At 38.8% G+C, this 144,179-nt stretch overlaps 1 pseudogene; it reads right to left on the reverse strand.

The window, feature by feature from the left end:
* Window positions 1-7,546: 7,546 nt before the first annotated feature.
* LOC101842270 lies at window positions 7,547-85,999 on the reverse strand (annotated as a pseudogene).
* Window positions 86,000-144,179: the final 58,180 nt, after the last annotated feature.

A 144,179-nucleotide genomic window follows, 5' to 3' on the forward strand; every position in this document is an offset into this window, starting at 1 on the left:
AAACAAAGATGAGACCTCCACATTCACCAGGACCATATCCCTTGCTGTAGGTCTCCACCCTGTCAGTTATTATCCACATCTTTCTCATTGTCATAATTTTCTTCACCATTGCAAGTTTCTTTTACCTCTAGGATGTTTTCTTAAGTTTAAAATAAATAAAAGCAAATCCTTGTACACATCTTTTTCCTTCCTATTTATGCCACCTTTCTCTTCTGTTATTTCCTCACATTCAAATCTCACCAATTTTCCTAATAGTTAGACATTAAGTGTGTGTTCTGGTACCACTCAGATCATTGAATCCCTATTTTCCTATTTGGAATTAGCATTATTAGGGCACCATGGTTTGAAATAGCTAATAGTGTCCTAACAGAAGACACATGCATAAATCATTTTCATACTTGAAAGTGATGGACTATAACATTGGAAGTAGCTATAAAACTTGTGAGCTGTATAGCTGGATCCTTTCCACACTACAGAAGTGCAGGTGACCAAAGAAAAGTGATTAAACTTGATGACACCAAGCAGAAAACTTAACAATTATAGTCCAAATTTGAAATATTATGAGATGCATTTGTACATTGGCCTTGCAAAGACATTTAGTTTTATTTTGAACTTGTTCTTAAAGATGAAGCTGTTGTTAAGTACTGAATAAACAAAACCAAAGGAAATTTTTCTAGAGATCCTGGAATATGGGTAGAACCATTAGTACAGTTTTGTAAAAGGTTTTCCAAAATTTTGTTTTGAATGACTATAAAACATATGATGACTGAAATGAGACTTCAAGCAGGAATAGAGACACGACCCTTCCAAGCTCTCCATAGCTCAGCATCGATTTAAAGAGGATGATTGCTAAGATTCTGTATGGTTCCATTTGATTCATTGGAATTCACTGTGAAGTCTGATTTTATTGCAGTAATATATTGGGATGAGAGATACAAATCCTATGCTGCACTGTGACTTTCCTACTTAGAGTTAATGAAATTGATGAGGTCATTTGTATAAATAGAAGACAATGTGTTTGTGATACTCAGGCAGAGAACCTTTGTGTAGGGTTCTTTGCAAAAAAAATGTTCTATGACAGTTAGGCTTGAGGTCTCCAGTCTAGTAAGTTATTTTTTACAGCAGTCCTATCCAATAAAATCCCAATAGTGATAAAAAATCTGCATTATTCCAATTGGTAGTCACCAGCCACAAATTGCTCTTGAGGACCTAAAAGGTCTTCAGTATATCTGAACATCAAATTTTGAGTTAAATTCACTGATGCTTAAGTTTGATTTTAAAGGACCACGTGTGACTGATGGTTATATTATTGAGCAACACAAATCTGCAGCATTGAGTTGTCATAAAAGAAAGTTCAGAGTTAATGGGTGCAGAAATTTGAACTTATCTGTTCTTGCAAGAAGGTAATGCCATTGATTACCAAAAGACAATCCTGGGAAGAGTAAAATAAGAGATTGTTGTTGTTCAAAAGAACCAATGGGAAGGCAGATAATGAAAGGATGATGTGGGTTTTAAGCAGGGATCAATAAGGGATGAAGTGTAACACAACCCCATATTTAATTACCAGGGGCACCAGTAAAACCATAATGGAAGCCATTCAACAAGTCTTGGAATTGAAGCAGAAGCTGAAGCAAGTAATGGACAAACAATTCAAAACCTAACGATTTAGAAAATAAACATCTGTCATAGAAACAAAAACTAAATTTCTTGGGTCATGGAGACTTAAGTTTAAAAAAAATTTAGATGAAATAAGTAAGTATTCGTGACCTGAGTGAAGAAACACTTTCTATATTATCATATGAAATCTTGGTTAAAACGAAACACTTCTTGTCTCCAAAGGTATTTTGGGCATCACTGAACATCGGAAGCAGTGTATGCTGGGACAGCAAGCATCAGAAACACCAAAGCAAAGATAAAGTTGTAAAAGGACTGCATCACTACTGCACAGCATCCAATATGGTCAGTGAAAATTCAATAGCTCATAGTCTTAGTCTTTTCCTGCCTTCGTTATTCTATGATGAGACACCATGAACAAAAGAAATTTGGGGAGGAAAGTATTTATTTCAATTGCTCTTCTGCGTGACAGTTTGTCATCAATGGCAGTCATGGCAGGAACTCAAACAGGGTAGCAACCTGGAGGCCATGAAGGAGTGCTGCCTACTGGCTCACTCCTTACGGTTTGCTCAGCCTGCTTTCTCATAGCAGCCCATGAGCAGCACTGCCCACAATGGGCTGGACACTTGAAAATCACCAGTTAAGAAAATGCCCCACACGTTTGTCTACAGGCAGCTCTTAGAAAGGCTGTTTGTCAGTTCAGGTTCCCTCCCACCAGGATATTTTAACTGTGTCAAGTTAGCCTAGGACTAGCAGCCTGCTAATGGTCCTACCATGAAAAATTAGACTGATGAATAAATGAAACATCATTATAAAGCAGTTCAGTTTTCTAATATAAATCTTGTCACAACTCTAAATAGTAATAGTTTTTATTCCTCTAACAGGAGTGACAATTCTTCAATTAATATTGAATTTACCACTCCCATGATTTTTAAATAATTGAAGGGTAGAATATACTATACTGAAAATGTAGGAGCATTTCAGAAGAGTTTTCCAATTTGTGGCTTTATATATCAGTAATTAGGAGAATTGATCTATGTACATACTTAAAAACAAAAATAGGTTAAGCCTGGAGATATTATAGTTCAACAGTTAAGCGCACTTACTGCTCTTGCAGAATACCGGGGTTCTGTTCCCCCACACACACACAAATAGTGGTCCACTAACTATAATACAGAGGATCCGATGCCTTCTTGCCTCTGTATGCACTAAGCATGAACACGCTGCACAAAAATACATGCAGGTAAATCACTAGTACACATAAAATAAAACTAGAAATAAAATTAAAAGTTAAAATAATTTAAAAACATGTTACTAATGAATAACTTGTTCAAGCAATTACAGGAACAACAGGAAACGCCTAGTGGTAACCCAATTTCAATGAGAACTTACTATACAATCAATATAAAATCTCGAATGTTTTATTTAAAGGATGATCTGCTGTGCAAAAGATATTGGGATAGCTGAAAGATTACTTAAACTAACTGAAAGTTTTAATCCATAGCTTACATTTGATAAAATGTAAGTAAATTTGATATTTAAATAATTTTAAATGTAACCATTAGCATTCCTTAAAATACATGGAAAATGTATTAGTAATTCCAAACTGAAGTGTTTTCTCTAAATATTAGGTCCATATCACACACATTTTGCAACTAGCTGAGAGCATATTTTCCCATGTAAAAGAAGACCATTATCAAGTGAAAGTACAAATGGACAAAACAGCAAACAGTAACTGCAATTCACATCACAAATTAAAGCCTCCTTCCTAAATTTCCTTCTTGTTGCAGAGAAATGAATCCATAATCCTTGAGATCACAGATTTGTGCTATGTTCCTTAAAGGTCCATGTAATGAAGACTTTACTCTCAACTCACAGTGCTATTGGGAGGCAGAGTCTTAAGGAGGGGGCAGCTTGTGGAAGGAAGTTAGGTAAAGTGCCATTGAAGAAATTTCTGGGGAAGGAAAAATCACCTCCTTCCTTGTCTTTGCTTCCGGGCTGCTAAAAAGTGAGATATCTTTCTAACTTCTGTAGTATGCTGTTGTACCACAGGCCAAAAGCAACTGAATTTTCTGCACTATGGTTTGAAATGTCCACTACTGAAAGTCAAAATACAACTTTTCACATCTAAGTTGATTAACATTGCTTACTAGATGACATAACTTAATAGAATGGTGAACATGTGGAAAGGCAAATTATAGAACATAAAAAAAACAACAACTGGAAAGTACAAGTCCCCTCCAAGTCCATTTTCAATTTTGCAATTCTTCTGGGACACAGAGAAGCTGAGGGTCTTCCCTGTGGTACTTTATCTTTGCCTGTAATACTTGTGTGAATGGAGCCTCCATGTGCCTTCCACTACCAATGGACAAACATACTCTACCCACAATCACCCCGAATCCTGATGCTAGGGGATGTCTAAAGTCTAATGCACATCATTAATAATTCACTATTACCTGTGAAGGGTCAAGACATAACAGAGAAGGCAATGAGCCATACTGAATACCAAGCTTGCTTTTCTATTTCTGCAGAACTGGACATCCAGGACATCCCATCTCACTCTAAGTGAGATTGGGTCAGTTTTCTGGAGTAAACACCCTAAAAAAACCTAACAAAGCCAAACCAAACTCAGAAAATAACAGAGTAGGTTAAATTTTAATGCATTAATGGCTTGAAATAATTTGATGCTAGATTATAAAAATGTATTCGTGTGAGGCCTTAGAAATAAACAGGCTTCTTTGTCAAGAAATTAAGGGTAAAGATGCTTGAAAATAACGAAGTGTTTGATTTTACAGGTTGTGTGAGCTCATTTTCTGCTTAATAATATTTGATATGATTTAAGCCTTTTCCGTGAGTTGGGTTTATACTGGTTTTCCTTATATTTTTAAATCTCCATTGAATTTGTATTTATCTGAATTAGATGCTTTATAGTGGTTTTAATTCTTCCAAAATGCAGGCAATTAACATTATGGAGAAGAATTGGCTTGTATATTATAGACACACGTAATTTTGTGACAGAAGAGGGAATAGGTGGAGGATGGTGACAACTACATGGAACTACTGAAAGCAATTTGGAATTCAGAACTTAAGCTTTAATTTTATTAGCATGTGCCCATATTAAACTATATGTCAATCTTGTTTGATATGAAGGAACATTTGTGATTTCTGGTCTTCTGGCATTGAAAAATTAGTAAATGTTGAGTGTCTCACTTTGGTATCTAAATTACAGTCTGATAGCTTGTGGCAGAAATGTGTGATTTTATTGTGTCATGCACTGACCAGCTGTTACTTTATGATATAGGTATATTTGCTCACAAAGGAGCAAATAGTACTTTCAGAAATCATTAAAACGTTTCCAATGGAGTGTATGCATGGAACTGCTTTTCCTTTGTTACCCCTGACTTCACACATGGGGGACAGACTCCATTACCAAATGGAAACTTTCATGCATTTTACAAACAATTTTTATAGGGATTGTCAAAGTGAAATCAAGAGCACATTTACGTGAAACTACCACATTATATTTTGTAGCTCAAATATAATGTTAGAAGTCTATAGACAAAAGTGCATATTTTCAAAATCTTTCAAAATAGTGAGAGATTTTTAAAAATGGATACTCTGTCAGTACATTCATACTTTGAAACTTTGTTACCTTCCCTGGACTCTTAAGCTTGCTAGCCTGTTAAAACCATGTTTATCTGAACCACACATTTCTATCAAAGTTCTCGTTCTATATTTGGGGGACAGGGCACATCTACTACAATCAACATGTTTATATGAAAAGGTGAATCATGTCCTTCTCTTCTTGTTCGCACTTTTTCCTACGTAGATGAGATGTTTTGCAAATTGAGACCATATGTGCCATCTGGCTCTGGCGTACATAATTCATGCACCGAGAGGGTGTGCAGCTACATGATAAAATTTTAGGAGGTCCTTTAGAGGCAGAGACAGGTCTTCTCTCTTGCATGCTATTTGGATACAGGATGATTATTTACACCTCTGGCCCAAATTTTCTAAACTGTAGGATGACAGCAGTAACATATAATCTATAAAGATCTATAAAGTTATGATATAGGCTAGGCCTGGAACCAGTGAGTGCAGAAAAGCACTACATACATCTTTCAGATCTGAGCTAAACAAATAATTGGCTATGATTTTACTATATAAAGAAAACTAAAACATTCACCCTAATTGGTCTTTATAGACCAGGCTCACCTTGAACTCAGAGATCATCCTGCTTCCAACTTCCTAGTGCTGTGGTTAAAGGTGTGTGCTACCATACTGAGGGATATTGTATTTCTTAACAATGTAACTGTCAATAATATAAGAATCAAATACCACCAAATATCAATATAATTTAAAACTTAGATGCATCAAAAATGGGTATTTCTATCTAGATAAAAAAATCAGGAAGTTAGCATAACTATCTTGAAACATTCACAGGACTCAGAAGGTGCCCAACACAAATGATCTTTGTTCGTAGAAAAGTCATCTGTTAAATTTAGATTGAGGTATTTTGATTAAAACCTTCCTTCGCTTTCAGTTAAGTCAAAGGACATGTCCACTGAGAATTGATTTCCTATAGTGTCCTCTGGACAGGGAGAAGCTTAGAGTACTAAATTTCCTTACACTGTAGTTATAGTTCTTGTGTCCCATCTCTTTCTAGAAAAAAAAACTGTCACCAAAGCATTGGGAATTCATCTCCATTCAACCCTTAAAATCTCTCTGTCAAGGTGGCTAACCAAATGCCAAGTGACTCTGAGTTGTTTGGGTTTGGATATCTGGGCTGGAATGAATGGAGTTATGCCTCATCTTGATTTCCAGCGCAGATTCTGAGCTCTACAACTACATACCAAATAGAAAATGTTAATAACCTCTGAATTATTTCATTAGTGAAATCAGCTGAAAAACAAAATAACCTTATGAGCAATGTTGACTGATTGATCACATTACTAATGTGCCTATTTCGTCTCTCAAAAACTTGTCCAAGTTTCAATTTATTTGCTTGGGTTTTTTTTGTTTGCTTTGTTTTGTTTTTACTTTTCCAACAAATGCATTTTTTTTATGAATTCAACTTCCAGTTGTTTGGAGCTGTCAAAAGTATAAAACACATAATATATTAGATAAAACAATTGTAGTGGTTATTTTGTTGGTGAATCACTAAGAAGTTCTATGACATCAGGGAGAAAATAATTAAGGCATAATTTACATATTAGCACAATATTAGATGATGATTTATATTAAGAATAACAAAGAGCCATTTTTTGTTACACGCTATTACCTAAATTTTAAATTCAAACAACATCAACATGGATTAATGCAAACAAGGTCGATTTGACTTCATAAATTTTGACTTCTGAAAGGAAACTGCAGGGAATATTACAAGACCTTACTAAAGAGGTATCTTTTGTACAAAGAAAATGTCTAGATGAATACGTACATGCTCTCAAATACTTCTTTTCATCTTACATGTCAAAATAGAAATTGAATATACGTGTCCACTGTACCAGGAAGAATCAAAGAAATGAACCACCCGATCTATGATTGTTTTTCAAGTTATTTTTTGAAAATGATAGAAAGTAAGTCATGAGACCAGGACTTTTGAAATATCAACAAAAATAAAAAACTAAAACATATGCATACATGTACATGTCTATATATTAAGGGAAAATCTGTGTGTGATGTGTGTGCATATATATAAGCATATATACTCTTGTGAATACCTAATATATTGTATCCTGTACATATATATATGTGTGTGTACATATTAATATATGCATACACATAGATATACAGCATGTGTTTTTATATACATATTCATGTCATATATATCATGTACACGTTTTGTGACATTTCCCATGTCAAAATGGCATATGTATATCATGGGTCAGGCTGAGTACTTAGAGCTTTGTATGGTCACTTTTCATGTAGATTAGTTGGAGATTGTTGCTTGTCTGTTTTGTGCAGCTTCCACGAAATCAGCATTCAGCACGTCCAGCTTCCTGGCAAACAACAGGACATTCAGCTCCTATGTAAGGGAAGAATCCCACCAATGAGAAGGGAGGGCCCAGAGTGGGAAAAGGGACAGTTCTGGCACAAAGGAGCAAAGAGGGGTGGTTCAGAGGGAGGGTGGGAGAGTCCGGCTAGCATCCACGCTGCCTCAGCAGAGATCTGCAAATGGCACTTATTTGGCCCATAACCGCCTGGGCGCTGACCTTGGCAGCCTCACAGAGGTAACCTTCATGCAAGGAGGAACTGTTTCTCAACAATGCCACCAAAGCACTTGCCACAAAAAAATTCTTCTTTCCCTCTTGTGTAGGGGGAAATTACACGGGAAAGCATATTTTATTTTTCCACTTACCCGTTCTCCCCTTGTCAGGGTCAGCACTCCTGGTTCACTGTGGGAGATTTCTTATGTGCCTCCCATGCCCTTCATAGTCCTGTAGAATGTGTAAACAACATTTAATTATGGGACATAGCAACAATGGCATTCATTAGGTTGCTGCATTTCTTTTCAGTTCAAGGGCATAAAATAACTAGCTTTCCCCAGAAGCCTTTGTGCCTGATGTCATGTGAGGTACTCTCACTCCCCGCGAGGCAGTCTCTCCCTGGAAGGCTGTCTTCTGTGCTAATGACCCTTGTCCATCCACATATTACATCGTAAAAATGGCTCTGATGCTCACTTTTTTTGCTTTCATACGTATGATCATTAATTACCTCTAATTCATTATTCTCATTTCTCATGTGCTAATGATAATCACAGAAGCCAAAAATATATGTGATATATTATATTTTAAAAAAAGAAAGTTGTTGTCTGAGAGGATGGAATATAATTTGTATACTCTTGTGGCTTGAAGCATGAATCCAGTGGGAGAGAACAAAAATGAGAAAGCAACCTTGTTTGTCAATTAATGCAGAAAGACAAGTAACAATTTCAATCCTGGAGAGAAAAAGCATATTTGAAGAGTTCCCATGCCTATGCATGCATGCATAGTAGGCTGCCGGCTGAGACCGGTGGCCAGCCCATTCAAACACTTCAAGTTGGAGCTCCTGGGGGAATAATGTGCTTTTGTGCCTGCCTCAGAAAGGGCTTTCCCCCTCACAGCTGGCATCAGGCTTGTACTGAATCACTTGCTTTTCTCTGTGTTTTCTCGTTTTTCCTTGACATTAGTGGCCATACTCAGTGGCTCACTGTAACTGCTGAAAGCAGGAGTTAGGGGAAAGAGTTGAAGGTGGATATAATAAAAATTTATTGTGTGATGTTCTCAAGGAATTAATAAAAATATAGAAAAAAGAAAAGAGAGGGTTCCAGAAAAAGTTATCAAGGAAGAGAAAGGTGATACATTTGCTTGGGTTTGAGATGAATCCATCAGTTATGGCTGCTCAGGAGTAGAAATTAGTGCCTGACACTGTCTTTACTGATGACAGCCAGATTGTTCTATAAACTTTGGACATTTGCTTCTGCTACATTACTAAATACATAAAAAATTTAACTTTTAAGATTATATTATTTTCTACTGTCTGTTTTCTCCTTCCTAATTCTCCATTTAACCCCGCCTTTCTCTCTTTCAAATTCATGGCTTTTTTTTCATTAATTGTTCTAGCATATGTGTCCGTGTGTGTAGTCCTAAATACATAAGTACAACCTTATACTTATATAATGTAGTATAATGTTACATGTCTGTGTATGTTCTCAGGACTGACCATTTGGATAACCAATTGCTGTGCTCTTCCCTGTGAAATAGTATTTCTTTTATGTCAACATTCCTTAGTTGCCTGTACTTCTTTGTATGAGATTAAGGTCTCATGAACACACCCCCCCAACCATCCACATAAGCATGTCTATTGATGTCCTTGTTAGGAAGCCATGTTGCTGAGACTTCATGGGTACATCTCCTGATAACAATCTCAAAACAAAGCTCCCACTCCTCTGACTCTTACAGTCTATCTGCTACCTCCTGTGTAATGATTCCTGAGCCTTGGGTGTAGGACTGTGTTGTAGATGTGTCACTTGGAGCTAGGCTCCACAACCCTGAACTGGGTTGTGATTTTCCGTAATAATCTCCATCGTTTGCAAAGGAATGTTTCTTGATGAGGAGTAAGAACTACACTTATCTGTGAGTATAGAGACACATTTTTAGAATGTAGTTAGGGGTTATGCTGCTTTAGTAAGATGGTAATTGTAGGTTCTTCTCCAAGATCCATGGCTTCTCTAGCTCTAGACAGTTAGCTAGGTTTCCAGTACCAGACATGATTTCTCTCTTGTTGAACTGGCCTTAAGTCCATTTAGAGAGCTGTTGGTTATCACAAATATATGTGTAACCTTACTGGACGTTTAGGTATATGAGTTCCAAGCTGATTCTTGTGGTTCATAGGAATCATATCTGGGTAGGACTGTTGGTTACTCCCTTCCTTGAGAAGCTTGTGTGGTGTCTTCTGGCATCATGAAAGTTAGTCATGGAGCATTTGGTTCAGTTTTAGTTCAGTGGTCTCTTACTGTGTGTCTAAGTGCATGGTGTCTTCAGCAATAGGGACTTACCTTCCACCTCTGCGAATAACCAAAAGAAATAGCAGCAGTTTATAATGGTTTGGAAGTCTGTTTGACCCTGAAGAAAAACTCAAAATATGGCTTCCCTTGCCTGCTGAGGTTTTTATTAGACTTATTTTGCTCTTCAAGGGGGAATTGTCAACCCAGATAAGAAATTTTCATTTAAAGTATGTATGTATATTTATACATTGACTTGTATATATTATAGGTATTTCTAGGTAGATACTTAATAATATGATTCTGATGTTTTCAGGCATTTTTAATGCTATTTTACTCCCCTCCCTCTTTCTTCTGTATTTACCTACCTCTTCCCTCCCTAATTAAGCACCTCCATTTTCCCATTTCACCTTTAGATCACTTGTACCCTGCTGTTCACCTCTCTATTGCTCACTCATGCTCCCCAAATCCAAATGTTTCCTTTTCAATTACCTAATACCCAAATACATATATTTTTATTTTTAAGATTATAATGTGATTGCAATGCCTTTCCTTCCCCAAGCCCTCCTGTATATTCTCTTACTTGCTCTCTTCAAAATAATGGATAAATATAGTCTTCACTCCTAATTAAGGAAGCTTATTTTTGCAATAGACTGATAACACTACAGAAGACTACAAATGTTCAAAATGCAGAAATGTAGACCTCAGTCCCAATGGATACATCTACAAAGCATTCCCATACCTGAGGCCAAGGGAACATTATGGAAGATGTGGTGGGGAGAATGTAAGAGCTGAAGAGATTGTGTTTCCAAGTAATGTCAGAAGCTAAAGCCATGAAGTCTCACCAATGTGACTGCCCAAATGTGAGATGATTAAGCAAATATTTTAAAATAAAGCTGAAATATCTCCATTTCAGAAGATCATTTGCATAATAAAACAATATATTCTTAAGTTCTGCCTTCTAGAGTACACATAGCACTATCTATAGTTTTAATATTCATCATAATTTTAATTGATAAATGACAGAGTATTAGTCTCCTCTGCAAAATCAGTTCATTTACATCAATATAATTGTATTTAAGTCACTGCTTTATCTCCATCACCTATTAGGTACTCCAACATTTGTACCATGCTTTTTCTTTTGGGCTACCAACCAGCTCCCAAATCATGACACAGAGCCTTCTTATTAGTTATGAATGCTTGGTTTTATCTTGTGTTTGTCCAATATCTCTTATAACTTAACCTGTTTCTTTTCATCTATGTTTTTCCTCAAGGCCTTTTACCCTTCTTTCCTTCTGTATATATTACTGGCCCTTGTGTCTGTCTGGTTGGCTGCTACCTGGCTTCTGGGCCTGGGCATGTCCCTATTTCTCCCTTGTTTATTTCTCCTTCTCTCTTTGTTGCCTAGATTTCTCCTCCCACTTATTCTCTCTGGCCAACAGCACTCCCGTACCTCTTCTGCCTAGCTATTGGCCATTAAGCTTTTTTTATTTTTTAAATCTTTTTTTAATTTAAATTAGAAACAAGCTTGCTTGACCTGTCAATCCCAGCTCCCTCACCCTCCCCTTCTCCCCCACCTCCCACCAAACCCCCGAACCCTCATTCCATTCCCCCTCCACTCCCCAGGGAGGCTGAGGCCTCCTCACTGACACCCATGTTCAGGGGATCTGGATCAGTCCCATGCTGGATTCCCAGCCATCAGTCTGGCGTCCATGAGCTCCCCCTTGTTCAGGTCAGCTAACTCTGTGGGTTTCAGCAGCTAGGTATTGATTGACTCCTTTACTCATCACTCCTCCCACTCTGCAACTGGGTTCCAAGAGTTCAGCTCAGTGTTTAGATGTGGATATCTGCCTCTGCTTTCATCAGCCACTGGATGAAGGCTCTAGGATGACATAAAAGGTAGTCATCAATCTCATTTCAGGGGAGGGATGTATTAACTTTGATGTCAGGTCAATATGTTTCCTTCATTAAAATCAGAGCAATGGAGGACAATGAGTACAGATGTAACTGTACTTGGAAATATTGTAGAAAGAGGGGAGGCAAGTCCAAACAGTGGTTTCCATTTCTGCTTTGAAACTTTCTGTTGTAGGTAAGGGGATAAGGTTGTTTAATGACTTCAAGTATTAGAGACTCAATATATAAAGATAGGTAATATTTATATTTCTGTGTTTGACCTTCTTTGCTTAGTATAATGTCTCCCATGTTGTAGCCAATAAGAGAGTTTTTCTTTTATGGGGCTAGAAATAGTCAATTACATGTATGTATGTGCATATATGCATGAGAGCTACATCTCATATTTTCCTTACCTATCCATCTAGTGATGGATATGTACATATCTTGGGTTTTATAACAACAGGCAATCTATGTCTTCAACATGCTGATCTAATTTTCTTTTCATGTATAGCCGGAAGGTAAACAGATGGCTCATATGGTAGGTGTTTCTATTGTAATTATTTAAGACCAGAGACCTCTGTGTGTTCTACAGTTGCTGTACCCATGTATGTTCCTACCAGCAGTGTGTACATTATTGTCATCTGACTTTGATAATAACCAACCCGACACATGCTGGGTGTTGCTATATTGTTGTTTGGGTTTACATTACTCTAAGTATTTAGGTTTGTGAGCATCTTTTCATGTTATTTGAATAAATATAATTTTATGTTCAGTAAAATTGAAAAGAAATGAGTTGGGGATGGAGCACTAGCAGGACAAATCCCAGGCAGCCTAGTTTATAGTGGGTCAAATGGCAGCAGCTTCAGAAGCAGACTTCCACATGCCCATCTGAGCTCTGTTCCTTCTCTGTTGGTAGCACTTCTGAAAAAACATATCATCCTATGGGAGGCAGCCGCTGTACAAGTCAATTCAGCATCCTTCTAGCTTTTCTCTGGCTAGTCAGAATCAATGTGATACTTAAATCAGTCCTGTGATGATTTCTGCACTAATCATTTTGATAGGGGAATGAAAGGTAGATGATTCAAGCTAGGTTCACACGTCAACTCATTGAGTTAGGGTTGGTGGTGACTGTCCAAAGAATTTACTCATTTTCATTTTTAAAAAATAAGACATGGATGCTGGATTGCCTAAGCCAAGTAATCTGTACTACAAACTTCCACAGTCTGTGGAGTACAGATGAAAACTCAAGTGACTGGTATACTATCAGTCTGTCCCTAGAAATGTACCCATATACATATGGATGGAATTCTGGGATAACTTGCTATGTGCATTTTTATTTTTAAAAGTAGCTCATATGGGAAATACTGTCTGGTGAGCCTTTGGGCTGTTGCTCCACTGTACATCATAACTACTTATTCATACAGCAATGTACACATAAATTTGGGTTTTGCTGGAAGCTGGTGTATGGGATGTCATAATTTATTCATCCATCGTTTTTTTCCAAAACAAAGCAGTTCAAGAATCTTTCATGTGCTTCACTGAAATAAAGAAACCATCTATCAGTGATACTTTTCTACCAGTCACAGAATGGTGTTAATTTGGGATAACTTATATTTAAATATGAAATGTATTAGCTATTTTATTTATTTACTTATTTATTCAGCTTGATTGTTTTCCCGCTGTGGTAGATTATTATTTAGAGCTCTTTAATTAGTTGCTTTCTGTCACTGTAATAAAAATGCCACACAGAACCAACTTGAGAGGAGAAAGGTTTGTTTTGCCTCCCAGTTTCAAGGGTTTCACTGCATGATGTCAGGGAAGGCATGCTGAAAGTGACTTAGTCTACTGAGTCTACTGCAGGCAGGGGAAGCACATGGTAGATACTCTGCAACTGCAGGAAACCAGGAAGTAGAAGAAAGGAGAATATTGACACACTCTGTATTTCTTCTTTTGTGCATTTTATTCATTCCAGAGTTCCAGACCATAGGGTGGCACCACTCCTATATAGAGTGTATCATCTCTCCTCAGTTAATCCTATGGAAATAACAATATAAATATACTCAGAAGTGATCATAGGTCTGTGTCTAGTCAAGTTGACAATAAAGGTTAAACCTAACCCTTGTATACACTTTGCAGCTTTCTTCCTAGGTTCAAAATCATTCTCCTTTCCGCATATTATACAAACAAATAAGTTGGGTGATAGCTTGACGTCCAGTATTTTTTCAGGTGTTGAGGAGTCAGCAGCAAACTCTGTCATGGATAAATTGTGGCTTCTCTAAGAGAAAGGCTGATTCAGTGGCCTTTTCCTTCTCATCTCTGAACACTGCATCATTGCTGAGATGTTGGCTATGCATATCTCTATGTTTACTTTTGTGGTCTATCTGATTTTTGAGCATCATCCTGCTTTGTCACTGAAGACTCTAGTCTTCCTGACAATCTTCATTAAGTTCCCAATAATTGAGCTTAGTCTTGGTCACATGCCCATATCCCATGGCATTTCTTGTCCTTGTAGATCTGTTTAGTCATCTCACTCTTCAACTGAACGCTGAGAATGACTACTTGGTGTGTACCTTGCAGGGTTGGGACTGTAAAGTCTGCCTATCTTTCTGAATTACTTAGGAAGCAGCCATTTTCCTTTTGTCTTTTTCTAATCATGCTTTCCCCAAAACTTTGATCTTCTTTGCACTTTCTCTGAATCCCTACTCTCCACTATGCAGCTGACCCCCATGTTAGCTTAACCCAAGTGGCATGAGTTTTTTTCTCATTTATTTTTATTTCTATTTCTTGCACAGGTACATGCTTTTTCCCCTAAATGTTTGAATTGATATTTTCCACACTTAGATAGAATTTTTTCTTCCCAGGCCTGCTGTGACAACTCATGCTCCCCATTAGTGGGAAAAAGAAGAAAGAAAATCACAGTAAGTTTGAGACCAGCCTAGGCTATATAATAAGAATCTGTCTCAAACAAAACAAAGCAAAAACATAAAGGATAAAAAACAGTCCATTCTCATCCTCCACTGTTATGCAGCCCGTTTAACACTGAAACTTTTATTCAGCATTGGTAGCCTTTCTTTATGCCAATTAGTTCTTCTGATGGTTAAGCATAGGTAAAGAATCTCCTTCCAGTGAGAAGATTCAGTCGTTCCCAGGGAGAGTTCATTCCCGTTCTGATGTCTTTAACTATGTTTACACTGGGTGAACCCATTTAAATCAGAAATCCAGTATTGCAAACTTGCTTGGTTGAATGCTTACACAGTTCCTATATTTTACAATGTCTTGTTGGTAACATTTTTCTCTCCCTTTCCTTTCCTCTGTTTTTTAATTATTTTCATTTTTTCTCTCCAGCTTTTCTCTTTTTTTAAGTCATGATGAAGAAAAACTGAACATTACCACTTGGACTCCATCAAAATCAAGACCTGGATATTTTTTGTGTAACTACTAGCTATAACTGTATGGTTGGTCTTATAGACAAAGCTTACTAGCATCTCGTTGTGTATTTCCCTAAAGACAGGTCTTGCCAGAGCTGGATGATTTCAAGTTCACTGAATGCAAATGAAGTCACTCCGTAGTGATGAACTGAGAAAAGAAGGCTTTATGCTTGATATAGAAATGAAAGGGGTCTAAAATAAATAAGGAAGGGTCAAATATCTAGATAGCAAGTGGTAGTACAGGAAATTATAGACATGGAAGCCATGAAGTTCCCCTGGTCGACTCCAGATATTTTGTAGATTGCACATGTTAGGAGTCAAGTGGCAAAAATAAAAGAGTGAATAGTCATAAAGGGAGGATACTAGAACTAAATAAACTCTTTCTTAATTTCTAAAATAAACAATCCTGTTTGTTGAGATAGAGTTCATGAAAGAAAGAAACTCAAGAAATGTGGAAAGCTGAAGGAGGCAGAGAGAGACAGATTTTGTTTCTGTGGTTCATGTATTCTTGTGTTCTTATTTTAACACCCATGTGATTTGTAAGTTTATTAAAGATGAGTAGCTAGCCAGGCAGCAGTGGTACATTCCTTTCATCCCAGCACTCAGGAAGCAGAGACATAGGGATATCTGTGAGTTCAAGGCCAGCTGGGTCTATTGAGTGAGTTCCAAGACAGCCTCCAAAGCTACAAAGAAACCCGGTCTTTGAAAAAAAAAACAAAAAACAAAAAACCGAGAAACAGCTAATTATCTGACCATATTGAAAAGTGATGTAAACTAGTTCTCTAGGCATCAAGTAGGCTTTGAATAAGAGGTAGATCCTACACTGTCACTATTCAGAGTAAAAGATATATTTAGACACACACACACACACACACACTAGTAAATGGTAAAGAAAGATAGGTACATGAAGAAAAAGCAAGATTGATAGTTTAATACTGTATGCTGTTTTCTCCTTTTGTTCATTTATTATCAGAAATAGCTTCCTGTGTGTTAGTCTCTGTGCTAGCCTCCTCAGTCTGTGATTTAAGCCTCACTAAGAATTTAAGCCACTATTCATTTGTTTCTTTTAAAAGATTAGGCTTATAGGTAATCATGTTGGGATAACATAGCCAGGTCACAGTAAAGCCAAAGTTTGGGTCCATGGTACTCTGTCTCCAGATGTCTAGCTTCTCCAACAGCATATCAGGGTCTGCAAAATTCTTTTTATAAATTGTGAGAGAGTAGAGACTGTGGGTTTGTGGTGCAACTGATCTGCTCTGTCACAGTGCAGGGGCAACCATGGACCTTGTGTATGTGGATGACATACCATGGCTTCTACAACACATGGTTAGTGAAGGAGCAGTCATGGACCATTGTTATGTGGATGAGGATGCCTGGTTCCCACAAAACATGTTTTACAGACACCAAAATTTAAATTTCATGTAATTTTCATACCACAAAATGTTATTTTCTATTGTTTTTTCAACCAACTATTTGAAAGATTCTTACCTTTCAGGCTCAACAAAAACAGGTGGCGAGACAGATTGGCTCTCGAACTATAGACTGTCAACTTCTGGTACACAGTGAGCTTTGTCAAATCCACACTCTCCGCTACAGTGTTCCAAATGTACTAACAGACATTATCCAATCAGAGGAAAACTTAAGGCTTATTAGTCATCACACATTGTGAATTAAAGTCTGAAATAATCACTTACTGTGTGTTAGCTCAATCTAATTTTGATTTCTTTGGTCTAGAGTCAGAACAGGAGAAAGCAAACAGTAATGGGGGTTATTCTGGGAATTGTTGGTGTGTCCTATTGATTTATTTACCCCATTGTTCTCAGACTAAGCAACTATCTGAATGAATGTTTCCATATTCCGTGAATGTAATTGGAGATGGCCAGTGGGGCAGCAGTAGAGGATTTGGAGACAAGGAAGAGCATGTAGATGGGGTTGCTTTCCTTCTCAGGAAGCAGGCATTTACCTAGAGGATTGAGTTCTTCAGGAATCCCAGTATTTAGACCATGTTATTCCTGAGTTCTAGGAACCACTCCACTACAATTCTAGTGTAGCCACGGAGTGTTTCCTGAACCACTAGCTTCAGAAACACTATCCTTGGTATTTTAACATACATTTTTGGATCATTCAATGTAGTCCTTTATAAATTTCTTCTCATGTTGTGCAGTGTAGCTATGCCCTGGGTTTACTCTTAGGGCTCTGTGATACAGAAAGCTGTGAATAGGATTAATAATAGCTGTTTCACAGACTCTAAGATTTTCATCTATAGTAGGAGGAAAATGTCATCCCCTCTTATGCCTACCTTGCACACTGAGACACAGCTATTTAAAATTTGATTGACATGCAGTAGGTACCATAAATTTCACATATTGATGATACAACTTTTAATTGTTTTGACAATGTCATACATGCATGTAATGAATTTTGGTAATTTTCTTCCCTATTTCCTTCTTTCACCCCATTTCCTCTCCTATCAAAACCCTCTTCCCCAAAATCTTTCTTTATAATTTGGTGCCTTCCTTTTTTGTATTGGTGTGACTCACCAAGTTTAATTATGGCTGTTTGCATTAACATGGGTAACTTACGAATGGTTACACCACTGAAGAAAATGACACCATTCCCAGTTACCATTCATTACCCCTAATCCCTTAGTAAGAGGTACAACCTCATGAGCTGTCATCCATGCATGATGGAATGTTGACAGGCTCAGTCTTAGGCAGATAACTACAGCTACACCAAATTCATGAGTGCAGTTATAATGTCACATCAACAGACACTGTTTCATAACACTCTTCCCCAACTGCTGTCTCTTATATGTTTGCCAACCGTTTATCAATGACATTCCCTCAGTGCGAAGGGAGTGAGGTTGATATCTTTCTAAGGACCTACCACTAAAAAATATTTATTCTCACCACTTTGACCAATTCTGATTCTCTTCATTAACCACTGACAGCTTGCAAAAAGAAGCTTCTTTGTTGAAAGCTGAGAGTAGCACTAATCTATGAGTTCATACATAAGTATGTAGAAGGTAGGTTGAAAACATGTTCATTTAGCAACAGAACAAAAACAGAATGAAAAACAGCAGTGTCTTTCCTCTTAGGGTCTTATGATCTACCCAGACACAGGTTCTTGTGAGTTTACAGTATCAGGCATGAATTCCTTCCTGTGGAGAGGCTTCAAATCCAATCATGTAGCGGTTAGTTAATTCTTCAATAGTCATGCCACTGTTGCACTAGTAAGCATATCTTGCCCAACAAGTTGCTAGCATAGCCCATAGAGTCCATACTTGGGTAAAATCATTGAAGACATTTTTCACCTGGCAGCCTGCATAGCAACTTCCGGCACTGTAAAATCTGGCCAGCAAGGAGGAAACTTCCAGATTCATTACAGCTTGTCTTCTTTATGTCCTACAATCAAAGTATGTGATATATTCATCAATAAGATCTTATTATCTAGTTTTGGTGGGTAACCAAGAGCAATGACAATAACCTATGTTGTTGGAAGGGGGATCTGGATCCTCCTTTTCCAACAACTCCCAGGGAATATCTTATTGTATAGATCTAGTCTGATAATATTTAGTCCAGGCTGGCCTTGAAGTCAGAAATTCTTTTGGCTTAGCCTCATGATTGCTGTTGGGATTATTTACATGTATTAATACATCCAGATTAAGGTACATATTTTAATAAGCTCCAATATATTTCACTGCTATTAAGATAATAGATATATCAGTCTCAAAGTGTTTTATATATCTTAGTAATATTTCTCTGTTCACTTTCTATTGCCACATATCTTTTACCACATAATTATCAATCTATTTTCCATCATTAGGAATGAATCAAATTACATTTTCTAGATTTTTATTTATTTATGCATTTTTCCTTTTATTTAAATTAGAAACAAGCTTATTTTACATGTCAATCCCAGTTCCCTCTCCCTCTCCTCCTCTCCTGCCCCTCACCAATCCTCTATCCCATCCCCTTTTTGCTCCCCAAGGAGAGTGAGTCCTTCCATGGGGGATCTTCAAAGTCTGTCATATCATTTGGAACAGAGCCTAAATTTATATTTTATATAATTAAAATATTGTTTATTTTTGCCTGAGTTAGTCCTCTTGGCATAATTATTTTTGCAGTATTTTCAGTCAATGAATAAATAAGTTTTCATTGTTGGCACATGCCATCATATCTGTATTAGTCTCCCAGGAAATAAAACTCCTAAGATTCTTTATGTGGATAGTGTTGTTATAATGTTCTGTTCATAATTTAAGGATAGCACCAACATCGTCCCTCCGTCTGAAATCGAAGCCTCTCCCACTGTGATTGGAGAAATTCCATGGTGTCTTGTCTTTACTCCTTTTCCAGGGTCATGATGATTAAAGGCATTTTAATGCAGCCAAATTTTGTAGATGTGTCCAGGATGTGTGGGACAGGTGCAATTTACACCCAAGTGATCCTGATGCTGAAGGAATGTGTGACAAAAGATAAGCTATAGATTTTCAATGATGCTACCCCCAGTTTTTCATAAATGAGCAGTCAGAATAATTTATTTTGTCTGAATGACACCTTGGAGACAGGATCATTAATAATGTATAGGAGTTCCATTCTACCCTACTTTGATAAGAATTATAGGTGTGTAAAAATCATGTAGTTATTTCGTTTATTATGCAATGGACATTATTACATGTTTGTTTTCTTTCGCTGTTGATTTGGGGATATGACACTAATAGACCCATAAATGCTGCCTAAGTTAAAACAAACCTTGTAGGACAAGAGAGATAACTCAGGGAACACAGGGTTTTCCAGGAAAGATTGTTGACTGATGTTTAGAATCCCCAAACCCAGATAAAGGCTAGACAGCATGGTGATGATTGCTAATAGAATTAGGAAGATAAAGATGGGATCCCTGGACAAGGTAGCTAGCTAGAATAGTTGAAATTGGCAAGTTTAGGGTTTAGGGGAGAACATATCTCAATAAGTAGAGAGAGATGGAGGAAGAAATTTGGCATCAACTTTGCACCTACTCTTGTGCGTAAATATGAGCATGCAAATATGCATACATGTGCATGATAATGCATACACACACATATGCATGCATGCATGTGCACATTGTGTGTTTATCAACCAAACCTTGCATTCCTGGGATAAAATGAACTTGATCACAATTTTTTAATAGTTTGCTATCTTTGCTTTGCTGTGGCTTGAAAAGTATCTCACAGGATTATTAGTTTGCAGTTTTCCCTTCCATGTTCTGTTTAAGTTTAGCATTAAGAATAAGGCTATCTTATAGATTTGGGAAGTATTCACACCTTTTCAGTTTTCTGGAAATTCATGTCAAATGTTTATTTTTCCTCCAATCTTTGGGGAAATTCACCATTGAAGTTGAGCATGTAGTTTTCTGTGGGAGAAGCAGAAATGCAAATAAAATTTATTTCATAGCCCGATATGCTGGCATATACCTGTTCCTAGTACTTGGGAATATTATGAGTCCTTAGGGTCCCTGCATCCTTCCCTGATTATCCTTCAATGACCACAATTGTACTTTATAAATTTGTGAAACAAACTTTGTTCTAAGCCTGCTTTGGAGCAAACATTGTTAGTTATTTTCCTCTGTTTACCCAGCTTGTTGAAATAATTTGTGTTGTTTTCTTCCAATATTCCTTATCTTTACATCATCTTTAGACTGTGTACTGATAACTACTTTTCTCATTCTTAATGCTGATGACTTCAGTTAACACTGTTTTCATCAATACCACTCACTAGAGTTTTATCGGCTTTAATGACTCTTTCAAAGAAGCCGTTTTCAGTTTTATTGATGCACTCTACTGTTGCTCTTTCCCAAATCTTATTGTTTGTCACACTGATGTTCTTAATTTCCTTTGGTATGCCTGTTTGCTCTGTTTAATTTCCTCATTTTCTAGTGTTTTAAGTTGGAGGCTAAGGCCATCAATTTAACAGCTCTGGTCCTTTCTCACATGAAGTCTTAATTCTATATATTTTCTTTTAAATTCTTCACTTGCAGTAGCCCACAAATTTCGATATGTTTTGCTATCATTTTAATCAGTTTACAGCTTCTAATTTCATTTTCAATTTATTTTTGGCACATGGATTATCCAAAGGGTTAGTAAGTTAGTTCCCAAGTAGTGAAGGATATCCCACACTTCCTTCTGTTGCTGATTTCCACTTTGCTGGTCCTATGATTAGACAGCGCAGAAAGTGTGGCTTGACTATCTCTTCCCTGAATCTTCAAGCCTTTCTTTAATACCTTTCTGCAGTCATGTTTTAAGTGTATTTATTACCTCACTTTTAGGAGATACTTTCTAGGTTAAGTTGTTTTCCTGTGTGTTAAATGCGTCGTTCCACCATGATCCCACTCCAGTCTGGATGTTAGCATCATCCTGATCTCTGTTCTTAGATGCTGTGCTGTGCTGTCCTACAGTGGATTTTAAGCTCCTTCTCTCTTTCTCTCTCATCCTGGCTTTTGAAATTACTTAGCTGCAATCTGTCTTGTTCTACTACTCTCCATGTGAAACTCATCAGGTCATCCAAAATGTTCTATTATAATTTTCATCAAATTTGGAATATTTCCAGACATATTTCTTTTAAAGTTTTCAGTCCCATCCTTTTCTTTCCCTGGGTACTCTTAATTACATGTGTATTTATTTGACTGTTTGTTATTGCCCTGCAACTCATTAAGACTTTGTTTAGATTTTGATTGATTCCTTTTTCTTCTGTGTGTTTGTTTTGAAGTTTCTGTGGCCATGTCTCTAAGTACTCATCTTTCCCTTTGTTGTTTATTTCATCCAGTGTATTTTTACCTCTAGAAATATGATTATGCTTTTCATTATTTTCCACATAGTTACATAACTTTTGAAACATAGGTAATGTAATCATGGTTATTAAAATTTCCTACTTGATTGTTATAATGTATGTCAAGTTCTGAGATTTTTCCATGACTAATTTATTTGTGTTGTTAAAAATATTTTTTCTTTGAGATTATAACTACATCATCTCCCCATTTCCTTTCCTCTCCAAACTCTCTCATACACCCTCCATCCTTACTCTCTTTTCAAATCCATAATATCTTCTTTTATTAATTGTTTTTGCATGATATGTATATACATATGCATTCTTAATATAGCCTGCTTAGTCTCGATAATGTTACTTATATGTATGTTTTCAGGGATAATTAATTGCTGTGTTCTTCCCTGGGAATAACTATTTCCCTTATTTTCAGCATTGTTGCTTTATAAGTCATAGTTCTCTGCTTTTTTCCTTGAGTGAAATAAATTGATTAGGTATTAGGCATTGTCACCTTCACTTTCTTGCATGCTATGAATTGTACATTTTAATAAACTTTCTTAACATTGTTCTAAGATGGAGTCACGTTTCTAAGAAGTTGTCCCATTTCTTGGTGTCTTATTTTTGAGATTTCCTACAGACTAAAATAATGTACATATCTGGATAATTGTTTCTCATTAACAAGGTTACAGAACTTGTAGATGCTCTATCAATCTCCCTTGATTCCTGAGAATTTAGTTTGGACAATGGGAACAGACACCATTCCTGGCTCCTGTGAGTGTCAGTCATTGATACAGTGGATCATGGGGTATGTCTTTTCAGAGAATCCTATGGCTTTTGCACTACGTAGGGGGATATTTAAGGGAAAGTCTCACAAGTCTTCAGATTCTGAGATATTCTTCATGTTGGAATTTCTCTCCTTTGGGGTATGTGGCCCTGAGACTTCTAGATGCCTTTGATGCTCCAGAATCTCAGCTCCATCTTTTGAGATAGGCTGTCTGTCTATGTCCTCCTGGATTTCCCTCTCTATAGGACATTGTGGACTTTCTGTCAAGTCCCTTACAAAGTTTTCTGTCTCATAGGGATCACTGCTCTCATTGTCTGATACCACTGCTTGCAAAACATTATTTGATATGTAGTCTTCATGGTTTCCAGGTGAGAGACTAAAACTTTTTCCTGAGACAAAATCCTTAGCTTTTTGTGAAGGGGAAGCACACTCAAAACATCTGACTTCAGCAATAAATTTTGGAAAATAAACTGGAAATCAAATATTTGCTGTACACATGAGCTATTTCAATTTAGAATATCAAAAGAGGAAAAGTAAGATTAATGTAACTTTTGTTGTATTGGGCAATGAGAGTTTTTAAATATTTGCAGTAATCAGAACAGCTTTTGAGAAATCACAGCTATATTATCTTTAGCAGTTTTGTTTGAGACAATATATTTTTCCAAAGAGTTTTCATTTTGACAGACAAGGCTTAGCTTTTGGAGGCCAAGATTTTTTTGAAAGACATTCTTTAAAACACATCAAGAAAAAAGCATAGAGCAAATACAGTGGTTACCATATTTAAAGCAATCAAATTGAATGTTCAAAAATATGACATCAACATTTAGACTCCTTTACACAAGTGAGAGATGACCCCTCTGTAGCCATTTCGTGCAGAGATGGCCCTTGGATGGCCATCAAGGCAAGTTCTCCAGAGCTGTTTCAATGGTGTTTCTTACAGAGATGAGGCTGTGTACAGCTACTTTTACACAACATCACCGATGCCACCTAATGTGTCACAAAACTTAGTGCTAGTAGAAAAGCCCATTTTTAGGTTCAGTTACTGCCGCTATAAAACACTAAGACCTGTCTGACTCATTCACATATTTGGAGACTTGTGAGGCATCTTAATAAATTCATACTGGCAGGTAATATTGTTCAAAATATTGGCCAAAAAACTAGACAGAATTTAGTTAGGTGGGACTTTCGGGAAGAGAGAGAAGGAGAGGTGAATCTAGGCTAGGAGAAGATACCAGAGGACATGAGAGGAAGCAGGAGGTACAAGATGGAAGAGAGGTAAAATGTCATGATGCAAACATAGATGACTATAAGTGGATTAAGTTATAAGAGATAGTTGGCAAGCCTAAGGTGTAGGCCGAGCTTTCATAATTAATAAGTTCCGTGTTGTTATTTGGCAGATGGATGTATAGAGAAAGACTTGCTACAACAGAATATTGTTAAGTGTTATTTTATTCCACATTCAGCAGAACAGTAGTATTTGATTTTCCCCTAGATCCATGAACTATTGGGTCTCAGGTTAACCACCCGAGCCATGTCAGGAATCCAATCAGACATCAGTTACTCCCACAAGCTTTGTGACACTGTTGTACAGTGTGTCTTGCAGGCAGGTTGTTATTGTAGACTGAAGTAATTGTAGCTCAGTTGGTGCTTACCTTTCTCCTCTGGTGGCACGCTGCTTACCTTCTAATACCATAAACAGTAGTCAATAGGGATAAAGACTGTAGGGAGGCACTGGCCCACTTCTCCATATTCAGTGAGTTATGTAGGCATTGTCTTCAGCAGCAGGGCCTCGCTATCAGTTTTAGAAGAGCCATAAGTAGCCTTGGCAAGAGCCTGAGTGATTCAGGAGCTTCCATGAGGCACCTTTGGCTAACAACTCAGTATATGTAACCCATTCCCTGAAGTAGAGGTAATGTCTGGTAAATGTCTAATTAGAGCTTTGTTTAACTGTTATTTGGTGATTCCACTTAGATTTCTTTCATTTATGCATATATTTTAAGAAGCTCCTATATTTGTAAGTTTCCATATAGCCCCTCAGTGGTCCTTAGTATTAGATTACCTCCTCGTATTCTTTCTCTTACTCCATCGTTCCTCCCCCTCCTCATTTGACCCTCCCTTCCCAGTACCTCCCAACTTCCATCCATAGTTTTCTACTTCCTATTCCCAGGAAGATTCTTCCCTCCCCTCTAGTCCCTTACTCTATATCTAATCTTGGTGGTTATATGATTTGTTGCTACTATCAGTGATTGTCAAGTTATGTTGCAGAGAATTCTGAGGGTCTGAAAACTACTCTGGGGGTGATGGTGTGGTCTATTACAAACTGACTTTGTGTTAAAGTTATACAATTTTCAGAATTTGACTAGGAGACTATTTGACAGATAAAGATGAAAACAAAGATAATTAAAATGGGTACCGTATTGCTTAGGTTAAAAAGCTAGTGACCCAACTCCATAGTTATGTAAATTTAGGTTATTAGCAAACTTCACTAAGCCTCAGTATCTTCATGAGAGAAATTTTAATCATGCCTAACTAATGAGGAATTAAGAGAATTAAAACAATTTCTACAGAGCACTCAGCATATAACATGTTCAATTTGAATTAGATATTATTATCCTTTAAAATCTATTTTAAATACTTTTTATAATATTTTATCAAACACCAAAATGAGGGTATGGTTAAAAAAATAGTTGAATTTTCTAGTATTCTTCTCTTACAGAAACAACTTGTAGAACTTTTCATGAAGGAAAACATCTTTATACAAGCTAAAGAATACAAGTGAGAAATCATAGCATATGGTTATTTTATGTAAATGAGAAAAGATGCATTGATGAGTTTATCAGAGACAGTTTCCTATTGTCTTTATCACTCTTTGATTAAGTCTGGCTAGAACAGTAAAGAGAAAGATACCAACTCTGACCGGGAAGATAGAAATGCAGCACCACGATAACCTCAGGATGGTCTCCTTGACTAGCAGATTCTGACAGTGGATCAGTCTTCACAGACCTAGGCTGCAGAAATGATTTTGAGACCTAATACCCATTTGTCTACTTTAAAAAGGGGGAAAGGAGTAAAAGAAATAGGGAAATGATGTAACTAAAATAAAACCTCAAAATGGAAAGGAACAATTTGTAAGAACCTATCTTTGGGGGGCTTCAGTCGGATCCAGTCAACTTGCCTGGTTCATACTGGAGATGGGGAGTGTGAATTGAGAATGGTAGGTAGAAAAATTACAGACACTAAGGAAAAGGCAGAGACACAGAATGGAGTCAGGAGAGCATTCCAGTGAATACTGAGTGCCCTAAGTTTATTTCTCAAAATTCTTATATACCCCAACCAAAAAGGGGAAAAAGACAAAAGACTTCTTTACTGTGATCCAAGGAACAAACAGCCTTTCTTTCTTAATTTTCCAAACATTTAGCATCCACATCTTAGACCAAATCTCTTGTTATCCAGGTAAGACATCCACACTTTAGACCAATCATCCTATAGTAGTCACACCTTAGACCTTAGGTCTTATGACTTTAAAAGAGTAAGGAGAGTTTTGAACTCTCTGACATTAAGTCAAGATGAAGCAGAGCTATTTCTATGGGCCCTGACAACAATTAAAAAAAAAACCAAAGAAGTTCCTCATCAGTAGAACTGAGAAGATTTCCCAGTCAGTAAAATAACCTACTGTACAGAAAGAGGACCTGAGTTTGAGTCACTAGAATGCACATAAAAAGCCAGGTGTGGGGTCACACCCTCTGTAATACAGGTGCTGCAGGTGGCAAAAACAGACAGATCCTCAGAACTCACTGGACAGCAAGGGTATCCAGCTGGTGAGTGCTAGGTTCAGTGAGAAACTCTACTTCAGAATAACAGCTGTAGAGTCATCTATAGTTGGCATCATTCTTTCGTATCTGCACTTTTTCACTCATGCACAGCCATGTACACACAGTTTCACAAGCATGAACATGTGCATATGTGCACTAAAAGCACATACTTCAAAACTTGAAATATGTTCAAAAATAATTTTAGTTGCTGTTATGTGATTTTTCTTTGGAAGGCATTACAAATATCTGCTCACATCAAATACGAAACTGACAGCAGACTCAAAGGCAACTGCGTCACAAATATCCTATTTTCATGGCTTGAATTAGCCATTAAAATTGATATTTGGGGACTGGGAAAATGAAGCCCTTGAAAAATGCTTGCTATAAAAGTGTGAGGACCTGGTGTCAGATCCCGAACATCTGTGTGAAAATAAATCAATGAACATAGGCATTGGAGTATGTCCTTTCTGTAAGGAGGTGGAGATACCTCATGTGTATACGGAAAATTGCTCAAAATATACAAGGGAGGGAATATGGTCTTTGGTTATTGGGTTCGAAGAACTAAATATTTATGTGCACAGGAAAAAAACACTAGACATTCTCTCGTGTCATTTAAAGACATGAATTCTAAATGAATTGAATATTGGGACCGAAACAGTTAATATGCAGAACCACCATAACAAAGAAGCTTCTGGTGTTTGTTTAAGCAGTGATATTTATGTGATTCCCCAAAGCACAAACAACACAAGCAAAAATAGACACAGGCTTTTGTTTTGAGTTTAGCTTCTGCAGAGCAAAGAAAAATATTAGCATACCACATATTTCCTTTTTCTTGGAAATGTATTTTTCTCCTCACTGAATATATCCTGATTATGGCATTTCCTTCCTCTCTTCCACAGTTTCTCATCCCTCTATTTCTTCCACTTCCTTCCCACCTCCCCTCCCATCTGGATTTACCCCATTTCTATCTCTCTTTAAAAACACACAGGTTTCTAAAAGTTAATAATAACATACAATAACCCAAAAACTAACCCATCATAACAGGACTAATAAGCAGAAGAAAAACAACCCAAGAAAAGGCACAAAAAACAGAGTTCATACACTCAGTAATTCTATAAATATACCAAACTGGAATCATGACTATATATGCAATGGACATATAGGGTAAAAACAGAAAAGAAAAAATATAAACAAAATAAAACATTATATATGTATATACATATATACATAATATCCATCAAAATTCAGTAGAATGTTTTGATTAGCAGAGGAGAAAAAATTTAAATAAAATATTACATCCTATTACACAGCTCATAAGAAGATAATATCCAAAATAAATAGGGAACTGAATTTAATGCAAAAAGTAAATTATCTTAATTTTGAATATCAGAGGATCTGAATAAAGGTTTCTATAAAACAGGCAAGCAAATGGTCGATAGGTATAGTTCATTAAAAGAATATGAGGATAATGTAAAATAAATTCTTAGTGAGATATTACCTTGCCCTGTTAGAACAGCAATTATTGAAAAATCAAAGATAACAGGTATTAACAAGGATGTGGGAAGAAATAACCTTTGAATTCCGTTGGAAGGGATGATATGCATTATGGAAAGGAATTTGGAAGTTTATAAAATATTAAAAATCCATACCTCTTCCTTGGGAAAACTCCGAATGGCAGTTGATGACAGTGCAGTATAGGGGGTTCCTGAGGACCCTGGGGCCCAGACTTGGAAGGTGATGATGGAAGCCTCAGTGAAGGATTCAGTAGTGATTTTAGGGGCCACAGGACTTGTGGAGGATAAACTGAAGACAAGGAGTAGATCTTTATCAATAATCTGGGCCGCCTGCTGGAGGACAAAAAGGTCAAGTCCTTGGAGGTTATCTACCTGTTCTCCCTTCCCATCAGGGAGCCTGGTATTATTGACTTTTCCCTGGGAGCACCCCTTAAGATGAGGTTCTATGGACCATGTCAGTGCAGTAGCAGACTTGGCATGTCAGTGTTCAAGGTTCATGACTTTTGCCACTATCAGGGACTACAGTGGTCACGTTTATCTTGAGTAGTCCTGTTAACTGCTCCAAGGAAGTAGCCACTGTGGTCCAAAAGGCTATCAGCAGAGAGGCCATGAGGGAAACCAGATTGACAAGCTTCATAGCACCACATGCAACGTGAAAGGCCACTGGAGCTCCATGCTTGAATTGTCTCTGTGCCCATGCCCGAGAAGCTGCTGCCGATGGCTTGTTTGGATGCAACTTTGCCAAGACCATCCTTGATGCCACCTCCAAGACCTATGGCTAACTGAGCCCTGACCTCTGAAAGAGACTGTGTTCAGCAAGTCTTCTTATCAGGAGTTCACAGGCTATTTTGTGAAAAAAAAAACTCACACCAGAGTATCTGTTAAGAGGACCCATACTCCATCTGTGGTTACCACAGAGGGATTTTATAAGTCACATTATTCAGTATGTACATATACTCGTCTGTTTATGCTGCTGTAAGAAAAATGCCACAGCCTGAGTAAATACTGGAAGACAGTTCTTAACAACTAGTGAGTTTAAACCAGTTTTGGAGAACACATGCAGATCACAGCTTTTTTTAAAGGGAACGCCATCAGTATGATAGTCTGAATTCTCATGCTCATTGTAGCATTACTCACAATAGGCAAGATAGGAGATAAATATAGAGGTCATCAACAAATAAATGAATATTTAAAATGTGGCATACATATATGATGAAGTCATTTTCAGCCCTAAATATAAGTAATTTTATTCATTAACACAAGGATAATCTGGAGGACATTATTCTATATGAAGTAAGGATAGAAAGTAAATGATCTCACCATCATATGTAATGAAAATGTTGAACTTAGAGAAACAAAGCAAACATTCAGTAGTAGTTGTGGAGGAACTGAGGCGGGAGGAAGGGGGATGCGGTGATGTTAACAAAGGGTATAATGTTTCAGTTAGAATAGATATGTCAGGAAAGTCTATTGTATTTTATGGTGAATAGGTTAATAATAATTGATTGATGGTGTACTTAAAATTCCAGGAAGGTAGGTCTTAAATTTCTTCACCCCAAAAGAAATATAATAACCCCTTGAGGTGTTGAATATGTTCACTGCCTTGACTGAAGTATTTCACAATGTTTACAGAGCTCAGAAGCTCGTGTTCTACAGTGAGTGAATGAGCACACGCTCTCTCTCTCTCTCTCTCTCTCTCTCTCTCTCTCTCACACACACACACACACACACACACACACACAAACACACACAATTCTCCAGTTATGCCTCAACAAAATGGGAAAAGAAAAAATGGTGCCATAATAATAACGACTGAAGGAAATTACAGGTTTGCTAAGTATCCTGAGTGATCATTATGAAGGTGCATTTTGTGGAAGGAAAGGAACCCATCCTGCTCTCAAGTGTGTACCTTGCATGAATAACATTTATGGTAAACTAAACACTTCAGAGAAGCAAGGCCACAAAGCTGAAATTCAATTAATTCTGTGTGTCCAGAGACAAGCACAAGTTCCTCCGTGGAGATTTCCTGCTAGGCTCTATCTGGAATCCCATTACTAAAATTACTCAGTGGTAATTCACCAAGATTCCAGGCTGGGGGATCTTCTAACTGTTGTAACTTCAGGAAACTCTTTTGTTTGTTCTTAATAATCACCTACATACGAGAGGAAACTGTTTTCTTAGGTGATGGGAACACAATACTTCCTCATGAAAAGCACACGGCAACTTTGAATTTAAGAGGTTACATCAGAGAACCTGTCTCTGACCACAAATCCCATGACATCAGAGCAGGGCTTGGTAACCCCACCTGGGAGGAGACTCACTGGAGGCCTTTGTGCTAAATGAATAATTGCTGAGCCACTAAAGAGGAAAAAATAAACAGCTACACTAACATACATTTAGCACCAATAGTAAGAATCTCATTGGAACTAGCCTTAGGCAGACGTAACAGGTGTGCAGTGGTCATGACTGCCTCACCTTTGCCCAACAGAGGAAAAGAAAATGGCACCCTATTTGGGAGCTTCTAAGATGGGACTGTTTTCCCAGGAATCAGCTTGTATGGAAAACGTTTTCACTGCAGGGTACCACAGATAGGAGTGTCCAAAAAGTTCACCTGGACCAAAGCCCTTGCTATGTCCAGGTGCGGGGAGGGAAGCGGGTTGAGGTGGCTTGGGCATGTGCTGCCAAGCTGGAGTACCTCCCACTGGCTGTCTTCATTAGTGTGGTCACCACCCTTTGAGCTGTGCTTCGATATGGCTCCTCTAACCACTGTTGTAAGCATCCTGCTTCTTCTCCAGCATCTCCCAAGGACTCCTTCTCCATACATTTTGCCACAGATATCACATTTACATTTACTTGAATGATTCTTCTTTTTTTCTGCAAATGGGGTCAGAGGAGACTTGAAAGGGAGCTTGCTTAAGTATCTGTGTCACCATCCACAGTTGTTCCTAGCCACTGAATTTTATACCACTGCCTATAAAGAACGGTTACTTCCAGTTATGTAACAGTTAGAGGCCAATGTTTTCTGAACTGGTTCTTACCTGTACTGGCAGACAGGGTGTGCAGGAACTGGGCTGAGAACTGGCTGCTTTCCCAACCTGAAATTGTCCAAATGGCACTTCCTGATGAGTCATGGAGAGTACATGGGCAGGGTACTCCTGTGTCATTACCAAGGTTACTGAAATACTCTGCTATTGAAACATACTTTTGTTCTATATAGAGACAGATGTGTTAGATGCATTGTTCAAATTGAAGGCCCTTAAAAGGCTAGTCTACTCACGAATTTTATATACATTCCCCTGATCTGCAATTCCTGGTACAAATACCTTTGAGATATATGCATCTTTTAAATAGATGGTTTGTGTTTCTCTGAGCAGTAGGGTTAAGATTAGCTAACTGACGTATTTGCAGGGTTAGTCACCTGATCAATAATTAATTGCATCTCTGTTCATCCAGGAGAGCACAAGCATCTGCCAGATGAATGAAAAGTGGCATTTATTACGAAGCATTGAACAAGGCTTTGGGTATACAGCACTTGGAACTTAGGGGGTGGTAAGCAATAGTTGTACTCATTATAATCAGAAATAGAAACATGTAGAGTAAGTGAGCACTCAGTTTCTAAGGCAGTCTAAAACATATCATTATGCTCTTGTTCCTGAAATCGTGTGTAGCTGAGGCAAGCATGAGGCACGATGCTGCCACATATACCCCTGTAGCTTAAGCAACTCTTTCAAAAGTCCTGGGAAGTTTCATCTTATCATCTCTTGCCTTCAAAACTATGCACTCTGAGATATACATAGTGATCAGTTTTGGAGAAGTAGAAGAAAATGACAGCAACAACAAACCTGTGCATTGTGAGATACACACAGTGCCATCAGATCAGCCTTGGGGAAGGAGAAGAAAATAAGAATGTCTAATAGCTTTTAAGAGGCAAGCATAACTTATGCTCTCTTTTCTAGTTTCATCCAGTACCTAACAAGGTAAGAGTATTCTATGGGGGCTACTAAATGGAGTCCATTTCCTGTGGAGACATAATCTAGATCCTTGTGGAGAACGAGTGAATCCATGTCTCTTCTTTGTGCTTTTTGGGGCCAGATACCTTGTAAAGGAGTTGATGGAAGGATAGGTTCTTTCCAGCCAAAGATCTTGCTTTTGTCAAGATGACACAAGAATAAGCCTAAGTTCCCCAACTATAAAAACGTGTATGATATTGACATCATCCTGTTCACCAACTGGTGTGAAAATCAATTGAGAAAATAAAGGAAAGTATTCAAACACATTTATAAAACAATCTATTTCAGGAAATCTATCAGACCCAGAGGGTAACGAAAGTTTGAAAGCACAGTCCCTGTCTCTACCTCAGGCAGGGCAGGTCCATTCTTATGGACATGGTGATGGAGATGTACCAGAAAGCCACTTAGGCATTGGATTAGGACTGATAGAAGACAGGTCACCCAGCAGGTTATTTTTAAGTAGAATATCATACGAGTATGCATATATAATTATACCTTGTTTCTCATTTTTCCTTCAGCGTGGACTGACTGATTGGAGGTTTCCGCTCCACTTTTACATAAACTGTACCTAGAAGCCACCATATATACTTCCCAGTAATTACAATTTTCTTAAAGTAGAATGGTTACTTAAAGTCACTTAGAAAGCAATTAAACTTGTAAAGGCACATAGAGAATGCTGTGGTTTAGGGAGGACAACTCAGAAATGGTATCATTTAAGCTGGACCATTGGCAGTCCAACAGGTCAAACTGGGAAGTATGTGCTGAGGGCTGGTGGAGAGGAGGATTTTAAGGCACAGGGAACAGTATGTGAAAACCAGAGAAAGGCTGAAGAAGACCCTCAGCAGTTTAGGGACATGTACCTCTGTACAGAGGACCTGCACTGGCTGGTTCACTACCTGTGACTCCAGATCCAGCATTGCTTGGGTCCTCTGTCCTCCTTGATACACACACATGTGCATATAACCACATACAATCACATGTGCATATATATAATTTTAACCAACTTATGTCTTTTTTTAAAATTAGAAAAATCTTATTTTATATATCAATCCCAGTTCCCTTTCCCTTCTATCCTCCCATGTCCCCCACCGACTCTCCATCCCATCTCTCTTCTGCTCCACAGAAAGGGTGAGGCCTTCCATAGGGGATCATAAAAGTCTATCACATCATTTGGGGCAAGGCCTAGGCCCTCCCCTGTGTGTCTAGACTGAGAAAGTATCCCTTTATGGGGAATGGGCTCCCAATGTCCATTCGTACACTAGGTATAAATACTGTTCCATTGACAGAGGCCCCATAGGCTTCCCAGGTCTCCTAACTGACATCCACGTTCAGGGAACCTGGCTCTATCCTATGCTGGTTTCCGAGCTGTCAGTCTGGGGTCCATGAGCTCCCCCTTGTTCAGGTCATCTGTTTCTGTGGGTTTCCCCAGTCTGGTCTTGACCACTTTGCTCATCTCTCCTCCCTCTCTGCAACTGGATTCCAGGAATTCAGCTCAATGCTTAGCTATGGGTCTCTGCTTCTGTTTCTATCAGCTACTGGATGAAGGCTCTAGGGTGGCATATAAGATAGCCATCAATATAATTATAGGGAAAAGGCATTTAAGGTAGCCTCTCCACTATTGCTTAGATTCTTAGTCAGGGTCATCCTTGTGGATTCCCAGGAATTTCCCTAGTGCCAGATTTCTCTTTAAACCTATAACAGCTCCCACAATTAAGGCATCTCTTTTCTTGCTCTCCTCTGTTCTTCCCCTGACTTAGCTTATAAAACATAAAACAAATCTTGACTTAAAAATCAGAGAACAGCAAATTGTAGAAAATAAACTTTAGCCATACTTTCCTAATGCCTGCTGGGGAAAGGTGACTCACAAGCGAATTTCTCGAGACCTGGAGAGACACGGTTCTGCCCACTGTGGGCCACCTTTGGCTGTAACACCACCCTTCCTTAGCTTCCTAAACACCCAGCTCATCTTAATGCTACCTGTTTAAAATTTCTCCACAGGCTCAACTACCAGACCTCTGCTCCCACATCGGCAAGGATGGAGGCATCCAAGAATGTCAGCATGAGCCACCTCCAGCCCAGGACTGAGACTGACCCCAGTAATGACTGCCTTTGAAGGTGAAAGACTTGTCTGCCCACGGCAAAGCCAAGAGCAGGTGAAAATTAACTCCCTGTTACTCAGTTTGCTGAAAACCGCGACTGCAAAAAGGATGTTGCCTGGTACCTGGAAATGAGGATGGCTTTGCCCAGCACACCTTCTTTCCGGTACCATTCCTTACTTTACAGTCTTGGTCATTCTCCAATGCCACCTACCAAGCAACAGTGCTCTGTGCCTTGAGCCTGCTGTCCCTTCGTCAGATAATAATGTGCTCATTTTTCCCTCTCACAGCAATATTCCCCATGCCTCTGTTAGAATGGGCCTTTCATTTTGTCTGAGTCATATACCTGAATCTGGAAAGAGGCCCTGCACTCTCCAAAGGTTACTGGTTGACAACTACCTAAATTTAGATCCAAGAGCTCTATATCTCATACATCAATCTAATAGGAGGCTTTCTAATGAAAAAATGCATTCCACTTCCTCATCCTTTAAGACAGTCTAAAAGAGTTTGTCAGTCACCTGGACAGGGAAAAATACTGCCCCTTGAGAAACCTGCCTGTTCTAGAGACTTTAGAAATACTGCAACAGATACCTAACATACAGATTGACATGGTTTCTTCAGTCCCTGCCCACTGTAACTCCTTGACCATGACCCACTTTACTCTCTAATTAGCTCTGTCTTCTACTATACTGTGTCTTCTCCAAATTCTGTTCGTGGAGATGGCAAGGAGTGTGAGCTCAGAGGAACTCAGAATAAATATCTGGTGGCAAGGTCGCTTTTAATAGAAAGTTCAAACAGCCTACATTGCACCTACTAAATAAACATTCCAAAACCCCCTGAAACCAAACACAATACAAAAAATGCATTAAAAAACTCACCAATGAGAAAACACTTTTCACTAATGGTACTATCCTCCTAAAGAGTCATAGCTGGGACTGGGTGTTGGTGGCGCATGCCTTTAATCCTAGCACTTGGAAGGGGGGGTTGGAAGTGATGGTGGGGAAGGCAGGTGGATCTCTGTGAGTTGGAGGCCAGCCTGGTCTACAGAGAAAGTTCCAGGACAGCCTACGAAACAATACAGAGAAACCCTGTCTCAAAAAAAAAAAAAAGTCATATAGTTTTGTTATTACATCAAGAGGGTGAAACTTAGGCTTCTGTGTGTGTGTGTGTGTGTGAGAGAGAGAGAGAGAGAGAGAGAGTGTGAGTGTGAGTGTGTATGAGTGTTGTGTGTGTGTGAATGCACACACTACAGTGTCTGTTTGTAGATTGCATCTTGTCAGAAGACGAAACCATGTAACAGCAAATAGAATGTATTCACTCTCTGGTTAGACAAGTACAAAGGAAAATCATTTGTGTGAATATTTGTCCCTGGCCTTGGGCAGATCTGCAGCTTGTTACTCCGAAGTAGAAGTGGGAAGGAGGAGAAGAGGAAGGGGGATTATTTTCCCCACTTCCGTAGTGTGTTGACCTCACCCTTCCCTTGAATGGGTGAGTCTGTGGTTGTGCCAGCATTCATGATTCCCTTCAATCTGGGTTATACAGAGAACCACAGCTATTTTCCATAGACTCTGTTCCCAGCTGAGGAGTATTCCATCCTAATGAACTTTTCCCCATGGCTCCTTTAAAAAAACAGGACCTGGAACTAGACATAAGGACAAACACACTTCTTTGTTCTTTTTTGTTCTTCATGATCACACCAAGAATGGGAAGGGTATGTGTTATGGCCCCCATATCCCCTTTAAGGACTGTAATTGCTCTCTATATGGTTTTCTGAATGGCTTGAACTCTGATAGCAATGAAATTTGACATTCTGGAATTATTTGAAGTAGGCCTATATTTTTAGATGAATATCTAGAAACAAAGCAAACACCCTTCTGAAACCCAAAGAACCCTGGAGTGATTAAGTTAAAACAAAGGACAATTAGTTGAGAATCTTTCTTGATTCAATTTGAATTTTCCTAATGTTTGTGAATGTTTTAAGACACACTTTTAATAGACATTTTTACCAATTTTGATTGTAGGACCAATTCCTTTTCTTTGAATTTCACTTTTTGAAAATAGTAAAGTTGAAACTGTTCTGCTCAGATTTCAAGGGGTATTAGCTCTCTGCTCACATCTTCTGTCTGGTCTTGTGAGAGTGGTCCATTGTGCCTCAGTACAACAGTTTCTTTGCCACACTGAATCTTAGACACCAAAGACAGCCTCTCTTCAATGGGGTTACTACAGGGGGAAAAAAAGAGATTTCAGTGCCTCATAGAAGGGACAATCTAATCCTCTTTGCTGGTACATCTGCTGTGGCAGTTTTGCTCTGCAAATCAAAAGGCATTCCATTAATTAAAGTTCCTTTCCCTTTCATTTTTATTCAGTTTGTGAAATGTGACCAGTATTCAGCAAAAAGAAAAAAAAAGTTTCAGGCCACTTTATTCACAAATTTCCACCCAAAGGGTGTGCACTGGGATTTGTTGCCTGATTTCCGTTGACTGTCCCCCTCCCCTCCCCTTCTATTTGATGGAAGGAGCCCTTCTCCTCTGGCAGAGTGCAATACATTCAGAGGGCTTTACAAAACAAAGCTTTGAGCTCTGAGTCAGCAACAAACTCATCTTTGTTCATGTGGTTCTATTAAGGAAAGAAGGCCAATTTTATGCAGGTTTCTATGGCTGGCTTCACAAAGGCATCTCTCTGTGTGAGAGCTCTCTGGCAGGGACAGCCGACTCTGAGATCATCGTTTTCAGTAACCAGCAGCTGCAGTGGAGACCAGAGAAAGAAAATCATAAACTGGTTTATAGAGTGATTTTCCTGGGGAGACTGAAATATAAATGTGTTCTCGGGTTAGCAGTTAATAAAGGCAGCCTATTGGCTGCATGCATGTACATAGCTCAAGGCCTTCTCTACATTTTCTTTTAGTTTTAGTGCCAAACATACTTTGATTGGATATTCATGTCTTTTGTCTTGAAGAGGAAGTGCAACTCATTTGCATTTTCCTGGGTTTCCTTGGAAATTCTAAGGAATTCCTCTCCTTCGTTTAATGGTGTTTAGTGTGTTTGGGATTACATTAAATTATATTTTCACAGTGTGTCTCCAGGCCATGAACATTTGTTGAACAATATAGTGCAGGTTCCATAAGATTCCAAATTGGACCACCTGGAGGTGGTTTAAGACTTCTGAGATACACAATAAATAGTTCCTGGGGAAAATATTTAAGAACCAACAACATAAAAACATGACCATTTGTCATGAGACTTTAGGAGGCAGAGAAGTGTATAGACTCTATACTATAGACCAATCTGTGCTCAAATTTCTTCAAAAATGTTTTAGTAGGTTCATGCATGTTCTGTTTCTAAAATTTTGGTTTAATTAAGTCATGATAGGAACTGCTGGAATTAAACTTCTTTTTGTTGCAGAACATCACAAAATCTGACATACACTAAGAAGGAGCACTCCTTTCATTCCCTCTACCTTCAATAGAATAACCTTGGACTTTTGCTCCAAAGATCATATTTGAGGAAATTCTGATCATGGCTGAGAGTCAGTACAGCATAGCCATTGAAGTCTAGAAAAACTCAGGCTACCCTGCATGGCAATGTAATTGGGAGAGAAAAGAAGAAATATATTTGGTTTTGTGTGGATATATAAAATTATTATGATCATAAGCTATCTGGATAGTATCTATTTGTAAATCAATTACAATGTCTAAGAAGAAGAATGTCCATTACCTTTTGGTAGACAGATGTAAGTCATTGTCCTTTACTTTTCCTGGAGAGCCATCTTGGATTCCTAGAACAACCAAACCTTGTAAGTCAGATCACCCTCAAACAAGGATATCCAAGGAACATAGCAGCTTAATCAGATTGAACTCAAGTGATGACAATGATAAAACTTTTTCACATCACGGTGCAGACCCAGAACTGAAACATTGGTTGAGCAGAGCATACCAAGTATGTGTCTAAGTGTGTGTATCTCCTGGCCCAATGTTTATTCTAATTAAGCTTAAAGCTCATGTCTGGGATTCGTGGGTCCTAGATCCCTCTAGACCAGTGGTTCTCAACTGTGGGTTATGACTCCTTTGGGGCTCCCATATCAGACATCTCACATATCAGATACTTACATTATAATTCATAAATTCATAATGTAGAAAAATTACAGTTATGAAGTAGCAATGAAATAATTTTTAAAGACTTTTTTATTTTTGTGTGCATTGCTATTTTGCCTATGTGTATGTCTGTGTGAGGATGTCAGGTCCCCTGGAACTGGAGTTACAGACAGTTGTGGGCAGCCATAATGGTGCTGGGAATTGAATCTGCGTCCTCTGGAAGAGCAGCCAATGCTCTTAACTCCTGAGTCATCGAAATAATTTTATGTTTGGGGGAGGTCACTAAAACATGAGGAGCTGTATAAAGGATCACAGCTTTAGGGAGGTTGAGAATGACTGCTCTGGATAGAGGTCAGACTGCATAAACCCCTTCTCTGTTTTGCCTCCTTATCTGTCTCTTCCTCACCAAGCTAAAGAGAGGTGACTAAGACTTGCCTGCTAGGACTGCTGAGCTCTGGCTTCTGCTTTCAGGACTCTATGTACAGAGCCAGGATGGGATCAGGAGAAGAGATGAGAAGCCTGTGCTGTTCAAGTAGCCGAAAACCTAGCCTAAACTACCATACTGCTCATTCATGGCTACTAATCTCAGATTCCAGGAAAAAAAAATCACATTTTCATTATGTTGTACTCTATTGTAGACTGAGATCTGATAGCAAGACTTTGTTCATTCTTGTTTTTTGTTGCTTCAGGCAAGAAAAAAAAAACAAAAACGTGCTAAGTGCCAGGTACAGAGTGAAAATAAGTGTGTGTACCTGCTTTTCTGGAACACAGAGCTAGAGGGGACAAAGGGAAACAATGTGTTGTATAGTTTCCAATCATGTGGTGACCTTCCCTCTTTATAAAAGGGAAAATGTACATTCAGAACTGAGTGCATGTAGGAGAAATTACTAATATCCTGAAAGATCCATGCAATCAGTCTACTCTGAAATGTGCTTGGCTCAGGGGAGTTTGCTCCAGACAATTAGCCTGATACTTTGTTGTAAATGATTTGCATTTACGCCAGCTGCACTTCAGGATAATCATTCACCATGGGTAAGGATGGGACTTTGCGTTATTTACCCGGGATCTCTGAGCAACTGTCCCTGTTTGTCAGCGACTGATGAGTCACAGTTCAAGTGAGATCTGGTCAATGTGCCAATTATTGCCAGGGCACAAGAATGATGATTTCTACTTTGGAATCCCTGTTGCAAGTCTAAACTTCTCTGGGGTTGAAAAACAGCCCTGAAGACACACACCTCACCATTTGACATACTATGGCACACAGAGGATCATTCTGCAGTCTCCACACAAGCTGGGGCTTGACTAAGGGTGTTTTTGTTATGATAAAAAGAAAGATAATGACTGAGCTAAAGAGAAAGACAGTGACAGAGAAACTGATAAAAATAAGACCCTGCCAGAATGCTTGAAAACCTTTAAGAGAATTCAGGAACAAATAATCTAGGTTTGTAGTTCCACCGTTAGCTGTTGGCCTTTGGTCTGGCTCATTCTCTTTCCATTTCTAGTTCTAAGCTCTAATTGGAGAGATGGGACATATATACTGGCATCGTAGATAACTACAGCCAGGTCAGCAAACAGCTGTCCCTGGGCCACTTCTTAGTTCAACAGTATGCACACCTGCAGCCTGTCCTAACACTAGAGCTATGAATCAAATGGCAAAGGGGAACACAGTCCCACCAGCAGGTTTTCAGACAGTGAACAGCAGATTCTAGGCCTCCTGAGCACATAATCCACAAGGAAGGTATTGCCTCCATTTCACATATCCCCTTATAGACTTCTAATTTAGTGTTTATTATGTTGGGGGCAGGAAAATGGTAGCAGAGATGGGGAGAGGACAACACAGGGCTGTCTATAGCACATCCTTCCAAGCTCAGCCCAAGAATTGTACTGATTTACTTTACAGGCTTAAGCAAGGATTTGGGGTTTAATGTAACAGATGTGAAAGATATTGAAATGTAATTTTTACTTTAAGATCTTACCACGGCTGCAATGTGTTGGAGTCACCTGGAAGAGAATAAGATTTGAAGGAGGATACCTAGAAAACAGCTGCAGACTTGTAGACAAGAGATCATTATCCCCGTGGGTCCCTGCAAACCGCATCAGTTAACAATGAACAGAATGCCCTCACATTCTTCAAAGCCCTTTGAGACACTAGGGAACAGATTCATCTGTGGGAGGAAGACAGAGTGAGAAATAAAGCCCTGATTCCCACACTTCTTACTACCTACGTCAGTGTGGCTTTATTATTCATCCCTCCTTGCTAATAGAATTTTAATATTCCACTTGTTTTTATCAATATGACTTTCAGAAAATGCTTCCCCCAAAAGACAAAACTGTAAATAACAGCACTGCTTGCTGCAGGTGCATTCTGAAAAAATACAAAAGTTAGATTGCATATCATAATCTAGAATACTTTCCCTTGCTATGTCCAGTAACTAATCTGTTACATTACAGTCCTTCCACAATCTCAAATGAGCCCTTAAATCTCACAGTTCTGCCCTCTTTCCCTTCATACTGAAAAGGTACCAAAAATTGTCCATGTACGATTCCCTCTTTCCTCCTGCTATGCTTTAAGGATGGTTTCAGGTTGGGCCCTTTAATTGTCCATGTATTAGAGACTCAGTCTATTGTGTGGTGGTGATGCTGTAGCAGTGTTGGGACCTTCCAGAGCTGGATACTAGGAGGAGTATTTTGGGACTATGCCCTTGGGAGTCTATTGTCCCCTGTGCCTCAGGCTTCCTGTTGGCAATATGATAATTTCGTCACAGTCAAGAAAACCCTCACCAAGCTGAATCAATATCAACTCAATGCATGGAATCTCTTAAAACATGAGCTAATAAACACCTTTTCTTTATAGAGCTAGACTGTCTCTGGAAATTTGTTATAGCAACAATAATAGCAAAACCTTATTAGGAGAAGAAAACCTCAGCTTTGTCATATCTCTGTTATTTTGGTGATATTTATGGAGAACTGGCTTTTGACAATCCTGGAAATTCAATGAGATCTAGTCAAGGCCACTTTCTATTGTAATCTAAAACTTTCAGTATAAAAGTAAAGTAATATAAGGTCTCTGAAACTTTAAAATCATGGGTCTCACAAAAGGACTTTCTATTTCTTAGTTTTTATTTTCCTTTGGCACCCACATTGTTACTTCATTTTGCTCTCTTAAAACAATAAGAGCATTTACAGAACCACCTGATTGCCTAATCCAGTTTGAAAACTTGGTATTCTTGCTGGAAATTCACCTTATTCTGTAACACTTAATTTGTCTCTTTTAGTTTTGTATGTCTACAAGTGATGTCATAGGGAAAGGATGGGGAAGAGCCTCCTTAGTCTTCTCCTGAATTGACCCTGTAGTTATCAAAAGGTTTGTATACTGACAGGCTTGCTTTGAGTAAAGTTTATTCCTAGTAAGAGATCAACTATTTTAAACAGTCTTCTGTTAAAAATCTGTAGGAAATGTTATCTGTGTTGTTCACTCTCGCCACTCTATTCAGGATAGTGTTTGAAATCCTAGCCAGAATTACAAGACAAGAAAAAGAAAAAGAATGCATTCAAATGGAAAGAAACAATTTAATAATCCCTCTATGAAGATGTTAAGAATGTATACTTAAATTGTTTGGGGTACTGGAAGACACTTTCCTTTGATACCATAATATCACCCAACTACAAGACCTGAGACAAAAAACAGTGACTTAGCTGAAAGATGTATCAGTATAATAGTGGCACAAATGTTATGGGAATAACTAATCACTTTCTTTTTTAAGAGTTACTCCATCTGATCCTGCTAAAGTGACAACAAATGAAAACAGATAAATCATGAGGCCTGAGGAAAACCTACTAGTACTATTTTGCTAAAGAAATGTACCAATTATGGGTTTGGTGTCCCGTGCCTTTAATCCCAGAACTCTGGAGGCAGTGGCAGGTGGAGCTCTATGAGTTCAGGACCAGTCAGGTCTACATAGAGAGATACAGAGAGATACGTGAGAGACAAGATTTTGTACAGATCCTGTCTGGAAAAAAAGGAAGAAATAACAAAACAGAAAAAGAAGGAAAGAAAGAAAGGAAGAAAGAGAGAAAGAAAGAAAGGTAAAGGAGTGTAACAATAAAATGACTTCTAGAGACATTGCTATGTCATATAGAAGAGCATCACTCAATCCTGTTTGAGAAGCTTCTTCTTGAAATAAGCAGTAATTTACACAGAGATGCACAACTGGACAAGGGGCAGAGTTAGAGACTTTGGAACACTTAGCCCTCATTAGATGTCTTTACCAAACTCCATCTCTCAGGGCCCAGTGATCTATGTAAAACAGGAGATGGAAATATTGTAAGGAGAAGAGGTGGTGGACAACTCCAGGAAGGAGTGTTTTCCAGACAGAATCAGACTAATGCACATGTGAACTCACAGAGTCTTGGACAGATGCACAAGTTCACACCAGAATAAAAAAAAACCATCCCAGTCCTGAGAAGTAGACATGAAGTCCCACCCCAACCACAGAGATATTTGCAGTGGATATCTACTAGATAAGGGAAAATCAGATTTTTCCACTGGAATGATGTAGGGTGTATCAGTCACATTCTCAGACAAGCCCAGGAGTGTTTGGCTAACACAAACTCTGCTGTTACTGTATGCTTTGTGCTTTGTTTTGCTATTTTGAGTTTTATTTGTTAGGAAATTTGTTTATGTTTTTGTTTTGTTTTTAGTTTGCAATTTTTGTTTCTCTGTTTTGCTGAAAGAGTTAAAAACATGAAGCTGTGTGGGTAGGAAGGTGGGAGAGATCTGGGAGGAGTTGGGAGAGGGGAAATATCCAGGATCAAAATATATTGTATAAAAATTTAAATAAGAAATAAGCAGAAGTGGCTTCTGGAAGAGATAAATTTATTTTTCCCTATAATCCACTCATTGGTTTTCTAGAGAGTAGTATTTAACTTTTACCTCATGTTGTAGAGTGTTGTCCTCTGGGCAAAGTATCTACGATCTTCATTAGGTCAGATATGCGAAAAGTCGGTTTTCATCAGCTCCATGGGCTATTGACATTTCCACATAGAATGAGACAGTGTGCTGACCATTGAATGCTCACCTGAATGTCTAGCCACTTCTCAGACATTTGTATTCAATTGTGCCGTAATTGCACATTGGATCTCAGGGAGGGGCTAGAGTATATAGGGTGGGGGAAGCTGGGTGAAGAGATTTTATCTATGTGGCCATGGGGGAGCTATCATCTATGATGGGTACATATCTGCTAATATAGCTGTTTTAGGGGCACCCACACTCCTTCTGTTAACCCCTTCACCATGTTCCACAAGTAAATCTATTAAACTCATTAGTTCATCATGGTTTCCTATTGTGATAAAACAATGACCAAAAGCAACTTGGGGAGGAGAAAGGGGTTTAGTTCAGCATCCATCTCAGGCTTACTGCATCACTGAGGGAAGTCAGGGCACTGAAACGGATGCTATAGTGGAATACTGGCACATTTCTTCATCGCTTGTTCAGTCTGCTTTCTTATATAACCCAAGACCACCTTGCTTTCGGCCACCAGTTCTTTCTTTCAGAAGTTCACTATGTGTTTAAAGAAGCATTGAAAACTGGAATATTTCTACATGTTCTGTACAGCATTTAAATTCATGAAATAATTAGAAAGTGCTACAAAGAAATTCATGAGATTGGGCAGGTGTGTTCATGACAGAGCTCCTTTAGCTATGATATTGTCCTCTGTTTCTCCCTGAGAGGAACTGCTAGGTGTATATTCCTGTAGTATTCTTAGGTTCTTTTGTTTGACTAAACAGTTTGAAGAAGAGTTTTTTTCAAAAAAAAACCATAATATCCATAATATTGTTAGTTTAACTAAGAAACTTTTCTACGGTGCTGTGAGGAATTTGACTATGTTATCTCAATCCAATTTGAGTTCCCTTGACTGAGAAGCAGAATAAAGTTCTAGTTGTAATTCCTCCCTCACATCTGAGTAATAGTATTCAGATGTGTGAACTTTCTTTTAAGCATTATTTATCTTTACTATTGTCAGTTTTATACACACATATATATTGTGATTATATTCTCTCCCATTACTCTCCTCTTCCTTTTCCTCTAAATTCCCCCTTTCTTCTTAACTTATCCTCTACTGGCTACATAATTAGCAGAAATTACGTCCCTTTCTACAGTAGCCAGTAACCATCAAGGAAGGGATGGGGACTCATGGGTACCTTTTTTAACCATGATGGGAGGTTGAAACTCCCAATCTTGTGCAGGTATGCATTGCTGCTAAGTGTTCATGTCAGAATGGCAATATTTCCTGGCATTTCTCACTATCATCCAACTCTTACATTCTTCCTGAATTCTTTACCATGATATTCCTTGGACCTTGTAGGTGGGCACAGAGAATGAGATACAGATGATTAGAGTTGAATAGTCAACAGTCACTTCTTTTTAACACTTTGACCAGATAGGAGTCTCTGTGTTGACCACAGCTCTCTGCAAAAAGGAGCTTCTTTGAACCAAGACAAAAGCCATAGGGTTAAAAACAAAAATATTTAGAAGGAAGTTGCATCAGTTTAGGAGAACAATGATGGTATATTTTCCTTGCCTCCAGGACCTCCCTAAAAACGAACTTTTGAACATGTTCATAATACAAGATTGTATTCCCTGTCATTAAACAGGCCTCCAACTCAATTGCAAAGTTATTGCCTATGCCCTGTACATCTGTGCAGCTACTGCACCAGTAGACATCTTGCCTATTAGGTCAGTATTTCAGTAAGCATGGTCTATAAGTAGATGAAATCATCAACAAATTTTCTCCTCCACCAGCCTGCATGAAACCTCCTGGGAATGTCAGCAAGGAGGGAGTTTCCAGCATAGTTATAACTGGATTTCTCTGTGTTCTATATGTGTCTTCAGAAATAGCATTTTATTCTCTTGATTTGGTAAACAACTAAGAATGATAACACTAGACTATATTTTGGGGGGAGACCTCTGGGGCCTCTCTGATTACTAATCCATAGGGAAGTGTCTTGAACCTGCTGGGGTTTTTATTCAAAAGCACACAACTTCTAGGAACTTAATTGTCTACTCCTGAAACACACCTCCAGTCCAAACACATTATTATTATTATTATTATTATTATCATTATTTCAATTAAAAACTCAAATAACTCCTATGAATTCAAGAGCAGTTTGTGGAAGAGGGTTGACTTTAATCTCTCTGTATATATCACCTTCTAGATGATAACATTAACTCTCCCCTCATGCAGAATACAGCAGAGGAGCCGTTATGATACTGAATGGTTCAGCAAAAAGAATAGGAAAATCTGTCACTCTGGAGACAGAAGCTGTCATATTTGGAAATTTGACATATTCTTATGACAATTCAAATAGTGATGAGAATTTGGAATGATCACATCCCCAAGTGTTAATGGACCTCTTGGCAGCTTACACTGAAGCATAAATATATGAAGAACAGCTACAATAGGAAATGAAAGTATCTGCACTCACACTGGGCTACACAAATGGAACTTTATGACTTGACTGTTTTCATTAACATGCCTTTTCATCACATGGATTTACTGTTATGTGACTTTCTTATTAGAAAGAGGAAAGATGTCCATCTGGATAGTCATGCATCCGTTTCTCAGAAACCATGTGAAACATGGTTTTATGTGGCTCTCTTTTATTTTACTGTTAAAATAAAAATATATCTTAAAAATATATTTTTGATTCTAGGAATTTCCTGAAAACCCCTTTTCAATAAGCTTTAATTGTATAATAAATATCATTAAAATATTAACATCCTACACTCTTTGGAATCTATGCTTCAATATTTTTGTCTTATTGCACCAATCAGGACTAATTTAAATAGATCTATAATAATTTATTAAACTGTTTAATTGGATAGCCACATTAAATGTATATCAATGCTTTTTATCACTGGTCTTTGTATAGAAAAAGGTTCCTAATTACCATTTAGTCTAAACACTAATTCTTAAACTTTTCCAGCACCCAGTATTCTTTTACATTCCTCTTCCCTTTGAGGTTGACCTATAACACATACAACAAAGTGCACAATTATTTTTGGGACAGTCAATAAATTTATATACACATACACACCAATCCAGAGTGTCCACTGCCTAAATAAAAGTAATATTTTAAGCACACTGTTTCAGTTTCCTAATCTCCCAAAAGCTAGCTACATAAAGGCAACCACTTTCTGTCGTCTGTCAGAATAGAACAGGATATATACATGCGTGTGTGTGTGTGTGTGTGTGTGTTTGTATATACTAATTTCATCTTTTGTAACTGGAATCACACATATATTAATGTTGGACTTTTAAACTTCATAGCTATAGGAGATTCACACACACCGTTGTGTTGTGATTTCATCATTTTGTACTGTAACATCTTACATAGTGTCTACTAACATACATTCCAACACATTTATAACAGTTTGGTTATGGAGTCTTCAGTCAATAGACATTTGAAGTGAAAGCTAACAACATGTTTGTATTATTTTATATTCTCACCAGCAATGGCCAAATTTTTTCCACATTCAAGAGAATTCTGCCTTTCTCATTTTTATGCATATTGGTGCAGCAAGCATATTATTTTGGTTTTTATTTGGACTTAACAAAATGCACTTATCAAAAAGTACATTAATGACCTTTAATATACTTACGAAAACCTGTAACACTATGAAGCATAGGGAAGAAACACATAGTATATAAAAGAATTTGATGATAATAAAGTAAAATAAACAGTAGTAAAAATTAGGGACAAAAGAGTAGTAGTAGCAAATGAATGCTGTGTTTCACCAAGAACCCCATGATAATTCAAAACAAGCAGCCCAATGAAATGCTCCACTTGGCCTACAGATAAATGTTTCTAATAAGGTCATTTTTGGTTTATGACAAATAGCAGGTATTAATAAGCCCTAGTAACTCATTAGGTTTCATAATAATATGGAGTCCTTTTATGTCGGCCCTCGAGAGCATCATCTAACAGCTGGATCCCCAAAGGAAAACTACTAGAATATCAAAGGGTATACTTATTAATATTCTTTCAAACTCCATGTCTTAATAAAGCTTAATCTCAAATTTCTCACCTTTAAATGATTCCGTTATCCTGGAGTCGTTAGTTATGCATTTCCTATACACCTTACTAAGAATGACAGTTTTATCTTCAGAGGGTTTGTTCAGTAAGTGGTACAAAGATAATAATCCTCATGAGGGTGCTGTCAGCTATTGTGTATCCAGCTGCTATGTAGCTATTGATAATAGACACCAAGAAGAGATTGAACCCTTGGAAAACTTGCAAGAAAGCATCTACCAATACAGTCATTATTTTTCTTGGGCATATTTTCCTGTAAGTTTTAGCTGCCAAATAACAATATTTTTACATAAGAGACTTTTCAACTAAAAAAAAGTTTCCTTAGTAGTTCTCACAACTTAGCATCTAACAATGATAGCCAGAATTAAAATTTTTTGTTCTAGATTGGCAAAATAAATTGCAGCAAAATAATATTTTTAGATGAGAAACAACTCAATCAACTCTTCAATGAACCATAATAAAAGTATCCAAAAGTATCTGAATGACCTCAATAATGCTATCTATAGTCATACTCATTTACCAGGGCTTCAAGCAGATGGCAAGGAGCTACTTTCTCAATGGGTGTTTCCCAAATATTGTTCCTCAAGCTCAATAAGACACACTGAAAAGTAAATCACTTTCATTATCCACAAGACATCATCTTCAGTAGCAGACTAGATTAGTATTTGTAGCACCCTGAGAATTCAAGTTCTCCTGAAGAATAATGTTAAGTATGTTATTTCTGATCATAAGACAAGCTTTGACTAAAACCTGTAAAATGCAGATTTTAAAAAAGAGGCAATATAGTTGGTTTGGGATTTTGTTGTTGTTTTCTGAGACAGGGTTTCTCTGTGTAGCCCTGGCTGTCCTGGAACTCACTCTGCAGACCAAGTTGGACTCACAGAGCCCCACCTCCTGAGTCCTGGGATTAAAGGCATGCATCACCACCACCTGGGCAATGTAGCCCTGTGGTTCTCTAGATAAAAGAGGGAAGGCCATTTTGTTTTGTTCTCTCTCTCTCTCTCTCTCTCTCTCTCTCTCTCTCTCTCTCTCTCTCTCTCTCTCTCTGTGTGTGTGTGTGTGTGTGTGTGTTTCTATGTGTGTATACCTTTGGATACATTTGTATGTGAGTGCCAGAAGACAGCCTCAGGTGTTTAGGTGACTTCCACGTTGCTTTTCTCTTTCTTTCTTTCTTTCTTTCTTTCTTTCTTTCTTTCTTTCTTTCTTCCTTCCTTCCTTCCTTTCTTTCCTTTTGTTTTGTGTCTCTCTTTAGCCTGGGACTTGCTTCATGAGCTGGATTAGCTGGCCTGCCAATGATCTCCAGGGTCCACATGCAAAGGCAATCTAGAAGGTCACAGATATGGGGTAAATAGATTATACTGACTGCCTCTGTCTAATGGCTCAGAAGAGGACAGGGATAGCTAAGGACAGACATCTCTCCAGTAGCTCAGGGATGTTGTGTCTGCATCCTAAACATGGATGTACTCAATAAAGATGATGATGATGGCATGGGAACCCAAAAGAATTTGATGCTTAACAGAAGGCAAAGCTAAGAAAGAAGGACATTAGGGGCTTCTTGTTTGTTTCTCTGTGTTGGCAGTAGAAAGGAAAATTTACATACATTTATGAATTGGAGATTCAAGGTGCTTTACCTGGTTGGTGAGCACCTGGAATTCCCAGGGGTCATTGTGAGCTGTGGGTTAGGAAGAAAAGATAGGCTGCTACTAAGAAGCATTACTCCCTTGGTAGTTCTTAAGTAACTTAAGTCTGCAAAAATTACAAGTCAAATGTGGTGATTTGCTGTCATTCTATACAACTACACACCATAGAGCATAATTTTATCATTACATTTCATTATAAAGTCTTTCTTAATATTGCATAAGATTCAGCCTTAATGATATTCAGGGCACCCATTTATTTTGTGTCCTGTTCACAATTTCCACATGATATGTAGACTCTTATTTGAACACTTCATAAATACATGTCCTGTGAGTAAATAATTTATGACATATCATTAATGATTGTATTAATTTGAGTTTGACGTTGAAAGATCCATCTCAGAGACAAGGTTGTTAATGGAAACACTTTCTCCGTCACAGGATTTTCTAACTGCTCCCATTGCATATAGGCGTTTTTGCTTTTAAAAATTCATCTTTGCATGTCTATGATATATGTATACATGTGTGTATGTGATGTACATGAATGTTTGTATTCATAAATGTGGGTATGTGCATACCATGGCATACATGCACACCATGGCATGCATGTAAACACAGAGGACCAGCTGGAGGGTCAGCACTCACCTTCTACCTTGTTTTGAAACTGTTTTGTTGTTCACTTCCTACTGCATACTCCACATTTTTCGTCCTGTTAGCTTTCAGGGATTTTTCTATCTCTGTCTCTCATCTCAGTGTAATAGAACTGGATTATAGACGTGGACTGACAACTCTAGGTTTACTTGGGTTCTGGAGACTCAAAGTCAGGTCCTTGCCCCTATAATGAACTTCGCCCACACTGGCCAATCCTTCATGTATGTTCTTATTCAGTCTTTGTCCAGGCTGTATTTTATCTCTGTTGAGAGCTGGAAAAGAACTTGTACACTGTGTGTATTGTAAACAAAGAAAGAGAGACTTCACACAGACTGTAGTAGTTGCAGCACTTGAGCCTGTGTCTGCAGCTTTGGGATGGGTGTTAAGTTCCTAGATCTCTGGGTGTCTACTCTTAATGCTGCTGAGAGAGCACATGGCAGCAGATGAAGGGAGCAGTGTAAGAGAACCAGTAGCCATCTACCAAGATACCAGAAAGATACATGCGCAGTAGCTTACCAGGACAGTTAGTTTTTCGGAAGGAATTAGGAATTTTTCATTTGGAAGAACACCTTTAGGCCAGAGAGTTAGCTAATTGGTAAAGGTCCTAGCTGCCTAGTCTGACAATGCAAGGTCTGTCCCTTGAGCCCACATGATAGACGGGACTAACTCCCCACAAGCTGTCCTCTGGCTTCCACATATATATCATAGCATGTGAGTACACATGCACTCAAATACACACACACACACACACACACACACACACACACACACACACACACAGGCACACCAATAAAAAGTAATAAAAATTTAAAAGATATTTAACAGGGAATTTCTTTTTGTGATAATTAACTGGAATTATCATTATGTAAATAGCACAATGTATAAAAGAAACAATGCTTTCTTTCTTTCTTTTTTTTAATTTGAAGAAAATCACACTTCAGCATTATTTCCAGCAATACGTGTGTGGAGAATAGATGAAATTTTAAAAATGTATTTAATAGAAATAGAATTAGATCACTTTTCCTCCTCCATTTCTTCTCTCCAACCACTTCTATTTCCCCCTCAAATCAATGCCAATTTTTTATTATTATTGTTACATATGTGTGAGCATATATGTGCACAAATACATAAATACTACAAATTGAATCCATTTGCATTTTTTCTGTGTAAGTGGCTTCACGATAAACAAAGAGTGCATAAAGGTTTGTTCTGCCCTTGGGACAATATACATGATATTTAGGTCCTCAATATCACTATCTGTATGGTATTTTGAATTTGACATACAGAAATACTAAATATGCAGGATGGTTCTTAATACTTCCTATGCTTTATCAACACTTTATAAAGTAAAATGTATGTATTTCCACTGAGAGGAGACAGTAAATTTTTAACGTTCCCCACATTTAGAGCTTACCTGGTTCCTAGAAGCTCCCCAGTAAGTGTTAAGTCAGTAAATTCTAGCAGTAATACATGCTCTTTCCTAGACAAAAGCAGCAATATTTAAGTGACCCAAAGATCATCAAACTGCAAATATTAGAGTGTTGGTCTGGAGATGAGAAAATGAGTTTGACAGAAAATATTTTTGACTGAACATATTTGACTTGAGGAGAAAAATTAAAGATTAAAATTAAAATTAAAAATTATTCCTAACTATTGGCATAGATGATGGCATATGACAAATGCTAAAAAACTCTTTGTTGCCTTCAAGGGTTCATCCATGCATGTGCAATTGTATTTACTTGTTTACATTTATGTTCCCTGCTTGTTTGGTTAGTGGTATGAGGTTGTAAGCAACACAGAACAGTTAACATGAAATACTTGTGAGCGTCCATCCTCAAGGATCCACAAAGACGGCACTTGAGAAGTAGGGGAAACTTTCTCATTTCAGAACAGATACCCCTGATGCAGTCATTCTATGGCCAAAGATAGAAGTAATAAGCATGGCCAGTAATAAGCATGAGTGAGAGAAAAGAACAAAGAGAATATGATACTATGGGAAAAAACACATTAAAGAGGGTGGTTGAGAGGTATGTAGGAGGGGATGGCTTATTTGAGTCAGAGAAAGCAGAGACATACTGAAGAGTAATGAGATATTTGGTTAGAAAATTTATGGGGTCAGGACCCTGCTGATGAAGGGCTTAGGTACCGGAGTCTAGAATTTAAGTAAGATGACATGGGGAGAAGAAAGTGATTCTAGGAGATGGCTCGGGGAAGGAGGTGTTTGGGAAAGATATTCCTGGAGAATGTGCCTCCCAAAGCAGCTAGCTTGGCAGCTGGAGATGTAACTAGTATCTGAAGGGCCAATGCTCTGGGGGAAATTTCTGGGAGCTGAAAGAAGCACAAATGCTAAGTGCCCAGCAGTCGCATGTGGAGATGCATGGGCCATGACTGAGCTCAGGGCTGTGAGTTACAGACTAAGGGACATTTGGCTACTTTTTTTGTTTTGTTCTGTTTCTTTTGTTTTGTTGTTGTTGGAGTTTTAGGGGAGTGCCTTTTTATATCTAGACAAGTAGATTTGTTTATAACCATTCTTGTAAAATACTCAAAAACAAACTAACAAAAAAGCAAAGGGTAACCAGGTTACAATCCACAACCCCAGAGATGCTAGGTAAAAAAGGGGACCCTAAGAGGGACACACATGGAGGGCTCCAGGAAGGAAAAATAGTTAAGATCTCCTGGGTAAATGGGGGAGGGGGCAGCTAGAAAAGAGGGGATGCAGAATAGGAACACGAGGGATCAAGAAGACTGAGTTGAGGGAGGGATAGAGGGGGAGAGCAATGAAAGAGAGATCTTGATAGAGGGAGCCATTATGGGGTTAGGGAGAAACCTGGTGCTAGAGAAATTCTCAGGAACTCACAAAGATGACCCCAGCTGAGACTCCTAGTAATAGTGGAGAGGGTGTCTGAATGAGCCTTCCCCTATAATAAGATTAGCGTGTACCCTAATTGTCATCATAGATCCTACATCCAGTAACTGATGGAATCAGATGCAGTGACCCACAGTCAAGCACTGGAATGAACTCTGTGAGTTCAGTTGAAGAGAGGGAGGAGGGATCACATGAACAAAGGGGGGTCAAGATCACGATGGGAAAACCACAGAAGCAGGTGACCTAAGCTGTGGGAGCTCACAGACCAAGGACTGACAGCTAGGGAACTGGCATGGGACCAAATTAGACCTTCTGAGTGTGGGTGACAGTTATGTGACTTGATCTGTTGGGGGGTTGGCAGTGGCACCAGGACCTATCCCATGGGCATGAACTGGCTTTTGGAGCCCATTCCCTATGGTGGGATACTTTGCTCAGCTTTGATACGGGGAGGGGGTTGACTTGATCCTGCCTCAACTTTGTGTGCCAGACTTTGTTGACTCACCAAGAAGGCCTTAACCACTCTGAGGAATGGATGGGGGTGGAAATGGGGAGGATGAGGGGATGAAAAAATAGTTTTAATTAAAACATATAAAATATGATCAACTTCATTGCAAGGTACAAATATATACCTAACTATGCTGACCTAAATTTTTGGTGGATAATATGCATTATTAGGTAGAAATAGGCAAGTTCACACTGGATGATTAACTATCAAATCAGTCAAAATCTATTTATGGCTCTCAATTCTTGATCAATTTCTGTCCCTTCTTAGTATTCTACCACCTTGCCAACTTCCTGACTGACATCCCTGTTGAGTCTGTCTACTTGATCAGCCACCAAATTGATCAATAGACTGGCCTGAATGACACAACTGCTCCCTGAGAAGCTGCTCCTCTGTCTGGGATTAAAAGATGTGTTTTCAGTCTCTGTGAGTTCGAGGCCAGGCTGGACCGAGAGCCTCCAAAACAATACAGAGCAACTCTGTCTTGTAAAAAACCAAAAAAAAAAGATGTGTTTCCATCATAATATTCAATTTCAGGTAATATGGCTGGCACTGAGAGCATCTGGTCTGAATCATACCACTCAGCCTGTAATATGTCTGACTCAGTTGTAGGTACATCAAAATAAATACCCATATTTCTTTTTAGGAGGTACCTTCTGGTTATTTGAGACACAGCATTAGTCCTCAGTTTTCTGTAAGTTCTTTCCAAACACAGCTGATACCCTGTGTTTAATTGGGGCTCTCCAGAGTCACTGAGATCACAAAACCCTTACCAGAGGTGATCAACTCTTGTGGTTCAAGGGTTGGTGCACCAGAAATGTGTGCAATGTTGTGGCCAAAGCATCCACTGACCCCTTCTCTTCTATCAGCCTTTGACTTGGTGGTCAGGAAAAAGCCAACAGTAGCATAAGAAACAGATGCTAGAGACCTGATGGCATTGTAGAAAGATTTAACTAACTGCATTGTAGAAAGAATGCCTACATGTTTAATAGTAATTCCTGCACTCTGTTTCACATATCTCAGTTGCCCTACTTCTCTTGCTTGATAAAAACATACACAAATTCCTGTCAAGCCAACTCTACCTGTGCATCCAGAGTGATGGATACATTCTCTGGAGCCTTTCAAGGTAATTTTTTTACCATGCAATGCCCCCATGCATTCTGAGCATTCTGCTTTATGTGTGGAGTCATGGTCATTTCAGTAGCATTTTCTTCTTTGTCTTACAGAAGATAAGTGCTCTCCCTTCAGATTCACTACAGACTTGAAGGACATCTCCAATAACTGTGGTCTTGAAACCAGTAACACTAAATAGCCAAAATGTTCCATAGGTGATTGCAGCTTTTTGAGTAATTTTTACAACAAAGTCAACTTGTTAATATCTGGATTTCGTGTATTTTTTCAACTTTGTGTACATATTGTGGGCAAGTTGCAGAAAAAAAAGTAAGGTATGAGGATTGTCTTCTGTGATAGTTTTGTAGGTTTCATGAATAATATCTTCAACTTTCTCAGCAAAACCTTAATTTAATGTTTGATTCACTTTATCAAGCACAACATGGCACATCTTTGAAAGATGTAAAAAGCCACTTTTAAGATGTTCTTTGATATGCCATGGGGCCCCAACCTCATCGCAAATGTGATTAATTTGGCTTTGATATGATGTTCCACCATAAACCCACACAACCCTGAGTTTTCTAGTTATATCTTTGAAATCTTTGGATCCTTAGTTTGCCAATTCACTTGTTGGAGCCAAAGCACTACGTACCTTTGGTGAATGGCTTTGTAAATTGCTTCTTGAATTCTTTGGAGCCTTTCACAGAAGGGTATGGCAAAAGAGACTGTCTTTCCTGTTCCTGTCTGGCCTTGAGCAATGAAATCTTTTCCTTCATATACAGAACCAAAGGTTTTGACATGGATAGGAAGGATATATGTTCCCCTCAGCCTTTCAGAAGCTGGATAGTCTCCCCAGAAATGGAGAAACTGGAGAAGGCACTTTCTTTTTGTTATTGCTATTTGAGGGTAGAATTTTTAACTTTTTTCATACTCATCAACATTTCCACTCGGTAGGGCTTTTCATTTTGACTTCTGAGATGGAGAGAATTCATCTGAAAGCCTACTAAGTCCTTCTTTGATGTCTCCATTAGCTTATCTTCTGTTTTAGCTTTAGCTGAGCTTGGGAGCATCCAGGTCATCTGTGGCACCATTTCCTCTTGTTACTGTTTCTTCATCAAGGTCATAATTGTGCCTGACTCCCTCCTACCACTTTGTGGGTTTTCTTAGCACATTAAGAATCTGTGTTCTTTCAGGGGTTTTTGTTTTGTTGTTGTTGCTTTATTCAGACTGAGGTTAGGGTAGAGCCTTTAAAACTTCCTCTGCAGGCTCCTGGTAGATAGGGACTATTTTGTACACTTAATTAGTTTAAGGTACTTGGCTTTCAAATAAAGGTTCTGGCACAATTGGACTCAATTAATACAATTTCAGAGGCTTAGTCTATTGTCATCATGGCAGGGAGCATGGCTGCATACAGGTAGACATGGTGTTGGAGAATCACCTAAGGGTTCTACATGCTGAATCTTAGACTGCAGCAGCAGCAGCAGGAGAGAGAGAGAGAGAGAGAGAGAGAGAGAGAGAGAGAGAGAGAGAGAGAGAGAGAGAGAGAGAGAGAGAGAGAACATATTTGGTTAGTTTTAAGGCTGGTTTATATTGCAGATATTAGAGACCACAAGAGACCATGATCTCTTGAACAAAGATCACAGCTTAATAAGTATTTGCAACTGTAGAGAATTAAACTGGCACAATTATGATGGCTGAAACAGCAAGAGTAAGTAGATAAGTATAAAAGGTATGTAGAAAGGGAGGAGAGAACAAAATATCTAAGTGAGGTTTAGTTGACAGAGTATTGATTAAAATGAAGGAAAGTGGAAACAGGAAACCCTATGACTGAGAAAGTAGGATTATGGTGTACGGAGCAGGAAGACCTCAAAAGAACACACCAACCAGGTTTTTCTTTTCAGCTCTTCTAAATGACTTGTTAGAATGTGTTGTGTGTTTCCTGTAATAACTGACTAAAATTATCAAGAAATAAAATATCTTCAACTCCATTATAAATATTGCAAGGTAAAAATGTGTCCTAAATTCAGTCTTTTAAAGTATGTACACACAAGTTCTATAGGTGTGGGAACAGGAAACTTTGGCACAAGATTAAAATCTCAGGCTGTGAAATACATAAACTTGTATGCAAGGCATGTATTTGCATTTGTGCTGCATAGAATTGGCATAGTATCCAAAGAGATAAAGACTGGCAAAATCAACTCATATTCAACCCTCTATTTGATCCCAGGCATTAGGTTCTTTCTGTACTGTTACGTTTTATATAAATATATGCGTTTTAACTATTAATCCTGGTCCTGGAGCCTTTACTAGTCTTCTTTAAGATAGGAGTTCAGTTCTCAGCACCACATCAGGCATCTCACAACCCCTTATAAGATCAGGGAATCTGACTCTTGGGCACCTACACACATTTGATGTACATACATACAAATACATATACATGCATGAATTTAAAAAAATTTTAAGACACTCTTAATCTGATATATCTGGAATACGTTGTAGTCATGAAGTGTTTTTCATGTGGAACCAAGAAGATTGGATAGGAACAATGTTGACTTTTTCTAGTGCTCCATTTGATTCTGTTGCTGTAATATGGACGAAGCCCACGGAAGGTTTATTTTTTTTCTTTTTTCTGAATTTGTTTTTTTTTCTTTTTTAAATCTAAGTTAGAAACATGTTGTTTAACATGTCAATCCCAGCTCCTTCTCCCCCCCCTCCCCTCCTCTCACCACCAGGTCCCTCAGCCCCCCCACCCAATCTCCACTCCAATACCCAGGGAGGTTGAGGCCCTCCAATGGTGGATCTCCAGAGTCTGTCATTTCATCCAGGGCCCTCCCACAAGAGTCCAGGCTGAGAGAACATCCATAATCCATCATTGTGGGATGGGCACTCAAAATCTATTTGTACATCAGGGATAAATACTACCCAAGGCCCCATAGATTACCTAGGCCTCCTCACTGACACCCACATTCAGTGGGTCTGGGTCAGCCCACCCAGCCATCAATCTTGGGTCCTCTTGTTCAGGTCACTGTTTCTGTTGGTTAAGCCAGCCCAGTCTTAACTCCTTTGCTGATCAGTTCTCCCTTTCTGTCACTGGATTCCAGGAATTCAGTTCAGTGTTCCGCTGTGGGTGTCTGCCTCTGCTTCCATCAGTCGCTGGATGAAGGTTCTGTTTTCTAGACTCTCTGGAAGTGCCCACGGAAGTTTTACACATGGAAAAGAGCAGTGCACTAAGTGTTATAAAGCTCAGGTTTGGGATCTCCACCTACAATTACGGGAGTGTTAAGCCCAGGAAACACTTTAGCTCCTGGGGCCTTGTTTCTAATGCTTTACCTACAATTCTGTAACTAAATAGTAATAAACTACTTAATAAAGTGCCAGGAGGTCATTTCTCTCCTTCATGAGAAGGCTCTAATGATATGGCCAAATAGATGGCTTTTGTGAATTAGTAATTCAAGCTAAGAATTTGTGTTAATGAGAAGCCTTGCACTTTTAAAGTATTTTCTAAAATTATTTGCTGCTCTTTTTGAGGAGATGAAAAGAAAATATTAACTTTAATAGTAACTAAAAATTTCAATATCTGGTACAACTGAATATTCATTTCTTTGAAAAGATATTGACCTAATAATTGCCATAATCATTAACTCGTTAAAGTAATGCTTTAGCACCAACATCAAAGTGGAGTCTTCTTTTACTATTCAATATTTCATCAAGGGTCCCAGCTCTGCATTACAGACTTGCAGGGAAAAATTCGGTCTCCACACGGCTCTCAGATTCCCTGCTAGATGAGCTTAGAATATACCTAGATCTGTAATAAGATAATAACAACACTCAAATACGACTGAGCCATTGTGGTAAGGTTGTAAATTAAAATGGTAACTACTGACATTTTGTAAGTCAATCTATATTCATCTATGTTTAAGAATGTGATGAAAACTATATTTTTGGAAATCTATAAAATACATACCATATTTGTCTTTCTTGGTTTGGGATACCTCACTCAAAATTATTTTTTTTCCCTAGCTCTACCCATTTTCTTGAAAATTTCATGAAAAAGAAGGCATGGCGTTTGGGAGGTGCGGATGATACGGGAGATGAAGGAGGGAAAACAGAGATCAGATGAACTATGTGAAAAATTATTTTCAATAAAAAATTCTTATGTGAATAACCCCTAACTGCATTGACTATTTGTCTGCATACCCACAGTTAAGTGTGACTCAAACTTGTTAAAGAAGCGTCTCTCTGCAGCAGCTGCAGATCATCACTGGAAACACAACTGGACAAAACACAAAGAACACTTCATCATGGGGTGTCCAGCTCACGGGATGCATCTACAACGTAACTCCTGTGCCAAGGATTGTGGGGTGCCCAGCTCAGGGGATGCATCTACAATATAACTCATGTGCTAAGGATCAGAGAACACAGAAAACAATATGAGACATAGAGATTGGAAGACCCATAGGTTCAAGAAGTCTACTGTGAGATTATGTCTCCTAGAAATGACAGGGGAGCTACATCCATGATACCACAACAATATGACTACCTAAAAAAGACCCAAATGATGACTATACCAATAATTATGCTAATGTGGGAGAAAGACGTAGTAGGGTTCGTCATGTAGAGGAAGAACTACAGGCAACTAAGAACTGTGAAGAGAAAGAGAATTAGTCTTCTCCCGGGGATAAGCCCCAATTTGATATCCATACCTACTGGTTAGCCCTGAAATCATACATATACAATGACACACTCCCCACAACCAGTTGTTCTCTGTATTTTTGCTAGTTGTGGTTTCTGTGATAGTCTTCATCTCCTGCAAAGAGAAGTGGCTTTCATAGGGGGTTAGAACTACGTTTATCAAGCAAAAAGGTCTCAAAAATTGAAAGAAAAAATTTAAACACTAAAAACATGAACATGATGGTGAAGAACAATGGACAAATTCCCAGTATAATTCCTGTGAGGGTTAATATTGATTGTCAACAAACAAGGTCTAAAATCCTTGAGGAGAGAAATATCTGGGGATATCTGCCAGGAATTGTTCAAACTAGGGTTGCCTCTTACACACCTGTGAGCTTTTCTTGATTAGATTAATTGAAATGACCCATAAGTGTCCTCCCACCTCCAGCAGCCTTGGCAGCCTAGAAATGGAAGCTAGTGGGAAGCTAGCTAGGAAGCTGAGTGGGAAACTTTTGCTTTTGCCTATTTGCCTTTGTCTCTGCTGATAACACCAATACTACTGCTGCTGTCCATTGCTGAGGTGACAACCAGACTCTCATGAGCACATCCCCAAGTGTATTTTATGGAAGGGGTTCTTTCATTTACTATATTGTTTTTTCATATAACTTGAACAGAGCATATAATTAATGATTGTTGATTAATTTTTGTAATTGGAATAATGAGAAAAAAGTATAGATTACATGAGGCATTCCTCTAAACATTAGGAGGAAATATATGTAAGTCATCTCAGGTTTTCTGGTTAAACATGTCCTTGGAACCCATGCCAGAGCTTTGGTATCAGAATATTTGTGGATTGTTTATGTGATTATTATTCTGTCATTAAAGTTTGAGAGCCAGAGAACTAGGAAGACCATAAAGATGGTTTCTATATGGAAAAGCTAGAATGATCTCAATGATTGACAGTTACAATAAAAGCAGATGAATTTCTTTCACACTAATCCACTGACATTGCATGGTGAGTCAACTGTGTATATAGAATGTATTACTTTTCTGTCAAGTTATAGGGCATTAGAAATTCATTTTAAGATATTGGAATTAAAACTCCTTAGTGGGATAAACATTTAACCTTGTCATTCACAAATAATGTAGATATATTTACCTTTACATAAGCACTATGGAAGCAGACATGTCAAGGGATAGTTTTATTGCTATTGCTAGTTTACAAGGACTACACACTGAGTGGTAAAATTCTTGACTGCATTCACCATATTTATGCTTGAGTGTGTATACATAGATTGTAGATAGGTAGATAGATGATAGATAAATAGATAACAGAGAGAAGATAGATAGACAGACAGATAGATAGATGATAGTTGTGTTTGGTTTTGAATTTTCCTGCACTACATATCAGATGGTTAAATATCATGACTTGGATATACTTTTAGTGTGTTGGAGGAGGTGGCAGTTTGATCAGGTCTGCTGAAATGTAAAGGAAACTAAAGAAATTATCAGTTCTCATTTGATGATACAATACTAGAGACTTGATAGATGGCTATGAAGTTAAGGAAATCTGGTCAAAGTATGAATGGGTAAGAGTTATTACTTGACCTGGGATTTATATAATTAACATAAACAGAGTCAGAGACTCAAGGCCTAGAGTATATATTATGCACAAGGCAGTGTTGCAGAAATAGTGTGGCATTGGGTAAACTGGGTTATAACCTTCACTTTTGCACTCAGTTAGCTGTGAACTTTTGGACACATGAGCTAGAAAACATTTCTTAAACTCAGTTTTTCTTTTTAAAAATAGGGCTTTCTTTGCTGAGTTTACATTGGTGCTTGTTATTTAGCAGAGTGGCTGGTATAACAGTAAGCATATAATAGATCTTCATTCTCATTCTCCTTTTAACAAAAGATAAATATTTATTCCCATGCTAGTTTCCCTTAAATATTTGTTTTAAAGACTCGTTTTCTAGAACTCTTCTGTGTTATTCCTCAGTGAGAGTGACGTGAGACAGCACTGCCACACACAGAGCCCTGTAAAGGTCCATATGTTTGGCGAATTAATGAAGCAGCAATTACTGTGACCATCAAAATGTGGCTGTGATCTAGTCCAGAGGAGTACACTATAATGCTTATGAACATGAACAGCAATTACTCCCACCTGCCAAAGAATTACAAGGTTCTAATTAATGCTAACATCTGGTGATTAGCAAGACTATAAATAACAACATTCTCTCAAGATTTGAAATGCCCCTTGTCTTTGATTCATTTGTGGGCTCTGGGGGGCCATTCTGGGGTGCATTTGAGATCACAGAGAGAGGGAGACAGGAAGCTTGACATTGATGTACAACTTAGAAACTATTGCAGCAAACACCTCACTTCACTCTTTCCTGGGGGAGGAATTAGGTCTTCACAGGGTCTCTTCTAAGGAAACCTTTTTGCAGACCAGTTTCTCAGACCAGTGTCTCACTAGTCCTGTGAAGAAATGGGGGGCTTTCCCTGTGGGCAGTACATCTTTGATGTCCAGATTATTTTCGTTGGTGGACCTTTGATAACACATCTTCTCTTAACACACTGCCTACTGAACAGTACACTTAGTCTTTTCACATGTCTGAATAATCTTTACTAAAACTTAAAGGACATTAGAGTTGTTAAGCAGAGTGCTCCAGTGTCATTAATGAGGGTTGATTATCTACCACTGTGTGCGTGTAGGTGTTCTACCATTGCATCTGATGGTCACTGGGAACACTGCACATCCTTGGTCTCCTGCTCCTTCCTACTTACCTGTTTTCCACTCATTCCACTATTATCCCTTTCCAGTGATAGAGTGCCTTCCCTGTAAAACAGTGTTTGTACAAGATTGCAGATTATTTCGTTCAGTTGCCTGCTGAGACAGCCTGTCTCACCGTGGGCAGGCAACTCTGGAAGAGAGGGACTGTGGGATGGAATGGAAGCCACATGCTGCAGTCATTTCCAACTCTATACAGGGTCACAGTCATCCTTTCCCACAGGCAGTCTCAACCACCTGCACAGGTGAGAATATGTGCCCTCCCTGTATGCACCAATAAACATGGTTCCATCTGTCAAAGGTTGGGCACTTCTCTTTTTCTACCTCTGGTCTCTTTAAGCTGCTTCAGAAATCTAACAGACAACATTTTTCAATGTTATACAATAAGGATATGGACTTATTTTACTCTGACCCTAGGCCAACAGAACCTTTTTATACTGAGCCCTAATCTGAACATTAATATCTGGGCAAATATCCTGTTTCAGTCACACTTATTGGCCCTATTCCCATATTTTCTCAATTTGACCCAAATTGATTACTATGGTTAGGTGAGGGACTTGGAGGTGAAGTCTGCCTTAGTCATAGTCTTAAGAACCATCTTATAGTAAAGATAAATCAGGCTCAATTCCTGCTTATGATTAAATCTCTGTTTCTTAAGGAATGGGTTTTGCCTCACCTGTAACCTTAACTCCAAATGGTCTGTACTATCTGTTTTTGTTTTAAAAAGTTACTATAACCTTTTGCAATCCTATCATTTTTCAAAAGATTGATATGACAACCTTGTTATGACTACTTTGCAATCATATCTTTGTTTCAGGGGGTCATTATGGCTAACTTGTTATGCTTATGTTCTGCTCCTGTAACCCTGCCAATTTTGCCCACAACATCCTCATTTGGAAACCTGCCACCTTGTCTTGACCATAACCCAGCCACCACATTTCTGGCAGAAGCCTCCCACCCAACCAGAGGCCAGACCAGCATCCTGAACCCTAGGTAAAATTGCCCCCACCCTGTCCACACTCACCCAGAATAACTCCAACCACAACTCATTTTCTTCTCACCATATCCCATCCCACACTTCCTGCAGAAGCCCTTCTACCCCATTAGAGGCCAGGCAAGCTCCCTGACAACCAGATAAGTCAACCTCCCTACTCTAACCCTGCATAACCACACTTCCTCTCCTTGTCACCATATCCTGGCCCATAGCTCCTGTGGAAGCTCACAGACCAGCTCTCTGAAAATCAGGCAGAAGCCTTCTACTTCAGCAGAATCCAGGCTAGCATCCTGAACCCTAGAGGACCCCCATCCAGAAGAGAGGCCAGAATTCCAAGTTCCAACATGGATTGCAACCCTCTGCTGGACCAGACACCAGGTCATTATGTCACCACCGGAGACCAGTCATCTCAGTACAGCAAGCCCTGAATATTTCAACACAGCTGAAGCACAAGAAAACAAGCTTAACACCAACTTTATGATGATGATAGAGATCCTTAAAGAAGAAAATGAAATAAATCCCTTAAAGAATTTGAGCAAAACACAATAAAAAATTGGAGGAAACCAATAAATTCCCTTAAGAATGTCAAGAAAGCCTGGGGAAGAGGCAACTGGAGGAAATGAATAAAATTGTTCATGACCTGAAAATGGAAATAGAAGCAATAAAGAAAACACAAGCATGGATTTCTGGAAATGGGAAATCTGGTAAATACAGGAACTACAGAAACAAGCATCACAACGGAAAGCAAGAGATAGAAGAGAGAATGTGAGCCGAGGTCCCTCTGTCCCTTATCTGCCATATGTTGGCAGGGGCAAGGGAGAGATGCGATCGCCATCCCTCACGGCCTGTGATAGCGGGTGGGAGAGCTGTGCTTGCCTCTCACCAGCTCCAGCATTCAGGAGAGCAGCCCCTTCATCTTGTCTGGGCAGCAAAATACTCTCTTGGGGGCTCAGCTGAGCTGGCTCCAAAGATGTGAGCATAGGAGAACTGGCACCAGTATTCACCTGCCATGTGGGAGCATGGGCGAGGGAGAGACCCTCTTCCCTCTTGCCCTTCACTGCCTGAAGCAGACAAGGGAGCTCGCCCTACCCCTTATCAGATCTGGCACTCAGGAAAGCAGGCCCTGCACGGGGTCCTAGCAGCACAATAGAGCTGACCCTGTTAACAGGGATGAGCATGAGCTGGCCCAAGAGTGTAGTCTGGGAGGTCTGGTCCTGCCCCTCATCAGTCATACGATGGTCTGGGCAAGGGAAAGACCCCACCATCGCCACCTGTGACAGGTGGGAGAGCTGGCCCTGTGGTCATAAGAGTGGGAAAGCTGTTCTTGGCCTTTGGGCATCACCTGGGAAACACAGTAGAGCTGCCCTGATTACATAGGTAAGGGAAAGCTGACCCTGAGGTCATGAAAGCAAGAGAACCAGTCTCCCTCCCTCCATGCCCCTTGTTTAAGCCAGTCAAGGCAATGCAGGAGAGCTCACCCTGGTTCAGGGCGGGGTGGGGGGATGGGGGAGTGGCAGACTGATCAACCCTGCAGGTACCCAAGCTCAGAACTAGGGTTAGGGGTTGGGTCACCTAACATCCACCCCATGTATGATCTGCTGTAGCATGTGAGGGTGAAGGGGCCAATCCTGCAGATCCAGAGCTGCAGGATCTCTACAGCACAGGGCAACAATATTCGAGAGGAGCCGGTGTGGGGTAATCCTTTTGTACACTATGAAAACGTGTTGATCTCATTGTTGATTAAAAGCTTTGTTCAAAGTGAGGCCGGATTTTGGCTCAGAGAGAATGCTGGGAAAAAGGGCGGAGCTCAGGAGAGAGAATGCTGGGAAGAAGAAGGGCAGAGTCTCGGGGGTCAAGAGAGGCACAGAGGCTGGGCTGTGGTGGCTCACGCCTTTAATCCCAGCACTTGGAAGGCAGATGAAGTCTGTGAGTTTGAGACCAGCCTGGACTACAAAAGCTAGTTTCAGGATAGCCTTCAAAGCTACAGAGAAACGCTGTCTCGAAAAAAATTAAAAAAATAAATAAAACAGAGGCACAGAGAGAAGCAAAATGAATGTGCCATGTTGAAAGAAGATACAGCCACGTGGCAGGGGGTAGATAAGAAATATGGGTTAATGTAAAATGTAAGAGTTAGCTAGTAACCAGCTAACTGACTGAGCATTTATAATTAGTAAAGTCTCTGAATGGTTATTTGAGAGTGGCTCCCAACACACAGAGAAACTCAGCCTACAAGGAGCCCCACTGAGGCCTGGTATTGATGATGTCGCAGAAATCAGAGGCCTTTAACCAGACCAATAACTCTTTGCAATGAACATTTGCTTTATGGACAAAAGACAATGCCTTGTGACCCCCTTTGTCACAATACAACTTCCATAAAGAGATTTTCTCCTTTTAAATTTTTCTCTTAAATGTTATTTTATTTTATTTTGGGGACAGGGTTCAAGGGCAGAGGGTGAATATGAAGGGATGGGGAGATGAATGGGATGGAGATGCATGATACGAAAGACACAATAAATAAATAAAAAGAAACCTTAAAAATAATAGAAATACATGTATCAGTCAAGGAAATTCCTGACAGAAAACATCCAGGAAATCTGGGACACTATAAAAAAGACCAAACCTAAGAATAATAGACATAGGAGAAGGAGAAGATTTGCATCTCAAAGGCCCTCAAAATGTTTTTAACAAAATCACAGAAGAAAATTTTCCTAACCTAAAGAAGGAGAAGCCTATAAAGGTATAAGAAGTTTACAGAACAGCAAATAGATTGGGTCAGAAAAAGAAAGTCCCCTTGACACATAATAATCAAAACAATAAACACATAGAACAAAGAAAGAATGTTAAAATCTACAAGGTCAGATAACATATAATAGTAGAGCTATTTGAATTACACCTGATTTCTCAATAAAGACTCTAAAAGCCAGAAGGGCCTGGACAAATGTGCTGCAGACTCTAAGAAACCACAGATTCCAGCCCAGACTACTATACCCAGCAAAACTTTCAATCACAATAGATGGAGAAAACATGATATTCCATGATAAAGTTGGATTTAAACAATATCTAACCACATATCTAACAGCCTTACTGATGGTTCTAGAAGGAAAACTCCAATGCAAGGAGGTTAAATACATGCACAAAACAGTCAGTGCATAATCTCACACCAGCATAACACAAATGGAAACACATATGCATGCACACTAACAACAACAACACCAATAACAATTTCTACAAAAAAGCCCAGGAATTAACAACCATTAGTCAGTGATAATTTCTCTCAGTACCAATGGACTCAATTCCCTAATAAAAAAGACACAGATAACAGAATGAATGTGAAAACAATATATCTGTCCTTATGCTGCAAGTAAGAAACATGCCTCAATTTCAAAGGAGGTATAACCTCAGAGTAAAAGTTTGGAAAACGATTTTACAAGCAAATTGTCTCCAGAAGCAAGCTGATACAGCTATTCTAATATCTAACAAAATAGACTTCAAATCAAAATTAACCAAAAGAGATAAGGAAGGACACAATACTCATGAAAGGGAAAATCCATAAAGATGATGTTTCAATTCTCAACATCTACTCTCCAAAATGCAAGGGTATCCATATTTGTAAAAGAAGCATTACTAAAACTTAAATCATAATTGATAGTTGGATACTCAATACCCAAATATCACCAGTAGAAATATCTCCCAGACATAAACTAAACAAAGAAATAACAGAGTTAGCAGATGTTATTAACTAAATGGATCTAACAGATATGTGCAGAACATTTCACCCAAACACACAAAAAAAATACCTTCCTCTCAGTACCTTATGAGGTGCACATTCTTCAAAACTGACCGGATAGTAAGTCACAGAGCAAGTCTCAAAAGATACAAGAAAATTGAAATAACTCCCTGCATCCTATCAGACTACCTATCAAGGATTAAAATGTATCTTCAACAACAGAGACAACAGAAAGCCTACACACTCATGGAAATTGAACAACTCTATACTGAATGACTCTTGGATGAAGGCAGAAACAAAGAAGGAAATTAAAAACTTCCTGTAATTCAATGAAATGCACAATATACTCAAACTTTTGGGACACAACAAAACTATGCCAAGAGGAAATATCATAGCACCAAGTATTTTCAATGAGAATTTGAAGAAATTTCATAGTAGTGACTTTCTAGCACACCGGAAAGCTCTAGAAAAAAAGAAGCAAATGCATCCAAGAGGGGCAGATAGCAGGAAATTATTGAACTCAGGGTTGAAATCAATAAAATAGAAACAAAGAGTACAATATAAAGAATCAATGAAACAACCAGTTGGTTCTTTGGGAACATCAAGATAGAGAAGTCCTTATCCAAGGTAACTAAAAGGGAGAAAAAATATCCAAATTAACAACAACAGCAACAACAACAACAAAACAGAAACAAAAAGGGAACCATGACAACACTGAGGAAATCCATAGAAACATTGGGGCATATTTCAAAAACCAGTACTCCACAAAATTAGAAAATCTAAAAGAAATGGACACATTTCTTGATAGATACAACTTACTAAAGTTAAATCAAGATCAAATAAACACTTTAAGTAATCCTATAACCCCTAAAGATATGGAACCAGTCATTAAATTCTCCAAATCAAATAAAGCCCAGGACAGATAGTTTTAGCACAGAATTCTACCATGTTTTCAAGGAAGAGCTAATACCAATACTCCTCAAATTATTCCTGAAAATAGAAACAGAAGGAACATTGACAAATTCATTTTATGAAAACACAGTCACCATAACATCCAAACCACAAAAAAACTCAACAAAGAGAATTACAGGCCAATTTCCCTCATGAGCACTGATGCAAAAATAATTAATAAACCACTCACAAACTGAATCCAAAGACATATCAAGAAGATCATCCACCATGATCAAGTATGCTTCATTCCAGAGATACAGGAATGGTTCACCATATGAAAAATCTGTCATTGTAATCTACCATATAAACAAATTGAAAGAAAAAAATGTATTATCATCTCATTAGATGCCGAAAAAGCCTTTGACAAAAATCCAATGCCACTTCATGATAAAAGTCTTGGAGAAATCAGGGATGCAAAAGACATACCTAAATATAATAAAGGTAATATACAGCAAGCCTATATCCAACATAAAATCAAATGGAGAGAAATTCAAAGCAATTCTATTAAAACCAGGAATAAGACAAGGCTGTATACTCTCTCCATACCTATTCAGTATAGTACTTTAAATTCTACCTAGAGCAATAAGACATCTAAAGGAGATAAAGGGTGTAAAGGGAAGCCTTCCCACCAGCCTGGTTCCAGAGCTGCATCAGTCCCAAATAAACACATAGGAGGCTATATTAATTATGAAGCTGTTGGCCTTGCTTGTTTCTTACTGGCTAGCTGTAACTTAAGTATTTATCCCATAATTGTTGATCTAAGTATTTCTCTTACCGGAGAACTTTCCAGGCTTCTTATCCCTATGGCAGTTACATCTTGACTCCCTGTGTTTCTCCTACCCAGAGTCCTCCTGGACTCTCAGTCCCACCTATCTTGCTTCCCTTTTGGCCAACAGTGCTTTATTGACATATACACAGGACTTCCCCCATCAAAAGGGGATACAAATTGAAAAGGAAGAAGTCAAAATATTGTTATTTGTTGATGATATGATAGTATACAAAAGTGACCCCCAAGTTGCTACCAGGGAACTCTGACAGCTGATGAACACCTTCCTGGAAGTGAATGGATACTCTAACCAAGCAAGTGAAAGACAAGAACTTCACGTCTTTGAAGAAAGCGATTGGAGAAGATATCAGAAGATGGAAAGGTCTCCCATGTTCATGGATCAGTTGGATTAATATGGTAAAATTTTCCATCTTACCAAAAGCAATCTACAAATTCAGTGCAATCCTTACCAAAATCCCAACACATTTCTTTACAGACCTTGAAAGAACAATACTAAGCTTCATGTGGAAAAACAAACAAAAAATGATAGCTAAATCAATCCTTTACAACAAAAGAACCTCCAGTGGTATCACCATTCCCAATTTCAAGCTCTACTAAAGAGCTGTAGTTATAAAAACCTTATGGTATTGGCATAAACTGAAGAGTCAGACATAAATCCACACACCATGGACACTTGATTTTTGACAAATAAGTCAAAATTATACATTGGAAAAGAGAAAGAATTTTAATGAATAATGTTGGTCTAGGTGAATGTCCACATACAGAAGAATGTAAATAAATCCCTATCATCCTGCATAAAAGTCAAGTCCATTGATCCTACCTATCAAAGAGTATGGGAGATCTTTCCATTTTCTGTGTTTCTAATTTATATTTAAATTTAAATTTAAAAATAAAATAAAAAAAGAACAGAGGAAAAAAAAGACAAGTCCAAGTGGATCAAAATCGTTAACATAAACCCAGATACACTGAACCTGATAGAAGAGATAGGGGGGAATATCCTTGAACACATTGTCATAGGAGACAACTACCTGAACAGAATAACAGTATCACAGGCACTAATACTGAAAATTAATTAATGGACCTCAAGAAACTGAAAAGTTTCTGTAGGCCAAAGGACATCACCAATAGAACAAAACAGCAGCCTACAGAATGGGAAAAAAATCTTCACCAACCCCACATCTGACAGTGGCCTATTTCCCAAAGTATATAAAGAACTCAAGAAACCAGACATCAAAAATATCAAATAATCTAATTTTAAAAGTAGAGTGCAGATCTAAGTAGAGAATTCTTAGTAGAGGAATCTTAAATGGCTGAGAAACACTTTAATACATTTTCAACATCCTTATCCACCTTACACCTGTCAGAATGGTTAAGATAAAAGGCATAAGTGGCAGCTTATGATGGAGAAGATTTAGAGCAAGGGGAACAATTCCCCATTGCTGGTGGGAGTGAAAATTTGTGCAGACACTTTGGAAATAAGTATGGCAGTTTCTCAGAAAACTGGGAATCAATCTACCTCTAGACCCAGCTATAGCACTCTTGGGCATATCCCCAAAGGATGATCAATCATATCACAAGGACACTTGTTTAATAATGTTCATAGCAGCTTTATTCATAGTAGCCAGAAATAGGAAACAACTAAGATGCCCCTCAACTGAAGAATGAATAAAGAAAATGTGATACATTTATACAGTGGAACACTGCTTATCTTTTAAAAACATTGACATGATGAAATTTGCAGACAAATTTATGGAACTAGAAAAAAAATCATTCCGAGTGAGGTAACCCAGACCCAGAAAGACAAATGTGGTATGTACAGTAGATAATAAATGTAAAGTATAACCATTCTATAATCTACAGACTCAGAGAAACTAAGAAAACAAAGAGGGCTCAGGAAGTACACTTTGATCTCCCTGGGAAGGGGCAATTAAATAGATTTTGTGGGTGGACTCAGGGTAGGTGGGGATGAGAACAGGATGGATCAGGTCAGGATCAGGTCAGGAGAGATGGAGGGAGAGAGTACTGGAAGAGACAACTGGAAAACAGGGGGTGAGGAGCATTTCCAGGTGAGCTAGAGTGTAATGGAAACTCCCAGAAATTTATGAGGGTGACTCTAGGTGAGACTCCTAGAAATAGGGGATAAGTAGCCTGAACTGGCCATCTCTGTAACCAGGCAAGGCTTCCAGCAGGGAGACCGGGATCCCAACCCAGCCATATAAACTTCAACCTACAATTTGCCCTGCCCATGGGATATGCCGGCATAATGGTGGCACAGAAATTGTGTTGGTGACCAACCAATTATTGGCCCAGTCTGAGATCCTTGCCTCCCCTGACAGGGATCCCATCCCTGGCACTGCCTAGAGTGTTAGGACCCAGAGGTAGGATGATCCAGAGACCTAAGATAGAACCAAATACCACTGGGGAAAAATGTCAATGTAGAGATGCCTAATGATGCTCTGCTATGCTCATAGATTAGTACCTAGCCCAGTTGCCATCAGAGAGGGTTCATTCAGTAACTTATGGAAGCAGGTTCAGAGAGACCCACAACCAAACATTAGGTGGGTCTTGGGGAATCCTGTGGAAGAGGGGAAGGAAGAATTAGCAAGAGAGATAATGACACCCCAATGAATGCATAGAATCAACTAACCTGAACTCATAGGGCTCCCAGAAACTGAACCAACAACCAGAGAGTCTGTGTGGAACTGACCTAGGCCCCTCTGCATATATGTTACAGTTGTGTAGCTTGGTTTTCTTGTGGGCCTCCTAACAGTAGGAGAAGGGGTTATCTCTTACTATTTTGCTAGCTTTTGGGATCCTATTCTTCATACTGAATTGCCTTGCCCAGCCTTAATATACTGGGGGGGGTGTCTTATTGAAATTAGATATGACATTCTTTGTTGATATCCATGGGACACCTGTCCCTTTCTTAACAGGAAGGAGTGGAGGGAAGAAGGGAGGTGGGGGAGGAACTAGAAAGAGAAGAGGAAGGGAAGCTATGGTCAGGATGTAAAATAATAACAACAACAACAATAATAATAAATCATTACAAAGAAAAAAACCCTTGTCTTCCTCACATCCAATGCTGCACTGCTGACCTCTTGAACTCTGTCTTTAGGGAGAGATTGCCCATGTACACAAATAAAAAAGCTTACCTTAATCAATTGCTTGCTCTAATTAATTTGGTCATGATGATTTGGGCTGGTGGTCTTTTTCCTCACATCTTTAGGATTAAGAGCTAGGCTCTGAGAGATACTTAGATAACTCAGGTGTGAGGGAACTTGACCATGGAACGCTGTAGGAATCTAGGGAGCACATGCAAGGACCATTTCCTAGGTGCTGGGCCCAGTCCAACAAACTGTACATTGTGGAAACTATAGAGATGCATCAGGATAGCTGGATATCATGCAATAAAATTCAACAAAGTGAAGGCATCTAAATTACTTCGTCATGAAATTTTCTTTATTTGCCCAGATGGATCTTCCATGGTTTTCATAATATTCCTATTTAATATATTTTTCATATTATTTTTTGCCATTTTACTATTGGAAGAAAAGAGGTCCCTCCTTTCAACCAAGGGACTGTTTTTACCTTTAGAATCATAAGCAATGAGAGAAAAGAATCGAGCTAATAAAAAAAGAGAAAACCTAGCGGGGTCACAGTTAATAAGAGTTATTGCAGATCTCTTACAGGAGATTGCATTTCTATCTTCTTTTCCCTCCAAGGATTTAAATATCAGAATATATTAAAAACATTTTCAGAAATGAACAAGGTTGCTACCACTCATTCTAATTTCCTTCACTAAAAGTCTTAGACACAATTTGTGACTCCATTATCACCACATAGACATTTTAAAGACCCCCCGGGGAGTGGTGGGATAGTCTGCTAACAATGTACATCTTGAGTCATGTAAACAACTTATGTAAGATACTGGTAAATGCTAGGCATCACTTTCCCCCCCTTTTTTATTTAAATTAGAAACAAGCTTGTTTTGCATGTCAATCCCAGTTCCCTCTCCCTCCCCTCCTTCCCTGACCCCCTATCCCATCCCCTTTCTGCTTCCCAGGGAGTGTGAGGCTTTCTACTGGGGAATCTTCAAAGTCTGTCATATTGTTTGGAGCAGGGCCTAGACCCTTCCCCATATATTTAGGCTGAGAGAGCATCCCTCTACGTGGAATGGGCTCCCAAAGTTCATTCATGGATTTGGGATAAATACTGATCCACTACCAGAAGCCCCATAGATTAACCAGACCTCCAAATGGACATCCATGTTCAAAGGGTCTGAAACAGTCCTATGCTGGTTTTCCAGCTATCAGTCTGGGTTCCATGAGCTTCCCCTTGTTCAGGTTTGCTATTTCTGTGGGTTTCTCCAGTCTGGTCTTGACCCCTTTGCTCATATCTCCTCCCTCTCTGCAACTGGATTCCAGGAGTTCAGGTCAGTGTTTAGCTGTAGGCGTCAAATTCTGCTTCTATGAGCTACTGGATGAAGGCTTTAGGATGGCATATAAGGTAGTCGGCAATCTCATTATCAGAGAAAGACATTTCAGATAGCTTTTCCACTATTGCTTAGATTCTTAGTTGGGGTCATCCTTGTAGATCTCTGGACATTTCCCTAGTGCCAGATTTCTCTTTAAATCTATAATGGCTCCCTCTATTATGGTGTCTCTTTTCTTGCTAACCCTGACTTGATCTTCCTGCTCTCTCATGTTCTCCTCTCTCCTCCTCTTCTCTCCTTCTCTTTCTCCTTTCCCTCCTCCTCCCCCCATGTTCCCAGTTAGCTCAGGAGATCTTGTCCCTTTCCCCTTCTCTATGGGTCCCTCTTGTTTCCTAGCTTCTCTGGTAGTATGGAAGGTAGACTGACAATCCTTTGCTCTGTGCCTAAAATTCATATGTATGTGAGTAAATACCATGTTTGTCTTTTTGTGACTGGGTTACCTCACTCAGGATGGTTTCTTCTAGTTCCATCCATTTGCCTGAGAATTTCAAGATTCCATTGGTTTTTTTTCTGCTGAGTAGTATTCCATTGTGTAAATGTACCACATTTTCTCCATCCATTCTTCAGCTGAGGGGCATCTAGGTTGCTTCCAGGTTCTGGCAATTGCAAATAATGCTGCTATGAACATGGTTAAACAGATGTCCTTGTTGTATGAACGTACATCTTTTGGGTATATGATTAGGCATCACTTTTATGACATTTCATTTAAAATTTTAGAGTCATTTTGTTTAATCACAAATAAATGCACTGGAAATACAATATTTTGACCACATGAAAATTAAGACAAGAAAATTGTCTTCTGGAAGAGTCTTGTCTCTAAATAACTATATTATTCTAATATTTTGTAGAATCTTAAAAATTGTTTTTATTATGAACTGATACATACAAGTGGTATTTCTTAGATCATAATTTTTGTGTTGAAAATTTAGAAGTTATTTTTAATACAAAAATCTATTGTACAAGCTGGCAATAGAAATTGGTAGCAAGATTTTTACCACCGTGACATGAATTATTTCAATAAATTCTGTAGAAAGAAATTGATATGATGTGATGATTTTTCTATCCCTATTTACCAATCATTTTTAACCTCTGGTTCTGTGTTTCCTTTAATATCTTCAGGATGTTGGGAAAGTTACTAGTTTCTCCATATTCCAGTTTCCTTACCTGTGAATGGGGAGGTATTAAAGTTGAAGTAATTCAAAGTGTATGCAGAATACATAGCTGGTACTTCATAAATACTAGACATTGAGTTCACTGAAGACAGCAAACTTTTGCATGAGGTCTCCTGTCATTCAAGGAGACTTTTCCAATGATTTTTTAAGACTTAAAAATAATTTAATGAGGATAATTTTACGTTTATAATCAGTGCTAGAATATTTATTTTTCTTGCTAAATAAAGTCGATTTATTAAATGGAAGCTATATTTCCAATTGTTTTTAGCTTAATAATCATTTCTTATTTATCATTTCTGTGTTGTTAAAGGCTTTAAAATTTTATATTTGAAAATTTCTATACAGTGTATTGATAATATTTTTCCCTTCCTGCAACTTCTCCAGAATCCTCCCTATCTCTCTACCCACCCAAATTCATGTTTTCACTCTCATTCTCACTTTCTTTCTCAAAACAAAATAAATTCCCCAAACCCAACAAAAAATCAAAACTAATAAAAAGAAAATCAGTAAGACAAAAAAAAAATAGTGAAACAAAAAGCACACAGAAAACCAATGTTTGTTCAATGCAGTCAACCCTGAAAGCATCTATAAGTAGTATTATATGGAGTAAGTATGTTATATTTAAGAATGTAAGAATAGTGGTGGCTATGTCTTTAATCACAGCACTCGGGACACAGAGGCAGGTGGATCTCTCAGTTTGAATTCAGCCTGGGCTACAGTGAGAGTCCCAGAATAGCCAGGGCTACACGGAGAAAGCCTACCTAAAAAAATCAAGATAGATAGATAGACAGACAGACAGGCAGACAGACAGACAAGCATACAACAACAATCAGTGAAAAAAAGACCATGAATTTGAAGAAGAGGAGGGTGGTTATAGGGAGGGCTTGAAGGGATAAAAAGGAAGGGAGAAATGTTCTAATTAAATTATAATCTTAAAAATTGAAAGATTAAGTAAACAAAGTCATGGAGTCCATTTTGTGTTGTCCAACTACTCCTGGGTATGAGACCTATCCTGGAGTGTGATCGATCTATATCCAGTCACATTGGAGAAAAGGGAGTATTCCCTTTCCCAGCAGGTATCAATTTTGTTCCCTCCTTCCTTTTCTCCTTCCTGTATTTGAACTAATTTTCTTAGCACTTTCTGAAGCTTTGACCTGCCATCTTATATAAGAAGAAACAAATTTCTGTTTTTTTTTAAAAGTGATAACTCATAATAGCCTGTATAGTTCACTAAAATGTTTTGGGTATCTATTATGAAAATACAGAAATTCCTCAGTTTTGAAAGATGCTTCCAAACCCTGAAATCTGTAACTCCAGTGAAACTGGAGGATGTATTGCTATTTCTGGATAGACAAAACTTAACCTTTTCTCCTTTGGCACACTAGAAATTCAGTAAACATTTATTGAATACTGACTTTGTTTTAGGAACTGAGAATTCGTTGATCTACTTTAAACAGTCCACAAAATGATGGATTTTTACAACAGTCTTGTCTTCAAACACTGTAGGATGATGGATTCAACAACTTGCTATATACAAATGTCTTTGTCCCACAGTTAAAATTGTTTTCAATTAATCACTGTAGTTTCTTGGATGGTGAGGATATGAGCAGCACTCTATAGTTTAAGTGGCATGTACACATAACTTCATTGTGTTCAAATTCTCATGAATACGACCAATATACAGATTCTAAAATAATGGCACAATATCGTGCTGCATCTGTTTTTCTTACACACTAGGCTTCTTCTCCGTGCCTGCTGGGAATTATGACATCAGCCTGTAAAGCTCAATCTAAGCTTTTTCAAATGATAGAGTTGGAATATGACAAAAAGAAGGAAAATTTTGACTTTTCTCTGCTTTTGAAAGCTTTACTAAGAATAAGTTCATTGCAGAAACACAGGGCCAATGTTTAATGTATGGAGTGGAGAGATCTTTGTCTTTCCTACAGCTCTTGTGGGATCAGAAGGCAATGCCACGGTGGGGTTTGTGGTGCAGGAATAGAGGATGTTTCTGCAAGGTGGTTCTCCATGGGGTGGAGTGCTGGGGGGTCATTCTTCACATTTCTTGTTATCCTTTCTTTCCCCACAAAGATCCCAGTGATACTCCTTCCTACTGCCCCTCCTGACATAAAGGGTTATGGTTTCACAATTGTTCTGTTAAAATTCTTGGTTTGTTTCCATTATTTCCTCTTTATACTCTTTCATTGGGGAATGTGATGAACACTACACTACGGAAACCAAGCCCTCCTTGACTTGAGCATAGCTGTAGAGAAAATGGGGCGAATGAAAAGTTATTCAGAACTAAAGTAGTTTGTAACTTTCATTAAAAATATCTCAAACTTGAATACCATGACTATGTTATGAAATAACATTTGAGAATAAAATAGCTTTCCCAGCAGGGCACTAACCTCTGACACTAAAAGACCTTGTTAGTGGCCTCAGCAAAGTCACTTCCTCTTAAAAAATAGGAAATCCAACCTCTTTCTCAGCTCCTCCAACAGCCCATTATTACTTGGCTATGAAGTTCTAGAATGGATCTGTAAATACTGCCTAGGTTATAAGTACTTTCACTTTTCTCTTTTAGCTTCTCTTGTTGCACGGTGAGAGGTAAAATGTTATATGATAGCTGTTTTGAACTTGAAGTTTTACTTTGATGTGAACTACACTAAGAAATAATTTTTAATAGAACCCTGAAATGGTAGATTTACAAAAGAATAAAGTTTAAATCCAGGAAACTTTGTTTTCAGTTTCAGCAATTCATTTGTTGTGTGTATGACCATGAATAATACTTTAAAATTGCCTTACATAAAAAAAATCTGCGCATACACCCACAAATAGCCATTGAGCCAAGCTCCTGGAGTGCAATGGAAGTGAGGAAGGAGTGATAATATGAACAAAGGAGTCAAGACCATGGTGGGGAAACCCATAGAATCAGCTGACCCGAGAGATCACTGACTCCAGTCTGACAAATGGGGAACCTGCGTAAGACTGAACTAGACTCCCTTAATATAGGTGGCAATGGTGTGACTGACACAATATTTGAGGCCACTGGCAGTGGGTCCAAGACCTAACTCTAATGCACGACCTGACTTAGTTGAGCCCATTCTGTGTCAGCCTGGACACAGGGGTGTGGGGGGTGGAGAGGTGCCTTGGTCCTGCCTCATCAAGATGATGGGGCAAACTTAATAGACTTCCTAGGGATGGCCTTACCCCTTCTCAGAGGAGCAGTAGGAGGAGAGGAGGAAGGGGGAACTGGATTGGAATGTAAAAATTAAACTAATAAAAAGAAAGGAAAAATCTTTGAAACCCATTAAAAAAACCTGTGGGGAAAAAAGAATTATAATAGTTAGACTTCCACTTTCCATACAGGATTATTGGGTGGATCCAAAGCTAACGCACGTGAATACTTTTAGAAACCACACAGAAGTTATTGTTAACAACTAGTTGAAAAGAATTCCTTAGCTTACATTTGTTCAGAATAGAAATTTGGATTTAGGCCTATATTTAACAATACATTATCCATAGAGACATTGTCAAATAGAAGGAAGTAAATGACAAAATATCAGAAGAGAGGTTTGGTTAGAAAAAGAACATTCACCATACTGCTTATTTCATATAATACTGCTGACTCAATCAGTCTCTACTTTAAGTAAGACTATATTGCACACATTCTCTTTCATCAGTTTTTGACATAAGGAAGATAAACAAGGATGGAAAAGAACTTGATGAAGATGCTGAAAACATGTTCATTGTCTTGCTTGTTTGTGTTTGTTAATATAGTGGGTTGGCCATGTAGCTTACTATTTTGTCATATTGCTGAAAGTATTCAAGTAAAAAGAAAGTTAGTTACTAAAGTGTTTTCATTTGAGCTGAAATTAACTCTGAGTTACAAGAAAATAATTGATGAGAAATTGTCTCTCTCTGTTTCATTCTGTATAAACCTTTCATCTCCTTTAAACATCCAATTATCTCTAAGTTTCGTAACTACAGTGCTCAAATACTGCATGGAATTGTTTTCAGAAGGGACTTAGAATGTACCTGCCCTGACTTACTGGCTCTTTGGAGACGGCAGGGGGGAAGCCTGTATCCTCCAATAAACCCGCAGATCTTCATACTTCCCAAACAGCCCATCAACACTTTTCCTTCAAACCACCAAAGTGGCTCATCCCTTCAATTTTAGCACTTAGCTAAATTTTAGTACTTGGTATCCTGGAGCGGGAGGAATGATATGAGTTTGAGGCCAGCCTGGGCTCTATAGTGAGCTTCAGATCAACTTAGATACAGTAAGAGATTCTATTTAAAAAGTTACAAAATTACATTTTTAGTATGTTAAGAAATGATAACTTAAATGGGAAATACATTACATGTGAAATAACAAATACTGGACTCTGGGCTTTGTATGGTTTTAGTTTAATATCCCAGAAAGCATGATTCTGCTTATTAAAAAATATAATTTAAAAAGAACTTGGTAAGGAAATACAAGCATTCATTTAAAATATTTAAAGTTTTGCTAATCATGCATTTTCAAGATTACAGTTATAATTGCTATCACCGTATCTGAGTTATTAATTTTAAAAGGAGTTGGTGGAGGAATAATGACATGATTGATTATCTTCCTGGTTCCACAGACCAAGATTTTGTAACTGGGCTTGAAGTTCACATAATAAATTAATCACATTAAATGCACATCCAGTGATACTTAATACAATTACAATGATATACAACCACCCCTATATCTGGTTCCAACCTATCTATCTTCATTACCCCAATTGGAGACCCCTACCCACTAAGCATCCCTTCCTCCCAGCCTCTGATAATTACCAACATGCTTTCTCTAAGTATTTACTTATTCAGGAAATTTCATGTAGTCATGCAGTACGTGGTCTTTCTTTGAGTTTGAATGCACTTAGAACACTATTTCCATGATTTCTTCATGTTGTTGCATGTCAGAATTTCATTCCTTTTTAGGATCACATATCCTTCTACTACGTATACTAGTGGATAGAGTTTTTATGAGCATATGTGGGTAGGCATCTGTTTGATCCCTGTTTTCAATTCTGGAGGGCATTTAACTAAAAGTGGAATGCTGAGTGAAAGCAATTTTGTCTCTAACATCCTCAGCAACTGCCAACCCTCCACAGCTGCATCACTCTGCGTCCTCGCCAGTAAAACTCAAGGGTTACCAGTCCCTGCATCCTTCCCAACACATTCTCCTGCTTTTTGTTCATCCTTGTAGCTAGCCTAGTGGGTATGAAGGGCTGTTGTGAGCTTGTGTTTTGTATTCACTTTTGTTTTTTACATAGGGTCTTGCGTTATATGGCCCTTGTGACTGATGTCGAGCTCCTTAATGACCTATGATAAGCATCTTTGCATATACTTTTCAGTCATTCTGTGTCCTTGGAAAACTTTCTTAAGCCCTTCATTTGTTAAATTTTAAATACTAAAAGGGTTTAGTATCCTAGATACTAGACCCTTTTTATATGGTACTTAAAATATATGTTCTTGTAGTTTGTAGGGTGTCCTTTCAATTTCTTGATAATGCACTAAAAAAAGCGTTTAATTTAGGCAACATCCACCAATTTACTACTTTTTTAAAAAATTGCTTGTGCTTTTGGTGTCAACCTAAGAATTCATTATCAAATCCAAGGTCACAAAGATTTAGTCATATTTCTTCTACATGTCTTACATTTGGCTTCTGGACGATAAGTTAAAAATCCCTGGTTATTGGAAACCTGTCGCTGCTGGTGCAATAAACCAACCAAACTGAAATGAATAAATCCAGTTTTAATCTGAGCAAAGCTCTCCCTGGTAGCCCCAAGGGAAAAGGAGAAAATCACGAGTTTAATTCAGAGGTGGGGTTTTTTAATGCCTTCAGGGATGGAGCTGCCAATGGCAGACTTTTTGAGGAGCAGAGTCTGAACTGAGACAGCCTAGGACAGGGGCCAATGCTTGGCACCCTGAGGTTTGGAATGGAGCTGAGCTGGAGATCTCAAACATTTATATTTAGATTGATGGTGCATTTATAATAAAATTTTATACATTGTAGGGGGTAGGGCTCTAGCTTCATTCTTTTGCTTATGTGTTTCTTATTGTTATTTGGTTTTCTGTATATGCTCTAATTTATATATTCACTTACCTTTACTGTTTCCTCCCATCTGCTAGAGTTGGGCTTGCTTCACACTGTTTCCAGTCCCTTATAGAATAAGAGTGCTCATTCAAATCTTGCTCTTTTTGAAACTGACATCTATCAGTTTCTTTCTGAGCATTCATGTAGGTACTTTTGGACATCTTGCTTCTTATTTCAATTTGTGGGTGAAGACATGAAGAGAAAAGATTATAAATTCAGCTTTTAATATACTGAATTGGGTTCCCTGTGAAACACTGAGCTAGAAATAGTAGTTAGGGAAAATGTATTTGTGCCTAGAATTCAAGAGAAGGGTGTAGATTGAAAAGACAGATTTATGAACATAAATAGAAGCATGGATAGAAGTCATAGTGATGTATAGTAATTAACAACCATGAATGGCATAAATTATACCCTAAAGGGATGGACCCTTTACAAGTTTTAGCATCTGAAGCTAAATAAGGAACCAGTAGTCAGGATAAAAATGTCAGGAACCTGTGAAAGGTCTATAAAGGTAGATAGGGAACAGAGAAAAAGCATTTGAAGTTAGATGCAAAGATGTTGAGATGATGGTACAAATTAGGAGTGAATAGCATCCTTTGGTTTCTGTGACATGGTACAGGGCAACAGCAGAGGAGCAATGAGGGAGGAGACCGGGTTGGGTAACATGCAACCACTGAGGCACATGCCACAAAAGGCAGGAAAGACATTAGCTAAGGGCTAACATGGAACTGAAGGCAAGTTCTACCTGCTGCAGTGATTTCAGATAAATATATCCAATAGGCATCAATATAAATGTTGAGATGAGTTTCTAGAGATCACAAGTATCAATATCATGCCATTCCTGAGACGCTATTAGTTATTGCTTTATTGGATTGCTCAATTTTCTGTGATTTCTTAACCTAAACGTAAATTTTTCACTGAAGGGTGACTTTGCAATTTGGTTCTAAGTGATCTTGGCTCTGAAACCCAGCCCGACCATGTTGGAATAAGATTACCATATACGGGATAGGGGTGCATAGGTTAATTTTATTGGGGAGAAATCACTTACATGAGAAACCAATGTCCCAGGGTCAGCGCTCCTAGTATCCAGTCTCAGCTGCCCTCGGAGATCCGACCAGAACCCCGAGAGAGAGTGCCTGTCCCCTCCTCAGGCCTAAATCCCACAGGCCCTGTACACACCTGCGACAATGCCCAAATGGCATGGTCAGTGCCAGGGGTACCTAGTAAGCACTCTCCCTACACGACCATCCACACAGTCACCATGTATAGTGCACTGTGGTCACATACTCACACATCACAGGGTAGCAATTGTTGTGCATAGCAGGATCGTTTGCCTTTCACTTGAGGAAGCAAACTATAGATTCTTAGCTTTTAGAAGACTTTCTCAGTGACTCTGCCAGTGGCTTTCTCTTCTGCTCTAATAGAATACAGTACAGCAGGTCAGCATTTTCTCATTAGTATTCTATAGTAACAGATGAATGCAAAATATTCACTGAATAATTTAGTTAGAGATATTTAGATTCTCTGAGAACACACCAGCCAAGCACAGGCCTGGAAAACAAGCAGGCAGATCTCCACCTCTCCTTGGTTCCTCCAAATCAAATCACCCAGTCTCTTTTCTAGCTCTGTAGCACCCCTACTTCAGCGTCCCTTCCTGTTCCCCACCGCCCCATATCCAGTGGGTCATGTGCATCGTGTGTTGCACCTCCCCCACCCGTTCAATGCTTTATCCCAGCCCCACATCCAGCAGGCATGCCCCAGGAACCCACAGGCTCCCCCAGCCAGGGAAATGGGCAGGATAAATGTACACCTTCCCCCTGTGCCTCCTTTCCTACCAATCCATTTCCTTAGTTTCACTCCAATCTCTGTGGCAGACCATCTGCTTCAACCTCCTGTCTGCACCGACCTCCAGCTGTTGTCATAGTTATCCTGCAAACTGCCTCCCCGCTCATTCTGTTTTCCCAGGCCTAATGGAGCCACCAGGAAAGCCTCCAAGAAAAGCAAGGAAGCAGGTAGGTGAAGCTGAGATCTCCAGTCCCTCTCCTCTCCTCTATAAACAATTGCCCATCCCACTTCAAGTCCTTAGCAAATTTCTTGCTGTGGTTTCTTCTCAGTCTCTGCCACATCTCTAGGGACTAAGAAGATCCCTGTGGAATACCCTGTTTTCCTCTCTCCTGTGGACCCCTTTAGCTCTCTCCATCTTCTAGCCCATCTGCATTCCTAAGTGTCAGCTCCCAATACCTAGGAACACATTTTACCTAGAACCCCCAGTGGTGACACCTATCAGGATCCAAGAAAAATTTTCTATCAGGCAACCCACAGTCACCACACTCTCCTAAGAATCAGAGAGGGCAACAGAAGACAAGGAACAAAACACTTACCCCCCAAAAGACAAGACCTAGGATTACAATCTTCTCAAACAGGGATGCTCAGATGGGAGTATAAAAAACACAATCAATGTGTAGTTTAGCACTGGGCCTGACAGTACATGGTGCCTCTCACTCCACTTTGAGACACTGAAGCTGCCCTCTGAGGGCATGGGAGCTAAAACCTCTTGCTCCACAGTTGCTGGTTAATTTTGGCAAACAGATGCTTGGAGAAATGGGAGACCAGGGAGCCTAAGACAAAGATAAGGACAGCTAGTGTCCTGACCTGATCCCTACAGACAACGATTCAGCAGGGATTACAGTTCTCTACAAAAGACGGACAGTCTCTCGGCTACACTCACACGCTGGTCCTTTTTTCTTTTCAATACAGGGTTTCACTATGTATCCCTGGCTGTCCTGGAATTCGCTCTATAGACCAGGCTGGATTGGAACTCACAGTGATCCACCTGCCTCTGCCTCCCAAGTGCTGGGATTAAGAACATGCACTGCAAAAAAATAATAAAATAAAATAAAATAAAATAAAACACAATCAATAATAACCAGGATAATATGTCTTCATTAGAGCCTAGCAGCCCTACCACAATAGGCCCTGAGTATTACGACACAGAAGAAGCAAAAGACAAGGACCTTAAACAGCCTTAATACATATGATAAAGGTCCTTAATTTCATGAATCTCTTAAATCTATGCAAACACAAACAAATAGTAGAAGGAAATGAATAAATCAGTTCAAGACCTTAAAGTGGAAGCAAAATCAATAAAGAAAACTCAAACTTAGAGAAATCTGGAAATAAAAATTTTAGAAGCTGGAACAGGAAACTCAGAAGCAAGCTTTACTTACAAAATACAAGAGATAAAAGAAAAAATCTCAGGCATTGAAGGCACAATAATATTTTCAACAAAATCACAGAAGAAAACTTTTATAACCTAAAAACAGAGATGCCTGTCAGGATATGAGAAGCATGTAGAACACCAAACAGACTAGCACTTAATAATCAAACCTGTAAAAGTATAGAAGAAGGACTATTAAAGGTTACAAAGGTACAAGACCAAGTAACATAGAAAGCAGACATATTGGAATACCACTGACTTCTCAATGTATACTCTAAAAGCTACAAAAGGCCTGAACAGATGTTCTACAGACTCTGAGAGACCACAGATGCCAGTCTAGATTACTATACACTGCAAAACTTACAAGTTCAGTAATGGAGAGAATAAGGCATTTCATGATAAAACCATATTTAATCAATATTTACCTACAAGGTAGCTCTAAAGAAGGTGCTAGAAGGAAAACTCCAACTTAAACAGGTGAATACAGCCAAACAAAACCCCACAAGGAATAAAGAATCCCATACCAGAAAATTAAAAGAGATGGAACACACACACATATGCACACATACATGCAAACACCACAATAAAATAATAGGAATCAACAATCACTGCTCATTGGTATCTCTCAACATCAGTGATCTCCATTACTCCAATAATAAGACACAGTCTAACAGAATGGGTGAAAAATAGGTTCCACTCTGCTGCTACATGCTACATGCAGGAAAAACATGGCTTAATATCAAAGATAGACATCACTTCAGGGTAAAAGGATGGAAAGAGTTATTCCAAACAAATGGACCTAAGAAACAAGATGGTGAAATCATTTTAATATAGGACAAAATAGACTTCAAACTAAAGCTAGTCAGAAGTAATAAGAAAGAACAATATATACTCATCAAAGGGAAAATCCACCAAGATAACATTTCCATTTTTAACATCAATGCCCCAAACACAAAGGGCACCCACATTTGTAAAAGAAAGAGCTTAAATCGCGTATTGGCCCTCACACACTGATAAAGAGACTTCATTCTCCTACTCTCACCAATAAATAGGTCATTCACACAAAAACTAAACAGAGAAATGCTGGAGATACCTGATGTAATAAACCAAATCAACCTAACAGATATTTATAGAATATTTCACCAAAACACAAAAGAACATACCTTTTTAGCACCTCATGGAACTTTATGAAAAAAATGAACATATATTCATACACAAAGAAAGTCTCAAGGGATACAAGAAAATTAAAATAATTCCCTATATCCTATCTATCTACCACAGATTAAAGCTGGATATTAACAACAGAAACAGAGAAAGCTTGTAAACTCATGGAAGCTGAACAACCCACTACTGAATTAAAAATGGGTCAGGGCAGAAATTAAGAAAGAAATTAAAAACTTGAACTAAATGAAAATGAATACACAACATACCCAAGCACAGGGGACACAACAAAATTGGTACTAAGAGGAAACTTCATAGCACTAAGTGACCCCACACATGAGAGAGAGAGAGAGAGAGAGAGAGCTCGTGCTAACGACTTAACAGCACACCTGAAAGCTCTAAAGCAAAAAGAAGAAATCACAAAAGGAGTAGACAGCAAGAAATAATCACACTTAGGGCTGCAATCAATAAAATAGAAAAAAATTATGAAGAATCAATGAAACAAAGAGTTTATTCTTTGGGGAAATTAATAAAATTGACAAATCCTTATCCAAATTACCTAAAAGATAGAGAGAGAATATCTAAATTAACAAAATTAGAAATGAAAAGGTGATATAACAACAGACATCAAGGAAGTCTAGAGAATCATAAGGACATACTTTAAAAACTGGTACTCCACCAAATTGAAAAATCTGAAAGAAATGGATGATTTTCTCAATAGGTACCACAAGCCAAAGTTATATCAAGGTCAGGTAAACATTTTAAACACAACTCCTAATAAAATAGAAACAGTCGTTAAAAGTCTCCCAGCTGCCAGTGCTGATGCCAAGGGCCATTTCTGAGCCTATGGTCCTACAGCTGTCAGAGTCTGTGTTTATGTCTGAAGAATCTGATATCATTGAATGCCATGCCAATGCCAGGGACCTGGGCTGTCACCATGGGCCATGTTGATGTCCAAGGGACACTATGAGGCAGGGGGCCATGCTGATATGTGTGGCCTTCACTGCCACCTGGGGTCATAGTGACATCCGAGTCTAGGCTGTTACTGAGGATAATGTCTAGGCCTGTGGTCCCACCACAACCAAGTTCTGTGTTGATATCCATGACCTATGGTGCCACCAAAGGCCACAGAGATGCCTGTGGTCTGGGCCACAACCTTTGGCAATGTTGGTGTCTGAGGACCATGTCACCACTGTGGCTGTGCAGATCTAGGTGGCCTGTACTGCCACCTTGGGCCATAGTGTTGTCTGGGCCCAGGATGCTGCCATAAACCATGTCTGGGTCCTTGGTCAAGCAGCAGCCACGGTCTGGGTTGATGTCCATGGCTCTCGATGCCACTGGGGACTGTGCAGATACCCCAGGACAGACTCCTGAGACTATGTTGGTTTCTGAGAGCCTTGCAATTGGGGCCATTCTGATCTGGGTGATCCATGCTACCACCGAGTCCATGGTGACTTTCTGGCCCAAGCTGCTACTGAGAGCCATGTCTGGGTCAATGTTCCTGCTGCAGCTGGGGTCTAGGATGATGTCCATGGTTTGTTATCACAATAGCCTCAAATATTATAAAAGATCTTGGGTAGTTCTTAACTAGGAAATGAAAGACTTATATGATAACACCTTCAAATAAAGAAAATGAAGAAGGTACCAGAAGATGGGAAGATCTCCCATGTTCATGGATCAGTTGGAATAACATAGTAATAATGTCCATCCTACCAAAATCAATGTACAAATTCAATGCAATCCCCATCAAAATTCTGACACAACTCTTCACAAATCCTAAAGGGACAATCTTTACCTCTACATGGAAATCCAAAAACTCAGGTTAGCTAATGCAATCGTGAATAATAAAAGAACTGCTTGAGGTAGCACCAGCCCCAATTTCAAATTCTATTATAAAGCTATGATAATAAAAATAGTATGGTATTAGGGTAAAAACAGACATGTTGATCAATGGAATTGAATTGCAGACAGGCATATAAACCACACACCTATAGACACATAACTTTTGATGAAGAAGCAAGAAATACACACTGGAAGAAAGAAGCCATCTTTAGAAAATGGTGCTGGTCAAACTTGAGGGTTGTGTGTAGAATTCAAATAGATCTATACTTACCATTATGAAAAAAATTCAATTCTAAGTGTATCAGAGACCAAAACATAAAACCACATACACTGAACCTGACAAAAGATACAATGGGGAATATCCTTGAACTCACTAGGACAGAAAAACCTTCTGAACAGGACGTTCTTAAAACAGACACTAAGAGTAAAAAATAAATAAGTGGGTCTTTATGAAACTGAGAAGCTTCTGCAAGGTAAAGCGCACCATCATTCCGTCAAAATGGCAGCCTAGAGAATGGCAAAACAATTTTACCAACTATACATCTAAGAGAGGGCTAATATTCAAAATATATCAAGACTAGATATCAAGATATAAACTAGATATAAACTAGATATCAAGAAAAAAAACCTAATTAAAAATGGTGTACAAGTCTAAACAGAATTCTCAAAAGAGGAAACACAAATGGCTGAGAAATGCTTAAAGAAATGTTTGACATACTTACCGATCAGGAAAATTAAAATTAAAACTACTTTGAGATTCTATCATACACCTATCAGAATGGCCAAGATTAATAACACAGGTGATAGCTCATGTTTGTGAGGATGTGGTGTAAGGAGACCACTCATCCATTTTCGTTGGGAGTACAAACTTGTACAGCCACTGAAGAAATCAGTATGGTGATTCCTTTGTAATCTTGGAATAGATAGATAGCATGTCACTCTTGGGCTTATACCCACAGGCCACTTCATCCCAGGAACCTTTCTTTAACCTTGTCCATTGCTGCATTATTCATAATAGCCATAGATAGGGAACAATATAGATGCCCCTCTAAATGAGAACAGAGACAAAACATGGTACATTAACATAATGAAGTATTACTCAGCTGTTTAAAAAATGAGATCAAGAAATTTAAGTTAAAAGATGGACCTAGAAAAAAAATTCTGAATGGGGTATCCCAGACCCAGAAAGACAATATGATATGCACTCATGTATATGTGTATATTATCTGTCAAGTCAATGATAATCAAGATACAGTCTGAAGAACCACAGAGGATGGGTATAGAGTAAGTCAACAGGGGGTTCATTTGTAAAGGGAAATTGAATAGACAGTTATGAGTGGGTGGGAGAGGCTGGATAGAAGGCTCAAGTGGAAAGAGGGAGGAAAGAGGGGAAAGAAAGAGGGAATATAGGGAAAGACAGCTAATATAGAGAGGGATCCTTTGAGAGTAAGTACGGGATCCGAATACAGTAGATGTTTCTTAAATACATATATGAAGACAATCTCAGTGAAATCTCAAACTATGGGAGAGACACTGTCTCAATACCCTATCTCTTGTAAACAAATGAAGCTTCACGTACCAGGATTGACTTGACTTCATCTAATTAAATTTTTTTTGGCCAAAATTTTCCAGAGAAACTCCAAATAATCTGGGCTGTTGTTAAGACAATAGATTGCTCTCCACAAACTGACATCAAGGCCCTATTGCTGAAGATGAGACCCACACAACTCATTGAACATGGAGAGATAAAGCTGGTACGTACATATAACCTTCACCTCCATACGATAGATAGTATTCTGCATGCTACCAAAGGAGAAATGAAAATATCAACCCAGCCACAAAATCTTTTCTCTACAGTGATGTTCTGCTTAATTTTTTTGTCCTTCTCTTCATATCATTTTAGAAAGAGTTACTGTTTCTATTTTATTTATTAGTATCATGGATATGTATGTATGTGTGATGTTCACTGAAGGTAGGGGCATGGTGGTTTGAAAGAAATTGGCCCCCAAAGAACACTCCTCCCCTTCTGGTGGGAGTGCATACTTGTACTGCCACTGTGGAAATCAGTATGGTGGTTTCTCACACAATTGGGAATCGATCTACTTCAAGACCCAGTGATACCAGTCTTTGGCATATACCCAAAGTATGCTCAATCATACCACAAGGACACTTGCTCAACAATATTCATAGCAGCAATTATTTGTAATAGCCAGAACCTGCAAACAACATAGATGCCCCTCAACTGAAGAATGGATAAAGAATTTATCCATTTACACAATGGAATATTACTCAGCTGTAAAAAAAAAAACTGACCTCTTAAAATTTGCAGCCAAATGAACAGAACTAGAAAAAACCATTATGAGTGAGGCAACCCAGACTCAGAAAGACAAACATGGTATGTACTTACTCATAAGTGGATACGACATGCAAAGCCAAGGAAAGCCATCCTGCAGTCCACAACCCCATAGAAACTAGGCAACAAAGAGGACCCTAAGAAGCACACATGGATTGCAGTGGGAAGGGGAATTAGATAAGATCTGTGGGCAAATTTGGAAAAGGGGGGTTGGTAAAGGGGAGGGATGGGGTATGTCAACATGAGGAAATCAGATGGTCAAGGTACAAGGAGAGACAGGGAGAACATGGAAAGAGATATCTTTATAGAGAGAGCCACTGTGGTATTAGGGGAAAAACTTGGTGATAAGGAAATTCCCAGGAATCCACAAGGATGACTCCAGCTAAGACCTCAAGCATCAATGTAGAGGGTACCTGAACTGACCTTTTCCTATAATCAGATTGGTGACAATCCAAACTGTGATCATAGAGCCTTCATCCAGTAATTGATGGACCCAGATGCAGAGATCCACAACCAACCACCAGGCTGAGCTCTGGGAATCTAGGTGAAGAGACGGAGGAGGGAATATATGAGCAAAATCATCATGAAGAAATCTACAGAGACAACTGAACAAAGCTCGTGGGAACTCTTGAACTGTAGATCGACAACTGTGGAGACTCCAGGGGACTGAACTACACCCTCTGTATGTGGGAGACAGTTGGAAACTTGAGTTATGAGAGGACCCTGGCAGTAGGACCAGGATCTATCCTGGCATATGAATTTTCTTGTTGGGGCACACTCCCTATGAGGGGATGCCATGTTCAACCTTAATGCAGTAGGGAGGGTCTTGGTCCTGCTCTAACTTAATGTTCTAGACTTTTTTCTACCCATGAGAGCCCTTACCTGTTGGGAGGAGTGGATGGGAGGTGGGGTGGGTGAGGGGAAGGGGCAAGGGGAAGCAGGAAGGGTGGGAAGGAGAACTTTGGTTGGAATGTACAATGAAATTTAAGAAGAAATAAATTTAATTGTAAAAGAAAGAAAATGGCCCCCAAAGGGAGTGGCACTATTAGGAGGTGTGGCCTTTTGGAGTAGGTATAATATCACTGGAGGAAATGTGTCGCTCTGGAGGCAGGCTTTGAGATCTCATATAAACACAAGCCATGCCTAATGAGTTAGTTCATTTCCTGTTGCCTGCAAGTCAAGATGTATGATACTTGGCTACTTCTCCAGCACCATGTCTGTCTGCATGCCACCATGTTACACCATGATGACAATGAACTAAACCTCTGAAACTGTAGGCCACCACCTCAGTTAAATGTTTTCCTTATAAGAGTTGCCATGGTCCTTTTTTGAGCCCATTCCCCGTTGAGGGATACTTTGTTTAGCCCGGATACAGGAAGGAGGGTGTTGGTTCTGCCTCAGTGTCATGTGACAGCCTCTGAGGAGTAGATGGGGTGGGGTGGGGGGAAGGTGGGGGTGGGACAAGTGGGAGTAGGGGAGGGAGGGAGAACTGGGTTTGGTATATGAAATAAAGATTGTTTTAAAAAATAAAAAAGAATGAATATTCACTCTGAAAGATAAAAGCTGATACTCTCAGTTAAAAATGAAAAGAAAAGAAAGAACAAGAGTTGTCATGGTTATGGTATCTCTTCACAGCAATAGAAACCCAACTAAGACCAGGGGTCTTGAGACTGTTGCAATGCATGTCGGAGGATACTTTCAGGAGTGGTTTCTCTCCTTCCCCTTCTTTGAAGCAGGTCTCTCTTATTGTCTCTGCCAGGCTGTCTATTAAATGTAGTTAGTTTGTGAACTTCCAGGCCACTCTACTGCCTTCTCTCTGCCTCTCACGGTGCTGGAGGAGTGTTGGAATTACAGATTCAAGCTACTACGTCCAGCTGCTTTACATAGGTTTTAGATATGGAGTTCAGGCTGTAACACTTGAGCAGCAGACACTCAACGAGCCATCTTCTAGCCCCTGTTAGTTTTGCAAGATGCTACAATCACCAGAACACTCAGATTCACCACTGAGAAGACATTGACAAAGGAACTATGTTGTGGATTAGATCTGATATCTACCTCTAATGCTCACAGGCTGAAGACTTGAGCCACAGTGTCACAGTGTTCAGAACTCGGGACTTTGGATGTGACTATCCTTTGAAGTCTGGCCATTAACGGATGTATCTAGTTATGGGTTTAAAGACTATTGAAGATGGTGGAAACTGTAGGAGCAAGTATACCTTAGTGGGAGGAAGCAGGTTATTGAGGCACATCCTCTTGAAGAGTGTATTTCTTTTTCTCCCTGTCTCTCTTTCTTGTGGTGAGCAGCATCTCACCACCACACACTTTTCCCATGACACACGGCCTCATTACAGGTCTAAAAGCTAATCAAACCGAGTGTTCGCAGAGTGAAACCTATACAGCACAAAGCCTAAATAAGTTGTTTCTTTTTAAGCTAATGCATGCTCCACTGGGGAAGGAGAGGCTGGACCTAAGCACGTTGGAGTTTAAGGCTGCTCCTGCTCCTAAAAATCCCATGCTGAGCTGGGCTGCATCTCAGTGGTGGGATGCTTGCCGAACATATGCAAAGCCTGGAGTTCCATTCCAGCACTGCCAGAACTTAAAAATAAACACTTCCAGGCTTGGGCAAGATGCTCGAACTGATTTCCTTCTTGTAAAGGGATAACTAGATACTCAATGGCCACCGAATTAAAATTAAGGAGCTGGCACGCCCTAAGGTTCATTACGGGGTTGCAGCATACTAGAATCAGGAAGGGTTACTCCACGGTGTCCCTGCCTTCACATTCATCAGGAGAATTGTATGATTTCTGTTCACTCTGTCTCCCGATTACTCATACATGCCAATTTATGCTGAAATCTGTGGCGTGCTGGAGGAAGGCCCTGGACCAGTCTCATTCCTACATATGGTGATGAATGGAACATGTCATTGAGATTCACTGAGTATAATTATAACAATTTTACTTGGCAGCTGATCTTGTTTTGCTCTTTTATCTTGTAGTGGTATTTATTAATATTTAACGTTTATTTAGTTACCTACTCGGCAGTGTGTTCTACACAGATAATGCAAACATGCCTATTTTCTGGTCTTCAGTAGCCTAGTCACCAAAATGATGGTTCTGCTCAGTCCTTGGAGAGGTAAAAAGTGGACAACCGCTGAGCTCTGGCAGAGCTGGCTGTCTGATCCACTGTGATTTCTGTCCCAGTTCTATATGCACTTGCAGTCTGTTTCATGTGCACATTGAGATTCTAGCGGCTCCATGCAAACGCAATACCTCAAACCACAGAACAGCTCGAGAGGCTACAGTGTATCTTCTAGCCTGCAAACACTGGAATGGTGTGAGACCAAGTATCCATCCCCACCCTGACCTTTGAAACCCTGAAGGAGATATGTCTATTGGGTTGGAGAGTAGAGATCTCATCAGACCCACCAGGAGCAGGCACCCAGAAGCTGAACAGAGGGCTGAGAAGCCAGAAGGAGTCAGAGTTGAGGACTCTCAGGAACTTATGAAACAATCCTGACTCCTCAAAGCCTGGCTGTGGATACAGGCTAAAAGCAATTGAGAACTTGTTGCCTAGCAACGTGAGACCAGTTAATAAAGGAGTTGGAGGCTTTTCATTTCCCAGACTGCAGGTAATTTTTCTAGGGGAGCTTGGAAAGTGTGTTCTTCTATCTTTTGCTTTTCCAGAGTCTAATATTTGTTCTGCATGTTGATTAGATGACAGAATTTAGTGAAATCTCCCTGAAGGCAGTGTGATGTTTGGGGTGTGGGGAATGCCTGTCTCTCTAGTATCATGAATATAAATGCTATACTTAAAACCAAGAGTTCAAGAGTGAGACGCACTAAGTACCACTTAATGCAAAGGAGTAGTGGTGGCTGCATACATTTCTGAAATAACAAGGCAGATAGAGGAGAAAGTGGTAAATAAAACATCAGCTGAACTCCTTAAAGGAGACACTTTCCCAAAGAGTGATGGAAACATTTGATTTCTGAGTTTTATTATCCTAGCACTAACAAGCCACTGAAAACCTGTACAGCTGTGAAAAAACCAGGAGGGCAGGCTTTGCTTCCTGAGCTCGGCTCCTCAGATATTCCCACAAGTCAGTGCTGCTCTGTGTGATGTTCTCAGTCAAGTCCTTTAGCTATTTGATAGAAGAATTTAGTATCTATTGCTCTTAGCATCCTCAACTCAGGCCTTGAATTTTGATATCTTTTATTTTATAATCATTCATTTTATTGTACATAAGCAGAAACGCTAGTCCAGAATGGATCTGAAGTTGTGAACAAAGAGGAAACTGTCCCTTGCATGTAGAGCAGCACCACTCTGGAGTGCATCCACAAATCTTTTGCAACTGTCCAAAAATTAAATATGTTTTAATTAGTGGCTCATTCAGTCTCACCTGCAGCTAGTAACTCAGCTACAGAAATATCCACAAACAATGCAGGACATAGCTGTATCTCAGAAAAAACGTTATTTGCCAAACATCCAACAACCTTCTCTCTAGTCCAGTGCCTCTTAAATATACTGTGCCATCACCCTGTGGACATTTCGATTTAACATTTGTAGGAAGCCCCTGAGATCTGCTTCTGACAACCTCCTGAGGCTGATGGTGGTAGGTCATAGAGTCACTCTATGCCAAATCTTGACGAAGATTTCTGAAGTGGAAATCCTGACAGGGTTAGAGCCCACATGTTACTCACTAGCAAAGAAACTGTAGGAGAGGTCATGGAGCCTTCAAATTCAGTTTTCTTGTCAGAAAAAATGGAAATGATTTCTGCTCCATTTACTATCTGGGAAATTGCAATAAAATTATACATTTCACAAAGTTTCATGAAAATACTAAGAGAGATGATATAAATGTATACGGATGTAGGTTTTCTACTGCTGTTAATTTTCTCTTAACTCCTTTTGTTTAACCTGTGAGAACACACATATGTAAGTTGCTCTTTACCAGGCCATGATAGTGACTAGCTTTTATTGGTGGCATCTTAGAGTCACAAACCCACACTCCTGTCTGTAGTTAGCTATATCTGAAGGATGTTTATTATTATGAGTCCGTGCCACAGAGGGGGCAAAGAGAAACAAGACGAATGTGTTACATAAATATGCCTTGGAGGTCTTGTTTACATTGGTGTTCAGAAACAGTATTTATTGTAAAATGAGTAAAGTCAATAAATAATTTTAAGATCACACACATTAAAAATGTACATGTAACGACTCCAGTGACACAGCATCCTCAGACACCAGAGTGAGCCCTCACACAAGACATGTAGTCTTGCGGTCATAAGGGAAGCCAGCTGTGTTCAGCAGGGCTTTCACCTGATACCGGGCTCAGAACACTGTTGTATTTTTTCACTGAAGGGACCCTTTCTCTTGTCAGAGGCCTGAGACAGCAAGGAGTCAGAAGTTCCCAAATTACAGAATGAGCAACATGACTGGTTTTGTTTGTTTGTTGTGTGTTACCTTCATGCAAATAAATATTTGTGTGAGGGGAAAGATGCAGGGGGGAGACTTGCTTGTGCTTTCTTTGGTACTGATATGAGAGCGGAGCAGAAGACAGCCTACCCCTGGCTTTCCAAACTTAACAGTTACGAAAGGCCTGATTGCTTTAGACTATCTGATAAGAAAATTTTGTCTTATATGTATTGTTCTGCCTGCATGTAGTCTGTATTACAGACAGTTGTGAGCTTCCATGTGGGTGCCGGGAATTGAACCTGGGTGCTCTCAGTCACTGAGCCAAGTCTCCAGCCCACATCCAAGAGCACAGCTCTCTCCACATTATGCCTTATAGCTTGGGCAGGCAGGACTCAACCAGGAATTTCTGGTGCTGGGTGGTCAGGTACCATTATGATAAGCGAGTGCAGGTTGGGGGAATGGGAGAGGGGGGGCAGAATGGTTCCTGGGTTGGGGAGGGAGGTGGATCTGAAGGGGTGAGGGTGGTGAGGAACGGACTGACTTGAATAGTCTGCTCACCACCCTAGTCCAAGGTGATGTAGACCTGGGCTGTTGCCAAGAGCCAAGTCTTGGTCTGAGGTCCCAAAGCAGCCCATGTTGATGTCTGTGGCTCCTGTACCACTGAGGGTTGAATAGCAGCCTTTAGTCTGGGAGCCAGCCAGGAACACAGGTGTCTGAGGGCCATGCTACCATGGGAGCCATGTCTGAGTCCGTGGCCCTACAGCAGCCAGAGTCTGATTTGATGGCCATGACTCTTATTATAACTTTGTTTTACAGACAAAAGAGCCATTTGCTCCGCCCTGCCCTTCTCAGCATAACCATCTTCCACAATACAAAATTCCTATATTGTACAACAGAGCTGAGTACAGCTTGTCCTGGTAAACTAGACGGTCTCCTCACACCTTCCTTTACAAAAGGAGTACAAAGAAAAATGTTAGTGCTTAGCATATCCCTGTGATAAAGATAACAAAATCATGTGTTTTAAAAGTTATTTTTACATCCATTGCTTCTGGTGGCTTTCACATCGTGCACCCAGATCCCACTCATCTTCTACCCTCTGCCCTTGCAACCTTCCCACAAAAACAAATTTCTAAAGTAAAGCCCAAATCCAGGCCAAACCAACCAAGCAACCAAACAACCAAACAAAAAAAGGAGACGAGTCTCATTGTGGAATCGGCAGTGCATCACAGTTTACCCTTTAGTCCATTCATCTTTACTTGCAAGTGTTCATTGCTATGAGTCATTGGTCTGGCTGGAGGCCTCTGGCTTCTGCCACACTATTGATAATGGGCTCTCTCTGGGGCTCCTCTTGGATACACTGTTATTGTCCTGTGTCCTGGGGATCCTGCAGTTTTGGATCTGTACATTTGTCCCCTTCTCATGTCCTTAAGAGTTCATATATGAGGTGCATGTTGGGGTGGGCCAACTCACAGCTGTGGTTCTAGGCCTGGGTGGTAGCTGGGTTGGTTGGTCAGCCCTCCAGCTCTCACTTGTTGCTGCTGGGTGAAAACTGCCTCCCAGAAGGAGGCATGCAGTTGAGGACTCAGTCTCCATCTGGACATTCTAAGCTTGATTTCCAGGTCTCCTTATGAGACACATTCCAAGTCTCCGTGTGTATATATATGCATACATGTATGTATATGATGCATATGATATAAATGATATATGTGGGGGGTGCTCATGTGTGTGAGTACATAAATATATGTGTGTGTGTGTGTGTGTGTGTGTGTGTGTATGTGCACGCAGAAAACAAATTCAGGTTACTGTACACCTTTTCTTTTAAATAAAGTTTTACATTGGTCTGGAACTTGTCAGGGATGCTAAGTTTGTTGTCCAATATGCTCCAAGCATCTGACTGTCTCCATCTCCCCAATGCTGGGATTACAAGTGCATGACAACAGGCCTAACTTTTTTTAATGTGGGGTTTTAGGGGATGAACTCTGGTTCTCATGCTTGCAAGGCAAGTACTTTACCTACGGAGACACCTCCCCAGTCCTTCCCACCTTTCTTTGTTGCAGACAAATCCAAACAACCTTGATCTTGGAGACAGAAAAGCTTGTTATGACTGAATAAAGCATATGGTGTGTTTTAAAACACCTTTGGGCACTTCAATGCCTCAGTAGGAATCCACATGGAGGAAGAGGATGGAGAGGACCTGGGGTATGTATGCACTGCTGAACTCAGTGGCTTTCCTGTTTCAGATGGTAAGTCGAGGACTATGATGTCAGGCCTGAAAAGAAGTTAAGAGGTGCCAACTTGGAAACTCAATTACAGAGACATCTAGATTAAATGAGTCTAAGAGTGTGAGACTTACTACGTACAAAGGTGGTGTCCTAGGATGGGTCAGCATGGCCAGAATAGGACAAATCCTCAAGAGGACATGTGGCCATGGAAAGACAAAGCAGCCTTCGCCAGTCTCCAGTAGCCTCCTCTTTGGTGTAAATCTAAACTAACCCTTTCTGTTAATCATATCAACTGTGCGTCAGTTGGTGATTTATGGGTACCACACAACCCTGACAAAATAAATGCCTGAGAAGAAGTGGACCAGAATTTGCATCATTAACTAGAAAATACAAGAGATTTGAGAGCTGAAGATATATATCATTTGGTAGAGTTCTTGCCTGGTATGCATGTAGCCCTGCATCCAATCCCCAGTACCAAATAAACCTGGCATGGTGGCACAAGCCTGTAATCTCAGCACTTGGAAAGTGAAGGTAGGAAGATCGAAGTTCAAGGTTGCCCTCTGCTAGATTGTTAGTTTTAGGCCAATCTTGAGACCTTACCCTCAAAGAAATACATAAAATAAAGGGACTGGGGAAATGGCTCAGTGGTTAAAGGCCCATGTTGCTCCTCCTAGGACTCACATCGGTTAGTTCACAACTGCCTGCAACTCCACTTTAGTAGATCCCACACTGTCTCCTGACCTCTGCAGATACCCACATATAGGTGGCACATGTGGGTGCCCCCACACACACCATTTTCTACCTTAAAGGCTAATTAATTCAGTAAATTCAGATGTGGTAGTACCAACTCATTTATGAAGGAGTTTGTACATTTGTTGCAATAATCAAAAACTAATAGCAAATGCCTAGTTTCTTAAGAATAAATTGACATACCTTCAGAAATAGTCGTTGTAGATAGTAGACATCACAATCATTACCATTGGTTGGTATAGGGATGTTGACAGAATATAGCCATGTTGAGTTTTAATTGCCATGATTGTCTCTGAGCAACACTGCGGGATTTCTCAACACACAGTGGATCAATCAAGTATCTTCCAACTTGCCTGAGATCACTTTTGTCCCAGGCGTCTCATAAGTTCCTCCATCTGACCCAATAAATTTCACTCTGTGCAATTTCATGTCTGTCTTTTTCCCCTGAGACTTTCCTGCACCTTGCAGCTGTCTTTCCCGCATCCAGACCAGTTTGCTTCGTAATGATTGACAGTTTTGATCTCAGAAAAAATTCAGAACCTGGGGAAGCAAGTGTCCTCCTTACTTTGTGCTTTTAAAATTTCTATATCCCACGGACTGTCATGGATGATACTGTGTGTGAGTACTCATGCCACGGCACAAATGAGGGGGTCAGAGGAAAGTTGTACGGAACTAGATCTGCTCCCCTACTTTTACATGTGCTCAAGCGATCCAACTTGGGCATCAGGCTAGCTGTGTGTGTTCAAGTTGAACCCATCAGACCAAGAAGGGTTCAACTTGAACACACAATAATTATTTTATGTATCTTTACCTGGAAATGGGGCACTGACAAATAAAATTAAGATGAGGCCATTAGGGTGAACTACAACCCGGTATTTTTATGAGAAGAGACAGAAACTTTCATTTGTAGGGAGAGAGCAGTATGATTGAAAGTGAAAGACTGGAAGGAGGCAATGAAATGCCTGAGCTACAAGAGGAGGGGTGTACACAGGAAGAATCTCATCACATGATCCCGGCAATGTGGTTGCAGACTTGTAGCCTTTGAACTTTATGAGAATTAAATTTTGGTTGTTTGTTTCTAGCAACGGAGTTTGTAGTACTCTGTTGTGACAAGCCGGGAACACTAACAATCAATTACAAGGACTAATCCATTTTCCTATAATTCAGAGGATTATGCGTCAGAATCACAGACAAGTTACAGAAGAAAGGAAATAGTTCCCAAACTGCATGAGATGAATCCCAAGAGTTCAAATACATAAACCTACAAGGGACATTTCACATCCGTATCTCAACAGTGAATATACTAGAACAACTGATGTCTGTTCCTGATGAAACAGCCGGCCCTTGGGTAGAGTTAAAGGAGCTGAAATGAGTCATCATTGACTCTGCCCTGAGCTTGTGCTTCACGAAGATGGGATTTGAAATCTGTGCGTGAGGGGAATGCTCAGCCTCCTGGAGAGAAAATAGTCCTCACCTCCGGGCACCCTGCCACCACTGACAATATTCACAAACTTACCTAGAGTGAGATGGAAATCTCTAAAGGAAAGAAAAAGAAGGAAATAAGTTCTCAGCACCTTGATGGAAATAACAGCAAAAAAAAAAAATTCAGACAGTTTCCTAGCAACAAAAATCAATGTACTTGGGCATTGTGCTGCCATTCCTTGAAAACATTGACTCCTGAGGAGTCTAAATGATAAAGAAAGAAAAGCAAGAATGAATTTCCTGGTAGATAACATCATATTCAACTCTGTACCTTAGCAAAAGGAAATTACAAAACACCTACAAGTTTAGTCATCCATATATTTTCAATGGTCAAAACCAAAACATGGCCCTGAAATTATAAAAGGGACATAATGTTATTTGTAGCCTTACAGTTATGTCCTCTCACAACTCTGTGATATTGGAGGCAAACTAACCATGGGATCACTTAAGACCTCATCATGCACACTGTCACAGCCAAAAGGAATGTGACATTCAAGAAATCACAGAATGAATCTGTGATAGTGAGAACATATAAGAGCATACAGACCCTAAAATGTTATCCATTCTTCTGCATGCACTCATGAGATGCCCCAGGTCTATGTGCTTCACACACCCCCATGCATTGTATGTGTAATGTTCTTTCAACACAGATGCAGTGCTTACTCCTATAGCTGGGTTTAGTTAGTTTTTCATCACTATTCGGGTCTAGAACCCTGTGTGTGTGTGTGTGTGTGTGTGTGTGTGTATCTGTGTGTGTGTGCGCGTGCGTGTCTGTGTGTGTGCGCATACATGTTCATGTATGTATAGGTGAACGCATGTGCACTTGGGTAAGCATGTATATAGAGGGCAGAGGTTGACACTGGGTGTCTTCCTCAATCACTTTCTACTTTTGTAGACACAAACATGTATAATACACACACGTATGTATGCATGTGTACACACAGGCATAAACCACAGAGATACAATAATAATAGGAATAATAATAGAAGAAGAAAAATGAGATAACAATAAAGCATTCTTGAAACATGTGTGCCTGATTAGAACACATAGTTGAAGCCACTGGCTAGCTCACTATTCATTCTCAGAAGGTACATAAAGCAAACTTATCTACATGTATATCCAATTGTTTTAAAAATTGAATTCCTGTCATTTAATGTCTTTCCCCTTTACCTCATGAAGATGGCTGTGTTTCTTTTATGAAGTAAACTTTTTTGATTATTCACACAAAAGTATAAATAACAATAGCTTTTAGATTATACATGGTGAAGGGATAAACATAGAAATCATCTTTATTTTAAGACATGATAAATTAATACAGAATTTAACATTTGGAAGTCAACTCATTTATCATTTAGCATGCACCTTCCACACCATACACAGAAAATTAATCTGCCCTTACGCCTAGTACCCTGATAGTCAAATGGGGAAAAGAGATATGTGTGCCCTTATACACTCTGTTGCCTTTAAAAAAAAAAGTATCAACACGCACAATCTTACAATTAAATAGAGTTCACTGTGATGGTTGCATGCATGCATACATCCTATGTTGATCATGCTCATCTCTCCTCTGTGATTCCTCACACCCTTCCCTCCCTTGACCATTCCTTGTGACACTTTCAGGATTACCTTTTTGTCTGTTTGTGCATATGAAAGAGAACATATGACACTTATTTCTTTGTGTGTGGAGCTTATTTTGCTTATCACGCTGTCCTCTAGTCCCACCCATTTTACTCCATTGTGTATCACATTTCCTCTATTCACTCACCTGCTGAAGGACTCTTAGGCTGTCTCCATCTTGGATATGGCATCTCCATCTTGGATAAGGTGGAATACACTGCTCTTTAAGATCAGGTTGGATGTTTCAGAGGTAAAGCAAGCGAAGAGGCTGCAATGCTGTAAGAAATGGCTGCTGCTGCATCTCACTAGGCAAGTGAAGTTTGCTTCATTAGATTTATTAATCCTCAGGACAATTTCTTAACCTGAAATACTCGGAGTTTAAATTGCCAGTGTTTTGAAATTGGTTATATTTAGGGACATCTATTAAGGTTCATTAAACAACCTAGTGACTGAGAGAAAAGTACATCACAATTGAAAACATAAAAACTAATTGAGCATGATATCAGCAGTAATTTGAATCGTGCATGTTCTCTTAGTGAGAAAAATTTTGAGAAAATAAAAAATAAAATTCCAGTTTAACAGGCAACTAAAACTGAGGGACTTGTTTGATGACATAAATGCTATTTTGTTTTATTTTAGGGGGGGCATTTGCCATGAGGCAGGATCAGAGGTTTCGATTACAGGCACATACCTGCTGTAGGGGGCTATTATATTCTCTTCTTGATCTGACAGGTGACCTCGTACCCTACTTCCACAGAGTTAGTATGGGCAATGACAACCACTCTCTCTGGAAATCTGCCTTCTTCTGTTTTCATGTCTAAAATCCTCTGATCTAAGAAATAATCCCTTTATATCTAAAAGTTGGTGTGGAATCTCACAGTGCTTGGAAACTAATGAGATGGTATATCCATTTTGTATTGACTTTAATATTTAATTTATATGAAAAATTTCTAGCTGACAGAATGAGTTAGCAGGCACCTCTTTTGGTGCCATGTTACATTTACAGGCAATGATGATAGTGCTAATCAGTACAAACAAACACAAACAGCATTTTATAAAATCTTAGGAGAATGGTTGGTCATAGGACAGAACTTAAGATAGCCATGTGTCTAGGGATCAAAACACGTGAGTGGAATTAGTAAGTAAATGATAGCTGCTCAAATCACTTCTGGAAACAACAAGAAAATAGTGCTGTAAGAATGGGGGACAGAACCCTGTCTCAGAAAATCAAGAAAAGAATGGGGGACAGGACAAGTGTGCCTTCCTGCTGGCCAGCGATGAGCCTTCAGCTAAACGAGGTAACTAGCATTGTGACCCTTGACCCTACATCCCTTCACTCTCTCCACACTTGGCACTTGCCATTCTGACTCCGTTTCATTGCTGTCAGAGGAGAGGGATTACACCCAGCTACTTCCTATGAGTCAGCCAGTGAGTCACAGGGAAGGATCTAGGGAAGCCATTACGACATGAACTGATGCCCACAGCCTCACCCCTGGCCTGCAGGAAGGCACACTTGCCATGTCCCTCTCCCTCATGTTCTTTCTCACCAGGAGAAGCCAAAACACAGCACGGTAATAGATGAATGAGTGACATCAAGATGGAAGATAAAAGTAAAAAAAAAAAAAAAGACCAAGGAGCTTCAGAATTAATTAGAAAAGAAGGGTAAATAGATTTGCTAACTCCCAGAGCTGTGAGTAGCCTACTTTTAATGACTATGCATGCAGTTAAAATCTTCTGTTCAATAGGATTTATTCCATTGTGCTCTGATTATTTGCTTAGCATTTGAAATGCTATATTCTCTTCAAAGGCTTTGGCCTCCTTAAAATCTTCACTGTATCAAAACACATTATGATCTCAGGGTCCTCTTTGCTTTGGCTCTAGAAAGAAGTATAGTAAAAATACAGAAAGTTTCTTTTTCTTTTTTTTTTTACTGCTTCCTTTTTGTAGCCTAGTTTGTTTTATTGTACATTTTCACCTTCATCACCATTATTCTTGCCCAAGATATGGGTTTTCTTTTTCTGGTTATAATTAAGTCAATTATGTTGATACTAACTAGAGTTATACATTAATATCTTAAAAACATCAATAAATGTTCACAATTTTCTAGAGAAAGTAAAGGTGATGGCCTTTTCTATAATCAGAATCAAGGCAGAGGATCTTTAAAATTCATCTGTCATCATAGCATTGTCATTTTCATCTCTTCTGGGGCAACACAACTGGTCCAGTATCAGCCTCACCTACCTGCTCCCTGTCTGTGCTTGAACCCCTTTGTAGTAGACAGAACCAAAAGTTTCTGTGAGCCCATTTAAAGTCACAGATTTCATTCTTGTGTCCCAAAACTTGGGTGCCAGTAATGTCTCCTTAGAGTTTTAGAATATGGTGCTCTGCAAATACCATTTGACTAGGAATCTTAAGCATAAATTCCAATTCTTTGATTAAACATAAGCTAAGCATACGCTCTTAAGTGCTCACTCACCAACCGTTTAATAACCCTTATCAAAGCAGACCATCCAGTGGTGTTATTTTAGATTTATTTTTCATGAGCATCCTATCCACATAGAGCCTTTCTTTTCTCTTCTTTTTTCTTCAAATTAGTCTACACTGTGAACGTTACCTAATACATCAAAAAGTGCAAGAAAACACAGATTTGAAAAAGTGCCTATCCACTTGCAGTTTTTTTCTCTAGTAATATATATCCTATATTGTCTTTGGGAGGGGGTAGGGTGTTAGATAACCTGACATGGGGATTATTATTACTAAATGTCTACAACTAGAAAAAGTCAGACTGTAGTGAACGGATTCCTTTTTAGCCATTTTGAAATGTGAATCCTGGTTTTATATGCTATAAAGCCCTACCATATCTTCTTGGATCTTTTAAAGATTTTCCTTTGATTAAGACCTAAATTTATGCTTTCGATTTTATTATAATCTGTGCCATCTGAAACCTGATTGGAACGTAAATTACTATATTTCCTGATTCTAAGATACCATCTTGATTTGAGAGCAAAAAAATACTAATCCACTGAATGAATCCACTGATTGTAAGACATGCAGCAGCTTTAGAACTTTAAGAGCAGAAAACCATGCATTTTGAAATCAAAGATACAACAAGTATTTTTTTTCTTGCAAGAAATCAAGCTTCATTTGTGGTCCTTGCTATACAAGTAAATTGGTTTTTTAAAATTTAAATATGTGGTACTGACATGGACAATTTCAGCTGGTTTCTAAGTAAGAATAAATGAAGGACTTGATCTATCCACATTGGAGAAATGCCAGCTTTTCAAATGGTGGCATAAGAGTCTCTTGGTCTCATATCTGCTGAAATACAGGTTACGCCACCTCCAGGCCAACCTATCAGTGTGGGTATTTTGTTGTGTGTACTTGACTGTGGTATATTTTTGCTGGTTTTCATTTCACCCAGAGGTATGCAAAAGTCCAGGCAGAATTCCAAAATGGAGCAAAAATATTATTATTTAAGCCGCACATCGACTTATAGTTTGGCTGATCATCATTCCCACCCTTCATTTCATCAAGCGAGTGGTTAATTAGATTAGTGCGTTCTCATTACTTCATTGTTTTCCAGATTATCAGTTAAATGGCCAGTCACACCAGAATCCCTGGTACTGACAGAAATGATGATTCCCAGGGCTGCAAAAATGGCTCAACTGTTCTTCCAAAAGACTCCAGCTGAGCTCACAGCCACCTGTAACTCCAATTCTAAGAGATCTTACAGCCTTTTGTGGGGATTTACACATATCTCCACATACTGCAACACACACACTCGCACACATGCGCGCGCGCGCGTGCGCGCGCACACACACACACACACACACACACACACACACACACACACACACTGGGGCAAATATAAGAAATGGTGATTCCTTGACTCAACAGCAGCTATTTATCTCTAAGTATCAGAGGCAGGGACCTGGAATAGGTATTTCTAGCAAGCGCTCCAGGAACCTCCTTTGTCCATTGATGTTCCATAATGTTTCTATGTAATACAGCATTAACTCAAGTGATAGAAACTGTCTTAGCTTGAGTTTCTTCTAAGAACAAGGTGATCTTAAGCAAGTTGGCTTAACTATTTGTGCTCTAGTTACCTTTTGGCTAAACAGAGTATTAGTGTTCCCCATACAGGAATGCAGATGGAATGAGTAAATCTGGAAGCAGTACTTAAATCAGTGTTTGCTATGTTGTAGAACTAATAAACACGGTTTTGTTAATATTCAGAACTGAAAAAATTATACTTTTTAAAAATTATTCTTTTTAAAGATTTTTTATTTTATAAAGATTATTTATTACATGTGCAGTGTTCTGCCCGCATGTCTGCCTACAGGCCAGAAGAGGGCACCAGATCTTGTCACAGATGGTTGTGAGCCACCATGTGGGTGCTGGTAATTGGACTCAGGACCTCTGGAAGAGCAGGCAGTACTCTTGACTTCTGATCATTCTCTCCAGCCACACAAGCATACATTTAACAAATATTCAGTAAAAACTCACTACATTCCAGGTACACATCCCAACCCTAAAAACCTTGCATTCTCACAAAGAGTAAAATGCCAGGGCACACACTTAGAATAGATATGTGTTTGATTCTCCCCTCAGTGCTAGTGACGTGCTTTTGCACGAAGGAAATAAAGTCACAAAGTAGTTAAGAAACTGGCAATGTCCAGGCAGCCTGTGGGGATGGAGTTGTCAGGAAACCAACCAGCTGCCATCCTGAAATCATTTCCCTGTCCCATGCTGCCAGGAAAATTCCAGCAGAGAGGACACTCCACTGACCAAGTGCCTGGTGGACTCTTGGCTAAATGGGGATCTCTCTGGAGTATAACACATCCAGACTTTTAGTTACAGTGTACAGATGGGCTTCTTATAAATGTGAGGGTTGGGGGAACATTATTCTTCCCCTGAGGGCTTAGCATAGATCTTATATTCACAGCTAGTAGAAGCTCAGAAATTGTATTCTGAATAGAAGCAAGTTAGAGTCGCATTTAAATGCTGATTAAATTCTAATGACTGGAAGCTAAGACACCTTGCTGGTACAAATAGTCAGGTGAGTCTATAGTCAGCGTCATCTGGTAGACAACCTGATGGGCAGGCTTTTGGGGGTTGGGCTGTTCTTTCATTTTTCTTTCTCTTGAAAGTAGAAAGTTATTTAAGGTGTGGTACCATGAATAGTACCTTGTATTTACAAGAAACCTCTCCCTAAGGTGTTGACAGATTCTATCCACACTGGCTCTATTTCAGTGTGGGATTCATGGATAGAGGTGATGACTAAGAGTCAAGATGACAGGAGAATCAAATCTAAATTCTATGATGCCATTAATTCACAAGCAGAATGGATTTTGAAATTACAGTGAGGAGAGATCACATCAGGGAATTCATCACTTTGCTTCCAGAGTGAATTATCTTTTTTATGTCTACCTTTAAAATACTTTGGAAGGATGGCTAGACAGGATATCTTTAGAAAAATTTTTGGAGTATAGGTCTTGAATAGGGATATGTCTATAATAAAAACTGAAATGTAAGGAGGAGATGAGAATTTATCTTTGCTATAGGAATTAAAGTATTCAGTTTTACATTATTTCATTATTTAATGAATTACATTAAAATTTATAAAATAGACAAACTATTTTTAAAGTCATTAGGACTTCTAGATATGTGGAAAACATTTACATGTAAATCCATTTTTACATTTAATGTAAATGAAATGTTTTGAAATATATATGCTTTTAAAAATATTTTTATTTATTGAGAATTTCACACATGCACACTATGTATTCTGTGCCTATCCACTCCCACTCTTTACTTCAACTCTGCAAGGTTCCTCACCACATGCCGCTCCTAACTTCACGTCTTTTTTAAAAACCTATTGAGCCTAATTAGTGCTGCCCATATGTGTATGAATACAGGACTGTCCACTGGCACATAGTCAACCTACCAAGGGCCACATCCCTGAAGAAAATTGACTCTCCTTCTCCTGAAGCCATCAACTACCTGTAGTTCCTCAGTTATTGGTAGGGATTTGAGGCCTTCCCCCATTTGTGCTAGTATATTAACTAGCTTGATATGGTGCTACTGTTTTGGAAGCTTCACACAGAGATACTCCAAGTGGAATTTCCCTATATTGGGGAGATAACACTTGTCCCAGATACCATAGGTTATACACACACACACACACACACACACACACACACATACACACACACATGCACGCATGCACACATGCACACATATCTGTGTGTCTGTGTAGCTGGAGAGATGCTTCAGTGATTAAGAGCACTTGTTCTTTGAGAGAATTGAGGTTCAGTTTCCCAAACCTACATGTACCTCACAATTGTCTACTCGAATTCAAGGAGAACTGACATTCTTCTCTGACTTCCCCAGTCACTAGGCACACAAGTAATACACACACATAGGTGTAGGCAAAAACACTCACACACATAAAATAAAAGTGAATCTAATATAAAGCCCAGTATCAGGTATGCAATTCTCTTTAAATTGTTGGTCAGGGGAGTCCCATAGGCTTCCCTAAAAACTAGAAGCCTTGTAGTTACTCTTGGATACCCACCAGAAATTGATGTTAAGATCCTATTGCTGGCTGCATGTGGTGGACTCAAACCTTTAATCCTAGCACTTGGGAGGAAGAGGCAGGCAGCTCTATGTGATCTAGATCAGCCAGATCTGCATAACAAGATATATGACAGTCAAGGCTACAGAGTGAGACCCTGTGTCCCAAGAGTTTAGGAAGAGATTTTTGTATAGGGATACAGTTGAGTCAGGGCAGTGCCAGTTTTACTCCAGCTCCCACAATCTTCACTCTTTTGAGTCTCCAAAACTTTGAAGAGATTTTAGAGATCTACATATCACATGAGCTCTTCTGTATTTTAAATTTGTCTGTTTTAAAAATTGAATGATTAACACAAAATACACTTGCATAGTAGGCAAAGTTCACTGACCACATGTTCCTGTTGGCTCAGTCTGGTTTAGTTCCCTTTGGTTCCTATAGCACACTCAAGAAGAAAAAAATTAAAAAGCAAACATTGCCTGTGCTCCTAAACATGATCTCTTGCCCTTCTTCATTCCTATTGTTCATTTTCAAATAAATTAAAATGTACTTAACTCTTCAACAATCTTCAGTGCCCATAATCAAGTGCAAATTCTTGCATAAAATTTTAGGATCTCTTTCATCCTTCATGTTTCGTTCTACTTTGGCATACTGTGGTCTTTTAAAAGATGCTCTTTTTGCTTTTTCCCTCTGTTGATCTTGTACTCTGGCTAGAATATTGTGTACTATCTTTTAAGTGATGTTTACACAGCTTACTAGAACACAGAGTACAGGAAGAACTTAATCACGAAACTATTGTTATAATTGATACAGAGTGACCTGTTTTGACCCACTGGGTATATTAAAAGTAAATTCAATAAGTGTTATTGAGGTCTTCCTGTTTGCCACTCAGCCAAACATTGCAGTTATGAAAATTTAAAATGTCATTCTCTTCAAATTGTTTCAGCCTTAGACATGCCATCCACAGGTGGAATAGGAAGGCTTTTTTTGGAGTTTGGTGGAAGATACCGATGGAGACTAGAATAAGGAAAGAATGGAAAATTTAGAGAGGAAATACATAAGTATGCACTTTTCTCATGAGGCACAGGAAGTGGAGGCATTTTAGGCAGGAGAAAGTAATCTCAAACAGAGCATTGATGTGCTTATGTAAGGAAGACTAGCCTGAGAATGGCACATTATTTCCTAGGACTGAAAGTTCATAGCTGTGTAGACACAGGCTTATCTTGTGGCTGTCACCCTGTGTTATAGCATATATGGAATTTGATCATAGAAATCATTTTCCTGAGGCTTCCTGTTATGAGATAGGAGCCTCTAAGCTAAACCATTAATGACTCAGCTGATACCTAGTGCTCTTCAAGGGCCTGAATTAGAGCCAGTTTAAAGGACTGGTACCACCCACTGAGATCTGGTATTAGAAAAGGAATATATCATTGTTAGAGAGTCTTTTGACAAGTTCCTTTGCTCAAATTAGGTACTTGTCCACACCCTTCTACCTGTACTCTGTTGTGTGAGCCTCAACATGTACTTCATATTTTAAAATTAAATCAATGAAGTTTTGTTAGAGATAATTGGTGGGACTGGCATACCTGTTTTATATGATATAAGTTAATAATGATTCCTGGTTGTTTTATCTCTAGGTGATGATATTGTAGCATTATATGGTTTTTAATAGGTCTGTAAGATTCCCCACTGCTGAACTAACACCCCCAGGAAGGAATTGTGTTGTCATTTAGAAAAATAACATCCTGTCTGTTGTTACAGCTACACAGACAAACACATGAGGATAATGTTATAAAGTATAAAACTTTTGAAATATGAAAATATAGAACTATGCATAACTAAAAACATAAGAACTAGTAATAGATTTTAGCTTTTACCAGGGTTAAAGCACCATTAAAAGCCTTTGTTTGTTTAGTTCTCACAATATGTGGTTTCTCCAGTAAAGTAAACCTCCTTGGGGCTGATTGAGTCAGCTCTTGAAAAGGCGGCGAGCCATGCTGTTGCCATTCATAGCTGTCCCCATTAAATTCCTTCTCAGAATTAGGTCATACATGGGCACTGGCTGAGCGAGGCACAAAGTGTCTCTCATAATGATTGGGATAATTGTTAGTGCTGTCCACCCTTGATTCTCTCCTCTCCCCATCTTTTCATACAGCACTGTTCTTCACTGGTATGCTTGTTTGTCGATGCAATCACTGGCATTGATTTGCTCTGATAGTCACCTGGCCTAAAGGCTACAGCATTACAAACCAATGGAAGGCCAAAATGTACTGCTATGTCTTGACCACCCACACAACTATACGCTTAGCAGAGGTTCTGTCATGCTAATATTCAGCAACTCAATAACTATTTCCTAATTAAAAGTGAATGACAGAGTTTTCCCTGGATGTTTAACACATTTGAAATAATGACTGAACTCCAAATGTGCTATGTTTACGTGACTAATAGTTATCATTATAATTTGGAATGTATAAATTTTAACTTATGTAATTGTATTGTACATAATATGTATATAGTACACATACTGTATTTTATGAATATATACCCACAGATTGTTTCAGCTTTCTCATGGGTCTCTGTTTATGGCAGTGCTGGAATAAGGGAATATAAAAAACTTTCTAAATAAATGGTGCATGACCTCACATAGATATGATTTTGTATTAAGATATGATACCCACTCTATTTTTTCAAGAATACAGTAAATTACTTATAAATACCATGTTGTATAGGAGATCTCTTAGCTTATTTTTCCTAACTAACTGAAATTTTATATCCTTGGACTATTATATCTAAACATTCTAGTCCATGAAAGTCACCACACTCAAGTCTGCCCATCAACTCCTGGAGATTCCACTCTGAATGAAATTATTTAGTATGGGCACCTCTCTTTCTGAAAGATAATCCTAGCTCATATTTTCTGATATTTCTTCCCTTTCTGGCTGTTCTTGGGATTTACAAAAGGACGAGGGGTTGTGCCTCCTGGCATTGATGGTGGAACACATCTGTTGACCAGGCACTGGTGTGCTTTAAGGTATCTGGCATTTAAGTCAATGATTTGGAAAAAACAGCAAAGTGTTGTTGGATCAACTCTACTACCTCAACAGCAGTCCTGTCTCTCTGTGTGCGGTGGATCCCTGTCAGTTGGCAGAAACTCTTGGTCACTGTGTTCATTTCTGACATCTCATCCTTGCCACCATTTTATTATAGTGTGACTTGCCCTTTGGGATTCCTCAAAAGGTGATTTATTTCCAGAGTCTAACAAGGAAGTGTGGTTGAAGTCTTTCCCTACACTGTCTTCAATCCTCCTTGTAAAGAATAGGTGCCAGTCTTCATTATTGAATCTTATGGCTAGCAGAGGGGAGGAAGGGAGTCTTGATTGCTGTTCCCATTCATGGGGTCATTGGCCTTCTGTTTCTAATCCAAGAACCCCTTCCCTATAATTATATATCAGATAATACTACCTCCAGGATTGTCCCCTCTTCTTTCCAGGATTGACATTAAAGGAATATAATTAGTAGAAAGGAATAAAAACACATTGATTTTAATATTTTCCAAGTAATTATATGTGTCAGATTAATTTTTCCCAAGAGAATGCTAAAGTTTGAAGGGGTTAAATTATCTTGCAAAATAGCAGAGCCCTTATTCAAAGCCTGGCTATAAAGCATGATAGCACCAGATGGCATGGAGTTTTTGAGTGTTTTAAGCTTCTCATATCTTCTCACAAGCTTTAAACACCAAATATTGCTTATCAAATTTAAAGCACAATTTGGTAGTGATTCTCCAACCTCATTTAATGTTCAGCATATGAGACCATAAGCAATTGCCCTAATTAATTACTTTTACAAAACACACTGTAAAAATGAATTAATGATTAGATGAAATTAAAATCTAACTGAGGCAAGCAATTCTGCCACTTTCCACTCGTGGTGGGGGAGACCTTTGTTTCAGATAGCTATTATCTGTGATATCAAAAATGGATAATTATCATTTTAAAATGTGTTTGATTTAATTTTTAAAAAGAGCAGAGAAGCATTTTACATTTAAAACTACTGGTTGAGGACTAATGAACTGGAATCTATATTATTTAAAACATAATCGAGTTTGAGTTTTAAAATAAGTAAGATAATTTTTTTCTAAAGTCATAAATGTGATTTTAAATATGCATAACAATTACTCTAAAAAAGAGATTTAAAAATTTTTTTTCCTCTAGGTTGTTCTAGACTACTGCTAGAAACAATGTCACAAAAACAGTCATGAACTGAACTATGTCTGGCTCTTTGATCCCCATGTTCAATGCATGCCAACTGTCTCTTTAAATTAATTGCACATGCCCTACTTGCATGTCCTCCTCCAGCCCATCACCTAAGTAACCCTGTAGCACCCACTGCTCTCCTGGTGAAGTTTCCAGCCAAGGCTACCTGTGTCCAACAAAGCCCTTTGCCACTAATGCTCTCTGGAAAACCTCTGCTTCTCGATGGTCACATGTACAGAGCCAAGACCCACAAATGCCCAATGCTTCTGTCTCATGATGTCTGCCATCTCTTAAGGAATCTGTCTTTTTTCAGCACAGATGATTGAACTGGCCCCAATACCATTCATGACCTGACCTTGGGGCAGCATGGAGATTATCAAGGTCACTCTTTGATATGCATGCTGCTTTTTCTGTTGTCTTTTTAATGTAAAAGGCTGTGAGAGTGTAGCAGAAGGATGGGCTAAAAATAGATAACACAGTATAAACAAAATTTTCCCTGTGACACTGAACTCACTATCCATCATGCAAGCCTGCCTCAACTCTTTCCTGCTCTAAGTAGTTTTCTTATGCAACATGGCCTCTGTGAGCCTCTTAGGTTTCCGGTGAAGACTTCTGCTATCCTTCTTTGTGACCTTCTACTCATGTTTACCAATGCTTGCTTGAAATCTGCTTAATATATCACATCCACTTTGAATTCAATGGACTGAATTAAATGCACCATTTTGCTTGATCTTCCATCTGGGTTTCCTATTACAATAAAAAGAACCACATTTACCCAGTTACCCATTTAGAAATTAATCATTTCCCATGTCATCTTCCACAAACTCGCCAATACTCGTTTCTACCTCCTCATAAATCTCCTGCCTCCTGAGTAAGTCTGTTTGCATCTTGCTTCTACTCTCTTAGCTTAGGGCCTTACCTCTTGCCAAGATTTCTGAAATACAGATCTTGGGAGTGGCTTCGTAAGCATAATACTTGACATGTACGCCTGGAGACCTGAATTCAGATCCCTTAGCACACAAATACATTATTGAGCAGGTTGTGTGTCTGTAATCCTAGACTGAGGAGGCAGAGGCCCCAAAATCCATGGGGGTCAATAGTCAATCAGTTTAGAAGAATCATCAAACTCCAGGTTCAGTGAAAACGCTTGTCTAAAGCAATTAGCTGGATAGTGGCTACAGCAGACACTTGCCATCATACTCAGGTCTCCATGCATGCACACTCCCCATATACACACACAAGCACAAGCACAGGAGCACACACAGTCAACAAACATGAGGCTTCTCCAATAAACTCTTGGTCATTCTCCATCTTCTTCCTGCTCTAGCTTCATATAAATTCTTTGCCTAAAACTCCTAATTTTTTCTTTGTCTCAATTTAGCCTGACAACAAAGATGTTTTTTTCTCTTTTGATACAGATACTATCTCTCTCACCTCTGGAATTTTCCAAAATCCATTGCTTATGCACAGGAATATTGCTGTATTCTTATTCAGTGGGTGGTCAAATTATGTTTGGTCCAGAGCAGAGTGCCTTAAAGATCTCATGGCAAGCAGATTATCTGACTATATCTATCTTTCTTTTACTGAGCAAGTTTGCTTCATTCAATGTTTAGCTGATGTTTCATGAGCAAAGAGCTGAACTGAAGCTGGCATCTTCATATGAACCTACAAGGTTTGTTTTTTAGGTCCTGGCAGGAGAATTCAAATCGTGTCTGTCACTGGCATCACAGGATGGTGCTCCCTGACCGGGGAGTATCGCCCTCTTTGACTTGCATGACGTCCTGAAGATGCAGCCAATGCCGAGGGCAGAATGGCAAGCACAGTACAATGAGGGAAGCGCTGTATGCTTTCAGCCAGCCAAATCCTCGAATCAAGCCTGGCATAAGAGGCGAGACAGATGTCACTGTCAGATTGCTCCATCATCCTTGATGTGACCTACCACAATGTGTTCTGATTTCGCTTCTAGAAGCTTGAGTAGTTTCTACAAGTTTGGACAGGGAAAAGGAGAAAATCATTTTATGAGTTGGCGAGGCCCCTGACGTATGCTCCACCTAGAAACGGACCTGGAGCCTCCAAGGTTGACAAGAGCATCTGGCTGCCATCTACAGGAAGCTGGGAGCACGCCAGCTTTAATAATTACAGTCGGCTTGCCCACCTTCCCTCATTGCTTCAGTCAGATGATACACATTCACTGCTGTTCCAAAGCATACAATGCATGATGGCTAGGAAATTCTGTGAGGCAACCATCTCACGCTAGAAATAGTAACAGTTTATGGGTACGTGAAAGAGAATAATTGCACTGTGAATTCAGAAAAATGTCTTCAAAATGACAGGTTAGGAGATGATAAAATTGCTAATTACTACTCAAGCCAATTTAAGTATTTTAATTCATATAACAAACATTGTCTTTCTAGTTTATTAAATTAGAAAATACTTATTTTAACTTGGTCTGATATTTTGATTTTGTGTTATAATTTGATATTCTAAGACAAATATGATTTGAGACATACAAAGCCCACAGAAAAAAGATTTTTGTCTGATATGAGTTAGATTTTATAAAGTCTAAAATGTAATTAAAATATCAGATAAGCACCAATTGTGCATATGTATATTTCACAATATTATATTATTTCATAATATATACAATATTTTATATACATCAATTGTGTATATATTTCACAATCTTTCATAACACACATTGCTTCCCAATAATATACATACATAATATTTGTGAAATAATTATGGAACCAAGATTCCCCTTTATTTAAACCACTCTTGGTTTCTTTTTTTCTTTTTTCTTTTTGGTTTTTACGAGACAGGGTTTCTCTGTATTGTTTTGGAGGCTGTCTGTCCAGCCCGGCCTCGAACTCACAGAGATCCTCCTGCCTCTGCCTCCCGAGTGCTGGGATTAAAGGCGTGTGCCACCACCACCCGGCTTCATTCTTGGTTTCTTATGTTCACAGGATTCCACATAATTTTATTAAGAAGTTTGATAATTTCAGCCAGTTTTTAAAGGTAGTTTTATTCTTCCATGTCATTTATAGTGTTTGGGGGAGGAAATATTCTAAGGCAGATCAGGCACCAGTGTTACCTCTAGTGATCTAAAGGGATGACACCAATTGGCAAGCTAAGCAATAGTGGAGAGACCACCTCGAATGCTCATTCCTGATAATGAACTTGATGTCTATCACCATCTGGGAGCCTTCATCCACTGACTGATGGAAGCAGAAGCAAACACCCACAGTTAAACACTGAACTGAACCCAAGGAACCCAGTGACAGAGAGGAGCGATGAGCAAATTGGCAAAGAATGGGCTGGCAAAACCAACAGAGACAGCTCATCTGAACAGGGGAGAGCTCTTGAACCCCAGACCGACAGCGGGGGGAGGCCAGCATGAGACTGATCTGGACCCCCCGAATGTGAATGTCAGTGAGGAGGCCTGGGCAACCTATGGGGCCCTGAGCAGTGGATCAGTGTTTGTCCCTGGAATACAAACAGACATCGTGTGTCCATAGCACAAAGAGGGATGCTCTCTCAGCCTGGACTCTTAGGGGAGTGCCTGGACCCTACCCTGAGTGAAATGACAGACTCTAGATATCTCCTATGTTGAATTGGCAATAGGGTGGGAGGCTTGGGGGGGGGTAGATGGGGGGGCGGAGGAGGGGAGGGAGAGGGAACTGGGATTGACATGTAAAACAAGCTATTTAAAATTAAAATTAAAATATTTTTAAAAATGTAGAAAAAATGGTCAGAAAGTATCTGTAGGAGAGAAAACTTGACTGTGAAAGGAATTTCCTTATTACTGAGAGAGCGAGTCTGCAGGTAAAGCAGGTAATTTTCCAGAAAAACAGAATATTGGAAAACAACACTAAAAGAGGTAGGAAAATGGAAAAGGCTGTCCCAAGGCTAGACAAGGAGAGTTATTCAAAAGAGCCTGCTCTATTTGAGAATATGAGCTATAAAAATCTCAAGAAGGAAAACACGTTAAGTCTTTCATGCATCGTATTTTCTTTCAATAGTTTTCTAAACTTTTCCAGTTCAGATAAGAAACCAAGCACAAAACAACAACAACAAAAACCAGCTTTCACTCCTCTGTGAACAAATATAATGTGAAACACCAACCAATATTGGATGAGAAAAAATCTACAGACTAGTAGAAAAAAGTCAAGATATACTATTAACAAAGGAATTCAGGATATTTTAAAATATCCTTTTGAAATGGTGTTTTGAAATCAAGATATGGATTAATATATGCTCATTTCCACTGACTATAAAGAAAACAAAAATTCTATTTGTGATTTTTAATTCAATATAATAGTAACATTCCTTCTATTATAAATTAAAACTGATATTCCTATTCAAAAGCAAACATAGTATTTATCAGAGAAACTTTTTCCATTAAAATAAATAAAACATAGACACCAGACTTTCAGATATCATATTGCCTTCATCTCTCCTCCAGCCTCAGCATCTGTTTAGAGCGGGCCGACTAGACCCTTCAAGCATTTATTTTTTGCAGCTACCAGGAAGGTAAGCATTATCAGTGAATGGTGCTAGAGAGACCCTGCAGTTGGAAAAGAAGTTTCCAATAGTCGTCAGTGGAAGTGGGGGAGCTAGGTGATAACTTTTCTCAGCTACAATGGAGTACGTGTCACTGCAGGTAGAGCTAGACCAGCTCCCTCCAGGACTTCTCGATGTAGAACACCTCACTAGTTCCTGTCCTTGTACTGTGCTCCCCAGTTCCAGTTACCTGACAGTCTCAGTGAATGTGTCCCTTGAAGGTCATTTCTTGAGTACAACAGAGGGCATAGGTCTTTGACCACAAGTCTCATCTTACCTTGCCCTGTAGATATGGTTTCGGCCTTTCTCAGGACTGCGATGCAGCTCTGAACTTCTCCATTTGGTAGACTCCAGTACCACAGTTTTCAGTGAGGTGTGATCTACAACAGTGGACATAGACTACCATTTCTTCAACACCCACCCTCAACCTAGGGTTACCACACAGTTTTCTGACATTACTGTTGTATCTTGTAAAGTTAATATGATTCTTTATCTTAAAATGTTTTAATTTCTATGTATAACACAAGAAATAAAAGACCCAGGACAGACATTGGGGTTCAAGCTTCAAGCTGAAGATCAAAAAAGAAAAGCAGCCAGCCACTAGCTCTTACCTCTATTTCAAACTGAAAAGGGCAATCCAGTCTCCCCAAACAAACCTAAGACTGTAATCTCAGACTGTTATGCTCTCCTCAATGTGGCTGTAGAGAATCCTGAGACTGAATGTCTTCCTATCCTCAATGTGGTTGGAGAATGAATGCCAACTCTGAGACCTTGCTCCTGTCCTATACGAATGTGATCCCAGGTGCTTGGATCAAAGTCATGAGCTCTGCTACTTTACACCCTTATGTAGGCCATTATGGCCTTGAACTAACAGAGATCCATCTACCTCTTATTCCTGAGTCCTGGGGTTAAAGGTGTGTACCACCACTGTCTGATCTCTATAGCCTGAGGCTAACTTTGCTTTCTGAATCCTCAGAAAAGTTTCATTAATCATAAATAATATATCACCACATCTGTGTGATTTCTTTCACCTGTTTTGGTCATCATACATTTAAATATGTCAGATATACTGGTCACTGGAATTACATTGGAAAAGTAATACCAGGACTAAATAAGTTGTCATTGCATGTTCCTAGAGAAATTAATGTTGTCAACCAAAACACTACTAAGATTAAATATTTCACCAAATCAGAGAGTTTAAAATTTTAATGAATCTATCAGAAGTCTTCATATAGAAAACTATTTGAGGGTATCTGTAATAAGAAAGACACATTAAATAAAAAGGAAAATTCTTTGGAACAAACCTTAATAAGAACATATAAAAATTACATAAGGAAAAGTAAAAGACACACTTGTATATGAAGCCTTAACCACTCTAAAGTGAATGTATAATTTTGAGTGGGAACCTAATCCTCCAAAAAAACTTAATTTGGATAATTATTTTTATGTAATTATTTTATTGATAAAATAATTTGTAAATGATTGTTTTACATTATTTAGAGACATTAAGTTTTCTACAACTAGGTGAAGTGATATTAAACTTTACATCAAAATCAAGGAATCAGAGCCAATAAGTCTTTACTACATAATGAGGTAAGGTGCTGGGTGATATCAGAGCGCAATATTGAGGCTATAACTAAAATAGCTTTCCATCAAGCACAGTCATGCAGAAAGAACAAAGGTCTGATCAGAAGTGACACTAAGAGATAATGGTTATGCCTTTAGCATCAAATAACTAGTCGACTCAAGTGGAGGAACTGTCAACAGATGAATGAATACATCTGAATTGGACCATATCTGACATAGAAGACCAAGACTGTACCCAATAGATAAAATACTTTAATATGAAAATGTTCAAAATATTAAAAAGTAATAAAATAACTGTTTTGTAACTCCAATATGAAAATAACCTTTGAAACTACAACATGAATTCTAAATGCTGGAAGAACTAACAAACTCATCTCTGTTAAACTCATAACAGAGCAACAGAACTTCCACATCATGAAAACATCATATGCAAAGTCAAAAGGTGTGACACACTGTGCAAAAGCCCTCTCAACTTCATTGGTATTCAAGGATGTGAAGAGGACACATCAATTAGTAAGAAAACTAATAACAATCAAGAATAAAACAGATTGTATGGACAGATGCCTTACAGTAAATGAGTCATTAATGGCTCATGAACACATAAACAGCTCTCCTTTGCACTTAATAAGAGAATCCTAACTGAAAATTATGGTAAACTATAAGTTGGACAAGAGAAAATTCAAACTTTGCTAACACAACCTTGGCAAGGATGTAGAAACAAGTCCTTGCCTTCATTAGTGATGAGACGATAAATTGGTACAAAGTCCATGTGTGACATATTGGCATCATTTAACACCTTGACATCCATCTATGAATGTCATCCCAAGCAATTCTACTTCTGGGAGTGTATGGGGGTGGTTTATTTGTGATTAAACATGGCAGTATTATAGCATATTTGCAACTGACCTAGTTTTATATATGCAAAATTATTCAAATAGATTGTGTCTTTAGTGGAACATAAGTTTATGTCTTATAAAGGAAACTCTCATTGTTAACAAAAACCTTTAAATGTCTTTATCAGGGGGAAAAAGGTAAGTCTATGATAGACTTAGCACTGTGGTGATGTATGCATTTACTTTACTTACCAGAAAAAATAATCTAAATTGAAAAACGACCTGAGTGATTAACAAGGAAGATATAGGAAGAGAGCAGGCCATGGGCAGGGAAGGAGGAGGACTTTTCAACACTTCTTAAATTTCTGATAATTTTCTGTACATATTAAATTAAAAATAAGCACTTAAAATTATGATAAAGATAGTCAGGCTGTTCAAAATACTGCAAAGCTCAATTTTAGCTTTACTCTACTTTTGTTATATATGTATAATCCTGGAGTGATGCATATAAAATTACATTTTGACATTTATTTCTTTGACTTTCTGCATGGTAGGGTTCACAGAAAATGCTGTCTCAGAACTCACTCACAGTATGCTAATTCCCATATAAAATAACTATTCTTCCCTTCGTCTTATCGAAATTCCCTGTAGTTTATGCTGCTGTGCATGTCTTCATTATTGGCACATGCCCTCACATGCTTAGGATCTTGACATAAGGATCAACCACCTCATGAGTTGTGGACTTGAGGGGCAGAAGAAAAAGATGAGATTTCTGTGTTCTAGTTGCTCTGGTTAATTGCTGTGCTACCTGTGACCCTGGCTAGAATTTAGGAATACTTACCATCTCCACATTTAACTGGTTAGAGACTTCTTGTCCAAATCTGAAGATCTTTTGTGTAAGAAACAGAAAACAATTAGGACTTTGAATATTTAACTTTTCTAAAGTTACTATTTTGGACATGGAAGATGATGCAAAGGCTATCTAGAATTGGGGTAAAGAATTGGCACACAGCTCACCTGGGCTCAATCTCCAGCCTCTTTTCTAGCTGGCTATTTGCAGACAGATATTTACTTGTCACTGCAACAGTACACAACTTGCTTGATTCTCATTACAATGTAAATGCTGTGAAAATAGTGTCTAATTCACTGGGCCTTCACACTGTGTTTGTGAGGTAAGAAATGTAAAAGCGTTTTTGAAACACTACTAGCATCCATGTCCTTGCATCGCCTACTAATATTCCACATACAAAGTTCTTCAACACTGAATCCAGAGTAAGAAATCTGACCTCAAGGTGTGCTTTTGACATTAATTTGATTTATATTTTAGATACATTTTATGAGTTTTAGGCCTTGTAGCTATAAATTGGAAATCTGAAATATAATCTGTTGTGTGTGATTAAATGCTGAGCCATATCTCTAGCCCTTTATTGGTTTTCAAATACCGCAGTTATTTATGTTACAACAGACAAATAATCTTATTATCAAGAGATAAACTGTATTTGCTGCTGAAAATTTAAAAACATGGGCTTTAGCAGTTTCTCGTATTGGGGAAATAAACCCAAAACTGGCCAGTTAGAAATACAACCTTAAAGAAATGTACTTATAATCAGCACAAAGCATTTAATTGAACCCCATAAATAAAAATAATTACTAGATATCAATGTGAAAAATTTAAAGGACCTCAAGTCTGGGAATGGTGGTACATGCCTATAACCATGGCACTTGGAAGGTAGAGAGGCAGAAGAATGAGAAGTCTCATCATCCTCAGCAACATAATGAAGTTGAAGCAAGCCTAGGCTAAATGACACCCTAACTCCAAGAAAGCCAACCAAACAAAATTTAATTAATTAATTAATTAATTAATTAAAGAGACAAGCATACTGGCACAGTCTGTAATCCCAGCACATGGAAGGCAGACACAGAAGGATCAACATTTGAGACCACTGTGAGCTACACAGTGATACTCTGTGCCAATGAATCCCAAAAAGAACTATTAGTTTGACTTTGCCAACCTGAAATCTGGCAGTAGCACCAATATTTATTTTTAAATCTTATATTACTTACGGTGTTTGGTTAGAGCCTTGGGGGTTACTCATGGACACTTTGCTCTGTCCCAATACACTATCCAGGACAGCTTTCCATCCCAGATTCATGTTCTCTTCATCCTATCGTCACATGGTCTAAACCTTCTCACCTTGACTTGGCAGCAAGAGAATAGCTAGCTATGGCTTGTGATTAAGATAATACACAGTCCACTGCAAGCATCTCCTGCCTTAAAGCACCTTCCTCTAGTGATGACACCTCAGAGTTCATATTAGATTACACTCACCTTAGTCTACATTCTCTACTAAACTTCTGAATTCCTGAAGACTTAGGCTTTCTCTTTAGTGAACTCAGCCTCTTTTCTTACTGTTGCCTTCAACTTCACTCCACTCTAGGTTCAAAAATCTGTTCATTCCTGTTCCTCTTTATAAATAGTTGCGTGTTTCATCTCCTGCATTCATTGAACCACGTGCCCATCCTCCATTGTCCATCTTCCTTTGTAAAAAGGTCTCATTATTTTAAATAAAGCTGTACATTGTTACTGGAATTCTTTTCATGACTCTGAAATTATTTTGGGTTCATACACCAGAAAAAAACTTAAATGGGCACTACAGTGTAGCAGAAAATCTATTTACTTCAGGGGAATAAGTGACCTGAATGCAAAATCAGTTCTATTGACCAGCTGTGTTTCTGTTGACAAGTCATTTTCTGAGCTTCACCAAATTGTTATAAATATTAAATGGAAGAGATGAAAAGCTATTATGTTGGCTCCAAAAGCAATGCCAGTGCAATTTTCACTACTGTTATTCTATGTAGACATCACTTCCTTTACAGAGTCAGATAAATAGAATGTTTGTCACAAGGTGTTTAATAAGTATATATAGGGGCATATTTCCAGAAGCTAGGAACCGTGATTTTAATTTTAAAAAAGAAAGAAAAAGTGGAATTGAATATAAAACCATGGAGACTAACATAGTTCACCACAAAATATTGAAATGGACAGCAATTCTCATGAAGAGAAATTCTCACATAAAAATAATGGCTCACTGTTTACTCACGTGTTTCTCAAAGAAACGTTAGTATCAGTTGATTGCACCCACAACAAGTTCCAAGGCCTCTGCTCTAATTTCATTGTGTTTCCACTGATGAAAGATTTGGTTCTATGAATAGGGAGAACTCAATTAGTGTCTTTTCAGACTGACTCAGATTCTATATATATTTTACTGTGACCATTGTGTGTGGTTTCCACAGGCAACTACATTGAAATCATTAGAGACTTTACAAGTTGGGGAAGTTTAATGGGAAAGGCTAATGACTAGGAAGTGTAATGAGTTAGAAACAGATCTCCTAGATATGATAAATAAAATAGTAAGGGAATAAATTCACATTAGAACTCAATTTGTAGCTAGGCATAGGTGTGCACACCTTTGATCCTAGTACTCAGGAGTCAGAGGCATATGGATCTCTGTGAGTTCAAGGCCAGTCTGGTCTATATAATAAGTTCTAAGAGAGCCAGAGCTACGTAGTGAGACACTGTCTCAAAAACAAAGCAAAACAGAAACAAACAAACCAAACCCCTAAATTTGTTTGCTAAACTATTGTGCAATAATTTAAGAGTATAAGACCAAAGAGTAGAGATTGAAATTCCTTGTGAAGATTACGCAGTTTCCAAAAAGTCTTTTGTTAAAAAATGAATAAACCTGAATGATTCTTTAATATGTTCTTCCTAAATTTTCTACAGTCACTTAGCTTATATTATGTTCAGCTCAAACTCAAGAATCAGAATTGAAGTAGTAACTAAAGTGGCTCTTGGCCATAACCATGAAAAGCTAAGATGGTGAGTCTGGCTGGGGCAGCTAATTGCACATAGTCTAGGCTTTTGCTGGACAAGCTACCACTCTATAATGACTGCAATTTTAAGATTTCCTGCTTTTGGGTATAGATAAGAGACATTTCTCGTTAGTCAAATTATTAAGTTTCAAGACTATTCAAAATCCAGTCTCTTTTGAGACTCAAGGTAGTCTCTTAACTGTGATCCCCTGTAAAATGAAAACAAATCATATACTTCCAACATACAGCCTATTTTCCTAGTGCCATTATTTTCTTCCTATTGCCATTATTTTCTTCAAATTGGACATTTTAAATATCTTTCTGCCCTACTTGCTGTTTTCCATTGTAGCCCAACCTAAGAATTATCAGTAATAACCATTCCATAATAGACTCAAAGTTATATTATCATGGGATGTCCTCCACCAGGGAAATTAGTTCATTATTTTTTAATTTAGTCTCAAGTAAATTCTCAGGACATTCACAGAAAACAGCCAGATTCCTTGACAAAATTACACGATGACTTATAGCCCAGTCATGAATACAGTCTGTGTTTCCTTCTGAAACTTCATGATGCAGACCTTCACAATACACATTGCTTTCATCATTGCCCTCTTTGAGGCTTCCACTAAAATGACCTATGAAGCTGTGCATTCAACATTTTTGTAGCAAATTCTCCCATGCTACTCCAAAATACATGGTCAAGTTATTCTGAGCAACAAACAAACGCTCTGGCACTAATTTATATATTAGTCACTTCTCTGTTATTGTATTAAAATTCCAGGATGGAAAACAATGTATAGAAGGAAGAATTTAACTTATGACTCCAAAGGTAAAGTCCATAATAGAAGGAGAGACATTGGCAGCTAGTGGTCAAAGAAGGAAGCCCGCTGATCGTATTTCTGTCCAAATGTAGGAGTCAGAGAGATTACCTGTAAAGTGGAGCAAGGCCTTAAATGCCCATCCCCAGTGACACACTCCTCCACCAAAACTCCATGTCCTAATAGTTCTATAACCTATCCAAAACTGCCACCAAATATTAAATATTAAATGTGAGCCTCTCAGAACCATTTGCACAAGCATAGAGAAAAGACCATGGTAACTTTTATATTTTTAATGTCAAAAATATTTTTTATTTAAATTAGAAACAAGCTTGCTTCACATGTCAATCCCAGCTCCCTCTCACTTCCCTCCTCCCAGGCCAACTACCAATCCCTCCATCTTCCCACCCAAATGCTAGTCCAATTCACTCCCCAGCGAGGGTGAGGCCCTCCATGGGGGATCTCCAATGTCTGTCATATCATCTGGGGCAGGGCCTAGGCCCTCCCCCATGTTTCCAGGATGAGAGAGCATCCTTCCATGTGGAATGGGTTCCCAAAGTCCATTCCTATGCCAGGGATAAATACTGATCCACTATCCAAGCCCCATAGATTGCCAAGGCCTCCTTACTGACACCCACATTCAGGGGTCTGGGTCAGGCCCATGTTAACCTCTCAGCCATCAGTCTAGGGTCCACGAGCTCCCCCTTGTTCAGGTCAGCTGTCTCTGTGGGTTTCACCAGCCTGGTCTTGACCACTTTGCTCATCACTCCTGTATCTCTGCAACTGGGTTCTAGGAGTTCAGTTCAGTGTTAGCTGTAGGTGTCTGCCTCTGCTTCCATCAGTCACTGGATGAAGGCTATTTTAAAAGTCCTTTCCCAATAATAAGATTGATGACTATCTTATATGTCATCCTAGAGTCTTCATCCAGTGGCTGATGGAAACTTTTATTTTTATGAAGTTTTATTATCAAATATAAGCCTTTAAATAAAATGAGGGGCATTATTTTTTCCTGTGGGTTAATTTGAAATATTTACATAGACCAATTTTTGATTTGTGGCTAATTATTTTAAGCAAATATTCTATGTTATTCACCAATGTTTAGAAATTCAGGTAGCAGCATATGAGAGGAAGGGGAAGACAGAACAAAGGAAGGAGAAAGAAAAAGAGGAAGGGATTGTGGGAGAAAGAAAAAATACTAGTAACTATTGAAACTGCATTGGTTAATGCTAGAGTAATAAAAATATAGATTACTCAAATGAAACTGACTTTTTAAAAGACATGAAATCAGGGCATACTTTAAGGTCTTCAGATGTACATGGCTGTTAATGACAGTATTTCCTCTACTACTAGCTGATCTGTGACTAGTTCTTGATTTCCTTTGCCAGGAAAAAGCCCATTGTAATTTCATCCCAAAGGAAAAAGGGGTAGATTAAGGAAATGAGCCACACAAGCTAGAAGAGCCAAGTGTTTGATCGGGTGTTGTCCCAACTGGAACTATGACTGAAGCTACATTGTGTGAGCTGTGAGATGGGGTTGTGACTGATGGTGTTCCGAGGTTGCTGGAAAAAGATGCAGGGTGGCAGAGACTTAGAAAGCCCTGAACTTGAAAGCAGTGGCTAGGAGTGAGTTTGAGAACTCTGGAGAAGCTTTGGGCCCAAAAGCATTCAAGATGCCTTCAACAAAAGGGACGCTCTTCAATCACTATGCTTGAATTACATCTTCATAAAACTGAGGTTATAAGAAGGCAGGTGGTTGAACCTCAAAGTAGATGCCGAAGAACAGATTAAAATTTCCTAAGAAACAGAATTTTTACTCCTCTAGAGTAAAACGTAGTGATAAAACTACAAAACTATGCATCTAAACTGAAATATTCACTTGAATTGGAGAAATCATTTCCATATTGAAATATAAATCTAGCAGAAGTGTGTGTTTAACCATGCATTCTTTTAATGTGTGATAATAATCATAGGTCAGATACAGTATCACAAACCTTTAGTCCCTGCACCCAGAGGGAGAAACAGACAGATGTCTGTAGTTCCAGACCAGTCTAGCTTACATTGACAGTTTCAGGTCAGCTATAGCTATATAGTGGAGCCTTGTTTCAAAAAGTCAAACAATTAAAGCAATTCTGCCCTACCTGGGATGATGTGACAGACTTTAGAGATTCCCCCATGGAGGGCCGCACCCCCCCAGGGGAGCAGAGTGGGGATTGGGTGGGGAGGTGGGGGAGTTGGGGTAGGGAAGGAGGGGAAGTTGAGATTGACATGTGAAGCAAGCTTATTTCTAATTTAAATAAAAATAATGTAAAAAAAAAAGAAAAAGTTCATTCTTACCTTGCGTTCTTTTCTCAGTGTTCTTGAGAGTTATGGACCATGTCTTGTACTGAGGTTTAACCTAGATGTGCCTCAGATTTTGACCTGTTATCCTTTATAAAGAAATTTGGTTAATTCAGAATACTAGGCATAACTGTTCCTATCATCTTTCTTGACAGTTCACAAATAATATAGTGATATATATTACTTACAGATCTCTCCAAGTTATATGTCTCGGTAGAGCCACTGTCTGAATTTGTACTTTGTATGCATGATTGTGTGTATGCTTATGTGTGTGTGTGTGTGTGTGTGTGTGTGTGTGTGTGTAAGTATGATGTGTGCATGGTGGGCATGTAAGCCACAGAATATATGTGGAAGTCAGAGAACAATTTTGTGGAGCTCATTTTCTCTTTCTACCTTTATATATATTCTAGGGATCAAACTTAAGCCATCAAGCTTGCATGGAAAGTGCCTTTACTCGCTGACTCATCTAGCCAATCCCAGATTTCTAGTTTTAACACCTGCTTTAGTGAACTACACAGTAGTTGTTGGGGATCGTGGCATTCATCACTTCATGGATATACCAAGTAAACCTTGTACTGGAAGTCATGGTTTGAGGCATTTAAGCTGTCAGTGGTCCAACATCAGAGTTAACTTTTAACTCTGGTTGAATGAGAATGACTTGACATTGGTAGTAGAACATATAATGGGAATGAATAAATTTGGCAATAAAGTATTCTACTTAACACTATTTTAAATACTTGAATTTTTTAGTTTTGCATTTTAAAAATCACTAGGGAAAATGTAGATTTATGACAAGTATGAAAAGCACCAAATAAAATAGAGGCAGTACTCAGCAAAGATTTGATTCAAGGTAAATGAAGCATTCTAGAAAGTGCTTAAAGGATGGAATTCCAAATAATGTGTGTGCTAAGGCAGTAAAGGGAAACATTGGTACTTATTAGGAACAGGATAATCTTGGATTGTACACAAGTAAGTGTTCCTTTTTGTGTGTATGACCTGGATAAGAGAGGGCAAAGACTTGAGAAACTTAAAGGAGATTGCATCTTTTTAGACATACAATTAGGACTAGAGGGTGTAAAATAAACATATCCTATCTACTTGTGGTAAATTAGCACAGGCAGAAGCAATGAGTTGTTGATACTTGGTGAAGAAGTTCTTCCACATCCAAGCCAAACTCTACAACCATCGGATACACTATGAATGCAGGAAAACTGAGGATTCCTGGCTCCAGAGATTTGGTGGCCAAAGGCTTTGGGTGGGACAGAGTCTGGTATTTTGTTTAGAGACAGATGTTCTATGGAACATGCTATGGAAAACAGTGCTAAGTAGTATGGCAGATTTATCATTTCCTGCTAAAACAAGGAAAGGAGCTGGTTTGAAGAGTAAAATGAATGAAAATAACCCTGCAATGTGAAATGTAAATCTGCTCCATTTGCAGAAATTGCTAAAGTTTTGCACACCAGGCAGCTGCGCTTTGCATATTTATAAGCAGACATTTACATTTGGGTATAGGGCCTAATATGCAGTCTTTTTACTCACTGGGTTTGATGTCCTAACTGCCAAGACCTTCTCTTACAGGTTCATATATGATATGAACATAGCTAAAATTGTGGGTATAGAATGCAGCAAAAGATTGCCTGCATTCAAATGCTGGGAGGCAGCAATGAAAGTGTGAACCTGGGCAAACTCTTTCACATCATTGTACATCGGATGTGTCATTTGTAAAACAGAAATGGTGACAATACATAGATGGCACAGACTATTCAGACAGCTGATCATTTAATATGATAAAAGTGTCTAAAAGTCTCCTGGATTGCCATAAATCTTCAAACATTTACTCCTACTTGTCAGCCAGTAGACATCTACTGGGATAAATTAGGTTGAATGGACTGTGACGACACATTTAGGATGAGCTGAAGGCATTATTGCTTAATCTAAAACATGAACTGAGAAGAAGAGTGAAGCAGAGAGAATAAAGCTAACCTCAGGGGAGAGGAAGCACTTCTATCTTCACTAGTATCAGCCCCCTAAATTGCTTATTCCAGTATTTTCTTTGACTCCCTGTAACGTGCATTCTTCCTGCCAGCCGCCTGGGTCCTGTAGCAGTTTCAGCTCCCAAATAACACACAAGACACTATATTAATTATGAAGTTGTTGGCTGTTTGCTTGGTTTCTTATCTGCTAGCTCTGACTTAATTATTAAATCTGTATTTAATTATGCATTACATTTTAAATGATCAGTATAAGCACAATACTTAAGCAAGAGGAGGAATATACATATCACAAAATTGACCTTAAATTTGTATCAATAAATGAAAATCCATTCCAATACAAAGTATTCGTTACTGTAGCATAATCTACCTTTTACCTTTAAAAAGAGAGTGGTTGTGATCATTAACCATTTATAACCAACCCCATTTAAATGAAAACAAAAATTTATAAACAATATTTGGGAATTTGGGTGTTGTTCATTCCAAGCAACTTCCTGCTACATGGGGGCACTGTCCCTACCATGGGGTACATAACAAAATTAAGAAACCTGGCCAAGTCTTTGTTTTTGTAGCTGTTTCAGATGCTGGACTGCCTGGATATTGCTTCAGGGGGCCTTGCTTCATCAAACCATAGAAGTCTGGAAGGAATTCACAGATCCTCATTTTCTGAGGAAACACAAATAAAAACTTTTTCCCCAAGTAATATGTCCTTATATTTAAATTTAGAAGTCAAAGCATTTTCAAAATAGATAGAGTTGGATTAATTTAGTAGCATTTGTTTTAGCAGTTGTTGCTATTTCCTTAGCAGTCAAACAATTTAAAAACAACACAATAGCCTTCAGTATCCAGACTCTCTTTGTACTTTTCACGTTTACGTGGCTTTTTTATTACTCTATTTCTTTTACTTTTATTTATTTATTTTTTCTCTGAGACAGGGTTTCTCTGTGTAAATCTGCATGCCTCTGCCTCTGGAGTGCTGTGATTAAAGTCATGTGTGATGCCACTGCCTAGCCATTATCCCGTTTCTTTTTCTCTCTTAAGCCTACGTATAATTTTAAACATACTATAAACCTGTTAGAGGTTTTCCTTCATCTGAATCTGACTTTACTGTAAATCTTTATGTTTTTCTGGTCATGTGTCTGTTATCTGCTAAGAGCTGTGGCTGTTTTAACTGATGTCTTTCAAAGATGAAGGGAGAAAGTTTAACACCAGCACTGGCAGTGCAAGTCTCTAGGCCACCCAAGAAAAATGCTGCTACCAAGTAGCTGTGCTTCTCTCTGTTCTTTTGTTTTTTTAAGCTTTTGTAAAGTTTTAAATGGAAGTTCTTAAGACCCATGCTGTCAGCGCCATATGTAATGTGCTTCCTTCCTGCCTGCTGCCTGATTCCTGTGGCAGTTTCAGTCCCCAAATAACACACAAGACACTATATTAATTATGAAGTTGTTTGTTGGGGTCTAGCCCCCACAGGGTCTCTGAGTTGTTTGTCAGCTAATAGCCATTGGTGCATCTTGTTTTCTAGTCCTGGCTTACTGTCTCCACATTGCCCCACTGATATCAACATTTAGCAGGAGGAAAACATGCTCTCTTCCACCTGGGGTTTTTCTAGTGTGTTGTAAGCCTAAATATAAGAGTGCTCCCTCCTACAAGGGAGAGACCTTTTAGCACTTGCAAAATAAAGACACTTCTTAATACAAACAGCTGGACATCTGGTCTTTCTTTTCGTGATATCCTGGACTAGCTTGTGGTGCAGGTGCCGCACGCAGTTGTTGGCCATTTCCTTGGTTACGACTAGCTCTGACTTAATTATTAAGCCATAATTACTAACATATATTTTTATAAGGACTTATCTTTCTGAGGACGGCATCCTGACCTGTCCTTTCTTCCCTGGGATCACATGGCAACAACTCTCCTCACTACATTTCCCAGAATCTTCCTAGACACCTAGTCCCACCTATCTTGCTTCCCTATTGGCCAACAGCACTTTATTTACATATACACAGAAGGACTTCCCCCATCAACTCCCAATATTCTAAATTTTTCTAATTATGTGTCCTTATTTTAGAGAAAAAAAGAATTGACTGAAAAATAAGTAGGGAAATTAGAAAAAACTTCCAGCTTGCCTTCTTGTTTCCTTGAATCTATGCTTTTCTTTTTTTCTCCTACTCCTTCCTTGTTAGTGATTTTTTTTTTGAGGCTATGTTGGAATCAGACATTCTGTCTTGGCTTCATCATGTATTTAACCACAATCCCTTCACTTTTGTGACTGAATATTCAGATGTTCATCAATCAATATAAAAGCTTAAGTTACTGAGTCAGCATTGAATACTAGGTGCCATGTCATGCAAAAAACCTGGGGAAAAGCCAACCTTTGGAGAAGGGTGATTGATTAACATTAGGCAAGAGAAATCAGGTTTTTTTGTTGTTAAAATGAAAGGCAGCAATAAGGCCTTTATAAAGTTCTCCCATCACCAAGTGACAGTAGTTATGGCTGACAGAAGAGCCCCGTAACCAACATTGTTCTGCAGGACATCTCTGGCCATTGATAACTTTCTTCTTATATCTAAATTGTCTCAGGAGTTCTAATTTTATGAGTCTTTCAAACAGTGGGCGGGTCCCATGGATTTTCTGAATGGAATAGAATCACAAATCATTTCTACAAAGTATCATTCATATGTTATAATGTGACTCAGAAAAATAATAATCATTCTTACTTGGTGTAACAATAAATGCACTTTGTAATGAGTATTGACAGTGAGGATAGCAGCCATGAGACAAGGCATCATGAACAAAAAAAAATGCCCATGCCTTCACAGCATGCCATGTGCTACATAAATTCAGATGCTTTTTTAATAAATTTTATTTCAATTAGGTTTAGCTTTTTCTCAATTATTCTTTTATATAGAACATCATTAAATAAAGATAAAAGTTCCTTTTCACAAAAGAAGAAACAATCTTATTTTACATATCAATCCCAGTTCTCTCTCCCTCCAGTTTTTCCAGGCCCACACAGACACCCCATCCACTCCCCAGGGAGTGTAAAACCTTCCATGAGGGATCATCAAAGTCTGTCAAGTCATTTGGGGCAGGGCCTAGGTCATCCCCTGTGTATCTAGGCCAAAAGAATAACCTTACATGAGAAATAGGCTCCTGAAATCCATCTGTTTGTGTACTAGGGCCAAATACTGATCCTTTACCAGAGGCCCCATGGATTGCCCAGGCCTTCTAACTGACACCCATGTTCAGGGGTCCTGCTTTGGTCCTATGCTGGTTCTCCAGTTGTCAGATTGGGTTCTATGAGTTCCTACTTGCTCAGGACAACTGTTTCTGTAGGTTTTCCCCAGCGTGGTCTTGACCCCTTTGCTCCTCCCTCTCTACAACTGGATTCCAGGAGTTTGGCTCAGTGCTTAGTCTTGGATCTCTGCTTCTGCTTCCATTTCAACCAGTAGGTTGAAAGCTCTAGGATGGCACTTAAGGTAGACATCATTCTCATTATAGGGGAAGGGCATTTAAGGTAGCCTCTCCACTATTGCTTAGATTATTAGTTGGGGTCATCCTTGTAGATCTCTGGACATTTCTCTAGTGCCATATTTCTCTTTAAACCTATACTGGCTCCCTCTATTATTGTGTCTCTTTTCTTGCTCTCCTCTATTCATCTCCTAACTCAGTCTTCCTGTCCCTCATGTTCTCCTACCCCTACACTTCTCCCCTCCTCCCGTGCTCCCAATTTGTTCAGGAGCTCTTGTCCCTTTCTTATTTTCTGGGGAACCATGTATGTCTTTCTTAGGGTCTTACTTGTTTCCCAAATTCTCTGGAGGTGTGGACTGTAGGCTAGTAACCCTTTGCTCTATGTCTAACATCCATATATGAGAGAGTATATAACATGTTTGTCTTTCTGTGATTGGGTTACCTTACCCAGGATGATTTCTTCTAGTTCCATCCATTTGCCTTTGAATTTCAAGATTTCAATTTTTTTCTGCTGAAGAGTACTCCATTATGTATATGTACCACATTTTATTTATCCATTCTTCAGTTGAGGGACATTTAGGTTGCTTCCAGCTTCTGGCTATTACAAATAATGCTGCTATGAATATCTCTGAACAGATGTCCTTGTTGTATGAATGTGCATCCTTTGAGTATACACCTAAGAGTGGAATTGCTGAATCTTGAGGTAGACTCCCATTTTCCCAAGAAACTGCCAGAACTTCTTTGTTTTGCTTAATAGAACAATACTTAATATCTTAACCTTTTAATTGGCTGGAAAAGTGATTTGCTAGGAGGAGGTTTATAAGAGGAAAATGCATTGTAAACATTGTTATTTATTAAGACAGATAAAATATAAGAATATAAGTGATGCCCAAATTACTTTTTATTCTAAGGTTTGTTGTTAGATGGTAAGTTTTATCTTAAGTTTGTGTCAAATGTTAAAACTAAGTCTGGAGAGATAGTTCAAAATTTAAGAGCAGTTACTACTGTTCCAGAGGACACAAGTTTTGTTCGTAGCACCCATGTCACACAGCTCACAACTACCTATTCCTCCAGCTTTGGGGATCTGATGCCATCTTCCAGCCACCAACAGTACCCAATTATATGTAGCATCCGCATACACATTCATATTTCTAATAATATTATAAAGAAATCATTAAAAATGATTCACTTTCTATACTGTACCAGTTCTCAAATATAAATAATATGTATGTATTGTATTAATAATTGATAATGAGTCTAAGGTGACATCTTTGTATAGCAATTTTCCTTTGTGGTTTTTCTTTTTACCTTTTTTAGCATTCAATATTTTTTCTTTGCAAAAGCCTTTTCTTTTGTATTCACACAATACTTATAAAAATTTTGACTATAACAATTCCAGGGGAGCAGTGACCTTTATGATATATTACTTCAGGGTTTGTCTCTTGGCAAGGAGCAGGAATGGTTCATATTAATGGGATCATGACAGCCCCGAAAGAAACCCACCTCATGGCATTATGAATCATGGGTTTCTAAAACATTTATAAATGAATGAAAAGGCGCAGGGCTGACATGAATTATGAGGCTCATTATGGCACTGTAATTTCTCCAGTAATGCTTCAGAGTGGCATGACACTTCCCAAGAAAAGTGGTTAAGACTTCCATTACATTATTTTTCTACTGGTAATTGGCTCTGGTCAAGGGGGAATGTGACTTGTATCCCTGGGGTACATGTGGCAACCTATCTTTTGCATGTAAACATTTCCAGCAGCAACCAGCCTGCAAAACTGCCCTCTTTCATGGGCCACACATTCCCATTGACCTTCAAGAAATAACAGGCTCTAGGACAATGATAGTATTTCTAATCTTTCCATTTCTTAAATCAGAATTCAGATACTGCTCCTGTTACCTTGTCACTGACTCAGGCTGACACCAACTCAGTGACATTCATAATGCAATTTCCCAAATCACAAGAGCACAGGTTATTTAATTATGAGAAGCTTGAGAAGGAAAAATAATAGGTATGAATTACATATTAGTGCAAATAGATGTGTTCCTTAACATTAGCACATCTTAGATTCCTACTTTCTAAATAAATCTCAGGATAACAACTTCACTAATTGGGTGACTTGAGGAAGACGACCTTGAAATAACTAGAAGCCTACATTACGACTCCGAGAATATTTTGTATTAATGTCTAAATTAAAAAAAAAACCTTGTCAAAGCATGTGTTTAAGAAATCATAAATGTGACCATTTTCAGATTTTCCATCACATTTGGATTTTTTATTTATATTGAATTCCCTGTATATGTATGCTCACATATGTGCATGTGCATACATGCATGTGGGAATTCATGTGTGAATACAGGTGCTTGTGGAAGCTAGGAGAGGGTGTGGATTCCCTTGTAGCTGAAGTCAGTGGTGGTGGTGAGCCAACTGACATGGCTGTTATGAACTGAACTGGAATCCTCTAGAAGATCAGGATACATCATAAGCACCAGCTCATCCTCTCTTCTTGTGAGTTACACAGAGGGAGATGAAGACTCAGAAAGGACAAAGCTACAAGGCCAAAGCACTGAGATCCCTGAATAGCTTGCCAGCTCCCTGCTCTCCCATGTTTGATGAGAAGTGGGGTAACAGACCAATGTCTCTCACTTGAAAATACTAAGAGTTTAGTAAGTGAGAATTGTTAGTCTCTTCGGTAAAATTAATATTATGTTGAGTTCCCTATCTCAAAATATATGAAAGCAAGCATTCCTATTTTAGTCACATACAAAATGAAGATGTGTTTTCCTTTCTTCCTTCATTATGTGCTATAGAAAAGCCTTCACAAAGATCCATGGATTCAATTAGAATATAGTGTTATTTTACAGTGCTGGACTAAATTAAGGAATACTTAGAAACAAGTATATTCAGGGAAGTCCAACCATTATGTGGGTTTTGTCACCTCACACTTATTTTCTTCTTTTCTACTCTCCTCTAGCCACTCTGTCTTCTAACCCCATTGATTTTCCTAAATGTTACTATTCAGTATATGGTGACACACCATCAGAACAGCCCTGCCATCCATGTTTCTTCCTTTTTCTATTCTAATTAGAAAGATGTTTGGGTTGTTTTTTTTCCTGAGTGACAGTTAATTGTGGACTTATTCAATAACTAAAACTATAATCTACTGTGACTCCACTCCATCTTGACTTGAGGTCAGGGAGTTCAAATTTATTCTTGCTCCTCAAGGTCAAATAAAAAGATGTTTGACCAAAGGCATGGCTACTTGATGCCTTACTCTTCAAGACCAGAAAACAAGATGTTTGACTTAAACTGTGATTACTAGATGTTTTGAGAATGAAGGAGGTAAGTACACTTGTTTGTTCCTTGTATTGTGGTAAGAAAGTGTTTTGCACTCCCCATTTGCTTTCAGTACAAGAGCAATGAGAAATTTGGGGCTGCTACAGTATTCACTGAGAGCCCTCCCAACTCCATCATCTGTTTTCTGTCTCTTTATTTCTCAATCATCACTCCCCTTTTCAGGCATGTTCGACAAGTTTGCTGGTCCGGACAATCTACAAACATGAGAGACTATTTTGTGGTTATTAATTCCTTAATTGTTTCTGGATGGCTTTTCACTATAGTAGACCTGAATTAATTGTAGTATCTAGTAAAAAGTTTGAAGAGAAGACTAGAAATTACGTTTCCATACCCCAAAAATTGCCATGGAATATAAAGCTCCTTTTGAATGTGTAAAACTATGGAACAAAACAAAACAAAAAAAGAGAAATATACCAATTATATTTGTAGTGATTTCATAAAACTAAATTCACATGGGCCTCACATTTTTCTTCAAGAATAACTCTAATTCCTTCCAAATACATATCTCTTCCTAAAGTTCATATGTTGAAGTCTTCATTCTTAGCGCCTGAGAATGTGATTTTATTTGTAAATAGTTATTTCAGTGGTAAGTAAACATTAACACTAGAGAGGATGGGCACCAGATCCAACACTTAATATCTTTCTGAAAAAAGAAAAAAACATGGAGAGGGCATGCATGCATACAGAGAGAATGACCAGGGGAGCATGAAGGCAGAGATCAGCAAAGGCACACCAATGTGATAAGAAACTGAAGCTGCTGATGTCTGACTAATGACATAGTTGTTGTGAAAAGTCAGAACAAGAACTTTCTAGGCAGGGGAAGTAGAAGGGACCAAGGTTGTAAGGCAGGAATGTACTAGGTGCTTCAGGAACAAAAAGACTTCATGATGAGATAAGTTGGGAGGTACCGTGATTAGATTTTTATGTTGACTTGACACAAGCTAAAGCCAACTGAAATAAGGAAACCTCAACTGAGAAATTGGCTTCACAAAATTGGGCTGTAGGCAAGTCTTTATGGCATATTCTTAATTGATTATGGATGTGGAGGCACCCAATCCATTGTGGATAGAGTCATCACTGGACTTATGGTTCTGGGATCTCTAAGAAAGCAGGATGAGGATGTGGAGAAAGGGGAACACTCCTCACCTGCTGGTGGAAGTGCAAGCTCAGCCACTTTGGACGTCAGTATGGTGGTTCCTCAGGAAGGTGGGAGTCTACCCCAAGATTCAGCAATTCCACTGTGAGGCATATACCAAAAGATGCACACTCATACAACAAGGACATCTGTTCAACCACATTCATAGCAGCATTACTTGCAATAGCCTGAACATGGAAGGAACCTAGATGCCCCTTAAGTGAAGAGTGACATGTAAAACAAGCTGGTTTCTAATTTAAATTTTACAGAAAGTTCTGGAAGGAAAACTCCAGTCCAAGGAAGTTAACTACAACAACAACAACAAAAACATAGGCAATAGATAATCCCACTTTACCAACAGCCAAAAGAGAAAAGGGGTGGAAATCCACATACAATTCCACCAACAACCACCATTCCAAAAAAAAAAACAAGACTGAGCAATCAAAGGTTATTAATATCCCTCAATATTAATGGTCTTAACTCGCCCATAAAAAGGCACAGGCTAACAGAATGGGTTCAAAGAACCCACTGCATATACGGAACACACCTCGGCCTCAAAGACAGACATTACCTCAGAGTTAAAGTTAAAGGTTGGGAAAGGATTTTCCAATCAAATGGACCCAAGAAACAAGCAGGGTAGCAATCCTAATATCTAACAAATTAGACTTTAAAATAAAATCAATCAAAAGAGATGAAGGAGGTCATTATATACTCATCACAGATGAAATCCACCAAGATGAAGTTTCACTTGTGAACATCTATGCCCCAAATACAAAGGCATCCACATTCATAAAAGAGACATTATTAAAACTCAAATCACATATAAAGCCCCACACTCTTATAGTGGGAGACTTCAATACCACACTTTTACCACTAGACAAGAATACAAGACAGAAACTTAAAAAAGAAGCTAAGGGGCTAATAGAAGTTATGACCCAATTGGGATTAACAGACATCTATAGAACATTCCACCCAAATAAAAAAGAATATACATTCTTCTCAGCACCACATGGAACCTTCTCAAAAATCTACCACATACTTGGCAACATATCAAACCTCAACAGGTACATAAAAATTGGAATAACTCCATTCACCTTATCAGACCACCATGAGTTAAAATTAGAATTCAACAACAACACAAATTGCAGAAAACCTACAAACTCATGGAAATTGAATAATGCTCAACTGCACCATTCCTGGGTCAAAGGAGAAATAAAAAGAGAAATTAAAGACTTCCTAGAATTCAATGAGAATGAAGACACAACATACCCAAACCTATGGGACACTTTGAAAGCAGTGCTACGAGGGAAGTTCATAGCACTAAGTGCCCACATGAAGAAACTGGAGAATAGTTACACTAAAGAATTATCAGCACAGCTGAAAGCTCTAGAACACAAAGAAGCAAACTCCCCCAGGAGTAGTAGACACCAGGAAATAATCAAACTGAGGGATGAAATCAATGTAGTAGAAACTAGGAAAACAATACAAAGAATCAATGCAACGAAAAGTTGGTTCTTTGAGAAAGTCAACAAGATGGACAAACCTTTGTCCAAACTTACCAAATGTCAGAGTGTGAACATGCAAATTAACAAAATCAGAAATAAAAAGGAGGACATAAAAACTGACTCTGAGGAAATTCAGAGAATCATCAGGTCATACTTTGAAAACCTGTACTCCACAAAATTCAAAAATTTAAAAGAAATGGACAATTTTCTGGGTAGCTATTGCTTGCCAAAATTAAATCAAGAACAGATAACCAATTTAAATAGACCTATAACTCCTGTGGAAATAGAAGCAGTCATCAAAAGTCTCCAACCAAAAAAAGTCCAGGTCCAGATGTCCTCAGTGCAGAATTCTACCAGAAATTAAAAGAACAGCTTATACCAATTCTTCTCAAATAGAAGCAGCAGGGTCTTTGCCAAACTCTTTCTACGAGACTTCAATAACCTTGATACCTAAGCCACACAAAGACGCAACTAAGAATGAGAACTTTGGACCAATATCCCTGATGAATATTGATGCAAAAATACTCAATAAAATACTGGCAAATCGGATCCAAGAACACATCAAAACAATCATTCACCATGATCAAGTAGGTTTCATCCCAGGGATGGAGGGGTGGTTCAACATGCAAAAATCCATCAATGTAATCCACCATATAAACAAGCTGAGAAGCAAAAATCACATGATCATCTCACTAGATGCAGAAAAAGCCTTGATAAAATCCAACACCCCTACATGATACAGGTGTTGGAGAGATCTAGGATAACAGGAACATACCTAAACATAATAAAAGCTATATAAAATCCAGCCACACTGAAACACTTAGAAGAGAAAGTGAGTGGTACCCTTGAACTAATTTTACAGGAGACTGCTTCCTGAACATAATACCAGTAGCACAAACACTGAGATCAACAATTAATAAATGGGACTTCCTGAAACTGAGTAGCTTCTGTAAGGCAAAGGAACACAGTCAGCAAGTCAAAAAGGCAACCCACAAATTGAGAAAAGATATTCACTAACCCCACATCTGACAGAGGGCTGATCTACAAAATTTACAAAGAACTCAAGAAGCAAGTTTCCAAAACACCAAAGGATCCAATTAAAAAGTGGTCTGCAGAACTAAATAGAGAATTCACAATAGAGTAGACTAAAATGGCTGAGAGACACTTGAAAAAGTGCTCAACATCCTTAGTCATTAGGGAAATGCAAATCAAAACTACTCTGAGATACCATCTTACTCCTGTCAGAATGGCTAAAATCAAAAACACCAAGAAAAATTTATGCTGGAGAGGTTGTTGATAAAGGGGAACACTCCTTCACTGCTGGTGGAAGTGCCAACTCGTACAGCCACTTTGGAAATCAGTATGGAGATTCCTCAGAAAAATGGGAATAAGCCTACCACAAGACCCAGCAATTCCTCTCTTAGGCATATATCCAAAAGATGCATATGCATACAACAAGGACATCTGTTCCACTATGTTCATAACACCATTATTTGTAATAGCCAGAACTTGGAAGCAACCTAGATGCCCCTCAACCAAAGAGTGGATAGAGAAAATGTGGTACATTTACACCATGGAGTACTATTCAGCAGAAAAAAACAATGGAATCCTGAAATTTGCAGGTAAATGGCTGGCACTAGAAGAAACCATCCTGAGTGAGGTAACCCAGTCACAAAAAGAAAAACGTGGTTTGTAGTCTCCCATATATGGAGTTTAGACATAGATCTGGGGAGTGCCAGCCTACAATCCCACGGACAGAGAGTCTGGGGAACAGAACCTTCCTCCAATGGCTGATGGACGCAGAGGCAGACTCCCACAGCTAAACACTGAACTGTACTCAAGGAACCTAATGACAGAGAGGAAGGACTAATGAGCAAAGGGCTTATGACTGGACTGGTTTAACGCCCAGATACAGCTTACCTGACAAGGGTTAACTCTTAAATCCCAGACTGATGGCTGGGAATCCAGCATGGGATTCATCAAGACTCCCTGAATGTGGGTGTTAGTGAGGAGGTATAGGCAATCTACTGGGCCTTGGGTAGTAGATTAGTATTTGTCCCTGGCATACAAATGGACTTTGGGTGCCCATCCCACAATGAAAGATGATCTCTCAGCCTGGACTCTTGGAGGAGGGTCTAGGCCCTGCCCTAGATGAAATGAGAGACTATGGGCACCCCCATGGAAGGCCTCACCCTCCCTGGGGAAATAAGGGGATACTGGGGGCACTGGTGGGAAGACATGGGAGGAAGGGAGAGGGACCTGGGATTGACATGTGAGGCAACCTTGCTCCTAATTTAAACTTAAAAATAAAAATTAAAAAATTAATATTCCTCCTGGGCCTCTGAAGCAGTTCCTACCTTCAGGTTCCTGCCTTGCTTTCTTGCCCTGACTTCCTTTGATTATGAACTTTATGTGGAAGTGTAAGCAAAATAAACCCTTTGTTTCTTGCTTGTTTTTAGTTATGATGTTTCATCATAGCAATAGCAACACCAAGACAGGAAGGAACTTCTATACATCCTGAATTTTGTGAGGCAAGTGTCATTCTGGACATAACAAGGTGTATAGCCTGTAGTTCATTCACACTATAATGTAAATACATAATGCAAAATCTTCAGAAATTTTAGGTAAACAACTATTGATACAATTGGCTTAGATTTTCTTTTTTCTTTTTAATTTATTTTTTTAATTTGATTTAAATTAGAAACAAGTTTGTTTCACATGTCAATGTAAATCCTAGCTCCCTCTCCCTCCTCTCCTGCCCTCCTTCAAACCTCCCCCAACTGGTTCCCCAATCCCCACTCTACTCTCCAAGGAGGGTGAGGCCCTTGTTGGGGAAATCTCCAAAGTCTGTCACATGTCATGTGTCCAGGTGGATACAGCATCCCTCCACTTGGAATGGGCTCCCAAAGTCCATGTGGATTAAAAGGCAAAGGTCTACAAGTATGACATCAACTAGCAATCTCATCAATAGTGGAGAGGCTACTTAAATACCCTTCCCTGATAATGAGATTGATGACTACCTTATATGCTATCCTAGAGCCTTCATCCAGTGGCTGAAGGAAGCAGAGGCAGACACCCACAGCTAAACACTGAACTGAACCTCTGGAACCCAGTTGGAGAGAGTGAGGAGTGATGAGCAAAGAGGTTATGACTTGGTGGGTGAAACCCGCAGAATCAGCTGACCTGAACAAGGGGGAGCTCATGGACCCCAGACTGATGGCTGAGAAGGCCAGCATAGGACTGATGCAGACCCCCTGAATGTGGGTCTCAGTGAGAAGCCCTCAGCATCCTTTGGGGCCTCAGGCAATAAATCATCATTTGGCTTAGGTTTTCAAAGCTTGTGGCCAGGGAGTTAAGAAAAGATGCTTTTGCAATAGGGAGGGTAAATGGTCTCAACGTACATGGTATAACCAATAAGATCTGCAGTGAGGAATGAGAGAACAAACAGAATACAGGATGATTTATTCAGTGGGGCCTGGTGGTACTAAAAGTAAAGAAGAAAAGATCCCAAGTGAATGAGAAGAAATTACGTATGGAAGTTCTGTATTTTGACTTATACATAATTGCCATAAAGGGAACAGCATTTTCACCAAACGAAATTTTACATACTTGTTGTAATAAACTGAACTTGTTGAAGTTAACCTAATTTTGTTGTTTTTCCACCTAACTTGACAGATAACTTAAATGCTCTAGTATACTTTAGAAAATGGTTATAGTAGAAAATAAATGAAGATGATGTTTTATTTATCCCTAGAGGTCATAAAATTCCAATAAAAGCAACCAAAAAGAGAGGGTTCCAAGACAGTTACCTTGATGATTTCTTAGGGAGGTTGTTGTCTTTGCTTTTATTTTTTTAAAAAAAATTAAACTCTGATCTCTAAATATTAGCTCCCTCAAAGCTTAATGGTATTTCCACAATGACTTCAGTTTGTTTATGAAAACAGATGAGCTGCTTTGCATGGGTTATTAGAAAGGCACAGTCTCATTAATTGATACACAAAGCCAAGAACCTAGAAATAGAGTGTTAATTTACTTCATGGAGTTAAATGCCATTTAATTGACATTGATGCCAAACCCCCTGCAATCTTCTTCATTCCTGCCCTTCACTCTGTTCTAATGACCTTGAGAGCAGAATCAAAAGCTAAATTTTAGATTAGTTTTCTAATCATTTATAAAGGATATAGTGAATAATTCCTTCCCGTGCTTGGACTCCTGCAGGTATCCAACTACTGAACATATACCATTCTAATTTCCTTTGTACAATGAGTTCTGCTTTCTAATAATGAGTTACTGCCAAAGACTACAAAAAAGTTAATCTAATGTAATGCATTTTAAAATAGCTTTCCATGTAAAACTGATCATAAAAATGAATTTTTCCATAGGTGATATTTCCAAATTAGAGGCAATTATACTTGGCATATGAGTAGAGACTATACTCAGACTGCCTTAATTCAAATTCAGTGCATCTTTTCCCTACATATGTGAATATAGAAAATTTTTCTAACCTTTCTGTGTTTTAATTTATAACCTACACGAGTACATAGACTATATTCACATATGTAAAGTTAGGTTAATGTAAATTCATTATTATAAAGTTAGACCCACTAAGCAGAGATGCTACATTTAATATTGTAATGCTGGGGAAGTAAAAAAAGGCTCTCACACTTTGATTTGATTCTTGGCTGAAACGTAGACCGAAGCTGGCCTACAGGGAACTGAAAATACCTTGGTTCAGTTTAGAGGAGGATTAAGGGGCTGGAAGAGATAAAACTGTGAGAGTGGCTTTGTTATTTGAGCATTTTCACTTACACCGGTGAGTCCAGAGACATCATTACATGAGCAATAACTTGGTGAGGGGAGCTATGGCTTCCCTGAAAAGCTCTGTAATTATTTTCAGTGAGCCAGACCTTCCTGTGTGGCGTCTTCACTCATCAGATCTGAATGTGCGCGGCAAAGTGGAAGTACTGAAGCCAATGCACCGTTGGCATGATGGAGAAAAGAGTCAAGGCACAAGCAAACACCCTGACTCCAGCAGGTATACTCCATCAGGGACTAGCTGTTCATGGTGACTCTAAAAGTGAAACAGAAAGAAGCCTGCTGAATTCTCAACTGACCCGTACTTAAGGAAACTTTCTAAAGTGAATCAACAAAATCTAACCTAAATCATAAAATCAGAAAGTCAGGGGCTAATTTATGCACCTATCACACTCTCAATGAAAGGAAGAATGGGGTCCTTTTAAAATGGATCTTGGCATACATCCAAAAGAATTATACTGTTAATCTCCTCCTCAAGTTTCCACCAATGGGATCTATGACTTTTTACCAGGACAGTTTTATTAGCAAATGGTAACTAATGAAGTCTACCTCTGAATTCACTTCAATAGAACGAAAATATGACTGTGGGGCCATAGTCAGTCCACTACTAGCAGCAGCTTATGAAATTCAGACAATCAAATAAATTGTAGTTTAAGTTTGTTTATGATGGATTCAGTGGGTTCCCAAAACACCCTGTGGTATTTCTCCAGTTTAGGAAGACATAGCTGGAATGGACAATTCATAAACTGGAAGAACACCCACATACAGTCCTTAACTTATAGAATAAGGGCTAGTGTTATAGGAAAGGTTAAGCAGAGCCTTTACCCAGGATATTAGTAAACCAAAATCAAGACTGCATTCATGAATGATGTCAGTGACCAGCCTTACCAACAAACAAGGTCACAAAAGATGCAAAGTGGTGATTCTCATTGTATTCACATTCAAATTGTCTAATTGACCTGTTCAGAAGATAGATACATTTTGGAGAATAAAACTGTAAACTTAACCAAGTGTCAATTTTAACTAAAGGTACTATGCAATCAGGCATGTATTTATTTCTTGACCTAAATAACTTATCTTTTGGTACTAGTAATCTGTCAAACTGTTTTTAAAACATGACTTTGAAAAAATCCCATGTGAAGGCTTGTTGTAGCTGGAAAATCCATCTATCCACCTGCTCATTGATAACACAAGTGTATCAACACTGTTGACCATTGTTAGTTCTTGATCGCTTTTAGGACTTGGTCCTCTTTTCCTTCGGTAGGACACCGTATTAATGACATTAGAGTGATTAGATCTAGTGAGTAATAAGTACTAACTACTCTAGACTTATTGGTAAGGCATTTGCATGTGAAAGGGTAAGAAGTTACTAGAAACTTGTCAAGATACACCTTCTATAGTGAAGTAGAATGTGTTTCATCTAGTCCTTTCTACAATGCAAGAGGAACAATGGGTTTCTGTGAGTTTTGGAAGAAACAGTCCTTACTTGATATTTCTTGAGGTCATTTCCAAGTGACCTAAAGAAGATGCCATTATAGAGTGGGATTTAAGTCAGAAGAGCCTAAGTCTCTACAACAGGTTAGAAAACTGCTTTACCACTTTGATCTCATGGCAAATTCAATGGTGCTCTAAATGATGATAGCATATAGAGATGCTTCTCTGACCCTTTGCCATGTTTCTGTCACTGAATAACCTTGCAAGTACTTAATATTTTGCTTCAAAACCCTGACATCCTCTGAAGATTATTGCTATTCTTTTGTGAAGCATATATTGGGTTGATACTATTCTCTAGTTGATGGGCCAAGTTACCATAAGACCGGAGCTACTGCTTGTGACCATGGATGCTCTGTCTCTATGCAATACCTTTGAACATATGCAGCAACACTCCATAACCAGAGAAGTGTTATGTTAATGGGTTTAACAAAGGGCTGAAGGCACAGGTACATGAATAAATGGTTCTACAATGCATGATTTTCCTGCGACAATGTCTTCTTCTTACTACCCTTACTACATTATATAAATGGCTTCTTGAGAAATTCCATTTGATTAGCTGACAGAGGAAGAAAGAACAGACCTCACTTAATATATACACACACTGGTGTTGGAATACCTCATACGGAGTTGAAGGAAGTTCCCCCCAGTTAACAGAATACAGAGTAGTGCACTTAGTTGTTCATTTTGCTTTAAAATAGAAATACTTAAGAATATGACCATATACAAATCATCTATAGACCGTGATCAACGATTTAACTGATGTTTAGTGACATGGAAAGAACACGATGCAAAAATTTATGACAAGAAAATTTGGGGAACATAAGTAAGGATAGACCTTTCTGAATGGGGAAAACCCCACAAATACATTCATTTTCCCATGTGAATATTCGTCAATGAATGACTTGTCAGATGGTAATTTTAATATTAAATGGCTGGATGACTTATTCTGTGAATAGCAGCCAGATTCTTTCCGTATTCATTACTGTCACTGCATAAGGGGCTCATCAACCATGTGGACTTCTATTTACCACAGCTGTCCTGGCTACAGTCAGGGTACCACTCTTCATCCTAACTGATCGGTGCTTGGTAGCAATCTGGTTATACAGAGCACTTCCAACCTGGAATAAATCATATTCTTATGGAAGGTCTTATGGAAACACAGTTGATACATATATGACATGTTCATGGAAAGTTTCTGCCAGAATTACCCTCCTCAGGATTCTAGGTGACTTATCTACTGGGCATGCATTCCATACAGCACAAATTAAAATCAAAGCACTCACTTTGTAAAAAATGCCTTCAAATTTAGACTCAGTCTGGAACTTCCACCATTGATTTCCCTGCTTCTTACAATGGAAACACTCTGATTCTCTTGTGTGTTTACTTCGTCAACTGCATGCCTTGGGCTTTTCAGCTTCCAAAATCACAAAAGC

The sequence above is a fragment of the Mesocricetus auratus genome, unplaced genomic scaffold (assembly GCF_017639785.1).
Source record: "Mesocricetus auratus isolate SY011 unplaced genomic scaffold, BCM_Maur_2.0 Super-Scaffold_100019, whole genome shotgun sequence".
NCBI classification, from domain to species: Eukaryota; Metazoa; Chordata; class Mammalia; order Rodentia; family Cricetidae; genus Mesocricetus; species Mesocricetus auratus.